The sequence below is a fragment of the Diadema setosum genome, chromosome 4, assembly GCF_964275005.1.
Source record: "Diadema setosum chromosome 4, eeDiaSeto1, whole genome shotgun sequence".
Taxonomy (NCBI): domain Eukaryota; kingdom Metazoa; phylum Echinodermata; class Echinoidea; order Diadematoida; family Diadematidae; genus Diadema; species Diadema setosum.
The window spans coordinates 8,185,054-8,289,152 of record NC_092688.1 but is presented as its reverse complement, the minus strand read 5'-3'; the positions used below and the strand labels follow the sequence as shown (position 1 = coordinate 8,289,152).

The 104,099-nt window shown below is 38.8% G+C and overlaps 4 protein-coding genes across 4 annotated transcripts; all 4 read left to right on the top strand.

Moving 5' to 3' along the window:
* The first annotated feature begins 9,440 nt into the window (after positions 1-9,440).
* LOC140226828 (SEC14-like protein 2) lies at positions 9,441-19,837 on the top strand. The gene is made up of 12 exons (XM_072307255.1): positions 9,441-9,494; positions 10,433-10,502; positions 11,261-11,304; positions 13,624-13,686; positions 14,636-14,729; positions 15,158-15,252; positions 16,136-16,234; positions 16,990-17,134; positions 18,068-18,174; positions 18,603-18,742; positions 19,077-19,228; positions 19,698-19,837. The coding sequence occupies exons 1-12, from the start codon at positions 9,441-9,443 to the stop codon at positions 19,835-19,837; spliced, it is 1,203 nt and encodes a 400-aa protein (XP_072163356.1).
* A 5,772-nt stretch (positions 19,838-25,609) lies between these two features.
* LOC140227464 (SEC14-like protein 2) lies at positions 25,610-32,454 on the top strand. Its single transcript, XM_072307868.1, has 8 exons — positions 25,610-25,663; positions 26,679-26,748; positions 27,483-27,526; positions 28,458-28,520; positions 29,255-29,348; positions 30,697-30,788; positions 31,762-31,867; positions 32,438-32,454. The coding sequence occupies exons 1-8, from the start codon at positions 25,610-25,612 to the stop codon at positions 32,452-32,454; spliced, it is 540 nt and encodes a 179-aa protein (XP_072163969.1).
* Positions 32,455-33,072: 618 nt separating this feature from the next.
* LOC140227463 (carboxypeptidase B-like) lies at positions 33,073-49,233 on the top strand. Its single transcript, XM_072307867.1, has 11 exons — positions 33,073-33,118; positions 40,142-40,166; positions 40,655-40,736; positions 41,352-41,597; positions 42,177-42,278; positions 43,215-43,325; positions 46,360-46,473; positions 47,111-47,201; positions 47,770-47,987; positions 48,330-48,414; positions 49,001-49,233. Exons 1-11 carry the CDS (start codon positions 33,073-33,075, stop codon positions 49,231-49,233), a joined length of 1,353 nt encoding a protein of 450 aa, XP_072163968.1.
* Positions 49,234-50,353: 1,120 nt separating this feature from the next.
* On the top strand, positions 50,354-62,772 carry LOC140226826 (carboxypeptidase B-like). Its single transcript, XM_072307254.1, has 10 exons — positions 50,354-50,438; positions 50,746-50,827; positions 51,881-52,129; positions 53,146-53,247; positions 54,611-54,721; positions 55,121-55,234; positions 58,056-58,146; positions 59,573-59,790; positions 60,590-60,674; positions 61,704-62,772. Exons 1-10 carry the CDS (start codon positions 50,371-50,373, stop codon positions 61,925-61,927), a joined length of 1,344 nt encoding a protein of 447 aa, XP_072163355.1. The 5' UTR covers positions 50,354-50,370; the 3' UTR covers positions 61,928-62,772.
* The last annotated feature ends 41,327 nt before the right edge of the window (positions 62,773-104,099 follow it).

Below are 104,099 nucleotides of genomic sequence, written 5' to 3'. Positions count from 1 at the left end.
CTTGACATGGATAAAGTATGGATGTGCTGTGTGTATGGATAGAGTATATGGATCGATGTGCTGTGTGTATACATGTATACATGTGTACGTATTCGACAGGCGTGCAGAGCGGTACGGTGAGTGTGCATGCTTACCTGCAGCAGGCCAGGGACGGGGTTCTGCGACATGCCGATTTTTTTGTTCTCCTCTAAATGTAATGAGAATGCCAGACAAATCTTCTTCGGCTCAAGTGATGTAAACTACGTGTATTTTGTACAAAAGGGACTGAATGTTTTACTTCGACACAGCCGAAATTCGACTCTCGTACTTCGGCTTATCCAAATATTTCTTAGAGAAAATACATAGGGAAAAATCGGGACTTTTTATTTTGCTTCGAGTTAAGTGATTTTCGACTCACTCGACGTCGACTTATCCGAGGTTTACTGTATACTTGTCCCAATTGAATGTGTATTGTATGTGACATGCTGTTCAAGAAAATCATAATATAATGAATATTATTATCTAGGTTTCTCAAAAATATGTATGATTTTTTTTTTTCCATCATCAACTTCAAGACAAGTTAGACTGGAAAATGGGAAGGCTACCTATGTGGTTATGTCTTCATATTCTGCAAAGCCATCTCCAATATCTAAAATAGCCCATTTGGGGTTTTTTTTTCTGATTTGTAGAATACATGTAGTGGCAAGTGCATTATATTTTTTATGGATGCATTTTCCTTGTGATATGATCAATGAAGCGATTATTAAGTCCATAAAATCAGAAACAAGCATTATGATACTTGTGCCGTGAGGTGGAAAAAAAGTGGAAAATTGTTTCCTCAGGTGTATACAAGACAATTGGCACACATATTCTGTAGTGTAAACTACAAGTGCCACCAATGGTATCGCTTATACACCGTGGGTATTATTTTGGTTATAGCTGAGTAAAGTGTCATAGTCTGGTCTATGGGCGGTGTATGTCACATAATGGAAGACAGACATGGCGATGTGGTATCTGTGCATCTTCATATTCTCTTTATAGAAGACATTGTAAGCATTCATATATGAACAGATTTATCAAGCATCAGTTCTTGAAGATGCATTAACAGTAGATGCCCTCTCTTATGCCAACCATATCTTCTTATTTTTATACCTCGGCCACGAAGTGTCGCCGGAAGCATTATGTTTTCAGATTGTTCGTCCGTCCATCTGTCCTTTCGTCCATCTTCTTATCTATGTAATGCCTGCAGGATTTTTCTTGAAACTTAGTGTATGCATGTATTGCCCAATAGAGATTTTCTTGGAAGTTTCTTGCCATAAGGTCAAAAGGTCAAAGGTTAAGTGAAAGTGCTAAATTTCACTTCCTCATAAGTCAAGTAAAAATCCTGAAATCTCCAAATACCTGCACTCTTAGACAATATAGCCATTCATCTAATTAAACCTAGTTCAAGGAATGTGAACATTCAACACATTTGTGACGAACCTGTCAGTTTAATATTTTGCCAATTATGTGAAACTGTCATCACACATTGTCAAGACATTGTACTACATGTATAGACCTATTAGGAGAACCATGCATTGTAGTGGTGGCATACCAGTCGCCATAGCGACATTTCTAGTCTCCTTCTAAATTGCAATCAGAAGATGTTGCCAGATATCAGAAAAAGCATTTACCTGTTTAAGGTCACTCAACCAACCATTTAATGATGGATTTGATAATGAGGAATGAAACTTATTCTTTTGAACTTTTCTTGTGAATTTTGTGGTGCATTATTTGAACTTTTTAAAGTATGTTCCTGTCAGCTCATAGGGTCAAATTTACAAGTTTAATTAAAGCACTTGGTAATAGTCCTCTTCAGAAACAATAATTCGCTCTAATTGAGCTACAATATCTAATTATCCAGAAGTTGATAAAATGGTATGATGATGCTCGGTACAAAAGAAGAATTAGACTGGATTTTTTGACTGCATGCGTAGAGGGAACGTATTTCTTTGCATAACGTGCGAAGAAGCGATACGACTGTGCGCGCGTTGGCATTGAGCAGGCTCTCACTGTGAGTTCTTGCGTAAACTCACGAAATGAAATGTGACATTGAGATAATTTCTTTTCAAGACAGCCCCTCCCCTTTCTTCTGATTTCTTGCAAATAGTGGAATGAAATTAGTAGGAGCTTTTTTCATGGAGGTTATAATTGAAAACACTTTTTTTGTGTGTGTTCTTCTTTGCCAGATCATACTTTATAATTCAGTGTAGCATATATCAATTGTCTCTTCTAGTCCTTGGGTTATAGAGATATGCAATTTATCCTAACTTCTTCTCAGACAGAGCTACACATTGATTATCACTCATCATACAATCAGTTCAAACTGTGTATACTGCAGGAACAAGATCTGCTCTTATTAGACAGTGGGGTCACAATGTGCTTGTGTGCAGGGCTAGGAATGTGTACTGATACGTCATGCACAATTTGATTGCTTGAAGGGCTACGAGTTTGTATGCCTTGCACAATGTGATTGCTTGCAGGACTCTGTTTATACAATGTGATATTTCAGGAAAGATGTTAGGAAGATGGCATCTAACACCAGGAACAGTTGAGGTGTAAATTTTATTTTCATAGTCTTAGAAAAGCTACAACTATTTCTAGCACTTCACTCATTTTTTTTTTCAGATGTTGCCACACCCTCAGTAGGCCTATATTGATCTGCTACTTGCATCATCTAATCTGGCAATGTATTATACTGTATAATATGTTATGATGTCATGCTGTGGCCAAGAGTGGTCACATGCCTTAAATGTGATTTCAGTACAAGCATGTTGCACATATGGAATGACACCATTTGAGAATGTAGCCATACATCTCTGCACTGCATTTACTGCACTGTGCATGATGTTATTTATTTCACATTGTCACCCACCATTTCATTTGCTGAGCCATGTTTGATAGGGAATTGCTGAAACCTGTTTCTGGAGATTACCAATGGACAATGGAAAGTTGACCTTCTATGACAGTCCTTACACCTACGTTCAAGTCAAATAAAATTGCTACTACATGTACGCGTATATGGAATTGGATGTCTTGGTCTGTATATGTTATTTAAACCGGATTTGGTTGCTGAAGCACAGTCGTACAGTACCTTATTGCCTTGCATACAAAGCTACACTATATTGCCTGTTTTCAAAGGAAATTCAAAAAGAACGTACATTGTACATGTACTACTGTAGTATTATATTGTAATGAAGTATGATAACATCACATGGCGTGTCCTTGCCTACCTCCCAGCAACCAACCACAGCATAGTTGGCAGCAATTAATAATGATGATGATAATAATAATAATAGTAATGATAATAATAATTATGATACCATAAACCGGGGTGGCTTTGGACAAATTTGAACTATTTTTATTAATATCTTCATTAAGAACAAAGGAATTCAGTGGTTAATGTGGGGGTTAACAAGTACCAATAAAGAGGATATCATGCCATATAGAGACTTCTTCAGTTTATTCTATTTTATGTTAATATTTTTTGTTTTTGTTTTTTGGCCAAAGTATGTCAAAAGTGTCCCCGGGGTTCGGGGCAACTTTTGACAACCATAGACACCTTGTCAATATACCCTGCAGGATTGCTGTTTGTCCAAGGATAAACTCCCTATGGGGGGAGTTTAGACTACTAACAAGTTTTTTTTTTTTTTTTTTAAGTTTTAACAACTCGAACATGTTGAAATGTTTCATAATAAGTTGTTCAAAAAAGTTTTAACAACTTGAACATGTTGAAATGCTTCATAACCAGCAAATATGATTTACAAAATGCAAAATACACATGAATGATTTATACATTGTGTATGGTGGTTTTTAGAAGCAAAATTCTGCAGTAATGAACATGTAAAGAATTTCAGTTTTAAGAGGCATTCACAGATATTTGCTTGCACAATTTTTTTCTAAGATACTAGTACTAGAATTACTGGTACCCCTATATACGAAAATCTGAATTTTCAATAAACCTAAATATTCATAATTGTTTAGAACAAAAATGAAAAAGGATGCTACTTTAACAAGGCACTGCATGAATTTTCTTGCAATTAGGATAGTCAGCAAGTTTGATCACATGGATAAGTGAGGTATTGTGCATGTACCATCATTGAGTTTTCCAATTCTACCGATGTTAATAAGGTAAATTATTATTCAAATGGGTCATGAATCACTTTCATGTCATTTTAAAGAATAATTTGGGGTTTTACCTCAAGAAATGCATGTGCACATGAGGTTGGCCAGATTAAAGTATCGGGGTATGTAGTTCTACCAAAAAAAAATAAAATTAAATAAAATTTAAAAAAATCGTAATTTCCTTTGAATGTTGTTCATTGCAACTTTAGGTTAGTTTGAAATGTTTGCAAAATAACACATTTTTATTTTTAAAAATGCATTTGGAAAGAAAGAACAAAATTGTGTCTCCTGGAAACGCAAGGCTTTTCTTGGCCCTAGTTATCACAGAAGTAAAACCAATGTCTATTGGAAATACAAGGTTTTCTTGGCCCTAGGAATCACAAAAGTAAAACCAACTACAGGAAATATTTGCTCAAATTCTTGGACCTAAGTTCACAAAATGAAAACCAATGTCTACTGGAAATCTTGTGTGCCTGTGTGATTGTTCAGTCTGTTACGCAGTCCCTCTTTTAACGTTAAATTCAGATTCTGCACATGCTTTCTTGATTGACATTCCATTTTGGCAAGCTTTCACAGCATCTTTCATGCTTTCTTCTGAAAAGTTGATAGTCTCTTGATCCAGATTGCCTTTTATATGATCTCCCCATCCTAACTAACTATCTCATCTGTAAAAGAAAGGGGGGGGGGGGGGGAACATTGCGTAGCTGTCAAACATTTGGTACTTCTTTGGTGTCCAAAGTCACCCCGTAAGTGACCCCAAATCCAGGGGTGAAATTGGACATGACCTATTTTGAAATTTGTAAGGGTGGTCAGGTATCCTGAGTATACAGGTGGGTTCATGACCACTTCATGTTCACTATCCAACAAATAGGCTTGGGCTTCCATACTTTTGTATTCCTAGAGTACCAAAAGTTCGACGGCCACAAAATTCAAGCATCCCATGGACCCTGCAAAGAAAAGCCCCAAAAACATATAAGGTAATGCAATATACAAGAGAAGTGCGGTCAGTCAAATATTCACATATCCCCCTTTCATAACCTACAAAAAATATTTTCAGAAAAACCAACAGCAAAAAAAAAAGTAAGTGAAACAATCTTTTTTTTTTTTGGAACTGTCCAAAGTCACCCGCCTGTCTACTGTCGCCCCAGTTTACGATAATAATAATAATAATAATAATAATAATAATAATAATAATAATAATAATAATGATAATAATTATGATAATAATAACAATAATAATAATAATAATAATGATAATAATAATGATGATAATTATGATGATGATGATGATAATAATAATAATAATAATAGTACTATTGATAATAACGTTGACACTAAACCCGTTGAATACGATATTAGAACTAAACATGCATCAAGCAACGGCGGCAAACATGTAAACATCCAAACAATATTACATTATAGGTTTTGAAAGATGTACAACCTCAAGCTTTCCAAAGGAAACGTGCAACATCCAATATTTAGCACAACGATGTTGATTTATTATCACCTGACATAATAGTAATCACTTTGACCAAAAAAAAAAAAGAAATCTGTAGGACTAATTTGCACCAAACGACCTGTAGATTACATTTCTATCAGTCCTATTCTTCAATACGCTCTTTAATTCGGACTGAATACAGTCTCTGTAATGTGGCGGTAGTGATCCCCCGGCCCCACAGACTCTTGCGTCGCCCCTCAGTCCCTGCTCCTCGTCCTCCTTTGCTCGCATCACGACTGAGCGTATGCTTGACCCTGGAGATCCCGCAAAGATAGATGGGGATTTTCTGCACCGGTTTCCCATGGGGACAGGTGTCTTTCCGTTCTGTGCCGCGCTCCTTGCTTGGGTGATCTCTTATCTGTTGTTTTGGACTTTACTGATCTCTTAGCACCATCATCACTGTTCACCCGTAGCGATTTCTCTCCCCTGATGTTGCTTGACATTCCTTCCTATGATGCTCTCCTTGCTGATGTTTTGGACCTGGATGATCTCTTTTGCATCTGGATGATCTCTTTGCATTGTCACCGTGCACGTGTCGAGATTTCTCTCCGTGAGAGATGATAGGCACTTCCCTTCATGATCCCTTATCCAGTGTCCTGGACAACCTATCCTCATCTTTATCCTGGATAACCTATATCCTCGTGATGCATGTTCAGATGAGGGCATTATGATGTACTTTCTATCGGTGCCGTGAGAGCACCACTGACGCCTGGATGGTTCCTCCGTGTTCCGTCAGGTCCTTAAACCATGTCGAAATTGGTAGTGGCACCGGATGCAACTCCTCCAGACATCAAGCTCTTTTGTCCACTTCTTTTGGCGCATGCCAGCGTTTCACTTGACTGCAGAGCAGAACTTGTAGATGAAAAAGAAGCTCATGGTTAGCGTCATCAAAGGATATTTTGTTTGTCAAACATAAGGTAATTTGGAGGTTGCGGGACATGTTCACTAAGCCAAGAAAACACTCCCTCTTCTGTGCATTGCGGTTTGGTCATGCGAGGTTAAGAATCTGGAGCTCTCCGTGATTTCCAATGAGCCACCACTTCTGAAAATAATCTGGTGGAGTCCCCAGTCGCTATGGCTCTCCCAGTGGCTGCACTGTAGAGGTACAATGTTATATAATTATTATCCTCATTGACAGCCGCACCTGATCTGATCCTCCGTCATTGTCACTTCCTTCTAGTAGGATTAACCTTTATTGCATCACCCACCCCATTCCAAGTTCCACTGCTTTGCTCTTTCCCTGGGGTCTTAGGTTGGACTTCCTCTTGGATTTCGGTTGCGCTGTCATTGTACTGTGTTCCATTTTCTTTGTGATCAAATCTAGCGTCTCATATTCATGAAATCACCTATTGACGAGGAACACTCTCGGTTTCGACCTAGGAGCGCGTATCTTCAGGTGCCTTCTGTTCTCCCTGTTCATCAAGAAAGTTAGTAGGAGGAGGCTTCATGGGTTCATCTCCTCGTGTGTTCTGTTGACCTGTAATAATGAAAAGTCGAAAGCATGCTCAGAATAATTACACGTTCATTCAATGCATTTGTATATTCCCGGTGATACCTACAATCGTGTATATAAATAAATAGATATTTTTAACAGATGGCGTAAAGCGGACCGATTCAGTTCCGTAGTCGTTTTGGTGGCATCCTTTTCCCCAGACAACCTATGCGAGGAGTCTTCAAAACCGGGTAGAGGGAACGCAGTTTTCCTATATAGTGAACTACATTTAACTTCCTGAAATCCCACAGAACCTGGTGGCGGAGGTATCTTTCTTTTTCACCGGCACTACTTGCGAGCTTCATCGGCTCGCTGAAGGCTCAATGACGCCACGCTCGGTCATGTCTTTGATCTGCTGCCTTACTCTTGCTCCTGCTAATGCAGGGGGAGCCTTCTTTACTTGTTGGCGAGAAGACTGGAGAAAGTCCTGTCCATAAGACATTAAAACTCTTACAATATTCTTCACATCACCTCGGGATGTACTGTATGAGGAAGCATCAGTAAGATTTGTAATCTCGTAATTTGGGAGTTATAGTTGCTAACGTATTTGATCAAAACTGATTTTTCTGCACTGACCAATCCAAGAGTTTTAAAACATTATGACACTATATCTCCTCCTCTGGTTTGTTCATTAAAATAATATGTAGTAGTTGCTCCCAATATCACTGTTTCTACAGACTTGTGAAGCCTTATTCTGTAATTCCATAACTCGTATTTTTTTTTTCATATCCACTATCTCTGTCATTTATCATATTGTTGTTTAATGTTTAGCCTGATATTGCTTAGTGCTATTCATATAATATGTTTATTGTCAAATAAAAATGTTATTATTGAGATATGCGCGTGTATTTGCAGTCTGCCATGAACTTGATATGGAAAAAGAGGGAAATGTATGGATGAATAGGCCTACTGTAGTCGTGAACAGCGGAGACAAGACTGTGATCGAGATTGAAGAGTTCATCATTTTTGGAGTGAATCGCCATATACAAAGGTTTTCGGGATTGTCATTAAGACATAGTAATATACATGTAACAGAACATTGTGTGCAACTTCTTATTCTTGTCATGACATTATAATAATTATCTGGTAGTAACCTACCATGTTCTCCCGATGCCCTTTCTCAGCTTCTATTCCAAGGTCAACACACTACAATCTTGACAAAGATATTTACCTCGTCCGCCCCTCCACATCTACTGCCCCTTCGAAAAAGAAATGCTTACGGATATGGTCTGGGTGACAATGACTTTATGAAAGGATCGATGAAAAAACAAAACACTCCACGGAGTTTCTTCAAGGATCTGTATACGCCATACCAGTCACAATATCATTCCCCAAAATTATGTTAATAAAATTTGAAGGATGGATAGTTAACGAAAGAATGTTGAGTTGTAGGTGTTGATTTAAACATTTATAGTATTGGTTTAAAAAAAAACAGTGATAGTAATAACCTGCTGTCAAACAATCCAAACTCCGTGCTCGAACGTAAAAGCATGCAGTGTATCCACACACGAAATACAGTGTATTGATACAGTGTTTATGAAATGCTTGAGATCTTCTCACCTCTATCTCTTTCTTCATCATAATTATAATGCCGTCTAAGGATGCCTTGTCGGATAAGTAGAATCGTAACTTTGAGATCCGTCTGTTCGAGTAAATTTGCGAGTGGTCTGACGACTGTACAATTAGATCAAACAAGTACGTGGTACTAGACTTCTGACCCTTGATCTTGACATTTTTTTTTCTCCTGCTTTGTGCATTTGTGTGTGTATGTATTTGTGTGTGCGTGTGTGTGTGTCGTCTACCGCCATCCGCTGGGTCACTTTAGTCCATACCGCCGTCTTCACAGACCTGGGATGAGTTACCACTTGAGTCGTATTTGCCTTACGTCATCGGAGCTATTACTCTTTGTATACTCACCTCGCACACTTCGAGTACTATACTCCGATATGCCGCATAGGTAGGTCTAATGTATATCTTTTGTAAACATGGCGGTATGATGGCTAATCATTCACTTATCAAGCAGCCCGGACTTTGTCGTTTGAGCAGAGGGGCTCCAAGGCTTGAGCACGACCCGTATGTCTCCGATTCGCATGACGTAGATCTAATTACAGAGTCGCCGTGCTGAATTTAGCACGTTTAACGTCTTTTCGTTCATTTGCCTCCAAGGGCATAGGTCTACATACATACATTCCTCCCCACAGCATTTTCAGTCACCACGAATTATAGGCCCCCGAACGCCAGTGATTTGATCAATAATAGCATTGTGAACAATATTAGCTGGTTCTTTTTGACCGAGAGGGTATCAACATGAGTGGTCGCCCGGGAGATTTAAATGAGAAGCAGAAGGAAAAACTAGCCAAGGTAAGCGATATACTATAGTACATATTTTACAGCAACGGTTATTTTTTTCACATTTTTCTGTCCCTAGTCCACTTATTAACGTGGAGTAAGGGCAGGATTTATTGTACCTATTGTATATATGCGACGATGTATTCATGAAACTAACTATGCTCTCTCAAGCAAGCGTCTATCATATTATTAATATGTTATACCATATTTGCACGATCGAGAGAGAGAGATGTAAGTTAGTATAATCATTATACACTCTACATTGATATGGTGCTACTACAGCGCCTATCAGTGCCATTGATTGTTTCTGTGCTGTGTTCGACGAAAAAGTCACAAAGTTATATATGCATGCAGAGATACAATCAACTCCTTATTCGAAATGATTTTTTTTTTTTTGGGGGGGGGGATAAACACGGTTTCACTTCGAACTTTAAAGTTGTGGCTGAGTCCTTTACGTAAAATTGAATAGTATTCCCCAGTAGAAGAGTAGCGTGACCAAAAGATCGCTCCACTTAAAACTTATTCTTAACCACACGGCAATGCAAAAGACCTTTCTGAGGCGATCTGAGGTTGCGGGAGGCACATACTTCACTATCAAAAGATTCAAGGAGATACTAAGCCAGTGAATGGAGACACTGGCAAGTCAGCAGCTATAGGAGGATTAAAATACGAAATGTATGACGTTGTGTGTGTGTCTGTGTATCTGTGCGTGCGTGTGTGCGCGTGTTTGTGTGAATGAGTATACATGTATAAACAGGCCGTGTGTATTCTGGGTTTTGATGTCAATATTATTTCAAGCGCGACTGCAAAATCCTGGTGTTTGTTTACATGTTTACATGTACGATCACATTATTGGGGATATTTTTCTTTTCTTCTTTCTATACCTCTTGTTCTTTTTTATTGAAAAAAAAAAACACCCGTTCTATAATGTCGCTTGATCTGATTTGTAGTTCAAGGAGAGCCTAAAGGATGTTCTGGCTCCCAAGCACGATGACATGCTGTTACTCAAATTTCTGCGAGGTAAGATGAGGCAACATGCTTATATTTTCTTCGTACAGTTAATAGCGGAGAAATATATGTCCTTCTGATTTGTGCTAAGTGCTAAGTTGTAACATTATTTTAGTTTACATAGTGATGAAGAGAGCAAAATGTCCCCTCTGCTGGGCTTCTCGCTTGGGTGCACTGTGAACCAATATGACATCTGCTATACTTCTGTTTAACATGATAGCCACGAGGAAATAGCGAGACGTGAAATGTGATACTGCGAAGCTGTTAATGATCATGTATGATGGATCAAATTTTGCTTAACACAACAGCAAAACACATTACAGGTTTTGCCTTAACGTATTAAAGATAGCCATATGCCCAAAGATAAATGAAATTTTATCTCATGTCAGGCTACGAACCACAAGAGAGTTAAAAATTAAGTTCAGCATATCATTGTTGTAATTATGTATATGAACAGTCTACCAATTCAGGCATTCTAGAAAACCCCCGCGACATTGAGATAGTGATAAATCTCATCATTCCGTAGATACAGTGTGTCCTTCATCTATTCAGCTCTATTCAGTTATTTATTCTTTTTGTTTTCATTGCGTTTATTTCTAAAATTTCTATGATTTTATTCTGCAAATGTATCATCCCTCCTGATATAATTACGATGAATTGGAGAAATATTACCTGTTTGCTCATCATGTACAGCCATTCATGATCACGCCCAAATCCTCGCGTACTCCAAACTGAGAGAGACATGTAATGTTCATTCATTTCTCGTCCAGCACGCAGGTTTGACTTAAAAAAGGCAGAGCAGATGTTTCGCAAGGTACGTACACGTATTGTAGTTTTGAGGACAATACGTGAAGATCCGCGTTTAATGATAATAATTATGTTATTATACATGCGGGTACTCATTTTAATTCATTTCCACTTCGAACGTGTATTGAAAGGCCGTAGAAATCATTTATTACATTAATATGCATGAGAATGATGAATGTGTTTGTATTCATGAAAATGTAATGTCAAGACGATATCTTTATGTCACATGTCAATACCATGACCATGATCTCTTCTTCAAGTACGGTAGCAACAATGGCATTAATAATAATAATAATAATATCAGTCCAAATAATAATGACCTTTGTAAGCATTTCCGAGGGGGCAATTGACCGTAATAAGCAATACACTGTATAGGAAAGAAAAGAAAATGACAAAATAGTAAAAGGAAAGAAAAAAAAAATCCCCTCACAAGACTATGTACACGCATTCACATAATATGCACGCACCCACGTACATAATTATTTATGTGTGTGTATACCTTACACACAAATATTCATGTCATATTAAAATGAGGCTCTGGTTCCCCAATACCATCACTTTTGAGAAAGATGTATCAATGCAGGATATGTGCCATCTGTTCACTGTAGGGGCTCTATCCATTACAACAGTACGGTGAATACTTAACATTTCATTTTATGCATTGGAAAAACAACAACAACAACAACAACAACAACAACAACAACAACAACAACAAGAAAGAGAGTCCTATCCATGTGGGGATGTGGGTTACATGCATGGGATACCGGTAATATTAAGGTTCAAAATACTATGGAAGTTAAATGAAAGCAAACAAAAAGGAAACTGACCAGAAACAAATGATTTATTAGTGCCAACTATTACATATATGATTATTATTTTCATATGGAACCCCTTCTCATAGCTAATAGACAGGATTCACTCGTTTTCTGCGTATCCACTATACATCTCAACATGAATCTTCTACAAAACACTTTTGCATCTTGTTTTTCGTGAATTAATGTTGATTTGCCTTTTGAATTTACCCAATACTGCGTGACTCATACTATCAAGTTTCTTCACTTTTTATGTTTCAAGAGGCTTTTAAAATTAAAGATGACGAAACCGCAAATGAAATAATGTTATATGAGCATAGCAGCGAGTAAACTATAGGGAGATTGGCATGAAGCAATTTCATCAGAATGTGTGTGGGGCGGAGGGGTTGTCTTTTTGGGGTTTTTACCTTCCTGTAGACGTTAGATTTTGTTGCCGGAAGCCACGCCCAGATAGCAGAATCTTAATGAGTTATCTATCAATCAAGAAGGCAATTTTATGGCGCGCGTTACACCTCAGACCTTTATTCACCATGCCGCGCCATGCCCTTTTTTAACTGTGGAGTAAAGTCCACTCGTGTGCAAATACACGGCTCCAGCTGATAAAATCATTGTGCCAAAATTTATGTTTGGGTTTTAAGTAGTTTCTTTTTTCCCTTTTCTTGGTCGTTAGAGTTTGTTCCCCCATCTTTCACATCCACGTGTAACAATTACTCTGCGAAAACACGTGAGGAATTGTAATCACTAATCTTGGTAAGAGAAAAATGAATTTGGTGAATGAAAACATGGACTGGAATGCGTCTTTGAGGCAGTTTTAACATATATATGCGGTCACTGTAGAGTGGAATGATACAAAACAAGGGCTGCAGCAGCCAAGGAACAGCCAATCAGTTACGAGTTTTAAGCCGTTCCTATGGTAACTTACTAAAGTTATTGGAACGGATGATTGCAAACATTGTAATGAGATTTGCAAAGTCAATTTGTTGTCAGGCTGTGTCCAGTGTAGAGCAAGCAAAAACAAGATGTATCACAGTATACTCTGCTTCCATATCAATTTATCCAATAAGACTTGATTAAAGATATGCATGCATATATATATATATATATATATATATATATATATATATACGGGTTGTGTTCTGTGTTTGTAAAAACCACACGTGTCACAAACTCCTCAGTTTTAGATATGTAGTGAACGCCTGTACGACATATCTGCGTTTTGTGGACAGTGATTGTGAGGAAGCAGTGAAAACAGAAGGAAAAAATGCACACATTTCGCTACTTATAATTTCGCTTGGGCATTTTCTTGTGTGTTTGTGTGTGTGTGTCTTTTTTATTATTAAAGGAACCAAATGTGCAAGAGACAAGAATGCATGAAGATTTTGAAAACACCTTTTTACTCATGGTACTTGAGACCTTGAGATCCGAAGGTCCGTTTAGCTATTCATGTACTATACGAAGATTACTGTAAAACGGATGTGCAACAGAGTGTGACAGATATTTTTTTTCCCTTGCAGGACTTGGAATGGAGGAAAGAGAACAAAGTCGACACGATATTGGAGTGGTTCAACATTCCAGATGTAGGTATTCAAACTCGCTCTACTTTTCGAGGAACAGAATTTTATGCTTGTATAGATTGTTTGCCCAGTTTCCAGTTGATATATCACAGAATATGGAGAATGTGCTGACCGCTGCGGGTAGAATGCCACTATGGTCAATGGTTCTGTTGTATGATATTCGTAACAGCCTCTGCGATATTATAGCAGGATACACCGGTTTCAGCGAAAGTCCAATTTAACTGGTTTAAAACCATGTAGAGTTGATGTATATCAGACAAACAGAATGTTTTTATGTTGAATTTCACAATTTCATGAGGTCTGTGGAGCGATATTGAAAAAGAGTTTCTGTTATAGGCAGTTGATGATGGGCATGATCGATCGAAATGCGCATACTGGTATCTGCGGCCAGTATGTTTCGTGATATCGAATATATTAATGTCGTACAATGTACAGTATATCAAAAAAAAAATACAATCAGATTTTCGCATTAATAACACCCAATATGATTAAACTGTCTAAATGCTACTTCAGAGTCTTAAAATATAACATCTTAGCTCTATTTTGCAGAAAACCCCATTCAATTTTGGTGAACGGTCACAGAGAAATGTCGATTGTTGTAAAGCATGTCATGAGTCTGATTCTTCCAAGTTCAGCACTTCGATGCTCTAGTGTGTGAATACGATAGACAGAACTTGGAGGGAAGAGATTTCTGACGTCCTCTACAAAACTCCTCATTTCTCTTTGACCACTGAAGCAAATCGAATGGGGTTTTCTGTAAGATGTAGGCAATGAGCTATAATTTCATACAATGAATTTGTATTTGGATTGATTCACTATTTTTAAAGATATCATTGCGGAGGGTCCCGTTGTAATTTTGGGGGAACATACGGTATAATATGTTTTGTAGACAGTATCGTCTGGTTTCAATGGCAATCATGAAGACATTGCTTTCTTCCTTCGTTCTTTACAGGTTTTTGTAAAGTATTGGGCTGGAGGTATCACCGGTATGGACAAGGAAGGACACATTATCTACGTCGCAGATGTTGGAAATTTAGATCCTAAAGGTGAGTTTGATTGTAACTACGAAAAATAAGGGAATTCAAAAGATAAATAACTTCAATATATATATATAATAATCTATAGTCAACGAGAATACTTGTGCTTGTGCTCTCAGCAGTAAGACATGTCGAGATAACTTTCTACAGCACAGATTAGGCTAGAAATAGAGCAGATTTACGTAATTAAAATGATATGTAACAAAATCAAATTGAAAGAAGAACGTCCTCAAATGCTTACCTGTTTAACTGTAGTAGCCGTGAATATCAGTACTGTTCTGCACAGATTATATCATGCGGAGAAATTCCTGTACCCTTTTCACCCTGTGTGTGCTTTGAGCACAGAGTGGTACAGAAACCCCATAGCCTTGTACACACTGTTCAAAGTTCCCGGCACAGAAAGGGTTAATACGATTTCATATTATGTTTACTTTCAGGAATCATGTACTCGGCAAAGGTCAGCGACATACTGAAGACAAACATATACTACAATGAGGAGCTAGGGCAGCAACAGGACCAGATGTCACTGGAGGTAAGAAGCAAAACGTCGTTCGTGCATACGATATCATGATGATGCAGAAACGGCGTTCCTTAATTTTGGCCAATATGAAAAAAAAAAACACAAAACAATTGAATAGACTTAATTTCTCATACTTTTAATTGTGAGTTGTGATTTTGAATGTGATAAAAAAAAAAATCCATCCCCAAAACAACAGAATATAGTCCTCTTCTAGGTAATTTGTTGATATTAATACAAAAGATCGTTAAAAATTTGGTCTGATTGGGCCAATGTTATTTGAATATACTTGTTATTACGTATATGGTCAATGCGTTAAAGGGGAAGGCTAGTAACTGATCAGTGGGAATCAGTGGAAATGCTGGGAGTTGATTGTTCCAATCCTTATGGGATTCATTCAAGAGTTCATTGTATATCTATTGTTGTGTGAAAATGATTTGCTTCAGAATGGTCTCATATTCAAGTAATGTGCAGTTTAATGCTTCCAGGTTAGCGTCCCTGGTCAGTGACGGAGCATCAATCTGCACATTACTTGAATATGAGACCGTTCTGAAGCAAATCATTTTCACACAACAATAGATATACAATGAACTCTTGAATGAATCCTATAAGGATTGGAACAATCATCTCCCAGCATTTCCACTGATTCCCACTGATCAGTTACTAGCCTTCCCCTTTAAGGTTTGTGTCTGTCATATAGTATCAAAACTATATTTGTTTAAAAGGAGGTAGGTCAAAATAACTGCACATTTTCGTCATTTAGTCAATAGCTCATTACAATTTAATCACCCAGTGTTCCTTACGGTATTTTCCCTTCCTCTTTCATTCTAATACACTGATAGTGGTTAAATGTTCGTCTACGTTGTAATATTCTTATTCTTCTTTTTCTCTCCTGAAGAAATATGGTCGTCGTATCGAAGGAGTAACCGCCGTCATCGACCTCGAAAAGCTTGGTCTTCACCATTTGTGGAAGCCTGGTGTAGACGCTCTCCAGAAGGTATGACGGTCAAACCATTCTTGTGAAATTGTCATGGGCATGAAAACAATAAAACAAACACGGAGGAATCAAACACGAATGTTCTTGGTCCATGATCATGTTCTTAACAGAATATAGTTCATAAGAAAAATGATTAATCGGCTCTGAGAAACTAAGAAGAACCCTGAACAGAAATATAAAGTAGAACAACAAAATCGTATTATGGTATAAAGATGATAGTCATAGTATAGCATAGCACTGTTCGAAAACGTTTTAATTTTATTTCAATTTCAGTTCATTTTCATATTTCTCACGAAAATAGCATACAACCAAAAAAAAAAAAAAAAAATATATATATATATATATATATATATATATACAATACCAAAATCATACAAAGCATAAATTGACTGAAACTCCCATAGAATGTAAAACAGTCTGTATAAACATCAAGGTCTGTTTAGAGTTGGGCTTTGGTCATACAAGTAGTACGAGAAATATATGATGAAGCCTGCGTATATAAGCCTGCGTATACAAGCAAGCTTGTTCAACCGCAGGTCCCAGGATAAATCAGATAGTCATCAGATGAGATCAGATGAGGTACAGATATCTATTTAGACCTTACCATGATTAGGAGGAACTTATCAAGACGAAACGAAAAGTCAAGTAAATGTACTAAACAAAACAAAGTGAATTAGAGGATAAAATAGCTTGTTGCAGTCATTCCTCGAGGTAACATCGCTCCTCCCTCCCTGTCCTCTGACTTCACATTACAGGTAGCCGTGATCGAGGAGCAACACTATCCGGAGCTCATCCACCGATTGTTCATCGTCAACGCCCCGAAAATCTTCCCGTTGGCATACTCCCTCATCAAACCGTTCCTGCGAGAGGACACGAGGAAAAAGATCCAAGTCCTCGGAAGTAAGCAATGACCATAATTATTCACAAGCGCGCGAACTGTTTTGCGTTGTGCCCCAGAGGTGGAGCTGAAGATGGAGACCACGTGAAATAATGACACGTGACGATTACAAAAAGAAAAAAAAAAACCAGAACCAATGTTTGATACTGCCTCCCTAAGATTAAAAAAAAAAAAAGGTTTCAGTGACAATACAATTTCTGGATGAAACCGATATTAGACAATGAGTTCTTGTTAAGCCCACGCATTTCGAACTTTTTTATTTTTTTTTTGGGGGGGGGGGGTGCTCTTCGTACGAGAGCAATTTTATTATGCTCTTTCAATCCGTAGAACCTAATGGGGGGGGGGGGTATCAACGTTGGTGACACGACATTCTTGCTCCTGCGACAATTGTTCCGGTCGTACTTTTTCATTCATTCATTCATTCATTCATCTATTTTTCCATCTCTAACAAAACTTGTAAATTTATTTTGTTTTTTACATGAGATATATGTACATATTATGTCAACATTATAAAATATACTAAATTATATTTATGGAAATACAATTACCTAGGGTGAGAAAGAAAAGCCACTTTCTTCAGGGACTTTTGATTTTCTCCATGGACTTGGGGTTAGGGTTGAGGGTGTGTTTGTGAGTAGAAATTGTGTTTGGCTTAGCGTGCAGATATTTCATGGGTGCAACTGTCGCAGAAGCAAATGTCATATGACCATCAACGTTATTTGTGTCGAACAGTAACTGTATAACGATTATTCTGCTGTAACGAAAATCACATTGCACTGCCCGTCAACCTTAACAACCCATACGCCCTCACCTGTACATCTTTCAAAGTTTCTGACATCATCTTCCTATTGATGAATGCAGATGACCACTAAGAATTTATGCGGTAAAAAAGTTCATACACTCCATGACTACATGTCGTTGATTTTTTGGATTAGGTGGCTGGAAAGAAGAACTCCTGAAATACATTGATGCCGATCAGCTTCCCGCACATTGGGGCGGGACTTTGACTGATCCCGATGGGAATCCTAAATGCGAGACCTTGGTAAGTTTTTACCCATAACACGGTGGAAATTGGAGGTCTTATATACAGTATGATAGGTGTTGAGTATCTGTGCAGCATTATATGACGGCGGGATGCCAACTGACTCAACGGGAATCCAAAATGTTACATGTGTCATGAGTGAGATAATATATCTGGCACTATCTTTGTCTAAGACATACCTGTCAAGTGACGGGAATGTATATAAAACTTGGACGTTTTCCTATAATACGGGATAATAATTTCATGATGATGATAATGATATAGAATCAAGAATTACTCCGCAATAAACCAAATGGTGACTGATAAACTATGCGGTAATTTCATATTGATATCTATCTACCATTTCTGACGAAATATAAATGATGAAACAGGTCGATTCACTTTACTTTAATTCAATATTCAGCTTATGATATCTCTTCCGCTTTCAGGTCAAACCTGGCGGCAAGGTCCCGGAGTCGTTTTACTTGAAGGACCGCGAGCCTCCCCATACTCTGACCATGAAGGAAATGTCGAGAGGTGGTACCGTCGAATTGAAGTATGACATCAAAAAACCCGACAGTGTTCTCAGGTAGGCCTGTACCTTACTTAATTTTCATATTGCAGATCTCACTAAAGGTTGTAGTATTTCCTGCCACGTCAGTCAGTCAGTCAGTCAGACAGGCAGGCATTGCTGTGTGATAGTTTTGTCAATGCTTTGCTATCGGGAAAAAAAAAATACCTCTAACGCTTCACTTTGAAGTGTCACTTAAGCTGCAAAAAGCAATATATACGACGATGTTAACTGGCTTTGTTTAACCCCCTTCACTTTCTCCCTATCTCATATTCCTCCCTCTCTCTCTCTCTCTCTCTCTCTACCTCTACCTCTTCCTCTACCCCCCCCCCTTGCTCGTTGACCTGAGAAGGTACGAATTCCAGACAGACGTGAGCGACATCAAATTCGGCGTCGACCGCGTTGACGATAAAGGAAAGAAGACGCCGATCATGAAGCTGGAGAAGTACAATAGTCACATGGTCCCTGAAAACGGAGAACTCCTCATCACCGAACCAGGACTGTGTAAGTATCAATACAAAGCCCCCGGGTCTCATGAGTTAATGCAACCAGAGTCAGAATATGGCACACATCAGGCCTGTGGGGATATATGTATATATATTTTTTTCACATTTCAAGATCAATACAAACCCCCAGCTTTAAGTGAATTATAATTATGTACAAAGCCAGAACATGGCACACATCATGACACATAGGTAATAATTATCATTATCTAAGGTTCTGAAAACATATTCTGCATTTCAATAAAGCTTCCTTGGACTTTGTTTCAAGGAACACCAGTTGATGAGGGTAAATTCTAAAAATTAAATTTATTATGGGCAGAGAAAGTTTTAGCGACTATTCTTTGATTTGTGTGTCAAAATGATACTTCCAAACATTTTGTCCAGTTTCTCTTATCTCTCTCGTATACAGCATCAACAGGGACATATATCTATATTACCGGATTACTCCTCTTTTCTTTCTTTTTTTTCAGATCTAGCCAAATTTGATAACAGCAGCTGGACCAAGACGAAAAAACTGTCATACTGGTTGGAGCTCCTGGAACCAACTGACGCTGAACCCGAATTCCGCGAAATGACCGACGACTTTGCAACGATAGACGTGTCCGATTAACCCTATCTGGACTTTAGGGTCTTATATCTCCATTTGTAACGAACTTGAGGAGTTTGTCTTTGGTAGCGAGAGGGTTACCTTCAGTCAGACTGTCAGAGATCACATCCGCAGGGGCAGGGCGTGCCATCATTGAAGATGAAACTGAGAGCCCTTCACTGCCGTAAAGTGTTCTGGGGGCATTTCATGAAGCATTTTGTCCGACAAAAGTTGCTCTCAGTCAATCGGATGCAAGGATTTCAGTAGCTTGTAACAGTTTGTCAGAAAAAAAAAAATATCCGACCAAAACGCGTCATGAAATGCCCCCCTGATCTCACTCAATAATGGTTGAACCTTACCAATATGAAAATGAATATATTCCAATTTGAGGTTGTTGTTGGGAGGGTTTAGTGGGTGGGGAGGGGTGGACATCTTGCACTGAGAATTTTAATTCAGAATTCAGTATCTTAATATTGAAACAAGTCCAATACCAGCGACTGATTCCCTTAAGTAAAGTAACATTGACAACTAGGAGATGGTGTTTCATTTGATTTGTCTAAAGCTTTATTTTTTTCCAGTCATTATGAACATTTGCAAGTCTTAATGTTGGTAGCAACCAAACGTTTGGTTTCTTTTTTGTTGGTCCAACCAAGATTAAGTGTCAATTTTCTCACATTGAGCGTTTTGAAAGTTTTTGAGTCGTTGAGGTACATAAGGAGATATTCTAATCTGAAAAAAAAAAAAAACTATTTCCACAAATAAAAAAAAAAAGTCGGGACATTTTTTTTTTTTTGGGGGGGGGGGATGGGGATGGGGAGGCGGTATAGAATACTTAATAATTATTAACACACTGCATTTACCTGGAAAGTCTTCATGCCCATCTTTAAAGATTTGCTTTGTGTAAACATACGTTTGGTAGATGGAACAATCGGTCGGTATATTGTCTACTGTATAAATGGTAGTTGGTTTATATGGCTACGAACATGACAATAGCAATGGTTTAGGTACAAGTCAGGGCAAAATGCCACTACCTGCACTGACCTGTACGAACCGAACCATTGTAAAAACAGCGTGTGTGAGTTCATTGCCAGTGCGTGTTGGATTTTTTTCTTATTCCTATCATTGATCATTTGCATGACAAACTATACCTCTCATCTCGGAAGCTGCAACTTGTGTTTTATATAAAATATTTATGAAAAATATAAGATGATGAAATAACTCCTCCACGAGCACATACCCAGACTAAGAAAAGCATCAACAGCAGCACACACACACACACACACATACACACACACACTCGTTTTTATATATGTATTTACATATATATTCACATATGTGTGTATATGTTTATACATAATTTGTATACACGTATGTGATATATATTCATGTACAAATACATGTATGCCCTGTAGACAGATTATACAGATAATGTGTACTGCAGGCGTAATACTTGATATCCCAAACGAGACTTAACAATAGCTTTCCACAGATATTCCCTTACGCTAAGGGAAAATATTGTCTCGAGGAGAAATATAACTCCTAAGGGACTGTCAAGTATCATTATTGTTACAACAATGGGCAAGGCAATATTTGTCATATCGACATAGATGCACATCATTTTATTCTGCAGCCCCTTCGCGACGGGTCGGCAGCCGGTCAAATTCTAGAATTTGTGTATTTAATTACCTGACCTGCTCGCAATATAAAAATTTCGACCCTCTCTGCATTGTCATGTGAGTGCATTTTATGAGCAATCACGGTCCAGTGTTTATGTGAACCCTACATATATATACAAAGATTTGATATAATGTGCTGGAAATTATCCATTAAGTAACCTTATTGTGAATAAAGATATTTTTGATCATTGATTTCGCTTCTTGCCTTTGTCCAGTTTGTTAACTGCTAATAGCAGCGAATACATTATTTGGCTTATTATGTACCGGGAGGTTTCAGCGTATGAACATAATTATTGAGTTGAAATTGAATTATTTTGAATTGGAATTGAAATTGAAATTGAACTTGTATATTAATTTCAAGATGATTCACAATCATTTGACGTCAAGACTATGGTCTGGTTAATTATTCCATTGGGGTAGTGAAGTTGAACCAAATGTGTAATGCTTGAGCTTTGTGTATAGGCCTATATGCACTCCTTCATTATTCCTGTAGCTTCGATAACAAATGTATGTATGTATGTATGTATGTATGTATGTATGTATGTATGTATGTGAGTGTGTGTGTGTGTGTGTGCGTTTTGAATATGATTAGGATGTCTGCAAAGGCAATTTTTTTCTAGTCTACTTCGACTTAAAGTTATATTATCCGTTCAAAAGTTTCGCCGTTACTATACGCACATAAAAAAACGACAACATACTGTGTTATAGTCAAAACCTCCAGATTCTTTTATTTCAGTTGATTCATTTTGATTTTCATGTCAACAACAAAGAATATAAGTGTAGAGAACAAGTAAATAAAAGAGCAATATGCATATTCTGCATACATCGAGATAAGGTACAAACACATGCACGAAATGTTAAGCCTAGATGCATAGTATTTACTAAAATGTTGAAAATGTTGAAAAAGATTCTTCACATGTTTTACAATTTCGTTGTTCTTGATATAAGTGTTTTTGTGTAGAAGCCTGTTTATGATGGTTCCTTGCCTTAGTTGTCATAGATATAGAGGCGAGGCTGATTGGGAAGGAATGGGCGCGAAGAAAGTGTCAGAAATACAATATACTACGTTGGCGTCAAATTGTGTGCCATCGGCTCAACAGTTTCTGTGATTTGGGACTGTGTGATATAGGGGTGATGCACAGCGATTTTTATGCGTCTTTCTCAAAGTGCATTGTGCGTTTAATGCTGATGCCCAAGCTTTTACTGAACAAAGGGCGTTGCATATCTAAAACTGTTATCCTATTTTCGGATCGAATCGGCAAACTTCCTGCGTTATTACTTATGCTCTTGAATCAGTTATCACCGAGTTATCAACCAGGTCAGTGTAGGAGTCGCGACAAGCACTCAAGGGCACTCAAACTTTACCCTTGTAACAAGATATTTGATACGAACCCCCAAAATAATTCGACCTGCGAAAGGTAAGCGGTGAAACTTCTCGTGCTTCAGGTTCGCTCTGACCCGGCTTAGACGGGAAGAATTTATTCTAAGGGCTGAATCTTTGGAAATTGATATTCTTTGGTATTGTGGGTTTTCCCAGATTTTTTTTTTTTTTTTTTTTTTACAAAGTGTGTGTTGGGGGGGGGGGGGGCTGCAGCCCCCGGTTCCGCGGCCTATGAGGTAAGCCGAATGTAATCGCCGCCATTACAAATAACGAAGGCGTCATCGAAAAAAGAAAAAGAAAAAAAGAAGTGAAGTAGAAGAAATCAGTAGTAGGGCAGCTACGAATTATCTGAAAAGTCGATTTCAGACAGTGCAATCTGGGGGGAGGGGGGAGGCATTTCATGAAGCGTTTTGGTCGGATATGTGTCTGACAAATTGTGATTTAGCTACTGAAATCCTTTCATAAGATGTGATTGGCTGACAGCAAATTTGTCCGACCAATTTGTCAGACAAAACGCTTTATGAAATGCCCCCCTGTAGTGCTTTGTCTAACTAGACAGAAAACATGAATGGCATGAAAATTATTCAACCACCCTGAATGTGACACAAATGGAATCTTTCGGTAAGATTTTTGCAGAATTTCAGCGATCTATACCTCTGTGTCATACTCCTGGTGGCGTTATGACGTTGGAGGCGCACTTCTGCATCAATCGCTACACCTGTACGTGATTGAAAAATGTAGATTATTATTCCCTTTCATAGGAGAGAGACCTGTAGATGTTAAGAGGTTTTTTATGAAAATTTTGATTGACCATTGTGTTTTTTTTTTCTGTTTTACTTTGCTTTGTTTTTGTTTGGAATGAGTGAAAATAAGATTTTGTCTGCGGTGCCGGATAATGACCAAAAATATCCAAAATTACGTTTTGTCTGTTCACTCACAGGATATTTAGTATAGAGGAGGATCCATGTAGGCCCAATAACGGAGCCCGCTTTCACTGCATTAAATGTAGCATAATTTGGGCGTTTACTCGTTGTTGCTTTCGGAGCTTGTGGCGTTGTCAAATTAACCAGAATCTATAAGACCCAACCATTAACCAGAATGAGCATATTTTCTTCTGATTTTACTCTATTAACCAAAGTTATCTTGAACATGGTGTGAGATTGCAATTTAAATCGAGACGATTTTCAAGTGTATTGTCGTGCAAAAAAAAAAAATGTACCTTATGATGATTTTCATGTTTCTACCTCCTTCCCACCCGCGCAAAAATAAACAGAAAAGAATGAAACTTTCATCAATCACTCTTTTCATAACAATATCCCTGTCTTGTGTCTTCCAATTGAACTGAACCTGGACACTGCATGGTTCAACCTCTCTAGATAAGATGATATCCTCTTGTTCAGGAACGCAAATTCTAATTGACTGTCCGATCGCCCTAGATCTGAGGGCTTAGTGGTAAAACAAAAAGGTCATCTTCCAGAGAATGCCAAACCTGTTGCTTGCTGTAAGGCTATCCCGGGGACACAGTAAAGGTCTTACGCATGCAGTGTCACGGGAGGCAGAGGATAAGTCCACTGTTAAACCATTTTTATGTGGGTATTCCTTCCTTCCAATTTTTATACAATCACCTGTAGAACATTGCAAACTAATGTTAGTTCTCTCACCGGAAACCACTCTATGACACTGAGTCAACAGGTATATGTATGGCTGTGCGAGTGTGTGTGTGCGAGTGTGTGTGTGTGTGTGTGTGTGTGTGTGTGTGTGTGTGTGTGTGTGTGTGTGTGTGTGTGTGTGTGTGTGTGTGTGTGGTGTGTGTGTGTGTGTGTGTGTGTGTGTGTGTGAGTAAAGGGGTGCTATATGTATCTATGTTGGTCGTCCTACGTGATATTATTGTGTACAATGCGGGAGGGAGGGGACTTGTGTTCCAGTCGATAACTGTTCGTAATATAAGGCCGTGCATATAACAGTTTTCCAGAATTTTGGCTTTTTTTAATTCTTTCTCTACCAAGTGCAACAGTCATGCCAGCTAATGGAGTGTGCCTTTGGTAAAAGCATTGGTATAGGGCAGGTAACAGTCTCATTAAACTGCAGACGATGGTAACTTATACTATGAGTTTGTCTCTTTTATTTTTGCATTATATGGGAAAGGGGTGACACTTCAATCACTGCGTAGTTTACGCTAATGGGGACCCACAATGAAAACATGATAAAATAAGCCATATTTTCTATCCTGTATAATGTAGAGAATAATAGTTCAGGAAAAGGGTATATTGTGAGATGACAAATTTCCGGATTTAGGTTTCTAGTTCCAGCCCGTTCTCTACTATATAAACACGTTATCCGAAACAAATTGTGTCATCCCAGAGATATAAACCTGAAATCAAAACAAGGCAGAGTATAGGATCAAGTCGACCTTTGATGGACTTTGTGTTCGCGTCTAATTACTCAGTAATTAGCCCTCCGGGAGTGATTTCAACCTTGCAACCGTGGATTGTTTACTATCGAACCCTCCTCCATTTTCTGATAAATTTGCCGAATTGTGTGGACAGTTGACACATCGTTGGGCTCTCGTGTCGCTGTTGCTATACAGACAGGAACAGATGCCATTTTGAGACCGGTTTATCTGGCAGTTCGTTGGCTTGGCGACGGCTCAATTCCTCTCTTCTCGAGGCGAGACTTTTAGACATTGTTTAACTGCTTTTTGTCTCTTCAGCTGGATTCTGAAAAAGCTTTCCCGCCAATATGAGTGGATTTCCCGGCGACTTATCGGACAGCCAGAGGGAGAAGCTGACAAAGGTAACAACAATAACCTTTGCACATTTTATTTTTCTGCTCAACGCGTCTTTAGTGTGACACACCCCCTTAATCATACCAATTCCTATCCAGGTAGACTTGTTTTGATAACTATAGTTTCAAGTCTGTCCTATGGGCCCTATTACGCTATATTATGATTTTTTTTAAAAAGTTCGAATAGATGATGACGAGATAATGGGTTTGGAAACTATTCTCTACAGCTGAAATGGGAGAAAGAGTTGATTAGTAAGTGTTAACATAATTTACGTTAACCTGAACATTGTACATACTGCCATTAAAAGGGGCTTGCCCCCTCCCCTTCACACACACACACACACACGCACACACACACACACACACGCACACACACACACACAAACACACACTAGAAAAAAAATGTACATTCAAGAACTCACTGCAGTGATGATAGAGTGGTTTCCGTTGATCATAAATATGATTTATTGTATCATGCAGTTCATAAAAATTCCTTTTGATTATGAGAACTAATATACCAATATCAGTCGTGTGCATTGATTTCATGAGTGTTTTCAAAGTCGTCTCCATGCGCTTTGGCCGTGTCCACATTCTAATTCCGCCTCTCTATATAGTATAATGCGTTCCATTGGTTTGGATTACACTGGTCCTGCGTATACATCGATAGGATTATTCTACCGGGTGCTGTTCGTTATTCCGAAGGTTCGATATTCCGAAGGTTCGTTATTACGAAGGTTCGTTAATCCGAAACACGCAAATTCCCTATACCTAGAGGTTCGTTAATCCGAAAATGAAAAAGGGTTCGTTAATCCGAACATTTGTGGCATTATTCCGAAGGTTCGTTATTCCGAAGATTTGTTCATCCGAAAATGAAATTCGGAAAAACGAACCTTCGGAATAAGGAATCTTCGGACTGAAGAGCCTTCGGAATAACGAACCTTCGGAATAACGAGCTGTACACCATTCTACCAGACACCACTGTTTTTAGTTGTCATACTATGTTTGTTTTATTTTTACCTATTAGTTTAAGGACAATCTGAAAGATGTCTTGAAACCAGATCATGACGACGTTCTCCTCCTCAAATATCTTAGAGGTAAGTGATCCGTCTTAAAGACTTATGTAGACGACATTATGATAGCTGACCGTCTGACACTACGAATGAGTAAGAAAACATTAGCCTGAAGTGGGAAAAAGAGAAAATAACATACCTCCGTAATATAGACATGTCTATAACAGTCTGTGGGGCCACAAAACGTGTCAAGTAAGGAATGAATGACTGAATAAAACCTTAAATAACCTTTGGAAAGAAAACTGTCATAGCCATTGGAGACCTGTTTGTGTATTTTGATGGTGTTTGAGATGGTGGATGGAGAAGGTCAATCTTTGACCACTGGATTACCAATGATGACCACCCTTCAACCTTTCAAGAAAATCTCGTTGCTGCATGTAGACGGTATGGCAACATGGTGTAGTCGCGATAATACTCTCGCATCAAGTGTACGGCTTACTCAACAACCAGGCATGTTTTTACAGTAATCTATTTCCGTAGAGTGAATATTATAGAGGTAAAATTCTACCTTCTGGAAGTCTCTTCAGAGCTTTCTGGGTTCTAATCTTGACACTTGTATTGTTCTTCGCGAAGTAAGGAATCCCTTCACATCGTGCATTTCTAACATCAACGGATTCATGTTACCACTATACGTCGACATGGTTTTCCCTTTGAGGTGAACGTTGGATTACGCGATTATTCAGATTTCCCTTACTCTGGTTATATTATTTACGTCGTCAGACAGTAATACTTTTCTTCTTTCCTCTATATATTCAAAGCGAGAAGATTCGATTTGAAGAAGTCGGAGAAAATGTTCAGAAAGGTAAGTGGGCACAAGTAAGTTTATCATTCATTCTGCTTAACATCTTTAATATAAAATGGTGGACACGTTCAATATCGACTGCAATCGGGTATCTTTTACAGCTCAAGGTGCTCTATCTCTGGCAAAATATGCGGCAAAGAAGAGAATATTGATGCAGAAGGGAAAGATGTGCTGTAAGAAACTGTTATTTTTCAATTCTCTATACTTTTGTATTACGTATAATAAGTCTTGTCCTCCTTGGGCTGATATACATAGTGCCAGGATTTGCAGAGCATAGGTATTATTGTTCCAAGTTCATCGTGTCACTGCCTGCATCCAGGGATAGCTTTGTGGTAATGTCCTTGCCCGGGAAGCAGTCGATGACAGGATCGAATCCCACGGGTTTCGTTTTCCCGATATATGATTGTTAGAATTTTAGATCAGCAGTTGTGAAAAAAGAAATACAGTGGTTGACAAATAGAAACAATTTTCTATAGTGTATACAATGCAGCCCTCTTTTTCTTTTTCTCTGCCAAAATCTGATTTATTATTAGGATTGTTTGTACTTGCTTTTCTAATACAAATCATTATATTAAACTGACACCAGAACCAAACCAAACAAACAAACAACAAACAAACAAAACCAAAAAAAAAACACCCAAAAACAAAACACGAAAGGAAGCTAACAAACACGTAATCCCCCCCCCCCGTTTCATTGCCGATATCATTTTCATATATATTTACGTATGTATTTAATGCCTTTCCTCTTATCTGCAGACAAATGCTAGATGTAAAGAGATATTGTAAGTGTACTCTATTCACACCTTCGTATAGCACAAACTGTGTATCAAAAACTTCAATGCGATATTGAGTTATTATGGTAAAAATTGCTATTTCTTTCTTTAATTACTTCATGCAATCTGTCATTTTCTCTGATAAAATTTCCTAACAGACTCTGGAATGGAGAGCTGAGAACAAAATCGACACCATCTTGGATTGGTTCAAAGTTCCTGAGGTGAGAGTGTACAGTGCTTTCAAATTTTGATTCTCTGGGCATATCGCTTCTCAATCGATGTTGTAGGCACCATACCAAACTTTAGCCAAACATACAGGACGTTTGTATGTCGATTACATGACTTTGTATTACCGTACTTTGTGAGATGTATTCAGAAAAGGGGGTTTATTTTAAGCGCATGTCTGAGATTGACAATATATGTGAATAATTTAATGTTAGTGATAGAAAAGTTACTGAGATATAAAGTCAACATCTTGGTATGGGTCACACCTACAACATTTCAATTGTAGGTTGTCTTGTGTCACCGGCATTGCAAGTTAGTCTGTAATCACATCTTATGAAATGTAAATGCCGATCATATTTTCTTTGTTTGAGGAGTGTATTAATAAAAAGACATCCAATATCATAATAGTCTTGCTTACAGTCATATCTCTATAACGATACACCGAATAACGCATAATTGCCCCAATTCGCCGCTTCATAATGTTGAACTAATCTAGATTTTTGACATTCTTATTTTTAATTAGATATGACATGCTCAAACCGAGTGGAGCAGAAGTAAAACACAACTTACAAATGACTCATTAATAGACGGATTGCGCAAGTGGAGCTATTATAATTTTGCATATCACCACTCCCTAACATTTCGGGGGCCTTATTTCAGCAACATGTTTTCGCCACTTGCGGTTTTTGATTGTTCATAATTTATGTAACATCATGCTGTTTACTGACAGGTGTTCAACACATATTGGTGTGGAGGTGTTTGCGGATTGGACAAGGAGGGTCACGTGATATTCGTGACACCAATTGGCAACATTGACCCAAAAGGTTAACACTTTTCTTCCTATCTAACATAATGAATTCAATATGACTGACTTCAACTCATAAGCACTGATTACTTGAAATACAATTAATTCAATTTTATACAGTTCAATTCAATGATGTTATTTCAAATCAACAAAATGTAGGCTAACATACATAAGTGAAAATTGCGAGCTACAGAAAACTTTCGATAACAAAAGAGTCTCCCGAATGCATGATACGAAGGTGGTCCAATTTGATAGGCCCTATTATAAGGAGACTCATGCTAGCTCTACTGTTAACAATAATTGCACCATACAATTTTATTGTGTATACCTAGATACCTGTAGTGATCTTCCCGAGAAATAACACGTTTAAATATGAATATTCTCTCGCATATTGTAATGTTGGTACAATTCCTGTACAAGGATAATGATATGACAAAGAACAGATGGTTATGGCGGCACTTGTTAAAAGTTAATCATTGTCGTCACCAGTAGAACCTTCATCAGGTCCGGTTTATTAAAACTTTGATGTGCTCATGTGGACGTGACGCAATGTCCAAAAGTCATGCAACCTAGGGATCATTTCTTTTTTAGCAAGAATGGTTTAACTGAAGTGTCCGAGCCGCCAGAGTACTACTATGTGGAGTGGGTCCAGAAAGCAATGAAGACATCCGGGTATCCACACTTGCACTTTGAACAGTCATTGTTGTCATAGCGATGAAGAAACAAGAAGCAACGAAAAAATATACGATTAACTCCGTCAGATTCTCCACCCAACATCTCCTTCGGGTATACCCACACATGCACAGAACGAAAACCTACAACTAACGAGCTTTTCCATTTACTGTTGTCACTCCTTCTTTTTTTTTTTTTTTTTTTTAGTTCTCATCTTAACATCAACCGTTCCAAAGAAAATATAAAGTAAAGCAAAATAAAAATAAAGAGAAAATTCCCATCGGCAACCCTCCCCTTGGTAACATTTATGATCCATTTTTGATAGAATACTTCGTTATTATTTACTTTAGTCGTATTTGATGTAATGTAGGTATGTTTTTATGTATATCAACCACACTGAGATTTCTGTCTTTTCTGAAATATACTCTGTATAAACGTGCTATTGTTGCCATTAATGTTCTGTCAATCCTCAAATGTGAACAGTTTATCTGATAATGCTATGTCAAAACGAAATCCCTGACTGTATCAATATCGAGTGGAAAAATGTTAACTCAAAGCATATTCCTTGCTTCAATATCTGTCTCTTTCTATTCCCTCAATCTCTCCACATGAACTCTTTTTATTCGCCCTAATCTTTGGGATGCCCCCCCCCCCCCCTCTCTCTCTCTCTTGTTCACTTTCGTTTGTCTGTGCAGGAGTTCTCTTCTCTGCCAAAGCGAGTGATATTCTGCGGACGTACACATATTTCTTGGAATACCAACTCCTAAAGCACAGAGAATACTCCAAGGTGACTCAATGCACAGTGGTGTAGTTATAATATAACTGTAGTATAACTGATAAGCATGACATTAAAACTGTCTATATGACGCTGACGTAAAGAGGATACCTACCTTTCGTGACCACTTGTAGAAGTATCCGTCGTATATAGCGTCAATAAACATCTTAATGCATATACTTTGTACATAAACGAGCTGTAGATCTGCGATGCGAACCCTTAGACGATGTTATTTAGGCAAAATATTTTTTAAAAATGGTGTTCTGCACATTGTTCATTCCGGGAGGAGACGTCGTCTTGGCGTTCGCGTCGAACATCAAAATTTCGTTATTGACACAAACGCACACAAACTCAAAATCAACAGAGAGGCACATAATTATGCACACATGTTACATGCAAATACTCAACCTTGTCTTTGTATCTTTTTTATTGCCTTGCAAATACTATTGCACAGATAATAACTCACTGGAATGAGTGGGCATTTTCATATATATATATATATATATATATATATATATATATATATATCCGTTAACTACCTAACCGCCCTGTTCAATGCCAAACTGTCTACAAGATTCTCGACGAGATTTAAATGAGTTAATCACGTACCGTAGTTTTTTGGACTATGGTTATCTCAAAAGAGTAAATGTAAGGCACGAATTAGCGAAATAATACTCTCCAGACGGAAATGTCAAAGAAAAAAATAATTCATAAGTATACAGCTCAGTCATGGGCTTTATACTTTTGTGTGAATTGCCTCGATATCTAGATAAATACAAAAATGGCCGAAAATCGTAACAACAGGAAAATATGAATTCAATAATGGATTTTGTCATGACATTATAATCAAAGGGCAATATAATACAGGGTGATCCGAGTAAAACTATGAATTTGATACCATTTGATAAACCTATAGGGACCTCCTATAGTGAGTGTCGGTGATTTAAGTTTAAACCAGTCTGTTTTGTGTCTGATTACCTTCCAGAAAGCTGGTAGGTACGTGGAGGGTTCCCTGATGATCTTTGACCTGGAGAACATGGGCGTCCATCATCTCTGGAAGCCGGGCTTGGATCTCTTCATCAAGGTGATAAGTGGGACTGGGAGGGAGGCATTCTGGTCACCATGGTTTAAACATTAAGTTTTGTCTCTTTATAAACGTGCACTTCATGCAATTATTTATATTTTGGGCAAGTTGATGGAATCAAACTCATATTAACAAGAGAGATGATTCTTCGTCGCGTATCTCACAGATCCTTGCAAAAATTAATTTTCAATATCGTTATCATGTCGTTATCATAATAAATTTCGTTTTGTTTTTCGATTGCAGAAGACTGCCACACATCATTTCATTTTCATGATGAGCGAAGTAACTGTCGATAAGTCATTTCAATGATTCGTACCTCGAATATTATTTTTCACATGCTTTAACAAGATATCCAAACATTGTCATATGCAATTAATGTTTAAAAAAAAAAAACCTCGTTCCATCCCAATTCTGAAATCCCCATAGACTGTGAACATGGCTTGCAAGTTTCCCATGGGCAAACGGTTAAGAAGAACAAAATCAGTCCATGGATCTGCTTTAACACACATGACTTCAGCAAGATAGACATCTGCCTAACGCTTTGTACATGGTCTTACTGTCTTGTACACCCATGTAGGCAGCGGCTCTCGCTGAGCAGCACTATCCCGAGTTGATTCACCGACTCTACGTGATCAAGGCTCCCAAGATCTTCCCCGTCACCTACTCCCTCATCAAACCGTTCCTCCGCGAGGATACCCGGAAGAAAATTCACGTCCTCGGAAGTACGTACGTCATGACAAGCATAGTGACGATAGTAGTGATGATGATGATGATGATGATGATGATGGGATGATGATGATGATGATAATGATGATGATGGGATGACGATGGTGATGATGATGATAATGATGATGATGATGATGATGATGATGATGATAATGATGATGATGATGATGATGATAATGATGATGATGGGATGACGATGGTGATGATGATGATAATGATGATGATGATGATGATGATAATGATGATGATGATGATGATGATGATGATGGGATGACGATGGTGATGATGATGATAATGATGATGATGGGATAATGATGATGATGATGATGATTATGATGATGATGATGATGGGATAACGATGGTGATGATGATGATGATGATGATAATGATGATGATGATGATGATGATGATGGGATGACGATGGTGATGATGTTATGATGATGATGATGGGATGACGATGGTGATGATGTTATGATGATGATGATGATGATGATGATGATGATGATGATGATTATCATAGTGATCGACATCGTCGTCATTATTGTCGTAATCACTTTGTCTCCTCTACTTTGTCATCTACCAAAGATAAAGGCACGATGTGCCCATTAGTCTTCTATAACATAGAAAGGTTCGCTCTGATTCTCGCCTGAGAACCATCAAATACTGTAATGATATCCGAAAATCCTCGTTCAAGAATGTGCGCCACGGGCCGGAAACAAAATAAGGAACTTGACCTTGACACAGAACATAAGTCTCCACTTTGACACTTACATAAAATGTCCATATTCACTCCAAGGAATGGGGAGTAGTCTGAGGATATAATGGGTTGACTCAGATTGCATTGTCTCATATAATGAAAGCAAGGCCTTTCCCTGTATAAAACTTATACTTGGAGACGTCTCAGTGCAATGAAATGATCAGACTTCAGAACTTGTCTGCTTCTGACTGCTGGAAAGCTGTCAATTCATGTGGATATATTAGCATTTAGTCCATTTCAATTTGAGTGTGCGTATCTTGGGTACTCTCGGAGTGGCGTAATGATATAAGAGCGAATTAAATCTTCTATTCGAGAAAACACATTTGATATTTCTCCCGTCCTGTGGATCTCACTCCAATTTCGTACACACAACGCATTGCAAAAGCGCCTTGCTTCCTTTTGGACATGAAGACATAGATAGAATTATATGCTCTCGCTCGTTATAAGGTGCAGTCCTCTGTACTTCCGAATAGTTCACCTGATTGATGTTTGGTCAAATATCATCAATTCTATATTGTTACTATATTTGTCATTATTATTATTATTATTATTATCATCATCATTATTATTATATTATTATTATTGTTATTGTCATTATTATTATTATTATTATTATTATTATTATTACTGGTATCACTGTCACAGGAATATATTATCATCATTATAGTCATCAACATCATTACCCTTGTTATATTTTCATTATTCTCTCATAATCATCTCTGTTATCATTTTTGTTGTTTGAATTAGAATTTAAATTCTCAGAGACGGAAAAATTCATACATGATAATGGTTGATGGAAGATGAGCATTTCAACCCGCCTCTCTCTCTCTCTCTCTCTCTCTCTCTCTATCTATCTATCTATCCATCTATCTATCTATATATCTTTACGACGTTGGTCTGTAGGTAACTGGAAAGAGGTCATAATGAAGCAAATTGATCCCGACCAACTTCCGGCCTACTGGGGAGGGTCCATGACTGACCCAGACGGTGACCCAAAGTGCCCAAGCATAGTAAGTGCGTGACATGGCCCCTTTTTGCGTATTGCTTTTGTAGTTTTATGGCTTAAGCTGGATTATTGGAAATGGAAATTTAAGAAATTCATTCTTGAAGTAAGTGATCATTCTTTGCTGCGAATTGTGGTGTGACGAGATGGGCAGTGTTGCCTGTAACTCTGCCAACGGGCTACGTAAGACGCAGTAACACGTCACTCTTTAAGCGGACGTCATCGCATTTCATCATACATGGATTTGGTGATTCGGAAGAAATGTGCAATTCTTTGATCCCTTGGACAATTGGCTTATTCTGCAGAATCCAAGGGAAGAGCCCTTCATCAATAGTAATATCAAACTTTGTACGCTTGCAAGTCAATATGATTGAATTTTGTTTTCATAACTTAACCAGCTGTACATTATTTGTCAAATGAAATACTCATAATTAAGACAATCAGAGCGTCAATTTGCACTAAATATTTCATTGTTGTAGAATTAAATGAGTCTTATCCACATCACAATACTGAAATTGAAAAATAGTAGGCCCTAGTTATAATTTCGTCCAAATCGATAAGACTTACATAACGCCTTTGTATACCATTAATAGCTCTGTGCCAAAATGTCTTTACATCGTGGCTGAGTTTGAAAAACAATAAATCAGTGAGCTTACATCCGCTGCTTCTTTATCCTCCTATTTCGGTCCAAGATTAAACAAGGTGGCAAGATTCCAAAGTCGTTCTACCTGAAAGACCGCGAACCGCCACACACACTGACTACACACGAAGTGTCGAGAGGGGGCGTCATTGAGTTCAAGTACGAAGTGAAACATCCAGACAGCGTCATGAGGTAAGTGACGACCACTGATCTCTATGTAACTAAAGTAACAGTTACATCTAACTATTGTTACATAGAGATTAGTGGGGATGCCACAGAATCTAAAATCAGATAAGGAGGTTTCATATACGGGAGGTGAATTTTCTAGAATATTCAACATCATGATTTTTTGCTCATTTAGGTGTTTAAATCTGGCTTTTTCATGTCTTGTTCAAGAGTAGATGGTAATATAAGAGTCGATTTCACCTCCCCCCCCCCCCCCACACACACAAATAGAAACAACGTGATGATGCAGTCCGCTCGATGCACACAACACGCAACAACATGCAGATTAAACACACCGGCAGGATAATTCAATGGCGGATCCATTTATTTTTTTTTAACAAAAGAAATTTAAAAATGGAGGGGGGCGTGCGACCCCTTTAATTTTGTAAAGGTGCCCCCCCCCCCCTTTACGGAATTCCTGGATTCGCCCCTGTAATTGTCATGTTCCAACCCAGACGAACATCCTTGAGCTATAAGGCATTGATATTTCCTCGTTAATGTGAAACTGTGCACAGAGAGGAAAGGATGACTAAACTACACAGACACTCCATAGAGCAGAGCCCAGCACTCGCCAGATAAACTTGTCATTTTACTGACTCTCTTGCAAGGTACGAGTTCCAAACCGACCTCCACGACATCAAGTTCGGCTTCGATCGTGTGGACGATAAGGGAAAACGTACCCCCATCATGCAGCTGGAAAAATACAACAGCCACATGGTCCCCGAGAGCGGAGAAGTTATGATCACCGAGCCGGGAAATTGTAAGCAATCACTTCTTTTCCGCTATAATTCTCATTTTGTTGACATAAAAAAGTCTTTCCTTGTGCAAGTGTAATACTTTTATGATTCTGAAGCACTTGAAATAGGAAAAGGCGATCATGCCGAATATTGCAACACAATGTCTACTAAAACAGTAGCTTTTTTTTTTCTTTTACATGGGAAAATCGTCATGTCATGAAGGCAGATGGTTGATGAATATGTAAAGGCATCTGAGTATTTTATCTAAGTTTTATAGCAAGCATTATTTCAAGGTAAACCAAAACAAAACCAAAACACCGTCCTCAATACAGTTGTGACTCTAGACCGTCCGAATTATGATTTATCAAATTCCCCTTCTGTGGGTTCTCGAAGTGTTATGTGCTTTCAAACAAGTCGACTGGCACTGAGATAACATGGATAATGTTTCCTCGAACGGGTAAATACAAGTGTATCCCATCTGGTCTGAAACATTTCTGAGCAAACATTTCAGAGAAGTGCTCTCTTCAGCTAATGTTCTTTATTCAGATTGTAGTACAGACACTGAAAAATTCAGTGAGATAAAATGATTCACATTTAAAGATGTCGATGCCATCTGTTTAGAATCATTCCATCTTTGAATCATGCTTTGAATCCAAGTTTCTTGTCTTCTTCTCCCAGACATTGCGCGGTTTGACAACAGCAGCTGGACAAAGACAAAGAAGCTTTCCTATTGGCTGGAGCTCCTGGAACCCAGTGACGTCGAGCCCGAGTTCCAGGAATTGGCGGAAGGCGTTGACGACATTAACTTAGATGATGACTAAGTTATTGATTGAGAGGGCACAATCAGCATTTCATAATGAAGATCACGTTCATTTCACTTCGTTCATGTGCGTAAACGTTTGACGGGAATATAATCACTCCATCAAGAGAGAGTTAGATTAACTCTCTGTGTGCAATATTAATTTCTGACCATATTGTGTGTGTGAAATTAGTCCACATTTGACTCATTGACACAGGAAGATCTAAACTGATAAAAAAAAAGAAAGAAAGATGTGCTCATCGAATTGAAAGGATGACGTATTTTTTTAAGTCGGCGTATATATATATATATATATATATATATATATATATAAAGTTCAACGAAACCTGAAACAAAATATGAGAAGATTATTTCTATTTGATCGTCAGTAAATAATCATAGTATTATGTCACTTGCCTTGTCCTCAGTGCATTGTAGAAAACAAATTTTCAGATGAAGGAACATATTTAGCTTTGATATAATTAACATTTTTTGTCTCATTACGTAGGCATCGGCTCTATGATTTAAGAAGAACTTAAGTTTACCGCATAAGAGATAAGCGTCTCTGTAGGGTAAACTCAGTGCATATTTTGTGATGTTTCAGATGTGGATTGTCCGTCTTTAGCAGGAATTCGTTTGCACTTTTACAAAATCAATGCATGCACAGCGACATTTTAGTACGGGAAAACTTACAGGCATCATTTCTGTAGTAGCCGTTATGGTTAAAATTTGAACAATTTAGATAATGGCAACCTTATAAATGGCCTTGCGATGCTGACAACTGCCTTTAATTCCTCCCTCTGTAAATCTGTGATTGTCCAGTGCATATAGCTCCAGCTGTTTTGTTGTACCACTTTGATTACACGATGCTATTTGCATGTCTTCTGAATTGGTTGCCATTTCTATGTATAAAAGTCTATCACGTTTTCTGTCACTGTTTTCACTATCATTCTGAGAGGTATATAAGCGGGCACGCAGTTGCATCTTGTCCGTGTGTTTTACGATTGCATTGTCTCTTTCGAACAACAGAAGGAACATAGAAATACATACTTATATTGTCGATATGCTCCCGAGTTATTCAAAATACAAAACATACAAAAATAAAGTGGGTCCCTCCATTTTTCGATGTCTTACGTATTATGTCGTCTTTATCACTTCAGTCAAGTTTCATTACAACGTATTTCTTATTCCAAGGTTCCTCGATTTTATTTTTCTCAATTTACTTTGTCTTGACTATGCAACCTTATTCTCTGTTACCAAAGAAAGTGAAATGTTTATGTTCTTTTCGAAAAATGAAATAAAGCATGAATTGAATTGAATTGAATTGAAAACTAATCAGTTGTGGATGGAGGTGTTAGGGGGTTTAATATCCCCCTGCACCCTCTCTCGGCTGCCAGGGTGAAAATATGTCGTGCATAGAAAATTGCCATCATGTGTGCAGATTGACACAGTATGTTCCGAGCACTCTGTATCAGGCTCAGCCCAACGGCAAACAGTTTGTCATGACCAATCGTCATTGGGTCAACCCCCCCCCCCCCTTAGCGAATAGCCGTGCTAATCGAATGTGCCGTTTAAATTTGAAATATAAGAGACAACAACGGAGTTTATACATTATCTGATCCTGAACTCTACTGAAACCTCGATTTTTTAGACGACACACAAATCTTAACAAAACACCATTATTCTAAAGTATACAATTATATCAGGGGTACTGAATGTTAGCCCGTTAATTGATGGGGTTGTCAGTGTTTTATGCTTACGGGGCTACGCTTTCAGTTGGCTTTCTAGCATTATATCTGTGTATCGTAATGGTTTGTTACCATCAAAATCTAATTCGATGTGATTTCTTCCTCATCAAACTCAATGTTTTAACGCGGCACCGTCATGAAATCAAACCGTGATGTTACTGTTCTCAAATTATCATCCTCATATTCTCTATTTTGCTTCACTTGTAGGCCTAAATGTAAGCGCATGGTTAAATATGCGACGAATTAACGTCACAGGTTAAGAAAAATGAGGATGACCTATGGAGCCAATCAGGAATATCTTCTCATGTGCTAACGATACCTGACTGGAATTGATTTTTCCCCCAGCATTGGGATTAGGTAATTTCATAGGCGGCCTGAAAAACATCGAAGGGTGCTGATGAATATCATCAATGTTATCGCTGGTATCAAATTATTTTTAGAGTCTAAAAATGATCACGCATTGTTACGTAACGAAGATAAGCAGTAATTATTAACTAGCACAGTATGCCGCAAACGTCTATGTATGAAAGAGAGAATGTAAACCTTTGTGAATTTTGATACTTTACTTAAAATTACGCGTCCTGACCAGCTTTTGACAGGGTGAGCCAAATTGTGCTCATATCCATTAAATCCTCCCACGCCTACAGTTAAATAACACCTCTAATGATTCTCTTTGGGAATTATTAGGAAAGAGAAAAGAGGAAAAACAACAACACTGACATGAACCGTGGATTGTATATTTTGTTCGTATGAATCTTTCTGTGTATATGTGTATTGCTACCATAAAATCTCTTGATGTCGAGCGATTGAATTGTCAGAAACTACATTGGACTTGATTACGTTTCTGAAATAGACACGATGTACTGTTGTGTATGAAAAATATCAAAACATTTGATTTTGTATTGAATTTGTAGTGTGAGTCTGTATTTGTGTGGTGAACGGAATGAGCGGGCAAAAGGCTGCAGTGTAATACGGTGATAATAGTCACCCACACTTATTTTGTTGTGAATTTCAGGGAGAATGTGGGTGAATGTTTGCGATTGTGATGTCAGAGAACAATTTGATTTGATTTAATTTTGATTTGATTTATTTATTTATCCTATGTATGGTATCATTTACAATTCCTTTTTGTTTTTTAGCAATATAACCAAACATAATTATATACATACACATAATGATACTCATTATAGCTAGTTTCTACAATTTCAAAAATTTCAATTTCAATTTACCAATTTCAAATTCAATTTGAAGTTACGTCTGAATTACTGCTGATCAAAAGTGTATGATCACTAACATGAAAACAAGGCTTAAGTATCTTCTTTCCTTTCTAGGTCAGAATTGGTGAGTGATATTTTTAATACAGTCAACAAACTTTGCGTAAACCCGCGAGTTGTGTAACGGCGATTAAACAGATGATTTGCGATAAGGATTATGCATGCAAATTTCTCCTAACAACGTTCTTTGCAGAAAACAAAATAAAAACAACAGCAACTCTTATGAGTTTAAAGACTTTAAATATAACCGCATTATCCTTGCCAGGTTATGGGTGAAGTTAGCTATCCATATGCTGAATCAAAAGGTGGTGTTGTCATTTTAGCATTACATCATGAAGACGTTAGGACTGATCACTCTGCTAGCTGTTGCCTGCCTCTCCTCGGCCAAATATGAAGGGTGAGTTTTGACGTAAAACTGAATAACTGGTGTTATTTCATATGCAGATTCTTCGTTTCCTTAACATTCTATTCATCCCTCTTAACTCTGTTATCAATATTTGTTTTGTAATGCCTGTTCCCGTAGTTTTTACTTTCATTACCAAATTCCATGTATTTTTTTCCTCTTGTTACCCCTGACGATCGCAAAGCTCAGTGTATCTCAACATCCAGCTCTTTCTATTTTCATTTTCTTTTTCTCGTCATTCTTCTCTTTTTCTATCCCTTTCTATCTCTTCCTCTCCACTCTCTCTCTCTCTCTCTCTCTCTCTGGATGCCTGCAGTTTCACCGTCTGTCTTATTTTCTTCTTATTTTTCTCAGTCAGTAATATATTCTACGATTGTAGACACATGACAGACATCAGATATGAGACCCATGGATAAATACACTGAAGTAAGAGAAATTTCTTCTGTGATGATTCTTCACATTTTGTTTCTCGTTTCATTTAGCTGGGAGCTGTGGAGACTGCAACCCGCTAACAATTCTCACAGAACCTGGTTGAGAGATCTGGAACTGAATCTCGGAGATGTGGTATGTGTCTCTATTTTGTTAAACCTGCTTGTCTCCCGTGACCCCTGACTAAACATTATAGTGATAATCATTACAGGATTTCGATGGGATCCATTTACACCAAGTTTCAAATCATGTACCCAGAAAATGTCATCAGGATTTCCTTTCTTGGTGTAACAAAATGGGACATTTGGAATTCTGAAACAAATGAACGCTTGTGCCATTTTGAGCTGGAGAACGAAATAATCAGTTTCCCTTGATTATGAATTAACATTCTAATTCCTTGTAACTTTATAATATTTGTTTGAAAAGCATATTATTTCAAATGCCTTTTTAATGTCGCGGTATCGTCAGTTCATTCTCATACATAACCTGTTAATGTTGTGTTCTATTGGAAAGTGAGATAAAGTTGAAATGGAATTGAACCTGAACTGGATATCGTTTCTAGCTCCCTATGTACAACTGTACTGTCACTTACTATTTGTTTTTGTAGAGCAATTATGATATGCTCACCAACTGTTTTCAAGAAAGTCATTTTGTTTTTGCAGTTTTGTGTATGTGCATGGGTGTCTCACACGAAAAGATTTGCTTTTAATGTATGCTTATCTAAAAACTTTGTTATCTATTTCCAAACAGCTGGACTTCTGGACCAGTATCTCAAAACTGTCTGGCGACCCTGTAGACATCTTGGTCCCGCCCCGGTTTCAAACGACTCTCAGTGATCGCATGGCAGACGTGGGAATCCCTTATAAGGTCGTGATGCATGACGTTGGTGAACTTATAGCCAATCAGATGGCAGAAATCCAGAAGAGGCGTGCCACAGACGTGAAGGCCTCGTCCGCAGCCAACTTTGATCACAACGTTTACCACACTTATGACGAGGTATGAAAAAAGGAGCTAATGTAAGCGAAGACATTCATTAGAAAATGACATTATACGTTCTTTAGAAAGCAGAGGGAGTAGTGATACACAATGTCGAAAGAGTGTGTACTTTCCATATTGGTAATTGAAATCTGGAGCATTCTCCTTGTATTTTCTTCATACATGTCTACTGTGACATTCACGGCATGTAGCCTATATTATCAGGTCTTGTCTCCCGAAAAATTAAACAGATCTTAACTATTGAACTGATTGTACGATTCTCCTCAAATTTTACTGATGTACTCTTTTAATATTGCTGCATTCATTGAATAAACATAATTATATCATTCGGAGTATATTTCCCCATTCAGACCTTTCCAATACTTTCCTACTCTTTATCTAATGGTTTAAAGCCGTTTCCTTGCAGCTACTGCAGGTGGGTTTTTTTTTTTGCCATTTATTATAGTGAAGTTATTATTACTTGTATTATCTTTTTCATTATCAGAACGATTAGTAGCAGCCTCGTCACCACCATAATAACTTTGATTTCCCTTCATCATGCATGAAGCTCAAGTCAAGAGATTTTCTCTTCATTCCCAGATTCAACAATGGGTGGCCGACCTTGCTGTCGAGAATCCCGACATCGTGTCGACGTTCAACATCGGCAAGTCGTATGAAGGACGTGATATCAATGGATACAGGGTCAGACTTTTGAATTGTCCTGTTTCATCCCAGTATCATATAAATTTCGCATTCTGTTGACCTAACAAACATGCAGGGTACAATAGCATAAAAATCGTGCCAGGGATGTTTTTGAATGTTTTGAATTCTAAATGACGAAGAAGTGGAAAGGTCTTTCGCAAAATTTCTATTCGGAAACTCATCTTTTTTCTTCAACTGTGTGGGATGGAAAGGGAGTAGTAGGGTGGTCGGAATACACCGTATGCTATCTTTCATAACGATATAAGGCCGATCATCACCCCCCCCCCCCCCACCCGCCCCAAAAAAGAGCACTGACTTGCAGTTTGGAGTATGCCTATCACTTGTTTGCTTGCGGTTTTTTCTGTTTGCTTGCGGTTTTTTTTCCTCCATCCATCATCATAGATGGATAGAAAGTCTTCCAGTTCACTCCACCTCACCACAAATAACGCAATAATTATGGCAAGGTGGGGGGGGGGGGGTGGGATAGGTAGGAGAGATGATTCACATCTATCTATCGCTGGCAATTGCAAAGTAAATGAGTGACGTGAGAAAATAAGCAAAAAGACATATAAATCTATTTAACAGTTAATAAATGAACATGATTAAACAGATGTTTGTCTCTTCTCATCATCTGAAATATACGTAGATTTTTATATAATTCTTGTTTTTGTCGTTACTATTGTTGTTTTTCTTTTGTGATACTTTCTTTTTCATTGACATGATGAATTCACTTGAACAATGTGTCACGAAATATCGGGCCATCAGTGCATGGTAACCACTATACCAGCAACACTAAGTATTAAGATATAAATAACCTGTAGGGAACTATACTAGATAATGAATAATTTCAATTCAGTTCAATTCAGTTACACTTAATAAAGTGATAATAAAGTGATTGTCTCTGTGCTTTAACGTCCCATCTGTTCGCCACTGCAGCTGCGTGGTACCGGAAGTACCTCTGTCAACCCAACTGCGGTGTGGTTTGAGGGCGGTATTCACGCCAGGGAATGGATCTCTCCAGCCACTGTCATGGGTTTTACACGTAAGGTAAGTCCGGTGAAGGAGTTTTTGGAGTTTTTGTTAGGGTATTCATTTATTCATTTATCTATTTATTTGTTTATTTATCTATTCATTTATTTATTTATCTATTTATTTATTTATTTATTTATTTATTTATCTATTCATTCATTCATTCATTCATTTATGCATTTATGCATTTATATATATATTTATTTATTTATTTTACTTTTTTTGCGTTGAGAGAGAGAGAGAACAAACAGAAAGACGGAAAGAGACAGAGAAGAGAGAGACAGAATAACAAACAGGAAGAGAGTGTTTGTGTTTTCATACTAGATATTGCTGGATTTTATCTTTTTATCGTTTTATTTTCATGAAGGCGTACTTAGTACTCTAGTTGAGAATATGTCTGTATGTCTTTATTCGTGTCTTTGGCTGCTAATTAAATCCTCTTTATGTTTGTTTGTTTGTTTGTTTGTATGAGAAAGTGAGGAGAAAATGCCGATTAGATATGATTGTCTTGTCCGAGATTCTTCATGGGACTTCATGTCCGGGACTTCAAAGTTCACAATATCTGAATATATTCAATAGGAACAGTTAAAGGGCGAAAAAAAAAAATAAATCTTCGCGAGAAAAAAAAAAAAACTCAATAAAAATTGAAATACACTTGTAAACGAGTTTCATGGGTTCTTAGCGTAATGGACCTACTACACATCAATAGACATTCATAATTTCGTTAATCAACATGCATGCCTGCGTCTATGTGAAAAATGTCACAAACATTTCAAACATTCTTCCCTGCTTTGTTCTTACATTCTTCCTTGCTTTGATCTTATGGTCTCCGCCGCCAGCAAGCCGCAGCAAAGCACAACGCAGCTCTGTAAAATCTGTAAAGTAAATGCGCAATCAAGGACAATGCATCTGACACATTACAGTTGTGGTATGTATTTGTAAATTACAGCTCAGATATTTTCATTAGCGACATGCAGGTACATGTACTTTCAAAGCGAAAGATAACTTTTAAGCTAATTAATTCTGATTCATCTTATATACGATTACTTAAAATAATCAAGTATAAAGAGGCATATTGTACCTCCTTTTCCGCACATTTTTTTTTTCAGAGCAAAGACAAGAGTAAGGGAAATGATATGCATATCTAACTATTAAGCAACATCATAATTTGTGAGCGATAACGAACGAGTATGACACGAAGTTAGTCATGTTCTGAGGGTTGCTGCTTTTCATCATTGACGTTTATTTAAAGGCATTTCCGTCTCAAAGGAGCATCAGGCAAATAAGACTGGATTTACGGACACAGTTCTTTTGCCAGTGACGATGCATGGTTATGCAACCATCATTTTCGCTGACACCTGTATGTATTCATAAAGATGCGCATAATCAGGTGGCGTCTAATCTCGTACTTGCTGGCTGGATTCGTTGGAAGCGCCCAGTCAAGTTGTCCTATCACCGTAGCTTGACTAAACATGAGTCCTGTATTGTCATTGTAATGTATCTAATTGAATAAACATCGCTAGCAAGCACAAACTATGCTTCATCTTGCCTATTTTTCATTGATTTTGACTGAAGTGGCGCACAAAAGACTGGATCGCTTTAGTATTGTGAGTTTCACACAAGATCTTTTCTTTATAGCTGCCACAGAAAGAAATTTAGCGTAGCAACATAGCTTTCAAGAAAAATTTAAGTCCCAAGATGGAATTAAGAGAATTTTTGTAACCCCAGCCAAAGGCTAGAGAATTTTACATAAAGTTGCCTGTTGAGCAGTAACCTGTATTCTTTTGACTTTCTCTAGAAAGGCCCTGTGTCCGAAGTCGGACGCGGGTGCCTAATATACTTTGCAAAGACAGACAAACAGACACTCTTCCAAAATTCATTTGGCTACTCGCAATCGCAGATGAATTTAGGTTATATGACAAAGTTCTCAACTGACACCGGTTCATGCTGTGTTTTGACTAACTGCTTAATTGCTATTGTAACTGGTTTTTTTTTAATTCCTATTTATCAAGTTTTTATGTCATGAAGATGAAACATGCCCATGCGTCATTACATTCATAAACTTCTGTTTTTCTTTCTCTACATCAATGACTGTCTCTATCATTTTATCCATCATCTAATGTCATCCTGTATGTTCGTCTGTCAATTTAACTGTTCGACTATCGTACCTCCCTGACTCTATGTGCATTTATACCTCTTGTTTTTCTGTCTCCATATTCACGTATCTATTCGTTGACCCTTCTTCTCATCCATCTATCTCTCCATCTATCCATCCATCTGTCCATCTGTCCCCATCCAATTCACGTCTTGTCATCCACCTTTCTCCATCCACCAATACTGTCATCCATCCATCCACCCATCCACCCATCTATCCATCCATTTATCCATCCATCCATCAATCCATCCGTCCATCCCTTTATACATCCATCTATCTATTCATTCATTCATTCATTCATCCACCCATCCATCCATCCGTCTATCCATTCGTCTATCCATCCATCCATCCATCTATCCACCCATCCCTTTATCCATCCACCCATCCATTCATTCGTCTATCCATTCATCCATTTATCCATCTATCCATCCATCCATCCATCCATCTATCTATCCACCCATCCCTTTATCCATCCACCCATCCCTTTATCCATCCACCCATCCATTCATTCGTCTATCCATCCATCCATTTATCCATCTATCCATCCATCCATCCATCCGTCCATCCATCCATCTATCCATCCATCCATCCATCCATCCACCCACCCATCCATCCATCCATCTATCCACCCATCCCTTTATCCATCCACCCATCCATCCATCCATTCATTCGTTTATCCATTCATCCATCCATCCATTTATCCATATATCCATCCATCCATCCGTCCATCCATCCATCTATCCATCCATCCATCCATCCATCCACCCACCCATCCATCCATCCATCTATCCGCCCATCTATTCCAATCCATCCAATCATCCATACATCCTTTATATCGATCCATCTTCCTAATACCATCCTATAATTTCTGTGCACCCGTCTTCCACCTCCCACCAGCTGGTCGATGCCTACCGAGCAGGTGACAGTCTCGTAGTAAACATGCTAGACAACGTGGACTGGTACATTGTTCCCTCCCTCAACGTTGATGGCTACGCCTACACTTGGGAGGCGGTAAGTGCAAAAGATAAAATACTGAAGTCGGAAAGAAGAGAAGAGAGTAAGAAACAAGTGTACATAAATAACAACAAAACACGTCTCTCATAGGTTAATAACAGATGTTATCACCTAATTCATACCTTTGAAACTTACATTAAAAACAGACCGTTCTGTTCAATGGATTTTATTCAAGCCATTTTGGTACTGTATTTTTCATGTGTCTTTTTTTTTTTTGGCCTAAGTAATACAAGCTGTACATTTAATTCAGGCCCCCACTTTGATTCTTATGAATATTTTGCATTAACATTTGCTGCAAAAGTTATTTGTGTATAAGTGTGGAATACATTTGAACTCAGTTCAAAAAAGATAAAATGTTATTTTGAAGTAATAATCATTGTAACTCAGGGTTTGTTTGTGTTTTTTTTTTTTTTTTGGGGGGGGTACTTTTTTTTTTTTTGCTTTTGTGAACATAGAAGTGGAAATAATAAGCAAGACACATCACAATATCTCCGGATTACACTTATGTTTTGCTGCATCCCTCACCCCCCCCCCCCCCATCCCATCCCCTTGCAAAAAGAACAAGAAGAAGATGGAGACAAGAAAATCGCATGAACGAAATCTATTTTGGCCTGTGTTACTTTCCACTATCTAGGACCGTCTGTGGCGTAAAACAAGGTCACCCAACCCCGGATTTACCTGTACTGGGAAGGATCCAAACAGGAACTGGGCTTACGAATGGGGCGGTAAGAATCAATACACCCTTATGTGTATCTAGTCTATGTGTTAATATAGGGCCTATAATTGCAATACAATGAACATCGCTAAAAACTGAGAGCACGGGGCTATTAGGTCAATCAGTCTACGATTATAGCAATTGCCTATTATTCTTCGTTGAGATGTATTTATTCTTGTGTGCGTACGTGTGTGTGTTCCCTTCACATGAAGAGAATGATAACATAATATAAACTATGATACCTACATTCTCTCCGTCTATTGTGTATACTATGTGATATTTCTGCTGTCTTCGTTGTTATTTTAGGTTTGCACTCAAGATAACAAACTTATACACGTCCGTGTTTAGAGATGACATTCTCGTCCCGACACTCAGTGTGACGATGATATCATTGGGGTTGTGACCTGGGCACATGACGTTGTGACTAAATGCACTTTTGAGTTCGGAACGTTCCGTTCCTTCTGTCGACATTATGAAATAACGGTTGAAACGAATTGATAAAAAAAATGAAGTAAAACAAATGAAATAAATGCGAATCAAACACTAATAATTCGCCCCTACTGCCACTCGATGTACAGGACCAGGAACCAGTCCCTGGCCGTGCTCGGACAACTATCACGGACCCGAGCCCCTCTCGGAGCCCGCCGTTGCTAACGTGGTTCGATTCCTGAGACAGAAAAAGGCTGAGGGACAGGATTTCATCGTCTTCCTCGATTGGCACAGCTACTCTCAGAAGATCATCGCCCCGTGGTCGTACAAGTCTGTCGACACCCACACTCCAGATTACGACGACCAGGTAGCCCTAAGTATTGAAGTCGAAAAAGAAAGGCAAAGCATAGTAACCATCAGATATCTTAATGTTTATTTCTTGTTAGACAACTTCTTTAAGGTTACGCTTTCCTTTCTTCTACCCCCCCCCCCCCCATCTCCCCCCCCCTTTCTCTCTCTCTCTCTCTCTCTCTGGTATAGAATATTATCATCAATAAAGGAGGACATCTTATTTTTTATCATATTTCGAGATGTTCACCAGTAATGCGACGCACCTGAAAGTACGCATGCTTTTTTTTAATAATGTTTAATAATTATGAATCTAACTAATGCTATCATTGTGTTCATACCATCCCTAACCCCGATAAAGATGGCGTTTGCGAAAGCGGTTTCAGATGCCATTTTTAGCACAAACGGCAAAGTGTTCACCTATGGAGCCGGAGCTGAGATAATGTGTAAGTCTTATCGGCTACCAGTCCTAGTATAGCCTTGTGTTTTTCTGTGATTTTTTTTTCTTCTGAATAAGATATGCTGTGATGAAATTATCGGCAAGACAGAGTAACAAAATTGGTTTCAAGTCCTGGCACAAACATTCTCTAATTCTATGTGCTTTCTACAACAGAGTGAAGGGCCGATCGATACAAGGAAAACATTTTTTAATGCTCTACAGTTCAGGAAGTGAAATGAAAAAAACATCGAGATGAACTAAAATAGAAGAGAAATATGATACGAAACCCAATTATGAATTAAACTAAAGCACAGCGAAAAGAAGTAACGTGATACTATGAAACGCCAAAGGAAATTAATGAAATGACGTAACATTTCATACTTATATTTTCTTTTGATATTGCTTTGATTAGATTTGATTTATGAAAATTTCTAATCCTATATCAGTAAATATGTTAATTCATCTATTTATCTATCTATCAATTATCTGTCCATCTATCTATCCAAGAGATGCATTTCAATATATGTAAATCAAAGCATACAAACATGAATTGTGACATGATTACATCGATGTCCGTTATCACCCGCAATCAGATCCGGCTGCCGGGTCCAGCAAGGACTTCGGCTACGGGGCCTACGAACCCTACGGCGAGGACACCGACGGCGGGATCGGAGCCAAGTACTCGTACACCATCGAGCTCCGCGACACGGGCGAGTACGGCCAACTGTTGCCCGAGTGGCAGATCGAGCCGTCCTACAATGAAATCTACAATGCCGTGCTGGCGATGGGTGACCATATTCTCAGGGAGCTTGGCTTTATCCAGTAGTGACGTCACAATAATTGACCTTCGACATCTACTTGGGGGGAAAAGAAGCAAGCTCTCCGATTGGTGTCCCGCTCCTCTTGTTTGAAGTTTCATTCTTGTACCAATTTCAACGCAATTTGCATATCTTTGTCAATTCACATAATCATACAATATCATTTCTGCGGTCAGGCAACTGTTTACACAGCTAGCGATAATTTTGTCACTCAAATCCTCTGAAACAAAAACTAAAACTTACCTCAGATGAGAAAAGAACTGTCGTGACTACATTCCGAAGACAAATTGCAAGTATATAACGATGAATTCCATGTTGATTCTTAGCTGGGCAAAACAATAAATTTTATATGATTCTGTGTTGAGCAAACCATTGGTAATGCGTAATATCTACTTTAAAAATACTTTTGACCCAAAGGCAATAGATAGATGGATAAGGTAAAATAAGCTAAGAGAGAGAAAAGGAGACAGAGAGATCGAGGGGAGACGTGGAGAGAGAATGAAGAAAGATAAGGGAAATATGAATCCAGGGAGAGGGAGAGGTTAAAGTGGATGGAAGCTAGGTCGGAAGCGTTAATTGGAAATTTAATGTTATTGATAAAGAATATGAGTGGAATATGTTCTCATGGAACGATGAAGCAAGTTGTGTTTTATCATCGTGAGATATCAAAGCTGCAACGATACAGTTAACCTCTGTTTGCGTCCAATACCAATATATTGGCCTATTATAGTCAAACCGTGGCAGTCTTAGTCTCCACTGCGATTGCTTATCGCGATATTGAAATTCGTCTAACAAACGCGGCACTTTATTATCACAAAAATATCCCAGACACACTTATACAAATTGTTGTCTTTCCAGCAGAGAATATTAGGGTGCGGCTTTATCCTCGCCCCCCCCCCCCCCCCAAAAAAAAAAACCCAACAAAACAACAACAACAAACAAACAAACAAACAATGAAAAGTTGCCATTGCAATCATTATTTCACGTTGACGAAAACAGTACCGAGAATATGAACTAGACTAAACGAAGTGCGAAGTTCGGACACCCTTCGTTTTCACACGCGACAACGTTGATGTCTGATACGATTGGGATAAAAGTTTAATGTTCGAGCTCAGACGGATCAGTGATACCACAGCTCCGCTGCAATGACTACACGTTGCCTCCTCATTCTCCTTTCGTCAGTAGTTTATTTCGCGTCGGCGAAATATGAAGGGTAAGTGTATTCGATAAATATATAATATCGTATTCTGAGCATTATGTCCGTGTTTTCAAACCATTTACATGTTTTGTATACTTTACTTGCTCCTGTTATAGGCTTAAGTCTCGGAAAAATCTCCGTGACTTTTTCGTCCATTTCCTCATCCACTGCACCCTTCCCATCCGCTTCGATAAAACTCGAATCCTTTCCTCCCCCACCCCTTCCCTCCTCCAACTAAATTTTGCATTTTGTGTCTTCAATTTCTTCGTCACATTTAATGTTACTTTTTCAAACTGTTCTTTAATCCTCTTGCTAATACCAGATTCCAGGTGTGGCGGATAACGCCAACATCCAACGGCCACTCAGAATGGCTGGTCGACCTCCAATCGAAGAGCGGATATGATGTAAGTATTAACAATGGTCAATCTGTTTATCTACAGTGAAAAAAAAAACAAAAAAAAAAACAAAAAAACAAAAAACGATAAACTAACAAGCAGCGTTACCCCACCCCAACCCCCCCCCCCCCCAAAAAAAAAAAGGGGGGCGCTTTGATTTCTGGTCTCGATGGTAGACGCATTGGTAGTAAACTCTCACGGGTCATTGACTTTTTGTGCGAGCTATAAATTCGATATAACATCCAACAAAATGCAGTGCCATGCATTTTCTTTAATGACGGGAAATGCTATTACACCATTTTTGTTAACATTTGTCTTCTTAGTAACTCTGCAAAAATTCCATCCATGAGTTGTCCCGAGAGAACTATAAAAGAGATTTGATCAGTAACGTAGGGCAGTTGGTCACCAGCCCTGTCAATTTAAGTGCTTTCGTATAACATTCTATCATATTATGTTACATCTCTGTTGTGTGCTGAATATCTTCGTCAATATTATTCATTGGCAGTATCTAGTCACAGTCTTGAGATGACTTATACAAGCATCGTGAGAAAATCAGCAGAGTTCCCGCGTGAGACTCAGCATCTTATACAAACTGATAAGGATGTTAATTGGATAAGGACCCACTTAGTAGATCCGTGGCAGGTGTCTACTTCCCAGCAGAACATTTTCGCCTGGTACTTTGTTACCATGCAGCATTGTTGATATGCAAACATAATGATTTGCATATCAATATAGTAATGTTATACTGTATACATCTATGTGCGATATATATAATTACGGTATGTTATATCATAATGCATATATATATCATATCATATAATATATGTAATGTTACATTACATTATGCCATATTGTGATATTTTCAAATATGATTTTATTTCAATTATCATGAAGATGGAAATTCATGAATATGTTAGGCGTAGAGTCGGAGGAAATATCTAGCATTTCATGATGTTGTTTTCTGTTGTAAGTCTTTTTTTTCTGGATTTTGACTTTTTATTTTTATTTTTGATTGCACTTTCTTTCTTTTTTTTTTAATACGGTGTTTTTCGCTTTCTGCAGCTCGATTTCTGGACGGATATTTCCCGGATACCCGGCCACCCCGTTGATATAATGGTACCGCCCAGCCGGCAAAGTCACCTTCGTCAACTGATGTCTCACTTGGACTTAAAATTTGACGTCATGATGGATGACGTCAGCAGTAGTGTGTCCAATCACATGTCTGCTATTCTCAAGAGGCGGGAGGAGAATGGTGCTCCAAGCACTACCCTCAACAATTTTAACTATTATGTGTACCACACTTACGACGAGGTAAGCTTTCCCGCTATTTTACCACTGTAGTCCATGTGACCAGACATCAAAATGCAATATTAAAGTAATGAAATCTGTATGAAATGATGTTCAGATATGTCGGAATGGAGCAGGGAAACTCTTCGTTTTTCCTTTCTTTCCAAGACATTAATATTTTCTAATCTTGTCATAAAAAGTTCACTATAATCGTTATTTCCAACTGATGGAAGGATGAAAAAATGTAATCCAGAACACACACTATACGAAACAAAACAAATACTTTGAAACACGAACTCCCATGCAGCCAAAATAGAAAAAGCACGTAATCGTAGCCCTGATATTTTATGAATACATTTGTATGTTATTCTTTTCTTCTCATTTTTTTTTACAACTGGTTATTTCAAAGCCAAATTCCAGAGATACATCACAAAAATCGGAATAAAAACATTGACACTAAAAAAAAAAAAAAACAAAACAAAACAAAAAACAAAACAAAACAAAACCATGAAGTGGTGACAATGATATATGCGTTCTATAGTCGTTCTTTCTGCTGTCTTGAGCTACGGTCACAAAGGTTCGTACGAACGATGCGTTCGTACGAATGTCACTGTTCGTATGAATTCTGCAATTTGTACGGCCGCCTTACGAAGAGAGGGTTCCGTACGAAGTTTAAAAAAAAAAATCTTGGACAAGACCATCGACCAGGCTACGAACTTATGAACGGTCTACGAACGCTGGTTTCGTACGGCCTTCTTAAGAAGATGTGACAAAATTGTCTAAAAATCGTTCGTATGGCGTTCGTAGCAGTTCTTAATGGTATTTGTGACCGAGTCAATAATTGAATGCATCGCACGGAATACCACCAAACAATGTTATGTGTCCACCACTTGTGTGTTGTTGTTTTTCTTTTTGTCTGTTTGTGTTTCCAAATTACTCTATTCGCATTTTGTAGTCTAAAAGTAATAGGCAACATAATGGAGAAAAAGAACAAAGAATTATTATCATTTGAACAGCCATCGCCTTCCTACTATCCGTAGATTCAACAGTGGGTCACTGATATAGTTGCCGAGAATAGTGACATTCTCACCCCTTTCCTGCTGGGGTATTCTTACGAGGGACGGGAAATCAACGGATTCAAGGTGAGGATACGTATGTATATATTTATATGAAGAGTTTTTTCGCAAAAACCGATAAGTCCATATTTACGATATATTGCGATTAAAGGTCAAGAAAAATAAAGAGAATAATAAGAAAATTTTTGCTTCTTTTGACCATAACTTCAAAAATGTATCTTTATAATTATGTAGTGACCAATATATCATTTAGAAGGTATTATTTTGTACTTTATGACAGAGAACCTACTTTAAAATCTTCAAAAATGGACTTACCGGTTTTTGTGAACAAACTCTTCATGTATATATATATATATATATATATATATATATATATATATAATATCATATATACATATATATATTTACATTAGATTTCAGACGGCTGTAGGTATTAATCAGGCGAGTGTCCTTAACAGATCACATTCAGACCATGGTGTGATTGTTGATCGAGATCAAGGGTATGATTCTAAACTTGTATCGTGCAAACTGCTAAGGATACAGGGAAGCCCTACTTATTTTCAGAAATCAACGGGGGAAAAACTCAGACTAATAATTACTAGTTTGTTTGTTTTCTATGGAACTTACAGCCATCTGACAAAGCCCAGGGACAAAAAAAAAAAAATTGAAGATGAAACCATGAGAAATTGAGAATGTTTCACAATCTAGAAGACAGTGCTCTCTTGACAGTGAGAGAGTAAGTGGCAGTATCAAAATTGTCAGAAGTAGGAAAAATGTCAAAGAAAACGGAACGCAAAATGAAGTCCACGTAGAATATTTGAAGGTCACTACCAATGTTTTAATTCGCGCCGAACGTGCATTGACCCTACATGAACACTTTCATTGCTACATGGTGACATCTTCCTTTTTACGTCTTGCACTTTACACCAAGCAGACTGCACACCAGCATGTTGCTATGGCAACGAATAACTTATCATTTCATCTCGGGAAAGCATCAAAGAGTAATTGTTTTAAAACACCTTTATACTTTTACCTTTATATACCTTTACATCAAGCACCTTTATACCTTTATATCAAGCAGAGTGTAGTTGCTGCGATTTTAGAATGAATCCAAACTATCGTCGTCTTGTATACCAAAGAATTCTATAATGTCCTTTTTCTTGGCTCGAATTTTTATGTCTTCTTCAGTCACTTACATTAGATGTAAATGTTACTTCACATGGTGAATTCAATTCTTGTTAAAGCAAGATAGAGATGTTGGGGTTGGAGGTGATGTCCAAAGTACGCTATTTCTGTGGAGGCCAACTTAGATCATGTATATATCTATCTATATATATATATATATATATATATATATATATATATATATATCACATTTATATACTCTTTTCACTAGTTTGTACTAATCCCTGTGCGCTTCCTTTCATAGATCCGTGGCACAGGAAGTACTGAAGAGAACCCACCTGCCGTGTGGTTTGAGGGCGGTATTCACGCAAGGGAGTGGATTTCTCCAGCCACAGTCATGGGCTTCACACAAAAGGTATAGCCAATTATGACCTATAAGAATAAGCTTTAGTTTTTAGAAGTGAACTTATATCGATCATCTATCGTTCATTAAATGGGCTGGGGTATAACTCATGGAGTATGTGTAGCATAGGAATGTACTATTCTATCACAAATTTAATGTAGTGTTTAGTGTGTTATTTGTAATGATCTTGTATTATTTGGATATGAAAAACATATGAAACGAAAATAAAATTGTATCTGTGTAAATAAATAGATTTTCATGAACCGTGTTTATCATTCATTGTAAATGATTAATATTACATTTTCATTAAAGGAGTTAATTCTCATAGATGATATATAGGATCAGTTGAAAATTGGAAAATGCTTGAGATAACTCATGTTGTTAATTAACGCCATTTATCCTTTCACTCAGCTAATTGATGACTACAGAGCGAATTATCAGCTGGTGGTCGATATGTTCGATAATATCGACTGGTACATCGTTCCGTCGCTGAACGTCGATGGATACGCATTCACATGGGAGGCGGTAATCTTTGACCTGTCTTACCATTATTTCATCTCATTCTTGCATCTCGAGAGTACACAACTCTCATACCTGCCTCACTGTTTACAGAAAAAACAACAACAACAAAAAAAAAACATGGAGACAGAATAAAACGCTGGAAGAAAAAGGTTGTGACGGATAGTTGTGTGTGTGTTGTTGTTGTTGTTGTTTTTTTTTTTTTTTTTACAGAGTTCAACACAATGGAAAATGACAAAATATTTGTTTTATTTCTGTCTGGGAAGATGGCTGGCTAGCCCATATTCAGCTGCAATAGCTGGTCTTCCATGGAGTCCAGTTGGAAGGCGGGACCATTTCACTGGGTTAAACACCCTGCTCTTTGTGATGAATAAATGAAGTGGGATCTTTTACGTGTATGAGTTGTGACTCTCTCACACACGGGACATCCGTTTTATGTCCTATCCGAGGGGCAGTGTCTTTTGCCTCCTACCAGAGGGGACGGTGTGATTACACACAACATTGTTCAGTGGGTCGATCCCGGGAATCGAACCGGGGTCCTTTGGATCGTGAGGCGCTACCGACTGATCTAACTCACCGCCCTATGATCGTCCACCGTGATGCCAGTACTCTATAGCAGGAAAATTCTTGGCATTGTTTTCGCTATGATCGTAGAGCTATTTTTGCTGTCAAAACGTTAGTAGTTAATTCATTTAATTCATTTAATCTTTCTTAGAAGGTTCATGTTAATTATTTATGTAAGTTGTTGTGTAAAAACGTTGGAGTTATTCATAAATTGAAGTACCTCTTTCCCAAGCCAATATTGCATTCCCTCTATTCAACTCTATTATTACCTTACTTAAATTAAGTTTCAAGTTTCAAGTTTCAAGTTACGGAATATTGGCCTGGGGGAATTGCTCTAAGACTAAAACCGATTCGTTATTTTGTATTCAGAAAAAGGCCTTGCGGATCATAAATCGTGCACATTTTTTTTTTTGATCATACAAATGAACTGTTTGTTTCCAGTAAATTACTAAAAGTTTCCGATTTGTATGTGTATCACGTTGGAATTTTTATGTATAAGTTGAGCATTGGCGATCTTCCTAGTTTATTTTCCTCAATGTTTGTTAAAAACAGTGAAATTCATAATTACCCCCCCCCTCGACGTTCCGCGTGATGTATTGCTAACGTGAAAAGCTATCGCCGCGACGTTTCATGACTTTTTTCTGTCGAGTCTCCCGCATCTTTTGACACCAAATTTGTGATGCCCGGGCGCGCGGTTCCGAAGTTTCGCATAAATATGTACATGCATGTCAGACCAAAAATTGCTCAAAAACGTGAATTCGTGTACAATTTAAATGGAAACTGTGCTTACAGTCAAATTTCATAAAAGCATGATGATTATTTTGGGGTTTTATTGATTAAAATCAATTAATAACATATTTTCTTGTTCGGAACAATGTCGCGGACAAGTTTCATCGAAAAAACAATGAAAAACATAAAGTCGAAAAAACAAAGAAATACATAAGAAATTAAAAAAACAATAAAATACTTAAGAAATTTTTTCGGATAGCTCAATTTTTTTTTCTCTCATATTTGCTTAGGACACTAAAAAGAATATTTACACAAAAAATGTGCCCATTTCGAACTTTATTTAGTGATTTATACCAAGTTGTCCGATTTCATGCATCATTATGCATAAATTAGCATAATTTAGCATAAATGACAATTTTTTTTTTAATCTAACTGCGTAGTACATGTACTTTAGATTACATCATAGGCAATGTGTGTGCCAATTTTCGTCGCGATCGCGTGGTCAACGGCCGAGATCTGGGGGGGGGGGGGGGTGGAGGCCCCCCCCCCCCCCCCGGCTCTATGATCTACCTAAATAGCCCGGCCTAGTTAGGGTTAAGACAATTACTTCTACCGGTCCTTCTTTCTCGAATGAGTTAGATTCTGTTCGGCTGCAATCAAGTTCTCTAAGTTCCTTTAAGCAAAATCTAAAAGCCAATTTTTTAAAATCTTATGTATAGTTACTTGCCGTGACCATTATTTTGATATATCTGTTCTTATTTGCAATGATGCCTCGCTCGGGTGACTTCATTTGACCACATTTCTTTGACCAATAGTGCAATTTTATGGAGCATTGAATCCCTGAGTTTTACCTTGAACATCATAAACTATTTTGTACATTCCGTATAGAGTTTATTATAATCTCGACATACCGATTTTCGCTTGTGTTTCGTCATTTTTCGTAATTAGCATGTTGTACTAAACGGCTATATTATTTCTTTGGAACCTACACCCTACAAGTATTGCTTTTTAGTAGGTTCCTCATATTTACACATTATTATATTACTGTCCTTATACACTTGTGAAATTATGTCTAAAATTGAACGTTGTGTTATACATATTTTACTCCGAAATCAAATGGAATATGAAACCTGAATATAGAATGTGGAATATGGAACTTGAATAAAAAAAAAAGAAAAAAAATACGTGAAGCTACAAACAGAAACATCACGAATCATGCACCTATTTCTGATAACATAGAATCAATTAAAGTTTAATAACCCTGAAACAAGAAGATTCTACTACAAGAATTAAAGGAAAATGGAAACCCGTGTTACGTCTATGACTTTCTAGAGCAGGAGACATGGTCCATTAAAAACCTTTGTGACTATTTTTCAGTCTTCAATTTTCGTTACAGCGTCATTTTATTATATGTATACCTGTAATAATAATTTGTCATCACACACTCAGTTTGTAGTTTGTAGTCAGTTTGTAGTCGAGCAGGCTTCAATGTGGATTGTCAATTATGTGCATTTTCATTTTGAATTGTTGACAGGACCGACTGTGGCGTAAAACTCGCACTCCTAATGAAAGATCCTCCTGCATTGGCACCGATGGTAACCGAAACTGGCCCTACGAGTGGGGAGGTAAACGAACATAGCGGGCTTTTTCTTTTCTTTTTTTTTTTCTTTTTTTAGGGGGGAGGGGAGATGATAGCGATTTTAGCGTGCCCTCATTTTACGGGAAACGTCAAGATAATACATGTCGTGTGTTCCACTGCTTCTCACTCAAGGTTTGAGTTTATTTCCCTCTTCACTTACTAGGGACTACCGTAGCTGCGCGTATCTTAAAGGACAAGTTCACCTTCATAGATATGTGGGTTGAGTGAATGCAGTAATATTAGTAGAACACATCAGTGAGAGTTTGAGCAAAATCGGACAATCCGTCCAAAATTTATGAATTTTTGAAGTTTCTGCTCAGTCACGGCTGGATGAAAAGGCTACTATAGCTTGTGATGTCACATGAGTACAACGACATAAAGAAAGAATAAAGAAAATTCAAGATATTTCCATTTTTCTCGCATAACAAAAGAACACTCGACTTCTCTCTTTCAGAAGGCAAGGGGGAATAATATTACCCATAACATACGTCAGTAGCAAGTCGAAGAAAATGTGCACTTTATTCAAAAAGTAAAGTTTTGTGAAATTCTCTTTTCATTTTCCTTATATAGTTGTACGCATGTGACATCATACACTGTAGTAGTCTTCTCTTCCAGCAGTGACTGCGCAGATACTTAAAATATTCGTAACTTTTGAACGAATTGTCCAATTTTCCTCAAACTTTCACTGATGTTTTCTATTAATATTGATGCATTCTCTCAATCCTTATGTATATGAAGGTGGACTTGAGCTGTTGAGACGCAGCTTACTTCACAATCGAGCGATATAAACATTTCCTCGTAGTGGTAAAGGTGTTTTTTTATTCAACAAATTTTAGCCGTTTCCCCTGTTCTCTCACCATGCGTTTTCGGCTTCTGATTTTAGCGAGAATTCGACCAACAAGTGTGTTGTTTGAGCCAAGACAACTTATCAGTTGGAGAAATAATGAGATATTCCGTTATAAGAGCCATAACATTAGCAAGTCACCGAAGAAAGTAACCTGTAATACATTTTTTTTTTTTTATTCCTAGGGCTCGTTATTCCAAAGGTTCGCAATTCCGAAAATGAAATAAGTTCATTGTTGAAAAAAAAGGGAGTTCGTTAATTCGAAGATTTATTTTTGGATTAACAAACCTTCGGAATACACTGCGTAACGCCACAAATAATGTTCGGATTTAACAAACTCTGTAGACATATTTCATTTTCATTTTAACGAACATTTACCGCATTCGGAATTTGTGTGTTTCGAAATAACGCACTCTTGGAATAACGAATATCACCCGAAAGTAAAGCAATCAATTATCTCTCTTCATGCTATATACAGGGAATCTATCTACCTGTCCTAAAATAATAGCCCCTTGTTTCAGTCATCTTCTCTGTGTGCGATATTCGCGTTTTCTTCCGCTGCATTCAGGCGTGGGCACGAGTCCTTGGGCGTGTTCTGACATCTACCATGGATCAAGTGCTCTGTCGGAAGTCGAGATCTGGGCCGTGGTCAACTTCCTCAGGGAGAAAAAGGCCCAGGGCCAGGACTTCAAACTCTTCATCGATTGGCACAGCTACACGCAGATCATTATCGCCCCGTGGTCGTACACCGAAACGAACTATCGCACGGACGACTACGATGCGCAGGTGACTATTCCGACGATTGATGCGACGATTCCGCTGTTTTTTTGTGTTGTTTTTTTTTTAAGAGTGTGGTGTGGTTACTGCTTCTTTTACAATTATGTTATATGTTTGTTAATTCGGCTGACTCATGGTAAAGATTGTTAGTCTGTGTGTAGGTGGTAGTGAGGTCTATTGCAGCCAGTTTCACATTATAATCAAGAATCGTGAATAAGGGAACGTCTACTAAAAACAAACAAACAAACAAAATGGCCAAATCCTCAACTTGATGGGCGTTTTCATTGTCAGTTACTAAGTTGAAAATTAAGATAAAAAAACGTGCGTTCCTCTCACAGTTTTGACTTTCCATGAAGTACTCTTTGTGCAAGCAAAAATATTTGACGAAAGCTCTTTCTCCAAAATGTATGTCTTCATTTATTTTTTTTTCACCGCTAACAGGCAAAAGAGAAAATGAGTGAATAAATAATTGAATCCGTTGTCTGGAAATGTGACTCACCTTTCCTCCTTACTACTTAACAAAAAAAAAAAAACCAAACAAACAAACAAACGAAAACCCGACGGCTGCTATATGACAGTGTGAAACTTTAAAGATTATTATGAAGTTTGTAGAAGTACAAACAATATATATAATAGAAGGAGAAATTGTTGGGTTTTGTACAATGCGATGAGTCTGTATAAGTTTTTGTTTTGTTTTGTTTTGTGTTTTTTCTTTGTTTTTGTTTTGTTTCTGTATTGTTTTGTTTTGTTTTTTCTTTAGAGATAGTCATTCACTTCCGTCTCGTCATAATTATGACACTTTATACAGATGGCCATGGCAGCAAGTATGTCTTCCGCTATCTTTGATGTACACGGCATGACCTACCGGTATGGTGCGGGGAATGACATTTCGTGTGAGTATTGTTGATTCCTGTGGTTTTGTCTTTGTCCTTGTCGATGATGATGATGATGATGATGACGATGATAGTAATTTTGTGGTAGTTGATGCGGTTGTCCTTAATTTTGTCTTGTCCTTTTCATTGTTTTCCGATATTTGAAGAGTGATAATAATTATTTACGTTGACCTCAAAACTTTACCTTCATGTAATTATGTCTGGCGGAAATAATATAATGCGAATGATTTACATGCATGAAGGGAAACATTGATTTCAGCGTTAATGTGACCATCTACATGAAAATGTAGAAAGATAAAACGATTCCAAAATAAACCTAATGTTAGACCTAGTGAACTAATGTCAAGTTTACAAAAGCAACGAATTTGTAGTTTGTAAAACACCTGAAGTACTTTGAAGATCTTGTTTGGCACTTGATTTATGAAAAAAAAAACCAAAACAGCCAAGCAATCAATGTATAGGGTACCATTTTTGTCTGATAGAAGCAATAAAGAGACTGTCATATCTTTATAGAAGCGAAAACCGCTATGCTGAAATTGTGTTGTAGCTCCATGGACTGATTTTGTCTACACCGTTTTTAAATAATTAACTTGTTGCACTCAGTCCTGAAATATAAAAAAGGTTTTGTTGTTGTTGTTGTTGTTGTTTTTGTTGTTGTTGTTGTTGTTTTTGTTGTTGTTGTTGTTGTTGTTGTTGTTGTTTGCTGTAGCTTTTCTGCTGCTTTAATTCGACTCTGGAAGACAACAGGTTTTATGCATTTTCAGTAATTTGTGTTGTAAATCACACAACTTTGAGATGAGCGTATTCTTTAAACGAACGGTGTGAGAAGAGAGGTTTCAGTTTGTTTTGTTTTGAAATATTCTTTTCTCACCCCCGTCTGCCGGGTGCAAGAATGGGAAAGAATACACCAAATTCGTGTCGAAGGATAAGGAAAAGTAGGCCTGATAGGGTAAAGTAAATACCGTGAAGTGGCGATAGGTATTATGAATGAACGGTTACGACCAATGTCATTTGAACATTCGTTCGTAGATCCCGCTGCCGGGTCGAGCAAAGACTGGGGATATGGCGACTTTGATCCGCTAGGTGAGAATACTGATGGGGGACTTGGCGCCAGGTACGCGTACACGGTGGAGCTGCGAGACACTGGGGACTACGGCTTTTTGCTTCCAGAGGACCAGATTCAGCCAACCATTGAGGAGATTCACGCTGCAGTGCGCGCCATTGGCAATCACTTGTTACAGAACGACGTCTAGAGTGACTTGTCCTAAACATTCATCCCCCTTGAACCTAATCATAAGAAATTTCATCTTTTATGTCCTTTTGCATTCAGGACTTTATTCCTCACTTTCTCTTTCATTTCCTGGCACTACCTTCCGCTTTTACACCCAAGTAGAATTGAGTTTCGTTCATTTGTCAGCGTTATATTTAGTGTAATCCTTCACGTTTTTGCTGCTGTGTTGTTGTTTTTTCCATCCTTGTAGCGTTGGTAAGCGTTGGTGCATATCTTCTTTTTTTTTGAAAAACTAAAAAAACCAAAACAAAAACACGGAAACACTACTAGTATCTATACAAGCCAAATCAACTTCATTCTAAACTCATGATATTCAACGTCCATAAATTATTGAAATGATGACAGCGTGTCTGCTCTGAACTGCTCCAGCGTTTTTTGCCGCCCATCAGTTTACCCGAACAGGTCTTTTAATCTGACAGTATGAATGCCACGGATATAAAAAGATCTGTCGTCCCAGGAATGAAAGTACTTTCATTGTGTATCCTTTTTTTTTTCCAGTTTAAAATCATGCCGTGAAAGGATTCTTCATTTTCTGTGACAATACTTTAAACATATTATGATTTACCACAGGAAAAAAAAAAAAAAAAAAGCTCTACGTTTGGTGTCACCATGCAGACTGTTCAAAAGCAAAACAAAAAGTAAAAAACAAAAGGAAAAGAAATCCAAAAACGAATCTAGATTTTCCAATTGTACCTTCGGCAAGTCGCTTCCTTCCTCATTAGTTTACTGGTACTGAGTATGCCTTTCCCTGCTGGGGAAATGCCGTGAAAACGGGGAATTATGTGAAAGAATAAAAGAGTCCGAATAATTTCACGAGAATGCTTGGCGTATAGTCTGTTGTGACCTAAATGTGTACTCAAACATCAGACGTAGAGACGATTCAATAGTTACGTTCAGACGACAAGCCCTAACCTCGAGGTTAGGAAACCTCGAGGTTAAGCTCTTGCCCCCTAGCTTCGATGTGCGTCCACACGACGAAGCTTAACCTCGAGGTTAGGAAACCTGCCCCTTTGAGTTCGTTGATTTTTGTGTCCACGCGGTGCTTAACTACGAGTGGGGACCCCCGCGGCTCGTGGTTACAGCGCTAACCATAAGATTTCTCGTGGCTCTTAACATCGAGCTAACCTCGAGGTTAGCTAACTTCGAGTGCGTCTACACGGTCCCTAACTACAAGCTTAACCTCGAGGTTTCCTAACCACGAGGTTAAGGCTTGTCGTTTGAACGTAACTCATTTTAACGATTATATTAGAAATATCAGAGTAAATCTGTGTGTGTGTGTGTGTGTGTGTGTTTGTGTGTGTGTGAGTATGTGCGCGTTCAAAATGAGATTTGAGAACTCGTGAGATACCGAACAAAATGGAAAATCTCGTGGCATTATTTGTTGTAATCACGTCTTTATTGCTAAACAAAGCAAAACGAAGGATATGTTGACATACATACCCGGTCCATGGTCCTATCCTGGACACATGGCAGGTAATGGTAAACTAACAACTACTAACATTGAACAAGTTACAATACAGCTATATTTACAACAAATTTTGATGATTTACAACAATCACATAAAATCTAATTAACCACCGTACATTTCCCCATCACACATTACATTTCTGATTGCTAAAGTAACAATCCCAGTGTACTAATTGTACATTTTTCCTGGAAACATGTTACATAATTTAAGTGTTTAAAAGTTAACTAGAGATGGTGATTTGTCCTCACTGACAAATTAAGGTGATCCGATTTTTTTAAATCAATGATTCGAGTCCTGATCGCAATAGGCATGACAATACAAGTTTCATCTGTATTTAGAGACATTGGCCGTGTGATGTTTGGATTCTCATTTAGAAAAGGGAGTCATATCTGCCATCTTTGGTACCAAATTCTGTATACACTGAATAACGAAGATACAGCAACGAATACATGACCTTTGACCCACCTTTACACTCCCAAGATGGCATCTGAGGAAAAAGTGGTTATTTTTTGAAATGATTCTTGCGACATCGTCTCTATACGTGTGCAAAATATGGCAAAGATAGGACAGGTATTCACCAAGATACAAAATGCAACATTTTTGACCTTTGACCCTTATTACATACCCAAGATATTGTCCAATCAAGTAGTTGTTATTTCATGAAATAATGTACGTGACATGAACTAAACATGTGCAAAATATGGGGGTGATAGGGCGTGTTTTTTCTGGAGTTATTGCAAAGAAAGTTGCAGAAAGAAATATCTGAATACATCGAAGATAAGCTTTAAGTTCAACCAAGATATTTAACGTGATCCCGACATCGCATGAAAAAACGAAGGAAACATTACGATAGCGCAAAGTCTCAGCTACAACATATTAAAAGCTGGGAGAAATTCACCGAAGGGTAAGTGAGCTAATGCTCGATAAAGACAATCATGTCAATTTTCACATTAAAAAAAAAAATCCCTCCCATAGAGATAACACGTCATAACGAAGATACAGAAAGAAGTACATATGACTTTTGACCCCAATTTGCACAAACAAGATGGCATCTGAGCAAATAATGATTATTTTGTGAAATGCTTCTTGTAACATGGTCTTTGCGTGTGCAAAATATGGGAAAGATTGGACAGGTATTCACCAAGATACAGGATGAAACATTTATGACCTTTCACCCTAATTTACATATCAAAGATGGTGTCCGATCAGTTAGTTGTTATTTTATGAAATAATGTACATGGCATGAACTAAACATATGCAAACTATGGGGTTGATAGGGGCTGTTTTTCTTGAGTTATTGCAAAGAAAGTTGCAGAAAAAAGAAATATCTCAATACATCGAAGATAAGCTTTCACTACAAGCAAGTTTTTTGACGTGATCCCGACATCGTATGAAAAAACGAAGGGTACGTTTACGATAGCCCAAAGTCTCAACTACAACATATTAAAATCTGGGAGAAATTCACTGAAGGGTAAGTGAGCTACTGCTTGATAAAGACAATCATGTCGAGTTTCACATCTAGAAAAATTCCCTCCCATAGAGATAACACGTCATAACGAAGATAAAGAAAGAAGTATATATGACCTTTGACCCCACTTTGCACAAACAAGATGGTATCTGAGCAAAAAGTGGTTATCTTGTGAAATGATCCTTGTAACATGGTCTTTACGTGTGCAAAATATGGGAAAGATAGGACATGCATTCACCAAGATACAGGATGGAACATTTATGACCTTTGACCCTAATTTACATACCCAAGATGGCGTCTGATCAAGTAGTTGTAATTTTATGAAATAATGTACGTGACATGAACTAAACATATGCAAAATATGGTGGTGATAGGGTATGTTTTTCTTGAGTTTTTGCAAAGAAAGTTGCAGAAAGAAAGAAATATTTCAATACATCAAAGATAAGCTTTAATTACAAGCAAGTTTTTTGATGTGATCCCGACATCGAATGAAAACACGAAGGGTACATTCACGATAGCCCAAAGTCTCAGCTACAACATATTAAAATCTGGGAGAAATTCACCGAAGGGTAAGTGAGCTAATGCTCGATAAAGACAATCATGTCAATTTTCACATTTAAAAAAAAATCCCTCCCATAGAGATAACACGTCATAACGAAGATACAGAAAAAAGTACATATGACATTTGACCCCAATTTGCACAGACAAGATGGCATCTGAGCAAAAAGTGGTTATTTTGTGAAATGATCCTTGTAACATGGTCTTTACGTGTGCAAAATATGGGAAAGATAGGACATGCATTCACCAAGATGCAGGATAAAACATCTATGACCTTTGACCCTAATTTACATACCCAAGATGGCGTCTGATCAAGTAGTTGTTATTTTATGAAATAATGTTCGTGACATGAACTAAACATGTACAAAATATGGTGGTGATAGGGTATGTTTTTCTTGAGTTATTGCAAAGAAAGCTGCAAAAAGAAAGAAATATCTCAATACATCGAAGATAAACTTTAATTTCAAGTAAGTTTTTTGACGTGATCCCGACACCGTATGGAAAAAATGAAGGGCACACTTCCGATAGCCCAAATTAATCTGGGAGAAATTCACCGAAGCATAAGTGAGCTAGTGCTCGATAAAGACAGACGTGTCAATTTTCATTTCCATAAAAACTGCACTCCCATAGAGATAACACGTAAACTGGTCAAATTTGACAAGATTACATTCAATCCATTTTTATGAGGTGATGCCGTCATCCAATTAAAATGTTGTTATACAATAATGAAAGAGCATTTAATAAGCTACAACATACTGAAATCTGGGTGAAAATCGGCAAAGGATAATTGAGATACGCTCGAATGAACTTGAAATTTGATGACGTCATTTTGAAAATTTACTTTTTAAAATTTATTAAGAAATTTGATATCTTTTAATCATTTTTCCAGCATCGTCAACCCATGAAATGACATGTACAACTCATCAGATTTCAGAATATGTAAAGAAAATGGGGGGTCACCGTCCATCCTGACGAGTAAAATCGGATTTAAAATTGGTGTTTTTTTTGGCATTGTTGCACTGTATATCGCCATTGACGCGCGCGCGGAATTTCAACTTTGACGGGCCCGTATGACGTCATATTGAGTCGGATTGACTTGAAACTTGGTAGAAATATTCCTTGACATTTCAGGCATCTGATAAATGTGAAAAAACGGGAAATTTCTATTGCATATGAGCTGTGCGTGCGTATATGTACGCGCGCGTACGCGTCCGTCCGATTTTTTCAATTTTTCAAAAAATGCTCCAAATGGTCTGAAACGTGTGCAAAAAAAATTTGAGCTCGATTGGAGCATACAAATATTTCAACGCGCGCGTACGCGCACGTTTTAAGGGTAAATATGAATTTTGAGAATATGAGTACAATGCGCTTGTATGTGACGTAAACTTGATTGAAAAATTCCATTCCAATAATGAGATATGAATGAAAATGTGTTTTCATATAATGACGTCATAATGACGTCACGGTCGACTGATCACAACGATTTTACTAGATCTGTCGTCTTTTGGACACGATACATATATGGTATAAATTTGACATTGATACACAATGCACTTTCTGAACTAACCTCTGCACAACTTTTGTCCAGAAATAAAGAAAGAAAGAAAGAAAGAAAGAAAGAAAGAAAGAAAGAAAGAAAGAATCCGTACAGATACAATAGGTGATCCCAGAGGATTCTCGGATCACCTAATAACAAATAAAAAATACATTCATTATTTGTCCAGGATACATTACATCTTCTAAATGTCAAGTGTCAGCCAAATAAGTCATTATATTTGTCCCGGATACATATATACATTTCAAAGTATTCAAGCGTCAATCCAATTATACTAATTTATCCATTTTTCAGGATAAGTACCAAATGTATTGATTTTCCTGTGATTTTAAAGACACTTTATCGGCCAATTCCCCTTCTTAAATTCCTCAGGAGTTCAATGAGGTAGAAAAAGAGAGAGAGAGAAAAGAAAAAAAAAAACACTTTTCAAAAGAAATTTCGAGTGAAATGTCAAATACCACCCCCATCCTTGACTCTTCTTAAACGTTAAAGTTTCTTAACATCTGACCATGAGGTTTTGAAGAGACCAGAACTACGACGTGCTAAGCAAGGTCGACCATACACGCTGCACGACGGACGCCGAACAGCTTTCTGCTTACTTTTGACATTTTTAGCTAAGATATTCATTTTTTTTCATATTTAAGATACAGTGTATATGCTTTGACGTTTAAGACATGCTGAACGTTTGAGATATGCTTAACGTTTGAGATAATTATGCTTAGACATCCCTTGAATTTTGTTTAAAATTATTATTTCATTTTTCATCATACCATCGCTGACATAAAAGCTTTATAAAACTACGATCGGAAAACGTGATATTTGCAGAAAACTGAAGTATTTTCAGATTATATACCATGACAAGAAATGAAGAGTTCAAGTGCTTGCGTTTCATCACAAAAAACTCTACTAGGTCACATTGAATAATAGTGTTATCTTCCTTTTTTTATGTGAGATACCTCTGATTTTTAACAAACTCCAAATATTTTTTTTTTTGTTTTCAACCAGACTAGCAATATTCTTTAAATGCTATTTCATCCTAATCATGTTAATCCTTTTGAATTCGATGTCCATGAAGAATTGATTGGTCAAAGGTAAGGTGTATTTATGCTAAGCGTCGACATACAACACCTCAAACTGCACATTGTCGCAGTCCACAAAACGTTGGATCTGAAGATGAAATGTTTTTAGCGATACGGGATTTTTTCTCATGTAGACCACCTCGGTGTCGTTGGGCCAATTCGATCCGCCGCCACACGAAAGAACCTGCAAAATAAACAGTGATACATCACTTTCAATGAGAAATACTGGTTGTCGGTTGTATTTTTTTTTTCTTGCAAAAAAAAAGAAAAAAAGCCGACTTCCCAGACGCACATTAATCTGTAGTGTCGTAGTTCATGTTGCAGTGATGAAAGGCGGTGTTAAAAGTGTATGAAGTCCTTGTATTGTAGAATACGCCACTAAATCAGTATGTTTGCATCTATAGCAATACTGACTATGGGCCATGAATTCCATTCTCATTTTCCTAAATGCTCTTTGCATTCCATTGTCATTGCTCTATTACAGGTGGAACGTACAGCTTTTTAACTATTAAAGTGTGTAACATTATTTTGTCCAAGGATACTCACCCCCCCCCCCATTCCTATTAAAGGGAACCCATACCCAAAGAGAAATGTGGATTGAGTGAAAGCAGCAACATTAGTAGAACTCATCAGTGAAAGTTTGAGGCAGATCGCACAATCGATGCAAAAGTTATGAATTTTTGGGGTTTTGGTGTTGGAACCGCTGGATGAGGAGACCACTATATATGACGTATGTGTGGATAACATAAAGAAAACTATGAAGAACATTCCACAAAAATTCACTTTTTTAGCATAATGAAAGAGTAATTGACTAACTGCTTTCAGAAAGCAGGGGAAATAATCGCTAGTCTAAATATAATTCATGTCAGTATCAAGTTAATGGAATGTGTAATTTTCATGAAAAATGAATTTTTGTGGAATCCAAATTGAGAATGCGAGCCCAAGTGCGAGCTTCAGCCTCAGCCTCAGCACACGGGCGGCTTTTCTGACAGAAAAAAAAAAAGTTGCCTCCCTAAAAATATTGGAAGGGGCAAGCATACCATTTTGCCCCCAATGATTATAATTCCCGAAATGAGCAGATTTTCTTGTTTTTAATGCAAGAAAACTGTCCAAATATTTTCACCAAAAGTGTGCACCAGGTTGCTGAATTTCAATTCTAAAAATGCAAAATCTCTCTCGTGTGGGAGGGGAATACCCCTTCCCACACCCTCACCCATTCGGTCCATTATCCATGGACTTAACACACCTCGGATTGACAGATTTACAAATGTTTCATCAAAAGTGTGCACCAGATCTGTCCCTTCACTTAAAAAGAAAAAATGCAAAAGTTCCCTCGTGTGGGAGAGGTTCAGTTACAGTAACCATTTCCCGCTTGGCTTCCCTTCATATTATTAGTACACTAAAAGTCTTGGAGGATTGAGAGGTTCCCCAATTCCATATGTCTTTATGAGCTACTTTGATTTGAATTCTAAAAATTCAAAAGCATCCTCGTATGCAGGGGCATCAATCCCGGAGGACAAGGGGGCAAACATGTCATTTTGTCCACCTATAATTCTCGAAATGAGGGAAATTTTCTTCCTTTTTTAATAGAAAACTGTCCAAATATTTCACTCATTGTGCAACGGACTTTCTTAATTTCAACTTTGAAAACGCAAAACTTCCATCGCATGGGGGGGGGGGGTACCCCTCCACACCCTCCCCCGTTATAGGTTTCCACCTATACATTTGGCAAACTTGAGGGATTGACAAATTTTAGAATATTTCATCAAAAAGCATATTTGATATCTGTCACTTGAATTCAAATACACGTAACTATATTCAAAACTTCCATCATCATCTTTAATTTACGTTTCCCCAGGTCGGTTCTTACCCACAGATTAAGACTCGACACATTTGGGGAATGACATTTTGGGAATATTACACAGAAGAGTGCATCAGATCGTTCTATTTCAATTCTAAAAATGCAAAAGCTCCGCCATGTGGGAGGGGGGCTACATCCTCCCCCTGTCAACTTCTATGTATCACTCTGCCTACACAGTGATGTTGCTCACATGGAAGTTAGTTAAGCAGTTATTTGATTTTTTTTTTTTTTTTTTTTTTGCTTGGAAAAATACCCCCAAATTCACCAGAAGTGTGTACCAGAACGTTGAATTTCAGGTCTGAAAATGCAAAATCTCCCTGGTGTGAGAAGGGGGCAACCCCCCCCCCCCCCCCCACACACACACACACACACACCCTCCCCCGCTCGGTCGCTCCGCTCCCTCGTACTATATTCCAACTTCAAGTTTGGGCCTCCGCTCCCCACCCATCATGAAAACGGATCGACGCAGCTGGAATGGATTATATATGCATAGAAAGTCCTGTGCCCCCCCCCCCCCCAAAAAAAAAAAGTGTTCAAATGAAAGGTTCATCATTGATTATTGTGACAATTATTAGAAAAAATAACTTTCAAATTCAAATTCAAACTTTATTTTCACTTTCTTCCTTCAACAGAATGTACAAGAAACATTATTATGAATTTGACATGCGAATCGTTGAAAATGTATATAACAAACAGGATTAACAACATGTTCATGTCTACATGATCAGTACAATAAAGATACATACACTCTATATACACCCTAAGAAAAAAAAGTGGAGGTACCCACTCAAAAGACTAAGCTTGTAACATGTGGATACCTCTGAGGGAAAGGGGGAAAATGGGGTGAAAACTTACAACTACAAAGAGTGCGGGAAACTGGGGAAGTGGGAATAGAGAAAAAAAGAAAGAAAGCAAAAGTGTGAAAAAAGGGAACAAAAAACAGGGGAAAGAGGAAGAGAGAGAGAGAGAGAGAGAGAAGCCAAAAAATTGTTGATGCATACACCAAGGGCGAAAGCCCACAGAGACAATCAGCCAAGTGTTTTCGAAAGTGACACTCGAGCAGCTTTCCAGCGGAAGAGATTCAACTGTGAGGACGAGAGGACGAGAGCACGTATAGAATACTATCAGGTAGTAAAAATAATTGATGCCTCGAGAGAACGCAGCCTTACAGTGAAGAAGAGAATATGATATCGTGCTCACAAAAATATTACAAAATTAAATACATTCAGTTACATTATAAGACTTCAAAAGAAACATTTTCAATCTCTTTTTAAAAGAATTCAATGAAGGTGCATTTTTTATATCCATAGGAAGGGAGTTCCTGAATCTTGGACCTACATAAACAAAAGTCTGTTGAGCTAGCAAGGTTCTTAACAGAGGTAAATGAAATTCATTTGACTGTCTAGTTGGGTATCTATGGTATGTCCGGTTACGCATAAACATGGAGTTAAATACAAACGGGAGGCAATTATCATTATAAGTATACATAAACTGCCCTAATTGTAATAAAAACAAATCTTTAATTTTCAGAATCTTGTTATCAAAAAACAAAGGATCTGTATGTGAATATGGAACAGTATTACAAATAATGCGAAGAGCCTTCTTTTGTAGCAGTAGAATCCTATCCAATAATAATTGATGCGTGTTTCCCCATACCAAAATTACATAATTTGAATAAGGCAATATCAAAGATGAATACAATGTTAACAACGAATGCTGAGGAATAAACAGTTTTAATCTATTAATAACACCTATGTTACGTGAAATTTTCTTGCAGACATTATCAATATGAAATTTCCAAGAAAGTTTGTTATCAACTATAACACCGAGAAACTTTATATGGGAAACACTTTCTAAGATAGCGTCACCAAAACAAATGTCCATATTTAAATTATCTAAAGTGTTATTTAAAAGCATATATTTTGTTTTTTGGATATTCAAAGACAACTTATTTGCAACTTACAAAGAGCTGTCCATATTCACCAAAAATTACGATACCAATTAGCAGCCACTTGTACCCTATGTCTGGAAATATACCAACCAAGGTTCATTGAAACCTGCTTGATATTGACTCATTTCTAAACGGCCTCTTATGCTTCTGATCGACCGCAATACATTACCTCATTTTTCTAACGAAAATGTGAAGTCCTAATCGATTATGTCGAGATATATATATATATATATATATATATATATATATATATATATATATATATATTATTAAAATCTACATAACAGTAAATTTGATGGTGTTGTCCGTTGAATTTTGTTAAGAAGATTATAAGAGAGGCAGTGATTACGGGACTTTAGGATGATCACTTTATATGTTATCTATTTAAGTAATGTGTGTACGGGCGTATGTATGGGAAATTTTAGGGACACACTGATTATAGGGCCTATATATGATATGATATATAATCAATAATATGCTTGTTAGTCAATCTATAAGGGCAGTATAAAATATGAATTGTATAAAAGGGTGCCCTCTTCATTTATTTAGAGTAGTCTATCTTATCCCTAGAACCTGGTTTAAAAAAGATCATATTGTTGCATTTTGTTTTTATTCTTCGTTGTACATGTTTGTTCAGAAGTCAAATCAAAACTGCGGGGGGGGGGTGGGGGGGGGAGGGGTGCTTTCCCCGTGATATTCACTGAGTGGTGCAAGGCATACTTCTCTTATCTACACAGTATAGCCGTGGGATTCGGCGTACCGACGACTGAGAACCGCAGCTCGACTTAGTATAACTCAAAGCGGTGACGTAGTCCTCGAATACGATGTATGCATTTGTGCATTTTCCGCGTGACCGAATGACAACCCCATTCACGTTTAGACTATTACCAAATCCCATCTGAAAAGAGAATAAAATAGTGGTAATCTCCTAATCATATTCATATTTGCGTCCAACAGCTGGCATGTTCCTGGCTTGAAATGCCACTGTCAAGTTCAAGCTGACTTTAAATGAAACGAACAAAAACTAAGCACACATGCTGCACAATGTAGTTTTTCGAAAATAGGTCATAAGAAATAGAAACTTCTTGAATAATAGAGGTTGACTATTTTTTAAGAGATATGAGCAAGCTTTAGATCTATGACACGAACGTTAAGACGACGCTAGTAGGCCAAAATTAGTGTTCAGCGCATGCGCGAGACAGCTGTTTCCATTGTCCAACCAGAGAGGCTGCGTCGTCTCAGCGTTCGCGTCGCAGATGTAAAGCTCGCTGATATTAGTTGGAACTACTCAATGATAATTCATACTATAGATCAGGTGATGACGTCATCACATTACAAGTCTCCCATCTACCTGCAAACAAATCTTCGCTGAAGATGACATCTTAATGTAAGAGAATGTAATATGCTTCCTCTTCATCGCACTAGTAGACTCGTCGAGCAATGATCTCTCAGGGAAGGGGGGGGGGGGGGGATTCAGTTCTTTCAGTCCCGTCGGAAACATACTTGTTTTTAACAAAGAGAAATTCTATCCAGATATTATATTGCCTTGTTTAAAAACAGAAATCAGAGAAGTAGATAAGTGAAATTCTTGGAAAAGATCAGACACATACAAAAAAGTATTGAATTGATAAAGTTTAGAGAGCAAGACAAATTGGCAACTCTTTATGACGTGGGTGTTAAGCAGCTCTCCATTTGTTTTGTATACAAAATTTCACTAATTTTCTCTTCTTCTTTTTTTTCTAAAAGTTTTAGCACAGACAGAACTTATCCAACGAGGAGGACATGCAAAAACAAATTACTCTTATTTCATACCAAGAACAGATATGAATAAAATTTTCCTCTTTGGAAAATGAAAATTGTGACTTTCTGTGTACACAAAATCCTCAAATCCACTATTAATTGCCTTCGTCGATATAGAATACTTACGACAAATGTCACTTGAGTCATTCCTTTGAAATCAATAACATCGAGTCTGGCCGCCACATGTCCTTTCAGGGCTAGGATCTGCAAATCTTTTGAGAGTAAACTAACCAAGTTGAAAGTGGACAATATGCTTGTCGAGTTGTAGATAGCTTCGGCTCTTGATATCGTCGCCTTGGTCCATCCATGTGAATCTTATAGACAAAAAAAAAGGGTTAAAGTTACATGGCCCCGGTGGCTTAGTCCAATGCGTACGCGGGCGCACGGCGAAAGTTTCCAATGGAGACCTACGCTATCGACTCCTCTCAGTGGGCCACAGCGTAAGCGCTGAGAAGTTTGACCAACTTCTTGGTCAAACTTCTCAGCGCTTACGCTGTGGCCCACTTCCCCGAGTCCGAAGAAGTCCGATTCACTGTGGGATAGTCAGTGGTCCGATCACAGTTCGGCTCATGATTCGGCTGAGGGGGATGGCAGCTTTAGCAAACTTCTTTTGTGATGTCATAGTAAGAAACATATAAGCACGCTTCCTGGCATCACTACAGACTGCGTGACGCGCAGAGAAGACAACGAAAGCAATGTTACCTAGCAACATCTACGCGCTTTACTCCACAGCCACAGCTCAACTTCGGCAATCTTCGTATCAATCAGCGTGTTTCTACAGAAACACGCAATAAATGCCTTTCCCATCCTGGGAAAAAAAAAAAAATATCGCTTCCGGGTCTATCGGATTGTATCCGATAGAGGGACCTGTAGAAACGCACCAGTAATGGTTTCTTTCCGATGCAGATTCCGATACCGATTCCGATTATCTTAACCGTCTAATGAGGTAGTTCTTTCCGGGGCAGTTTTCAGTGTCAGCGCTGTATAAACACGCCAGGTTCAATAATCCGATACTGACCCGGAAGACAATCACCAGTGACATACGGCCATGACTTTTCATGTTATGCTGCTGCTAGTAATTCTAACGTTAGTTAGGTGTCCCCAACATGTCCGACACCCTAACCTATCAATAGTCACAATTTGCCTGAGGATTTGACTCACTTGTAAAGAAAATACTCTGAATTTAAAAATGAAATAAAGACACGAACAGGGGTGTTATTTTTACACAGTTGCGCTGTAATTTTAAAACCAAGGCAATACATTCGTTACATGAATTGACAATTAGACCCTATCATACGTGTGAGATGCACATGAATGATGCTTTTACTTAGTTCGGAATATTACAAATAGATCTAGTCTAGCAAACTAATGCGTTAGTGTTAGGGTTTGTTTTACGAACTTTTTGTCGTTATTCCAGAGGTTCGTTACTAATAATAAGGTTCGTTAATCCGACAAAGAAATATGGTTCTTGGTATTCACTACCTTGTTCTTGTCCTTCGTACGAGTACGACGTTTCGTTAGTCCGAAAATGAAAGGAAATTCAAACATTCATTTATCGAAACATTTAGAGTATAAAGTTAAAGCACATTTTCTCAATTCACAAGTGAAAAGGTGAGTCCACTAACGTTAGGGCCTAGGGAGGCCGGGGGTGTAGAATGTCTAGCGTTTAACTAGAGTACTTAACACTTGTTAGAGGTAGAACTTTAGGCCTGACGTTATGGTGCCTACCTAACATTGTTTAACAAACCTTATGAATTGTATTTTAAATCTAATAATGTTAATACTTCCCGAGTACCGGTAGATGGTCTAGACCTAACTATACACAGCCCAGTCGCTGTACATGGTACGTCGCGACAGGGCTGTACGAGCGCGACCACCAACCACTAGGAGAGCGACGTAATCGTATCACGATAGCTTTGAATTTTGATACTTAACATCATTTTTGTCATCTCAAACTCATCGAGTATACTCTTCAATATTTACTCTACATCTGATGCTATCAGTATTCAAATGTACGCAATGAAACTTACCGAAATTGATCATCATATCCAGCATGTCCACACGGTACACAATCTTTCACGCCAGCCTCCAGGCCTAACTATACACAGCCCAGTCGCTGTACATGGTACGTCGCGACGCCGTGATCGGCAGTATCATCAACAGCGCCCTCTACACTACCGGGACTATGCGCCTTTAAAGGTGCATGGTCCCGGTGTTTTAGTCAAATGCGTACGCGGGCGCACGGCGCAAGTTTCCTACAGAGACCTATACGCTATTGACTCCTCTTTAGCGCTTACGCTTTGGCAAACTTTCCCCGAGTCCGAAGAAGTCTGATTCACTGCAGTCAGTGGTCGGATCACAGTTCGGCTCATGATTCGGCTGAGGGGGGTGACAGCTTTAGCAAACTTCTTTTGTGATGTCATAATAACAACCACATATGCACGCACCCTGGCATCCCTAAGTTATGGAGAAAAGCTACTGTATTTGCTCTCCCAAAACCAAACAAACCAGTTGATGACCCCAAGAGCTACATACCAAACTCCCTTCTCTGTGTCCCTTACAAGCTTCTGGAACGTCTCCTTCTGGTGAGGATAGAACCTGTGGTTGACCCACAATTACCAGATGAACAAGCGGGCTTCCGCCATGGTCGGAGTACAGTCCACCAAATTGTGAAGCTGACCAATGACATCGAAGACAGCTTTGAGAAGAATCACAAAGCCGACGCCATCTTTGTCGACCTCACTGCAGCCTATGACACTGTGTGGCACCAGGGTCTGACTTTGAAATTATTAAAGACAATCCCTGATCGCCACATGGTGAGGTTCCTCTGCAACATTCTAGCCAACTGGAGGTTCGTTTGTTTGTTTGTTCATTTTCATCTGACAAGATGGCTGGATAGCCCATATTCAGCTACGTTAAGCTGCTCTTCCATGCGGTCCAGTTGGATGTGAGGTGGGACCACTTCACCGGGTTAAACACCCTGCTCTTTGCGATGAATGAATGAAGCGGGATCTTTTACGTGCATGAGTTGTTGCTCTCTCATACACGGGACCTCCATTTTATGTCCTATCCGAGGGACAGAGTGTTTTGCCTCTTGCTAGAGGGGACGGTATGTTTACACACAACATTGCTCAGTCCAGACTCGGGTTCGAACCCGGGCCGCGTGATCGTGAGGCAGACGCGCTACCGACTGAGCCAACTCACCGCCCTGAAGACTAGTTCTGAAGACTATATATAGTGATGGACAGTCCAGCAGACCACGGCAACTGCGGAATGGAGTTCCTCAAGGCTCTGTACTATCCTCCTTGCTCTTCAACATATACATCAGTGACATCCCCTTCACAACCTCACGACAGTATGGCTATGCAGATGATCTTGCCCTTCTTCACTCTGACAGAGCCTGGTCAAATGTAGAGAATACCCTCACTGCAGATATGTTGCAAATCGCGAAGTACTTCAGGATCTGGAGACTCAAGATTAGCATGTCCAAGACAACGGTAACAGCCTTCCAACTGAACACCAAGGAGGCTAATCGGCAACTCAGTGTCATTCTTGATGGAACACCTCTTCCATACAATGCTACACCAACCTACCTTGGAGTGAAGTTGGATAGGCAGCTGACCTACAAGGAACAACTCAAGGCCATAAGTGCAAAAGTGTCTTCAAGGAACTTAACCTCCTTCGCCGACTTGCAGGCTCAAAATGGGGTGCCAGTGCAACCACTCTCCGCATTAGTGCGCTAGCACTGGTATACAGTGCCGCGGAATACGCTTCCCCTGCGTGGTGTAGGAGCTCTCACACCAAGAAACTTGACTCAGTTCTGAATGACACTATGAGATTAATTACAGGATGTCTCCGGCCTACACCAACAGAATTCCTACCTGTTCTCTCAGGCATCGCTCCCGCCCCCATGCGCCGAGAACATCACACACATAGGCTGGTCACCAAGGCCTCCAGCAACCCGGACGACCTCCTCCACGACGTAGTTGAGGGCTCTGTAACTCTAGGTCAGCGGCATCAGCGACTGAAGTCTCGCCGCCCTTTCTCCCGCCATGCAGCAACGCTGAGAGGATCAGACTTCAACATCTGCCAGACATGGAGAACAAGCTGGGAAGACACCCAACGACCTGCCCAACTCGTTGTCACGCCCAATACATCTGTCCCCCCAGGAGCAAACCTCCCAAGGAGTGCGTGGGTGTTTCTAAATCGGATTCGAACGGGAGTTGGGCGTTTCAATGCAGCCATGCATCGTTGGGGGCTACGCCCGTCAGCAGCTTGCCAGTGTGGTGCACCAGAACAGACTGCTCAACACATCTTGAGTGAGTGCCCTGATCTCCGCCCTCCTGACAACATGGACCTGACACACGCTACTCCACAGACTGTAACTTGGCTACAACAATTGAGGGACATTATTTAGCTGCTGCTGCCTCATAAGCAAGAAGAAGAACTACAGACTGCGCGATGCGCAGAGAAGACAACAAAGGCAACGTTACTTAGCAACACCTACGCACTTAATTTTACTCTTGATGACAGCTAAACTTCGGTAATCTTCGTATCAATGCTAACGGTGATCGGCAGTATTATCAACAGCGCCCTCTACACCACCTTTAAGAGGAATCATTTCAAAATCTGCTCCTCACGCAAAGTCAATCAGTTTACTTGACTAAATGAGATACAAACTGTATTACATTATACAACATTATGACAATAATGGGTCCCGTTTCATGAAACTTGTTATCAGTAACAACTGCCACACTATGACAAATTTGCTCTCAATCAATCAGATGCAAGGATTTCAGTAGTTTGTAGAACAATCGTTACTTGTTATTGATAACAAGTTTTATTAAACGGGGCCTGTGAAGTTTTACATTTTTAGCATGATAAAGTCTTGGAAAACGTGAGTGATCCAGGTCAATTTTATGAACTACGTCTGTACTGGTATACATCATTACCTCCGCAATGGAAGGAGGTTACGTTTTCATGGACGTTGGTTTGCTTGTTAGTTTGTTTGTTCGTTTCCTTGTATACCTCCGCCAAGGAAGAAGGTTATGTTTTCATCAGTGTTTGTTTGCTTGCTTGCTTGCTTGTTTGTTTGTTTGTCTGTGTGCAAAAACTCACAAAGTTGTGGACAGATTTGAATGAAACTTGCATGAAATGTTGATGACACAATGAACATCATTTTATGTTCAAATTTTGGTAGTGATTCGGGAATATGGATTTGTTAATGATTTTGATTTTTTAACAGATAGGGTAAATATACTTGGGAGTTCAAGCTACACCTATTTGAGGTTTGCATACGCGCACGTCTCCTCGTGGAGACGTTATAAGCTCCCTCATGGAGACTTTATGAGCTCCCTCGTGGAGACATCTTATGGTATATCTAATATTCTTGTTAGATACCTTTAAGATTATGTCAGTGTTGTCTAGGGGAAATTATTTGTTGTATAGCGCCCCATTCCATTTTTTCATGCCTCCGCCACGAAGTGGTGCCGGAGGCATTATGTTTTCGGGTTGTCCGTCCGTCTGTCCTTCCGTCCGTCCGTCCGTCCTTCCGTCCGTCCGTCCGTCCGTCCTTCCGTCCGTCCGTAATGAATTTTGTGGACAAGGTAACTATCGAAACCTGTTGAGGTATCCTAATGAAACTTGGCATGTATGTGTATTAGGGGGTGAAGTTGTGCCTATCAACTTTTGGGTGCACATGCTCAAGGTCAAAGGTCAAAAGGTCAAGGGCAAATATTTAAAATTTCACGAGTGAATGCCTGAAGATATTTTCTTGAAACTTAGTGTATACATGTATTACCCAATTAAGATTCTCTGGTGAAAGTTTGGGTCATGAGGTCAAAGGTCAAAGGTCAAAAGGTCAGGGTCAAATACATAAAATTTCACTATTTCCACCATATCTATTGAATGCCTGAAGAGATTTTCTTGAAACTTAGTGTATACATGTATTACCCAATTAAGATTCTCTGGTGAAAGGTTGGGTCATGAGGTCAAAGGTCAAAGGTCAAAAGGTCAGGGTCAAATACATAAAATTTCACTGTTTCCATCATATCTATTGAATACCTGAAGAGATTTTCTTGAAACTTAGTGTATACATGTATTACCCAATTAAGATTCTCTGGTGAAAGTTTGAGTCATGAGGTCAAAGGTCAAAGGTCAAAAGGTAAAGTAAAAATATTAAAACTTCTTTTTTTTCTCCGCACCTTGGAAAATTGTTCAAGGTATCTTCATGGAACATAGTATATACATGTACTGACTGGAAGTGATTATCTAGAGGATGTAGGGTTCATGGGGTCAAAGGTCAGGGGTCAAAGGTCAAGTGCAAGACTTCAAAATTTTACTATTACCCTCATATTTATGCAATGCCAGCAGGGTTATTTTTTTACACTTGGTGTATGCGTGTGTAACCTAATAGAAATTCTCTGGAAAGTTTTTTTTTTCTCTTTTTGCCTCAAAGGTCAAAAGGTCAAAGATCAAGTGAAAGTGCTGAACTAAATTTTTCCTCCATATCTCGGAAGTGGCTCAAGTTACCTTGAAACTTAGTACATATTATGCATGTTCTTCCTGAAAGTAATTATCTTATGAATTTTAGGGTCAAGGGCCAGATGAAAATGGTAACAATTTACTATTCAGTTCAGAAATTGCACTTTTTCTCCACACCTGTACCTTGAAAATTACTCAATGCCTAAATGTATGAATGGGTCAAAGTCAAGTTAAAGTCCTTAAATCCCTAGATACATGCTCTCCTATTCATCCAATTAAACCTACGTCAAGGAAGGTGAACATTCAACACATTTGTGACAAACTTGTCATTCCAATATTTTACCAATTTTGTGAAAATGTAATCACACAGTGTCCACATGTACTATCTAGACCTATTGGGAAAATCATGCATTATGGCGGAGGCATACCAGTCGCCAAAGCGACATTTCTAGTTTTCTTTTGTCGAGCCCACCGGAGGTGCGGCGAGACTAAGCGATTGCCTGCGGCGTTTGTCCGTCCGTCGTCCGTCCGTAACGCTACAAAAATTTGAATACTAGTAACTCTCTACTGAGGACTTTAATTTCAATCAAACTTGGAGGGAAGAGTGTTTATACCAATTTACACATGTTACCAAATTTTACCAAGCTCACCTCAAGGTCACAGGCAGGGGTCAATGAACTTTAGGGCCCAATGTTAAGTTTTTACGTTTCGATTATGGCTCAAAACTTTTGATCCATATATCCGTTTGTAACCAAACTTGGATGATAGATGCCCCTTGGGGATTTCAAGGTCACCACAAGGTCAAAGGTCACAGACAGGGGTAAAAAACTTTTAGGGCCGAATGTTCAGTTTTTACAGCGCGTTTCAATTATGGCTCATAACTTTTGATCCCTATGTCCGTTTGTGACCAAACTTGGATGGTAGATGTCCCTTGATGAGCTGAAGGTCATCACACGGTAAAAGGTCACAGACAGGGGTCAACGAACTTTTAAGGCCCAATGTTAAGTTTTGACGGCGCATTTGGATTATGGCTCATAACTTTTGATCCCTATGTCCGTTTGTGACCAAACTTGGATGGTAGATGTCCCTTGGGGAGATGAAGTTCGTCACAAGGTCAAAGGTCACAGACAGGGGTCAACGAACTTTTAGGGCCCACTGTTAAGAAAAGCACGACAAGCTGCTCCTCCCGTTATTGTACCCCCGTACGTACCGAATGCCGAACACGACGTTACGCAGCGCACCAGCGAAAACCAGATGGGGCACGAGCGCCGTGCGAGCTGTCCACTGTAATTTCAACATGGACGCCCGAATACCTACCGAATGGGGCCGAATGGGTGCATGCACAAAACCGCACAACAGCCATGCGCATGAAAATCTCTCCCGGTCCGCGACACAACAAGTAGTGAGAGCTGTCGGGTGTACGTACGTACGTATCTGGCTCCAGTCTCTGTTTATATGCACTATGGTGCCAATTTCAGCAATCTAAGCAATAATATTTCAAAATGTCTGAAAATATTATATAACAATATCATAAATTATTCATATATTACGTTGTTTAATATTTGGTATTTATAAATATGCTTTGATGAAGAAATATTAAAACTCTAAGCTTCATGTATAGCAAGTTGCAATGCATATGGCCATATGGCAGGTTGTTATGATCTCATCGTGCAATGTTGTCTGCTGCGTCAGCTGCATGTGTTATACGTACAGCTTACAGTACGTTGGGCCGGATCGTAACATAATAAAGTTGATAGAAAGTCGTCGGTACCGGTATGTCAATATCAATATTGTGTGTGGTATGCGTGTACTGTTTGCAATAAAAAGTGCTGTACTGTTTCGGCTTAGCCTTGGCTTTGGTTTAGTAATGAAACCTCACAATGGAGATCAAACAGCCGTCCAACTCGAGGCAACGTATCTACTTGTTTGACGCTATCGACGAGTGGAGAACGCAGAGAGACGTGTTCTTAGCTGGAGGACAAGTAAGAGGCCAGAGGGGGAGGCTTCAGCGTCAGCGTGCCGATGAAAAATTTGCTTTCCACTTGCTGGAGTTGCATGAACAGTTTTGCAGGAATTTTTATTCAGAATGTGCAAATTCGTGTTACGACATGCACGGTGGAATTGTGTTGCCACGGCTTACGCCAATCAAGCAACCCCAGCTGGCCAAGTCAACAACTTCAAGGAATCCAGATCCAGATGATGTGTAAGTAGAAGTCTACACATGAATCAATGATTGAAGTGGAATGACTTTTTCTAATCTAGTATCAGTAACTTTAGGGCATTTGCGTTTGATCGACAAACGGTATTTTTCTATGTATAATTCCGCGAAAAACTTCTTTAAGTTCTCATTTATGTCAAATTATGATAATGCCGTAATTGAAATGACATTTGCTGGGTCAGTTTAATGTAATTAGTCCCATTAAATGAGAAGTTTTTTCATATCAATCATGTTATGCAAATTCTCCAAGAATATGATTTAGGATTTGCAAATAAATTTAAAAAAAATGAATAGATCTATCGCAAGCTCCATCATATATGTAGTCTAACCCAATAGATCTGGTAGAACTCTAACGTTTAAACAGGGGAACTATAGGTTCAAGGATGATAGATCTAACAATAATAGATTCTAGTTTAGGCCCTACTTCGACTTGAAGGTATGTCGGTTGGTGCACGGCCCCCTTCTACCACGGCCACAGGTACACTGTGCAGTGCAACTGTGGCTGTTGGCCCTACACGGGCACAGTCGCTTCCCCGTCCTGAATTTACACACGCCAGGGCAAGTACGGTTGGACCTACTACTAATCGACCGCCTAATGTTTATCTGCTTGATAAGAATATTTAACACTGAAATTCACGTAAAAAAACTTTTTCGATTCGAAGTTTCAGTGCAAAAATATCGCCGAAGAACTTGCGTGGCCTCGTTTCAGCTCCCCGCGGTAAAATGTTTTTGCATTGACAATGCACGCAAACCGAGTTGTATTGAACACGCCGTGTTGTACGAAGCTTTTTAGAAGCCTTTTAGAAACTTCCATAGACATTACATTGTGCTGTCATTACGATTCGGTGAAAATATTCATTCGAAATTTTGTCCTTGATTAAAACCATTAATGAACAATGAATTATCGCGTTTTGGCCCACACCATCCTCATCTACATTCAAAGCCAATCCATCATTTAACAAATGTACAGAGAAGTGCGTAATAAGTGTTCAGTGCGCGAATTATACGCGGTCGGTTTCAATAAGGCCAAAAAAAAAAAAATTGTTGCATTGGCGTAACCCGCCCGACCCTAAAAATTCCGCCGACCCCATGTTTTTTTTATTATTTTTTTTGCTATCGATATCAAATATCTTGTTGATTGCGATCGCGATCGCACAAACCCGGAAGTGGAAACGGCTCTGGGGATATCGGATGTACGAGGGACAGCTCTAGCGCCTCGCATAAGCCTTCCTTGATCAGTACGTCATCTGTTTCCAACACGGACACGTACTCTATTCAGACTGCGATGTATTGTGCACAGTTTTGCCATAGGTTTCTTGTGTGGAGAACTTACACGAATCTGTATATGTGGGACTGTAATAGAGATCGCCGTGTGCGATGGAAAGATCGTACATATGGGTCAATTTGCATCTATCTTATCTAAGTCAAAATTGTAAAATATGAAGTGAAAACATTCAGGATAGGGATTTCAACATCTTTAAATTCTGTGAAGGGGTATAATTCCAGTAATATCGGCCTCATAAATGATTTGTAGAATAGATGAACACAGCACATTCGGTGCAGCAGTTGTAACTGTTTACTGAGCTGAGCACGAGTTTTACACGTAAAATGCAGGTAGCAAAAAAAAAAAAAAAAAAAAAAAAATCCGCCCGACCGACCCTATTTGAAAATCTCATGTTACGCCAATGCAACAATTTTTTTTTTTTTTTTTTGGCCTAAGGGCGGTGGTCGATATGTAGTAGGGCTACCATACAAGACACAGGGTCTCCGACCCAATCGTCCGCGTTCAGAATGGACAACTCGGCGGTAATATCCGCTACCCATGACGATGTGTCATCGTCCATGATGGCCACCCTACCTATATATAATCTGATCTGACGATTACAGTGTAGTTAACGAGTGACAACGATCGACGGTGCGATGAAGAGAAGGCGTACACTGTAGTCGTACGAAGTATAGGCAGCTAGCTACTATAGCTCATGCGAACATTGCATCACACAGTACATACACAAAACGTATCAAGCGAGCAAAAAAGATACTATAGCGCGATACATTGCTTTAGGGATGTCTTGCGCACACACACATTTCGCTTCGTAGCAACTTCGGAAGCGAGTTTACGTGCTGCCGCCCGCGGCTGAAATATGTCCATGTATCCTCGCGACTGGGTGTCTTTAAGTTTTTACTGCGTATTGCGATTATGGCTCATAACTTTTGATCCATACATGCCATAAATGTCCGTTTGTGACCAAACTTGGCTGGTAAATGTTCCTTAGGAAGTTGAAGGTCACCACAAGGTCAAAGGCCATAGGCGGGGTCAATGAACTTCTGGGATTTAGAAAAAACATTAATTTCTTCTACACGAATGGTCGAGACACATTATGGCCCTTGCCTTATTTTCTCTCTCTTCTTTCTTTAAAACACAACAACATACGCGTATTATTAAAGCGCGGTCTCTGCTTGGTGCCGGAGGAGGCGTAGCGTAGCTGGAAGCTGGTGTCGTAATAAAAGGCTTCTACATTGGGAAATTAGACGATTTTCAGCATGCATTATGAGTGAAAATCACTGATCTCTGTGAAAGAACAAGATCAAGTGGTGAAAATTCTAGCTGCTTGGCGGTCAAACCTGCCCTCTATTCGTAAAGAGTGTTTTTCTAGTTGGTTTGTTTGTATGTCTGCGTGCAACATAACTCGAAAAGTTGTGAGCGGATGTGGATGAAACTTACAGGAAAGGTTGAGAATAACACAAGAAACAGAAGATGAAATTTTGATTTGTGTGATTGGGGAATTTTTATGGATTTTTATGAAGGATTTTCGATATTTTGGTATTTTGTTTTGTTTTGTTGTTGTTGGGGTTTTTTGTCTGAGTTTGTATACGATTTATATTTCAAATGGCGCTGTTGGAGGTGGGCAAATCTGGGCCCCATTTCATAAAAGTTGATAATGTTAGCAACTCTTGCTGCAATGGCAACTTCCCATAGCAATAGCCAATCAGGAAGCTGGATTCTTGTCGTTACCATGACAATTGCCATTCCAGCAAGAGTTGGTATCATATCAAGTTTTTTATAAAACAGATCCCAGGAAACTCACCTTTGCAACATGTAAGTCCCGCTGAGTCTGCCGGTTCACACACTGTGAGCAGGGTCACGGTGTCGCACACTATCCTATCGTCCGCCTCCCTACTCTCGACGCATCGGAAAATAATGCCCTCCCTTGAGCGTGTGTTGCTAATCTTTGAGGAAAAGGGACTCCTCGTGTAGGCTTCGGTCGCCCCCTGGTAACCGAGGTATTTGCAGATGGACATTGCCACGCCAATGTCCCAGTCCCCATACCTGCATACACGCTGCCAGTTTCGATGATGATGACCTCTGACCTCCACATTTCCTTCGTGAGTTCCTTTTCCATCGATTAGGCGAAAATCCCCTCTGACGACTCTTTCCTTTCTGGATGCTCCTGAAAAGATACCACGTTCAACGTTCGTGACTGGTGTATGAAACACTACTGTCTTGTCACTTAGTATCTCTTGGGGAGTTCTGGCAGAAACTTACGTTATCTTTTGTGATAGGCCTATATCTGTCACCTTAAAAAGACTGGCATGACTTGTATGTTATACGTCTTCCTTAACGGACAACTTCACCTTCATAGACATGTGGGTTGAGTGAATGCAGCAATGTTGATAGAACACATCAGTGAAAGTTTGGGGGAAAGCGGACAATCCGTTCAAAAGTTATGAATTTTTAAAGTATGTGCACAGTCACGGCTGGATGCTAGATGAGAAGACTACTACAGTGTATGATGTCACGTGCGTACAATGCTATAAGGAAAATAAAAAGAGAATTTCACAAAATTTTACTTTTTGAAAGAAGTGCACCTTTCCTCGACTCGTCACTGACGTATGTTAAGGGTAATAATATTCCCCCTTGCCACCTCAAGGAGGGAAGTCAAGTGTTCTTTTATTATTCGAGAAAAGTGAAAATATGTTGAATTTTCTTTATATTTTCTTTAGATCGTTGTACACATGTGACATGACAAGCTGTAGTAGTCTTCTCATCCAGCAGTGACTGAGCAGAAACTTAAATAATTCATAACTTTTAAAGGGATTGTCTGATTTTCCTCAAACTCTTGGTGTTTATGTTCTATTAATATTGCTGCATTCACTCAATCCACATGTCTATGAAGGTGAACTTGTCCTTTAACTAAGACTGCAAACCCACCTTAAAGAAGAATCCTTTATAAATTGTATGATAATATATCACAATAATGTAATAACATTTATCCCGATAGTTTTTACATAACTACCTTGCTGATATATTTCGCAACTTTTCTTCTTCACAGCGTGCCACTCTTGTCCAAGGTAGAAACGGAATGAGTCGTCAGTATACTCCCCTTCAAGTTGTGCCTTCATCCTTTTATTTTCCAAGACGTTATTCCAACCACATTGCTTACCGGCAAGAACTCCCTCCGTTTCGACGAGAAATATATCCAAACCTGCAGAGATCCATATGAGCCATATGAGGAAAAAACAAAAACAAAAAGAAGAGCTAATCACATCTCCATAAAGATCGTTAAAAATCAGAAGATCTTTCACCGATCATTAAGTGAACTTTCAAAGATTCTGTATGATTCCTGAGTGATCTTTAAGTGAACCACATGGTCTCCATATAGCATTCATTTTTTTTTTTTGAAACCGTTAAAAATTTTCTTTCAGCTGTCATTCAAGAAAAATGGTGTTTCAGTGATCTTTCAGCAGTTTTCCTGAAATCTCTCAATTAGCACTCAAGGAAGTAACTATAAATAGTCATTAAATCATGTTTAGACCGTCTTTCAAAAACAGCCACATTTTTGGAGAAGGTCACTGAAAGATAAACTTGAGGGATACTTGAGGGACCATTGAAAAGCTAGTCTCTCAGACATCACAGTGTTTCGAGTAATCTTTCAGTTGCCGCTGAGAACGTTCGGTAATCTTCAAAGTCCAACAGAAATCTTTGAGTAAATTTACGGAAAATTTGCTTTTGGTGTTTCAATGATCTTTCATGGGTTATCTTCCGAGGATTATCCCACATAGACGCTATTTTTTTTTTTCTGGTCTAAGGAAACTGCTGTGGGATCTAACCAACTTTGGGTCTTTCTGTGGTGTGTCATTAATCAAGGGTCTCCGTTTTTTGGAATAGGTGCCTAGAAATAGGTACCTAGGAATAGGTGCCTAGGAATAGGTGCTTGTGTCCACGATGGCGTGTGTTGTACCATAGTCTCATTTCCCATTTTTTCTTCTTTTTCCTTTTTTTTTTTTACCTTCCTAAGTTAATTTCATGTCAGTTGACATTGGTTTCTTTGATTTTGCGTACGTATTTTCCGAGGGTTCCATACCCTACAAGCTTTGCTTTTTAGTGGGACCCTCCATTTCCATTCTAATCTTTGTATTATGTATATGTATATACCTTAGAAAGGAATTTCTGTTGTTACTCGTGACCACTTGTACGTTTTCTTTGAAATTGTTGCAAATATGTTCTGTAAATATGTATATAATTTTCCCTGCTTATTCAATGGATATGGAAATAAAATTGAAATTGAAATTGAAATATGGAAATTGAATAATAGAAACTGGCTTAAGAGTCATGCCATGTAGAGAGATAAGAAGTGGATTTAATTGCTTCAGATGACACCTACGCGTACCTCAAACCGCGTGAGCACAGTTCGGTTGTTTCATATCTAATATAGATCGCCGTATATCATTTGGGAGACACTTTAGAACGTACCTTATAGAACGTTCATGCCATGATCGGTTTAGAACATTTTAAAAGATAGAGGGAAAAAAATATAAATATATGCTAGTGTTCACATAGAATCAAGCTGTTAGTTTTCTCCCCGATACGTTATGTTATGGCACATAAAAGATCAAAATTAATAAACATGATGAATTAAATTGGATCCTTTGTCAACGCCTACCTTTTTTCCCCCATTTAGTGATTCATTAAAAAAAAAAATGTAGCTAGATTTCATCGCACTTATTCACCTATAGACCCAGAATTAATAATGTTAAAGACATAATACAAAAAAAAAAGACAGGGCAATTGTTTTCCATTATAAACGTAAGTATTTAAAACGCTGCATCTAACAGAAGTTATATATAATATGAATATTATTCATGGAATCACACAAAATAGTATACAAATAATGAATGTTTATGAGTGCAATGGACAGAATATTTCATGAGGTGAAAGATGAAATGATCCATTCAACTCGGCTGCGCCTCGTTGAATGGATCAAAAATTTCATCTTTCACCGAATGAAATATTCTGTCCATTGCACGAATGAAAAACATTTATTATTTGTTTTATATAACGCCTAGAAAAGATCCTTGTCCTTTCATGTTTTATTAATTTAGAAACAAGAGAAAATCTGAGATCGCGAGAGTGCTTGATCACTTGGCGCTTTACGCTAACGACTTGCGCGCCGTCGCATACATACACTGCAAAACGCAAGCGTATACGCGTAGTATGCCGGGCTCTCAGTGAGCGTGCAATGGAGCAAATCGTATGGATCCAAAATTGCACGGTAAATGGAACGGATGATGACGTCATAATGAAATGGGCCGAATAATCAATGTCAAACAACCAATCAAATGACAAGGATCTCTCCAGGCGTTATATAATATTTTATGATACATTCATACTATGTAGGAATATATAGTACTGTAAAAGTGGTTTCTTTCGCGGTGGTTTTATTTTCGTGCTTTTCGCGCTTTGAGGTTGAATATAGGAATAACGCATGCCGCGGAGTTGTTTAGCGAGTATGCAGTGCACGAGAGGTTTCTTCTGAGCATGCGCACTCCACACGAGCCGGAGGCGAGTGTGGAGTGTGCATGCGAAGAAGAAACCTCGAGTGCACTGCGTATCGCTGAACAACGACGGGAAAATGCGTTATTCCTTTTATAAGATGGCTAAGTAATTTCAAACGCGAGGTGAATATACCTTGTATGAGAAAGAAATAATGAAATAATCCAATATCAAAGATTTTGAAATTGTACTCACCGTTGGAAAATGGCCCAGAGTAACGTTAGGCTTTCCCCGAGATTACCCCATCCCAGCTTGTGTTGAATACTGTAAAAGTGGATATTTTCGCGTGACTAATTTTTCGCGCTTGGCCGGATCGCGCTAGTTTCTGGTTGCGCGAAATGCGCAAAAATTTGAACACCGCGAAAATTTCAACCGTGGATTAGACAATTTGGGTGCGCGAAAATCCCACGGGCGTGCAGGGATAGACACTTTTCGCGAATGATCACGTGGTACACTTTGACCAATCAGCAAGCTGGAAATTACTTAGCCATCTTATAACTGCGAATTGAACATCACGCGAAAATGTTTTGAAAAGTCGCGCGAAATTAACCACGCAAGGAAATGTTTTGAACTCGCCCCTTGTTACAACGCGCACATGCACACACAAAGATTCCGAGCATTGATTAAAGCCCAAACAAAGTTCTGGTATGCCTGCAAAAGTTGTCAAATTTTGCTCCAAAATGTGAACGTATGCCTAGGAAATGTGCGGAATAACGCTGTAATAACAAGATATTCGATGGGTAAGGACGAAAATGGGATATATTAACCAAAAACATTCAGTCTCGGAACTTACCCGAACGGGGTCAGGCTAGACTCGGACTCGAGGATAACTCGGCCTCGCTTTGCTTGACGGCGGGATGAGTTGTATAGTAGCCCTACTACATATCGACCACCCTTATTGAAACCGACCGCGTATAATTCGCGCACTGAACATTTAGTACGCACTTCTCTGCGCGCAAAGCACATAAAAATGGATTGGCTTTGAATGTAGATTAGGATGGTGTGGGAAAACGCGATAATTCACTGTTCATTAATGGTTTTAATCAAGGACAAAATTTCAAATGAATATTTTCACCGAATCGTAATGACAGCACAATGTAATGTCTATGGAAGTTTCTAAAAGGCTTCTAAAAAGCTTCGTACAACACGGTGTTCAATACAACTCGGTTTACGTGCATTGTCAATGCAAAATCAGCGGTCGATCCTAAAAACGCGATTTACCGCGGGGAGCTGAAACGAGGCCACGCAAGTTCGTCGGCGATATTTTTGCACTGAAACTTCGAATCGAAAAGGGAACAACGGCATTTGATAGAGCTGGATTTTCTCAATCACGTAGGTCAAGTTTTTTACGTGAATTTCAGTGTTAAATATTCTTATCAAGCAAATAAACATTAGGCGGTCGATTAGTAGTAGGTCCAACCCTACTGCTACTGGTTTTCCCTCTTGATTGTACAGTATGGTAGGGGTCCAACCCACCGACCGGGTCCATAACGACCGACCGCGCATTATAATGGCATTGCGCGTACAGAAAGAAAATGTACGCATGGGACTACGCGCAACGGTGTTCGATTCTTCACTGGGTTGCGCTACCGAGTAAAATGTGGCGCAAACAACTAAGTATTCCCTCTAAATTACGGAAATTTAGCAAAATCGAATAAGGTTTATCGTGTAACTATATATAACTAGGCCTACCTTTGCTGACTCGTTGTTAGATGTAGAGTATCCTTCCGTAATAAATTTGACGATTTTGACCGCAAAATTGTCACCGCCGCTTGTACGATCGTGCACACACGTTACACATACACATGACATAAACATCCATAAACATTTTGTCGCCCGCTACGACCGTACGAGTTGATGCAGAAACGAGAAATGAATGTGAAAAAACAAACCGACTCATCTAATTTATTTCAAATACGATGAAAAGTTTCCTAATGAAAATCAAGTCAAATTCATCAAACAGTCCTTCAAAAGTAATATCGAAGGATTCAAAATATATTCAAATATTATTGGGGAAAAAAATTACGACTAGAAAAAAACAGCAGCTTGTCGAAAAAACGCGTTTAAGTACGCTTTATACGTATTGTCAATAGAGGGCGGGGTGGTCGGTCGATATGAGCCCGGCAACTGAGTGCGGAAAAAATGACACCCCACGCGTTCGAAGCCGCCATCTAGAGCGCGTACCTCAGATCGCATTTTCAGTGCGCGCTTGTGAATCCGGAGTATTTTCTCCACACGTGAGTAAAATTTCAGGCAAATTGTGAGATTTTTTACGTTTCTATTGATAGAAAAACGTTAGGTGTCCGATATTATGAACACCCAACCATACTATGCATACGGGAGCGGCCTGTATAAACTACATTGTAGCGTCCTGGCTACTCGCAGTAATGGTCCGAGTTGTTACAACACGCGCATCAAAAACCTCTTTGGCGCGCATGCAAAATTAGTGTGCGCCTCTCAAGCACCTCTAAAAACAATCAAAGACAATTGATAAACAATAACAAAAACTTCAAAGACCGCGCGTCTCAGCAACTGAGGTGATGTGCGTATTATAAAGCGTCTTTGCTAGTAGGCTTGATGACCGCGCGCTGTCCATTTGTTTTGTACAGGATTAGCACGCACTTTCCTGTCTGCTCAGTAAGGCGTAGGCCTCGTTTGGCCAGTGCCCGTAGTATTATTATACAAATAGTGAATGGTCACGAGTGCAATGGTACGAGATTTCGCACGAGGTGAAAGATAGAGGCGCTCTATTCAACGAGGCGAAGCCGAGTTGAATAGTGCGCCTCATCTTTCATCGAGTGCGAAATCTCGTTCCATTGCACGAGTCAAGACCATACACTATTTGTTTTATACAACGTCCAAGTAGATCTTTGTTATTTGGTTGGAGGATTGTTGGGTAGGTCTAAATAGGCCTAGAAGTCTATATATGTATGAAAAATATAGCCATACTTACATGTGGATCCACTGCGATTCTCTTTCTGGCTTGTGCAATGAGTGTAGATACTGACAGGTCACAGCTAGCGCTCGTACACTAGCACTACGTAGGCTACATACGCGCATCCGCAATGTACCGCACACGTACACTGCGCTAGCTGCATGCGCGATCCTCAATATGCAACACACAGTACATGCAGTACCGTACAATTTCTCGAACCGTGGAATAGAGCGAAAAAATCGAACCAAGTTGCACGCAAAAATAGAACCAAAATTGCACGGCGCGTTGAATGGAGTACTTATTAAATATCACGTCACCAACAATCCTCCAATCAAATTACAAGGATCTACTTGGACGTTGTATAAAGAGTACTGATGAACATGGCGATCACGAACTGTGTGTAAATTGTCTGAAATAGGGTCGAGTTTTCCCTGAGACCGAGTTAGTCTGGAGCCTTCTGGAATAAAAGTCGGTTTACCGACTTTTATTATTTTTCTCAAAATACTCCAAAACGACTCATCATTCCGGCAAACCGCGTCAGCCAGGTAAGTTTCTTTGTAGACTCTTTCGATATATTGCAAGCAAATATGAAATGGTGCCAGACGGGTTCTCAAGCCCTTACCAGAACTTCGTTTTCACTTTAAGTGTATTGATGGTCAACACACACAGCGCGATACCGCGCAATGTAGATACAAGCATGTTATAAAGTACTGGAGAGACGGGATTTCAGGCAAGCCTGCATTTAATTTTAATTTCTATTTAATAAATGAAATGATAATTGGATTATAGTTTGGGTTTTCATGTGCAAAACAAAACAGTTTTTGCCGAATTCACAGATTTATATTACCGATCGCGAATTTAAACACACGCGAAAAAGTCAGCACCGATGGAAACCGCGAAAGTATCTGTACGCGAAAGAAACCACTTTTACAGTATATAGTAAGGGTACTAGATCTCGCGCAGGGACTTAATGGTCGCGCATAGCGTAACTGCGTATAGCAAGCAATATTACGCATAGGACTAAGCGCAAAATTTGCCGATACGTCCATGGAATAAGCATACCTGACAACCGCTAAACATGAGAAGGAAGCAGGTAAGAAATTTTGATTTCGAACAAATTTTTCACTAAATTTCCAATTTTTTCGAACAAATTTTTCACTAAATTTCCACTTTTTTACCTTATAATTTACCTACCTTAGCTTAACATCTTTTTTAAGGATGTTGTAGCCTAGTCGTGTCGTCTCGCTTGTCTCGTTCGTATGATCGTAGCCGATAGAATTCGTAATTTGTTCGATCGATCGTTTATAATATTCTACGAAAGCCGAAGCACGTTACAGCCGCAGAGAGGGGCAAACACTTTCACGCATAAAACTACATAGGGCAGCTGCGCGACCCCGAGATTGAATGCATAATTTAAGTCCGACAAACAAACGGCGACAGCGCACTACTCCGTCATCGTATCTTCAGGAGATTCTGGGAGGTGATTTTTCTGCATTTTCGTGATATTTATTGAGAAATTCAGGTAAGATTGTGGAATAATTTCTATTATAAGAGCATCACAAATTTTCGTGCGCGATATCTGGACCCCTCAACCATACTATAAAATGTAATATCTCATGTGTTTGGGATATGGGTCTGTGTGAGTGTCCTTGTTTCTGGCGGATTATCTACATGTTGACGAAAACAGAAAAGTTATAAACCTCGGTCTTGCTTACCGGCCAAAACGAGAAGAATTAGGCTCCCTGCTAAGAATGCCATAACTGCCAATTAAAAAAAAAAGAAAAAAAAAAAGAAAAGTTATTTTAAAAAAGTAATACGTCCTGTTCATTTCATTAGGATAATAGCTTAGTTCAGTTTTATGACTTGCCGCAGTTATTTTAATTCTATTCATGCACTTCACATGCTTGAAGGTTACTTTATCGGAACGGACATAAATTGACTCAAACTTAACAAAAGTAGCGAGCATGGTTTTGTTACAATCGTTAAGATCTTGACAGAGAAAAAAAAAAACATGAATAAAAAGAAAAAATATGAATACTAAAACACTGAATATTTGATGCTTGTTTACCCCAATGAAGGCAGATCACCTTTTAATTACTTGCAAGAAAAACAACTCGACGCAAGAATCCATTAATTTGAATGATTGTGCTCATCGCTGGATATAATTTTATCTATTGGAATCTGAAAAAATAAAAACAAAATAAAAATGTTTGCCAAATTGCGACAGAGATATTGACCTGAATTTCCTAAGCTGTCTTAACGGCAATGAAATAATCCGATAGGTGTAATTTTGCGATTTGAAGGTTTTTTAATAATTCTGCCACTAAAAGAAACTAGGGTATAATAATGATCGAAGATGGGCACAAACAAAAGGCAGGTTTTTATTCTACCATATGAAATAATATGAGCAATGAAAGATTAAAGTCATTATGAAACAATACAGCATTTACCGAAAAGAAATGTGATTTCTGGGTCTGAATGGATTAAGAGTACAATGCTTCCAGTAAGACACGTCTAAACAGTGGATGGACAGCTTACCTCTCTTGTAAGTTTCGACTGCTGCGAATCTGTTGTTTGGTTGTCTCCACTACTGGGTCACACTTTGTTCTGCTACACTTCTCTTGGTCCCAACTGATTTGCACTTGTATAATATGTACATGACGTAAGGTGATATTTTTTCATTTGCTTTTAATATTTTCATAGTAGATATCCCAGTTCGTTGTCGCTATGCCTATCGATTTGCACGTGCCGTGAACATGAGATTTGTCACGACTGCATGGTAGGCGCCAAAAAGCGATTTCAGAAGCGGCACATCTCTGCTCTAGATTGTTCTTTTTAATCATCTACCTGCTGGCAAAACTATTGCAATACAACACGCAAACTTGCAATTGAACAACTCTATACGACAACAACATAATGTACACAACTACACACACACACACACACACACACACACACACACACACACACACACATATATATATATATATATATATATATATATATATATATATATATATATATATATATTGAAACAAGGAAGGAAAAACTGACCAGAAACAAATGTAATAATAAGTAGCGAAAACTTTGAGCAAAGAAAATGGGTTTTCCGGAGGTCTCGGGTTCGAATCCCGATGAAAACCCATTTTCTTTGCTCAAAGTTTTCGCTATATATATATATATATATATATATATATATATATATATATATCAGATAGATAGGCCTACATAGAAACATATCTATGCATAGAATGCAATAGTACTAGTATCACAGCATAAGGGAAGTTGAGAAAGGGTTATCAAAAGGCATTGGTACTATTCGTAGACTCATCAATCAATGCACTGTAAAGTAAAATTTATCAGAATTGCTGATCCGGGGTAGAAAAAAAAAAAAAAAACATACATGTGCACTATTCTTTCTTTATGATTTCTTTCAAGTCTGTGGACATGTATCTTGCTTATTTTTTTTTTCCAATTCTTCTTTTTTTTATGTGTGAGTGTATGTACGTTATTTTTGTATCAATTTTATTCGCACTGCTCTATCAGGGCATATCCCAACACAATAATTACCATTGTATCTGTTTATCCCTACACAAATAACCTGTTTGTGTAACTTCTCGCGACATGTCCTTCTTATTATATCACTGTATAGATATCATGTTCAATGTAAACGCATCTCTGTACTTCCGATCTGACTGGCATATATGTATTTGAATTTGATATTCCAAGTTAAATATTTTGCCTAGCTTGCAGATGTTTCATGGTAGCAATTTTCGAAGGAGCAAATGTCATGGAACCATTTCAAAGGGCAGTATATCCCGAATTTGTTTTAAATGACACCGAAACGTTTTATTTTATTCCTCCGCATGTGCACTCTTGTACACAAGGCAAGAGAATAGCGTACACTGGTGGTAGATATCGTATTAGTTTATTATCATTTGCCTTTCGATATGCACGTGACATAAACATGATATCTGTCACGACTAGTAGGCGCCAAAGAGTGTTTTCAGAAGTGGCACATCTCTACTTGTGATTTTTTTTTTTTTTTTTTGGATAATCATTCTTGTACCTGCAGTTTTGCTCTCCTAAATCACGCGACAGCTACATACGGCATGTAAGTCACTAGAAAGGACGTGGTACAAGAGGTGCATAATTGCGCCGCCCGTCCATCATGGCGCCTCGTAGGCGGTTAATTTATCGAAGGAACTATATCATGCAAATACATGTTGGCTTGTGTTGACTCCTGATATCCTTAACATCACTTACGTCGTGAAATGAATATCTACGTATGTACGTACCATCAACGGCGTAAATCCGTACTGAGGAGTGGGGGGGGGGGGGGGATGATTGGCGATAGTCACAATCACCACGATTACAAGCCCATAACCGGACCGGCGCAGTCCTGGGGGGGGGGGGGGCCCACACACACACACACACACATTTTACAGGGATCAAATGTCCCACTCCTTTCCATGCAAAGTGGGAGGGAAGTGGCAGCAAAAATATGACGACTTTTTGTTCTTTTTTTTGTTTGTTTGTTTGTTTGTTTTTTCTTGTCAGCCGACTTTCGGCGGAGAATCAGACCTTAAAGGTATGAAGAATTTTTTCTTGTTGTTTCTCTTGTCTTTTGATGTTCTTTCTTCTTGGCTGACAGGCGATTTTGCGCCCCCCCCCCTTTCAAAAAACTGAATAATGCCCAACTAAATTCAATAAAATGATAATAAGGATATCCATTTCTTGAATAACGCAGTAGATATTTTCCTGTAGCTATTAATTGGCTGTCCGTCTGCTCAAGCACGGCTTATAACGGCGGCCCTCTGCATCATATGTATATATTATATATTGTACTGTGAATTAAGTCATTATTGGCCATATAAACATTTTGTATGTTATTTAACGTTTCATTTGTCTTTACATACAAAATATGACATACTATGTAATATGTCAATAATTTTCAGAATTGTATTTGTGTAATTGAACCTGCCTTTGTTATTTTTGTTATTCTGAAAGAAAATATGAAATGCAGAAAATAAAATCTTTTCAAACAATTTCAAAAAAAATTGTATTCTTCAATTTTCTTGATTTAAGTCAGTGAAGCAATCATCACAGGGGCATCGTTCCGTTTTAATGATGGGGGGTAGGGGAGGGACTTTGAGTTTGAATATCTGTGCGAGGGAGCGGAGCGGCCTGGGGGAGGGTGTGGGATGGGGTTTCCCCCTCCCATGCACACGAGGAAAATTTGGCATTTTCAGACCTCAAATTCAGCGATCTGGTGCACACTTTTGGTAAAATTTGGGATCTTTTTCCTATAAAAAAACAAGTAAGAAAAAGAAATATTCATAGATAATTGAATGACTACATCGTGGTATTTCAGCTCTTGCTCCGCCTGTGCGACATCACTGTGAAGACCTACTAAATAGTGGGGCCTATCACCGGCGTAGCCAGAATTTGATCTTAGGGGGAGCGGTTAGATGCGAGGGAGAGATGCGAGCGAGAGGGGAGGGTGTGTGAGAACTTTTTGCATATTGATGTTGTAAATGGTGCAATTTGATTCATTTTTTTTTTTGCGTGTTCTATCGACTTGAAACAGTCCAACATGTTTAAGGCAGCAGTACATTTATGTAGATTATTATTGAACAATTTTGCCTATAAAATGGTATCATTTAGAGAAACTTCTTGTCTTAATTCTTACACTGAAGATCATGAACGCGATCATGAATTTTGACATTGTACAGTCCAAAAGCGGCCGTTTGTAGCTATATATTTTTTCGCTTTGGAAATTAAGGGGGCGCACCATGCGCATTTGCTGGCAATTTAATATCATCAGGAGAATGACATAACGATTAAATGCGAGCGAGCTTGAAAATTTTGACATTTTACAGTCCCAAAACTGCTTTTTGTAGCTACATTTTTTCGCTTGCAATTACTCGGCAGCAACATCAGGAGAATAGCATAGCGATTAACGCGAGCGAGCGAAGCAAGCGAGCTTGAAAATTTTGACATTGTACAGTCCCAAAACGGCAGTTTGTAGCTATATTTTTTCGCTTAAGAAATTAAGGGGGGTGGAGCGCACCGGGCGCAACTGCTAGCAATTACTGGCAGCAACATCAGGAGAATGACATAAAGATTATATGCGAGCGAGCTTGAAAATTTTGACATTTCACAGTCCAAAAACTGCCGTTTGTAGCTATATCTTTTTCGCTTTGAAAAATAAGGGGGGCGCACCGGGCGCAACTGCTGGTAATTACTCGGCAGCAACATCAGGAGAATGGCATGACGATTAAATGCGAGCGAGCGAAGCGAGCGAGCTTGAAAATTTTGACATTTTACAGTCAGAAAACTGCTTTTTGTAGCTACATTTTTTCGCTTTGAAAATTAAGGGGGGGGGGGGGCACCGGGAGCACCTGTTGGCAATTACTCGGCAGCAACATCAGGAGAATAGCATAGCGATTAAATGCGAGCGAGCGAAGCAAGCGAGCTTGAAATTTTGACATTGTACAGTCCCAAAACGGCAGTTTGTAGCTATATTTTTTCGCTTAGGAAATTAAGGGGGGTGGGGGTGCACCGGGCGCAACTGCTGACAATTACTGGCAGCAACATCAGAAGAGTGACATAAGGATTAAATGCGAGCGAGCTTGAAAATTTTGACATTTCACAGTCCCAAAACTGCCGTTTGTAGCTATATCTTTTTCGCTTTGAAAAATAAGGGGGGCGCACCGGGCGCAACTGCTGGTAATTACTCGGCAGCAACATCGGGAGAAAGGCATGACGATTAAATGCGAGCGAGCGAAGCGAGCGAACTTGAAAATTTTGACATTTTACAGTCCCAAAACTGCTTTTTGTAGCTACATTCTTTCGCTTTGAAAATTAAGGGGGGAGGGGCACCGGGAGCAACTGCTGGCAATTACTCGGCAGCAACATCAGGAGAATAGCATAGCGATTAACGCGAGCGAGCGAAGCAAGCGAGCTTGAAAATTTTGACACTGTACAGTCCCAAAATGGCAGTTTGTAGCTATATTTTTTCGCTTAGGAAATTAAGGGGGGTGGGGGTGCACCGGGCGCAACTGCTGACTTACTGGCAGCAACATCAGAAGAATGACATAAGGATTAAATGCGAGCGAGCTTGAAAATTTTGACATTTCACAGTCCCAAAACTGCCGTTTGTAGCTATATCTTTTTCGCTTTGAAAAATAAGGGGGGGGGGACGCACCGGGCGCAACTGCTGGTAATTACTCGGCAGCAACACCGGGAGAATGGCATGACGATTAAATGCGAGCGAGCGAAGCAAGCGAGCTTGAAAGTTTGTAGCTATATTTTTTCGCTTAGGAAATGAAGGGGGTGGGGGCGCACCGGGCGCAACTGCTGGCAATTACTGGCAGCAACATCAGGAGAATGACATATCGATTAAATGCGAGCAGGGAGGTGTTTCTCTTCCCACCTCCCTGATTCGAGCGAGCTTGAAAATTTTGACATCTTACAGTCCCCAAACTGCCGTTTGTAGCTATATTTTTTTTTTTGCTTTGAAAAAAAAAAGGGGGGGCGCACCGGGCGCAACTGCTGGCAATTACCCGGCAGCAACATCAGGAGAATGGCATGACGATTCAATGCGAGCGAGCGAAGCGAGCGAGCGTGAAATTTTGACATTTTACAGTCCAAAAACTGCCGTTTGCAGCTGTACTTTTTTCGCTTTGGGAATTAAGGGATGGGGGCGCACCGGGCGCAACTGCTGGTATTAATTACTGGCAGCAACAAATATCTCGTAAACACATTTATGATGTAATCTGGGGAAATTTCAATCCCAGAAGTGTATAACACTTTTCGTACTATTCTGGCAAACTGTAGATGATATGTCTTGCCTTTTCTGTGGGATTGTTTAATTAGGGATTAAAGAATCCATTTTTCTGTTCGTGAGATGAATGTTGTATATCAGTAAAATTGGCTGCGAATAAACTTGTCTTATTAATCTATTGATTTATGTTTGTTAACAGGTGAACTTTCTAGTGCTTTTTGCACATCTCCCATGAAAACAAAAAGAAATCTGGTTAATAGGTCTGAACCATTAATCTAAAGCAATGTTCATTAGACTAAAGGAGGTACTTGCATATGGCAAAATATGGGAATCGACACCCGTTCCTTTTGTGTTTTCTGGAGGCAAACGAATCATACTAACTGAGCAAAATCGTTGCCAATATGCAGAGGGTAAATGTGTTGCAATTCCTACGACTGAAACTCGTACTAGGCTGTTCACGAACTCGTTTGTTATCTAAAATTTTAGATCTTTGGGTAATTCATGCGGAGCTCGACGTGAGTCGTATCGCGCTCGGCATGGTGCACTCGTTCAGGCCTACGTCGATGGCACAGACTGTGTTGCATCAAGGAGGTGGGAAGAGCACCTCCCTGGTTGCATGCAGCTGCTTGCCATCTGGTTGTGTGGCTACCAGTATTTCAACATCCGAAGCATGCATTACGGTCGATATTGCTCTACATGCATTGGCGTGCGAGAGAAGTACGCGAGCGCTGCTAGCACTGTTCAGCAGTATGCTCTCGTCACGAGGCGGGCGTGCGAACGTCATGGCTCATGCATTACAGTATATAGCCTATAAGCTAGCTAGGTGGGGATGCAGCTGGTCTGATGCGACGAGACTACGAACAGTGGATGCGCGCGAATACGCCGCCTATGATCCAGTTGTTTGTCGTTGTTTTCTTTTCTTTTTTAATGGGTGGCAGTCTTCTTACACGGAAAAAAAAAAAAAAAAACTGCGATCGTGGCGCCTAGCGGACGCGGTAGATGCGTCCACTGTTCGTAGTCTCGCCCCATCAGGTGTATCGCTTGGCAAAGACATTATTATCTCGCTGCATCATACGTTTCAGCAAATTACAAAGACAATAACTGCATTCTCCGCCTAAATTATAGGCTATGCAATAATCCATCATGCTGAAATCAACATCACCACATTTCTTTTTGTTTGTTTGTTTTTTTGTTCCTACATCTTTTTTCTTGGGAGAATTTCAGGGGGGGATATTTGTACAGGCCATCCCCCCCTCCTTCAAAACTGGGGGGGATATATCCCCCCATCCCCCCCCCCCCCGGGATTTACGCCCATGCGTACCATAAACTTTGTAAAAAAAATTCAAACGATTTCTCTTCAGATTACTTGGATGCACTCAAAAAAAAAAAAAAAAAAAAAAAACCCTTCCAAGCAAGAATTTGCCATCTGTCAATCATTGTTGTAAGTACTAATTGATATGAGTCACAAATGACATTGGAATGCATTTTACCTAGACCAAGCATAACTTGCATCTTTCTCTGCAATTTCTTCTGTTAATCCTATTACTAACATGGATACGTGGAAGCTATGCGCAGTCTATAGGGAAAGATGGCATTCACACGTCTTATTTTCTGTCAACTGAAAAAAAAAAAAAACCATCTACACAGTGTTGCGCAAAATATCGTATACGTGCTCGACTTAAAAACGATAACAAAAACTAGTGGTGCATTCAGAGGGAGAATGGTAACAGTTCTTTGCATAGCAACCAAAGGAGTAAACAAACACTCAGTACTGCGATATGAGGATAGTTAAGCAATCGCTGACAGCATGTATTCATTATTCACTACTCTCACTTGAAGAAATACCCAATATGATAGTCATATTTTTAATGAGATCTTGAAACGTTCAAGGGCTCAACATTCAATACGGCATGCACTGTATTGCAAAGATCGCGTAACCAAAGTTTTCAATTTCATAAGTCGCATTGTCACACCAATCGCGCAATAAAATGTGTCGCGGATTACGCAGGACATCGTAAAGTCCTAAAAGCTTTAAGTCTCCCCACTCTATAATTTGCTCATAATCATTTGTGTTTTTCTATCGTTGTTGATGTGCAGCAATACGTTTCCTGGAGACAATGTATACATACTGAGAAAAGGTCAGTGTTCATTCCATGTATAAACAGCCGAAGTGTAATTATTTCCACAAGGTATAATCGATATTATAATTCTGTAGAAATGTTTCAATAATATGCCATTGCCTTTTCTGTGGAGTATGCACTATAGGCATGAAAGTCAATTTACGCATTCATCGTGTTCATTGTTACACGATGTTACACGATATTCCGTCAGTTCAGTAACCTAATTCGCTACGTTTGATACGCTAGATCATCGCGGTCTTCTTCATCGTCTTAAGTTTGATATCAAAGCAACTCTTCTCCATTGGATACAATTCTATCTGGAGGGACGTAATCAGGAGATTTTTGTTAACGGGGCTTGCTCCAGACCCTGTCCTTAAAGGATCATTAGTCGAACCCCTGATGTATATCCTCTACACCGGTCCTTTGGGAAGAATATTATCAACTCTCATCATGGAATGCAACATGCAACCAACGCTAATGACACTCAAAATAATGTACCTCATCATGAGCTCATCAGATCATGAGAGGGCGATGCGCAGACTCTCCGCCTGCATCAGTGATGTCAAGAGATGGTCATTTGAACATAAACTGAAGCTTAATGAGCTCAGAACTGAAATGCTTCATCAGCAATCTGTGAATCCAAGTTCCGTAATACAGACCGTCTGCCATCTCTTAACTCTGAATCTGGAAGCATTTTTTCGTCAGAGAGTGTTCGAGACCTCGGAGTCATTCTCGACAACAACCTGACTCTCAATCATCAAGAATATCTGTCGATCTGACTCATGAGGTGTTTGCAAAATCGGAAAGATAAAGGGATATAACGATAAGTCATCCACGGAACGATTAGTGCATGCTTTCATCTCGTCACATTTGGATTACTGCATTGGTCCCATTTTGTGGAATACTTTACCAAATGAACTGAAAAACTGCAAATCATTGCAGCAGTTCAGAAACAAGTTCAGACGCACTTTCCGTAAATACCAACATACTTTTGTATGTTCTGCCAGTACTTTACTATTTACTTTTTCCTTCTTCAACCTGATTTGATTGTATACCATTAGTGTTCTGTATATTTTGTACCCGTATTTTCAAGTTTTGAAAGTCTTGTATTTACTTTGGGACGTCTTCCCAACAAGCCTGAAAGGCTTTAATTGGTCCCCGCAATGAATATGTTTATACTATGATTTGAAACTGTAATGATTGTTGTTTTAACGTGGAAATAAAGTGACATGAAATGAAAGTGCAAATAAAATGAAATGAAATGAAAAAGGTCTTCTTGCTGGTCTCCCGAACCCCCACATGTAGCATCCCTCCAACACAACACAAAACATTGCAGCTAGACTTGTCACTGGAACTAAAAGGTAAGTCAGATCACACCAACCCAATCTTCCATTCCCTTCACTGGCTACAGATCCAAGACAGAATCATCTTCAAAGTTCCCCAGACCGTCTCATCTTCAAAATCAACCACAACCTTACAACACGATAGTATGAAGATCTTGCTTCTCTCCCCTCTACATCCGTAACCAGACGTCTTACTCCACCACTGCCAATATTCAGTTATCCTCCGGACCATCTGGAACCATCTCCCTATCAGCATCCAACAGGCCAATACCTTAACTTCATTTAAGTCACTCCTTAAAACAGATCTTTTCAGGCAATGCTATATATGTTAGTAGCAGTAGTGGTAGTAGTAGTAGTAGTAGTGTAGTAGTATAGTAATAGTAATAGTAGTAGTAAATTAAAGTAGTAAAAGTAGTAGTAGTAGTAGAAGTAATAGTTAAACCACCAATTCCAACACGCATTGGCCCCACATTACTTAAATGTGGGATCCATACGTGTTTTATTCAGTGGGTTCTTGAAGGGCATACCCAAATATGCCCCATCTGGGCTTGCCCACCAGGAACCCACCAATTCCAACACGCATTGGCCCCACATTACTTCAGTGTGGGACCAAAGGTGTTTAATTCGGTGGGTTCTTGAAGGGCATACCCAAATATGTCCCTTCTGGGCTTGCG

Coding starts and splice junctions, on each gene's coding strand:
- LOC140227463 (XM_072307867.1), top strand. CDS start 33,073: ATGATGATGATGATGATGATGATGATTATCATAGTGATCGACATCG. Junction 40,737..41,351: donor AACTGAATCTCGGAGATGTG/GTATGTGTCTCT, acceptor ATTTCCAAACAG/CTGGACTTCTGGACCAGTAT. Junction 47,988..48,329: donor CTCCAGATTACGACGACCAG/GTAGCCCTAAGT, acceptor ACCCCGATAAAG/ATGGCGTTTGCGAAAGCGGT.
- LOC140226828 (XM_072307255.1), top strand. CDS start 9,441: ATGAGTGGTCGCCCGGGAGATTTAAATGAGAAGCAGAAGGAAAAACTA. Junction 9,495..10,432: donor AGAAGGAAAAACTAGCCAAG/GTAAGCGATATA, acceptor TCTGATTTGTAG/TTCAAGGAGAGCCTAAAGGA. Junction 14,730..15,157: donor TGGAAATTTAGATCCTAAAG/GTGAGTTTGATT, acceptor GTTTACTTTCAG/GAATCATGTACTCGGCAAAG.
- LOC140226826 (XM_072307254.1), top strand. CDS start 50,371: ATGACTACACGTTGCCTCCTCATTCTCCTTTCGTCAGTAGTTTATTTC. Junction 50,439..50,745: donor GCGTCGGCGAAATATGAAGG/GTAAGTGTATTC, acceptor TGCTAATACCAG/ATTCCAGGTGTGGCGGATAA. Junction 54,722..55,120: donor TCATGGGCTTCACACAAAAG/GTATAGCCAATT, acceptor CCTTTCACTCAG/CTAATTGATGACTACAGAGC.
- LOC140227464 (XM_072307868.1), top strand. CDS start 25,610: ATGAGTGGATTTCCCGGCGACTTATCGGACAGCCAGAGGGAGAAGCTG. Junction 26,749..27,482: donor CCTCCTCAAATATCTTAGAG/GTAAGTGATCCG, acceptor ATATATTCAAAG/CGAGAAGATTCGATTTGAAG. Junction 27,527..28,457: donor CGGAGAAAATGTTCAGAAAG/GTAAGTGGGCAC, acceptor ATTTCCTAACAG/ACTCTGGAATGGAGAGCTGA.